At 39.6% G+C, this 131,242-nt stretch overlaps 1 protein-coding gene across 1 annotated transcript; it reads left to right on the top strand.

Moving 5' to 3' along the window:
* Positions 1-61,151: 61,151 nt before the first annotated feature.
* LOC134317079 (uncharacterized) lies at positions 61,152-119,476 on the top strand. The gene is made up of 2 exons (XM_062997805.1): positions 61,152-61,309; positions 106,879-119,476. Exon 2 carries the CDS (start codon positions 107,052-107,054, stop codon positions 118,347-118,349), a length of 11,298 nt encoding a protein of 3,765 aa, XP_062853875.1. The 5' UTR covers positions 61,152-61,309; positions 106,879-107,051; the 3' UTR covers positions 118,350-119,476.
* Positions 119,477-131,242: the final 11,766 nt, after the last annotated feature.

Below are 131,242 nucleotides of genomic sequence, written 5' to 3' on the forward strand. Positions count from 1 at the left end.
CTAAGAGTTGTTGTTTTGTTTTGTTCCATTGCTTTTAAATGTAACTGTCAATGAAAAAAAACAGACAAATTAAATATACTAAAATATATCTATCCAAAATCATGACTGCACAACAGTTTCTTTTCCAACACATTCATAGTGGTTGTAGACCCATAGTATTTACTGTAGACTTTTATTCCCACTGATATGTACCTTGGTCCACTCCACTCACCACATCTAACTTAGATGGCAGGCTTGAACTGCCCAAAAACATTTAGATCACTGTCAATTGTATTTATATTTACTTTAAAAAAAACAACCAAAATAAGAACAAATTGTAGATTACAGTCTTCCAACATCCCTGTGTCTCTTGGGTGCTCTTGTTTTGAATATGATAGGTTATATAATATGTAAGCGTGCTGGTGGCCAGGTTGCAGGCAGATCGGCCTCATCTAGAATATGTCAGCTTGTGAAGCGTCAGTAAAAAGTTCATGCTCCATCATTCCTTTCATTGAATAATGAGGTAAAAGTTTCTAAGAAATTGGGATGAGCGTCGGTATTTTTGAAATAGCCCAAAGCTGATAAAATGCACCTTGACTAAACCAACATGTATGCACCCAGCTTGTCATGCTGCTCTAATATACAGCATTCCCTGTTAGGTGATAGGCACTCGGGTAGCCCTCCAGGGGCATGTGAGGAATGCCTACGCCTGCCAGCACTGCACACATGCCTGCTTGCTCTCTATTGAGCACTGTAGACAGTGTTTAAAGGGGACTGAGTGTGCAACTAGTCTTAGCATGCTCTGTGTATTTATTTTGTATATGCATGAGCCGGCATGATTTCATATGTGGTTTTTTTTTCTTGGTTGTTTTAGTCTTGACTTAGATTTAAACTTGTGAGAGTGGTGTTAGATTTGAGTCTGTTACAGTTGAGTGTGATTATAATTTGCTGATATTGTCCTATGCAATTGAATCCTGTGTATATACAGTGTATCACAAAAGTGAGTACACCCCTCACATTTCTGCAAATATTTCATTATATCTTTTCATGGGACAACACTATAGACATGAAACTTGGATATAACTTAGAGTAGTCAGTGTACAGCTTGTATAGCAGTGTAGATTTACTGTCTTCTGAAAATAACTCAACACACAGCCATTAATGTCTAAATGGCTGGCAACATAAGTGAGTACACCCCACAGTGAACATGTCCAAATTGTGCCCAAATGTGTCGTTGTCCCTCCCTGGTGTCATGTGTCAAGGTCCCAGGTGTAAATGGGGAGCAGGGCTGTTAAATTTGGTGTTTTGGGTACAATTCTCTCATACTGGCCACTGGATATTCAACATGGCACCTCATGGCAAAGAACTCTCTGAGGATGTGAGAAATAGAATTGTTGCTCTGGCCAAGGTCATACAGCGGTTTTCCAGGACAGGTTCCACTCGGAACAGGCTTCGCCAGGGTCGACCAAAGAAGTTGAGTCCACGTGTTCGGCATCATATCCAGAGGTTGGCTTTAAAAAATAGACACATGAGTGCTGCCAGCATTGCTGCAGAGGTTGAAGACGTGGGAGGTCAGCCTGTCAGTGCTCAGACCATACGCCGCACACTGCATCAACTCGGTCTGCATGGTCGTCATCCCAGAAGGAAGCTGACACACAAGAAAGCCCGCAAACAGTTTGCTGAAGACAAGCAGTCCAAGAACATGGATTACTGGAATGCCCTGTGGTCTGACGAGACCAAGATAAACTTGTTTGGCTCAGATGGTGTCCAGCATGTGTGGCGGCGCCCTGGTGAGAAGTACCAAGACAACTGTATCTTGCCTACAGTCAAGCATGGTGGTGGTAGCATCATGGTCTTGGGCTGCATGAGTGTTGCTGGCACTGGGGAGCTGCAGTTCATTGAGGGAAACATGAATTTCAACATGTACTGTGACATTCTGAAACAGAGCATGATCCCCTCCCTTCGAAAACTGGGCCTCATGGCAGTTTTCCAACAGGATAACGACCCCAAACACAACCTCCAAGATGACAACTGCCTTGCTGAGGAAGCTGAAGGTAAAGGTGATGGACTAAACCCAATTGAGCACCTGTGGCGCATCCTCAAGTGGAAGGTGGAGGAGTTCAAGGTGTCTAACATCCACCAGCTTCGTGATGTCATCATGGAGGAGTGGAAGAGGATTCCAGTAACAACCTGTGCAGCTCTGGTGAATTCCATGCCCAGGAGGGTTAAGGCAGTGCTGGATAATAATGGTGGTCACACAAAATATTGACACTTTGGGCACAATTTGGACATGTTCACTGTGGGGTGTACTCACTTACGTTGCCAGCCATTTAGACATTAATGGCTGTGTGTTGAGTTATTTTCAGAAGACAGTAAATCTACACTGCTATACAAGCTGTACACTGACTACTCTAAGTTATATCCAAGTTTCATGTCTATAGTGTTGTCCCATGAAAAGATATAATGAAATATTTGCAGAAATGTGAGGGGTGTATTCACTTTTGTGATACACTGTATCTATGTGCTAAATGTAACAAATTGTAAGTACATTCATACAACATGTTTGCACTGTGCACATGCGTGTGTGTATGTGGACATATGAGCACAGTGTTGTTGTCCGGTTTATTGAAAAGAGGTCATGGTCTGGCTTTCTTGTTTGGGATAATTGTATGCTGCTATGGTCTGAGGTCCCTTCTCTGTCTCTCTGTGGTCGGGGTAACATGATCCACATTTAGGAGCAGTGTCCTGAATTATAGGCTGGTGGACAAACCCGAACCTCTGTTTGAAATAAATCCTTTAAAACAGGTGACTATTGAGCATTTAGACTAATCCTACTCCTTGAAAACACCATTTATATGTGGCATACCGGTACACATCCTCAATTGTGTAACATGGTGTTAAAGATATCAGAATGGGGAAAAGTGATATGAATGACTGACATGGTTGTTGATGCCAGACAGTCTAGATTAAGCTGATCTTCTGGATTTTTACACACACCAAAGGTCATGCAGAATGTTACAAGAAACAAAAAAAATTGAACAGCAGTTCTATGAGCACAAATGTCTTGTTATCAGATATCAGAGGAACGTGATCAGATTGGTTTAAGCTAACACTTCTGTGAGATGCAAAGGGTTTGGTTAAACTTTGGCATGAGCATCATAAATCCATAACCCCAACTAGCTTTGTGTCGACACTCGAGGCTGCTGATAGTGTTGTAATGATGGGAGTAATGCTGATGTTGTCTTTGAGTATTATTGATGACAACGTCCCCCTAGACACAGCCAGTCATGTCTATGTAGACGCACAGCTGGCCGATGGCACTGCTGAGGTTCAAACATGGATCTCAGCGGTGGTGGGCCAGCATAATAGACTCCTGCCCCACCCGACCGCCTTCATTTTACCTCAGCAAATAGCAAAACACTACAAAATTGAAAGAAAAGCAAACAATCAAAGTAGTAGCTTTCAGGTCAGGCACATCAGCTTTCCAGCCTAGTACTTCATTCTTCACACATAACACACAAGAGCGGGAACAAAATAGTGTTTAAATAAACAGGGTATGTAGGCTCCACAGGTGTAACCATTATTTAACCCTAAAGGTCATCCCCCAATCTCCTCCCTCCTGTTGCAGCCCTGAGCCAAACCACACGATACCTGTCACAAAAACATTTTATTGGTCAAAACGATACTGTGCAACAGTGGTTCTCATGGTAGAGTGCGTAAAGCACAGCAGGATGGGTCCTGAAGCCTCCAGCCACAATCTGTAAAGATGTTTACATGTTCTCTGTATATTCACATGGTTTTTTTCCTTATATCCCAAAAAACTCTATAAAACTTAGTGTTCATAAATAAATATGTATCGAAGATCGCGAGGAGGGAAACGTGTAAGGACACAGAAAGAGAGGAGGAAAGTCAAGAGTGTAGGACTGAGGGTGGCAACTCTAAATGTGGGGACAATGACAGGCAAAGGTAGAGAGCTGGTTGACATGATGCAGAGAAGGAAGGTAGATGTTTTATGTGCTCAAGAGACCAAGTGGAAGGGCAGCAAGGCTCACAGCATTGGAGCAGGGTTTAAACTGTTTTACCATGGTGTGGATAGAAAGAGAAATGGAGTAGGGGTGGTCTTGAAAGAGGAGTTAGCAAAGAACATAGTAGAGGTCAAAAGAGTGTCAGATAGGGTGATGTGTCTGAAGGTAGAGGTAGAAGGTCTGATGTTGAATGTTGTCAGTGGTTATGCTCCACAGGTTGGTTGTGAGAAAGAGGAAAAAGAGAAGTTCTGGAAGGATCTAGATGAAGTGATAGAGAGTATTCCCAGGGAGGAGAGAGTGGTGATCGGAGCAGACCTAAATGGACATGTTGGTGAAGGAAACAGGGGAGATAAGGAAGTGATGGGTAGGTTTCGTGTCAAGGAAAGGAACCAGGAAGGACAGATGGTGGTGGATTTTGCCAAGAGGATGGAAATGGCTGTAGTCAACACTTATTTCCAAAAATGGGAAGAACATAGGGTGACATATAAGAGTGGAGGAAGGAGTTCACAAGTAGACTACATTCTGTGTAGAAGAGGAAACCTGACAGAGACTGGGGACTGTAAGGTCGTGGCAGGGGAGAGCGTGGCCAGACAGCATCGGATGGTGGTGTGTAGAATGACTGTTGTTGTGAAGAAGAGAAAAAGAGTCAAATCAGAGAAGAAGACCAAATGGTGGAAGCTGAGGAAGGAAGAATGTGGTGAAGAGTTCAGAGAGGAGCTGGTAAAGGCTCTGGGTGGTAAGAAAGAGCTTCCAGATGACTGGGCTATTACAGCAATGGTGATTAGAGAGACAGGTAGGAAGGTACTTGGTGTGGCATCTGGACAGAGAAAAGATGATAAGGAAACCTGGTGGTGAAATAGTGAAGTGCAGGAAGCGATTCAGAGGAAGAGGTTCGCCAAGAACAAATGGGACATTGACAGGACTGACGAAAGTAGACAGGAATATAAGGAGAGGAAACGTAAGGCAAAAAGAGAGGTAGCAACGGCAAAGCAGAAGGCGTATGAGGAGTTGTATGAGAGGTTGGAAACTAAGGAAGGAGAGAAGGACTTGTATAGATTGGCCAGACAGAGGAATCAGGCTGGAAAGGATGTGCAGCAGGTTAGACTTGTCAAAGATAAGAATGGTAATGTTCTAACAGGTGAGGAGAGTGTGATGGGAAGATGGAAGGAGTATTTTGAGGAGCTAATGAATGAAGAGAATAAAAGGTAAATAAGAGTAGAGGTCATAGGAATGGTGGACCAGGAAGTAGGAAAGATCAATGAGAATGAAGTTTGGAAAGCTTTGAAGAGGATGAAGAAAGGGAAGGCAGTTGGACCTGATGACATACCAGTGGAAGTATGGAAATGTCTAGGTGAGATGGCAGTGAGGTTTTTGACTCAATTATTCAGTGGCATTGTTAAGAGTGAGAAAATGCCAGAGGAATGGAGGAGAAGTGTGCTGGTGCCAATTTTTAAGAACAAGGGTGATGTACAGAGTTGTAACAACTACAGGGGAATTAAGTTGATGAGCCACACAATGAAGATCTGGGAGAGAGTTGTGGAAGCTAGACTTAGACAAGAGGTAACTATTTGTGAGCAGCAGTATGGTTTCATGCCAAGAAAGAGTTCCACAGATGCCATCTTTGCTTTGAGGATGCTGATGGAGAAGTACAGAGAGGGTCAGAAAGTACTTCATTGTGCCAAGGGAGGAGCTGTGGTGTTGTATGAGGAAATCTGGAGTATGTCAGACTGGTACAGGACATGTATGAGGACAGCAGGACAGTGGTGAGATGTGCTGTAGGAGTGACAGATAGCTTCAAGGTGGAGGTGGGACTACATCAAGGATCGGCTCTGAGCCCCTTCTTGTTTGCTTTGGTGATGGACCGACTAACAGATGAGGTCAGGCAGGAATCCCCATGGACTATGATGTTTGCAGATGATATTGTGATTTGTGGTGAGAACAGGGAACAGGTGGAAGATAACTTGGAGAGGTGGAGATATGCACTTGAAAGAAGAGGAATGAAAGTCAGCCGTAGCAAGAGAGAGTACATGTGTGTGAATGGGAGAGAGACAGGTGGAATAGTGAGGCTACAAGGAGCAGAAGTCACAAAGGTGAAAGACTTCAAGTACTTAGGGTCGACTGTCCAAGAAAATGGGGAGTGTGGTAAAGAGGTCAAGAAGAGAGTCCAGGCAGGATGGAGTGGATGGAGAAAAGTTTCAGGAGTTATTTGTGACAAAAGGGTGACAGCAAAGGTCAAAGGAAAAGTTTACAAGACAGTGGTGAGACCAGCTATGTTGTATGGTTTGGAGACAGTGGCATTGACAAAAAGACAGGAGAAAGAACTGGAAGTGGCAGAACTGAAGATGTTGAGGTTCTCCTTGGGAGTGACAAGGATGGATAAGGTTAGGAATGAGATAATCAGAGGTACAGCACAGGTTAAACAACTAGGAGATAAAGTTAGAGAGGCCAGACTGAGATGGTTTGGACATGTCCAGAGGAGGGTATATTGGTCGAAGGATGTTAGAAATGCAGCTGCCAGGAAAAAGACAAAGAGGAAGGCCAAAGAGGAGGTATATGGATGCAGTTAGAGAGGACATGGAAGTATGTTGGGGTGAGGACAGAGGATGCAGTTGACAGAGTGAGATGGAGGAGGATGACTCGCTGTGGCGACCCCTGAAAAGGGAAAAGCCGAAAGAAGAAGAAGGCAATTTGTGCATTTCCATATGGTTTAAGGTTTCTTTTAGTAGTACAGTATATCCAGTGTTGTCTGTGTATTCTTAGTGTCAGTCTATTTTAGTAAATACAATATCTTTCCATGTATTTTTTATAGCTGAGAAGGCATCTGTTCTATCTTTCTTCACCCTGGCAAGGATTAGTGCGCAAGGGTCCATCATTTTTTGTAAGACATTAGCAATTCAGCCTGTACAATTGACAACTGTGCCAGCTGTTCATTTGACTTTTCATCAGCCTGGCACTGTAGACCTCTTCTCTCTTCCAGTTGTTATATATCATACTGGGTCTTTGAGCTGTCCAAAGCCAGTAGCTTTTTGAATGTTCTTATTGATGGCAGTTTGTTTCCAATTAATAAACGATTGAATGAAGAGGCCAGCTCATATGGGACTGCTTTATCTTCTTGCCAAATGCTTCTCTCTAAATGGAAGCAGATACTGTTTCCTCAATCCATACATGATTGGAGGCCAGAAAGACTCTTTTTTTTTCGGCCCACATCCCAAATTAATCTGTAAGATGATTGACATACAAATTTTACTATCCATTTTACTATACATTGTGGTCAGTGCTGTGTAAACTGGTTATTTTTGGGTCATATGTTTTTGATATCTAGCACATGTATAGCCCCTTAACAGACAATACTATCTTCATTTCGACCCATGTTCAGATTGTTATGCAACTTGTTGACCAAGTCAGAGCTTTTATTCTCAAAATGCACAATAATTTGTAATTAAATAATAAATAATAAATAAAAATTTTATTTGAAAAGCGCCTTTCATGACACCCAAGGACACTGTACAATAAAAATATAGAAAAGCTAAGCAAAATAAATAAAATACACATTTACTAAGCAAAAATAAATAAAATACACATTTACAAACATAGGAAACACCAAACATGTGGCACAGTTCTGAGTCAGCTGGAAAAGATGTTTTGAGGGTTTTGAACACTGCTGCAGATGAGATTTCCGTACTTCTGGTGGGAGGAACCTAGCATCACCTTGACAACCTCATGGCGTTGCAGTGACCAGAGTGAGGGAATGTTGCTGTTAGCATGCTGTTGGTAAACAAAAGTCAGAACTGAGGCTCGGTGGGAATATTTAGGCCTTTGCAAAATACCAAGGTCGCGGTGGTGCAGTAAAGATGTTGGAGGTTTATACCGTGAATGTCCCAGAGCATAGAGTTCACTGAAAGAGCACTCCATCGTCATGATGAGATCGCAGACATTGTCTAGACCAGAAAAGTTGCAGAGACTCCAAGCCATCCAATTCCAGCAGCCAAAGGAGCAATTCAAAACAATCCACATTGACAGAGAAAGGAGTTATCCGCTAACTCTCACTGCTCCGGATACACCGCTCCACATCATAGAAGCATCAGCAACACAAGCACAGTAAAAAAGATCCCAAATCCAATGCATAAAATCCAGTAAAATGTTTCGTGCAATGTTTTCGTTCAAACCGTTTCACTGGGGGAGAAGCGGCATCCAAACACACCAGCGTAACTCTAACGACCCGAAAATGCACGAATGGCTAGTGACCACAGGAGTGTGCGAAAAGATGAAAATGAAAGAAAATTACGATTAAAATAAAATAAAATACGGCAACGGTAGCGGCAGCCAAATGCACCAGCGTTCACCATCACCATGACAACACCATAATTGATGGCAAATCTGGCTGGCTGTTTTCATATTTGTTTTGATTTGAAATTATGTTTGTTGCAATTATGATTTGTAACCATTATTTTAAAAGTGTGTCAAGTTTTACTTGAGAAGATCCTGGTTAGGATTGAATACAGCACATCTAAAAGGGTGGGTCAGGAATTAGGACCAAAATTACTAGGCAATAGTTAATTATTATTACTCTGTAACCTTTTATTAACCAACCTAGTAATTATGTCTCATATTTTAACATAACTGTACTACTGGTCAAACGTTTTAAGACAAAGTTTTTCATTTTTTTGTAGATTTTTAAGCAGTTCCAGTCCAGTGAATAAACTGAAAACACACAAAGGTTCTGCAGCAATAGTACTTTGTGCTTTGACAATACTGCAATGCAAGAAATATTTTCATGGTTAGAAAACTGACAGTGAAGGGAGGCAAGAAGAGACTCTTAAATGTGTAGGTCTTTTCTATAGAGAAATGTAAAGAACGCCAATGTTTTAGGAAGGGAAGTTTCCTACATTATCCAAAGTCACTTATAAACTAGGGAAAACTCTGACAGGAAGAAGTTTGGTAGACCAAAAGCTAAGACAGTATCGTAAGAAAAGTTTCTAAGAGTAACAGTAAGCAATTCTAAGTTTCATATGTAAAGAGAAGACTGCAGGTTTGACAGGCTAAGTGGCAGTATGAAAGTCATTGCTAAGATAATACTAAAGAAGCTTGCTTGAGCCATGCAGCACCACAGGTAGATCACTGCTGACTGGAAGAAGAATTTATGAATCAATAAATAAATTTGACATTTTCAGTTCATCACGATGAAAATTTGGTGTATTTTACCAACTGTCAAATATGCAGGAGGATATGTGATGGACTGGGGCTCTTGATCATCTGGGGCTCTTGGATCCAGAGTCAGGAATTTTGACAGCAAAGCATTCACAGCTATCTTAAAGGACAAGCACAGTATGAAGGCTTTATATCATGAAATGGTTAGCACATTCTCCAAACTTGAACCCCCTTTGAGTTTATTTAGACATTTATTTGACATTTTCAGCATTTAGCAGACACCTTTATCCAAAGCGATTTGCAGTACTGTGACAGAATACAATCTGAGCAGTTGAGGATTAAAGGCCTTGCTCAAGGGCCCAACAGAAGCAGCCTGGCAGTGATGAGGCTTGAACCATCAACCTTTTGATTACTAGTTCAATACCTTAACCACTAGGCTACAACTTATTTGGGATGAATAGGACAGAAGAGGAAGATATTTACAGGAAAACTTGCAGGGAATATATTTATAAAAAATGTTTAATTTGTACCAGAGAAAGAATGTGTTGAGTGTATTCAGCTGCTATATCTGCAAAAGGTGGCTACTTCAATAGTAGAACATAGCTCAAAAACATGGATTTAATTTTGTTTAACAAAACAATTCTAGGTAGCTCTTTGTCTATTTCTCTATAACACTGCCTCAATACTCACATCATTACCTGTACCCTAACTTGAAACATTATCCAAATTTGAAAACATTACAAGCACTAGTTTAAGTAATAGACAGGTGCTTTAATTATTAAATCCCAACATGAGCTACTTTAACAGAAGCACTGTAACTATAATGTGTTGTACTTGTTGGATGGTACAAACACTTTAATTTTTTATTCATGTACACAAATAGTTATACTGTTAAATAAAGTATGTAGATGTTCTGGAAAGTTCAAGACCAATTTCCAAACATGTTTGATTTGTTGGTTCTGCCTTGCATATTTTGGCACTAAAATGGCAACCATGTTTGACAAGCAATAACATTAAAAAAGAGGAATCCTGGGCATACATCCCAAAGCAGACAGGTATCAATGCAATACAGTGTTCTATGATTACTTGTCAGGACTGGCCTGCTTGTAGCCAGGAGCAAATAAAAAAGAAACAGGTGTGATTAGAAACAGTGCCACATGTAAGAACCCTCTCTGCAGTTCATTTTACCCAATAATGGATCATATGTTCACCTGTTTATCAACCCACTGTATGCGGCTTAAGACATTACGTCAACCATGTCATTGTTTTGTTTTAAATGTAAATAGTTTGGTTGGTTAATAATAAGTGTAATACTTTGTCTGTGTGCCAAAAGTATGCTGACATTCCTCCTTACTATTGAGTTCAGGAGTTTCACACCCATTGCCAACAGGTGTAATCAAACTGATTAAATAAATTATTATGATTATATGATTTGTGAAATGACTTTGCCCCATGCACAAAACAAGGTCCATAAGGACTTTAGGGTGTTCTTTTATGCCAGATAATAGACCTGTTAAAAGTATATTTTACATTTTATGCTGCCTTCAGCTATTCACATGATTTTTGATAGAGCAGACTTGTACAGCTTTGTATGTATCAGTATAAACTACAGCTTACTGGACATGAAGGAAATCTCAGTGACGAACTGTAGATATCATTGTTACAACAGCATTAAGCATATATTACTTCGATGAATGACAGAAGGAATTCTGGGATTCATGTTGCAATAATTTTAAGCTCATTGTAACTATACCACGGGTCTTCATTACATCAGAAATAGTTTGGGGCAAGATGAAACATCTGATAAGTCTTTAGCAGGACCCAGTGTATTAAAAGTATATGCACACTGCTATGATTCATAAGTGTCTGCCAATTATTAGCACAGTAAACATGATCTTATCTGAAGCACCAAACCACATTACCTTATGTGTACAATATCATGCTGGCAAAAGACCTAATTAGATCTACTTCAGTCGTGACTACATTTTTTTAACTGTTAACTACAAAAGAGGTTCTTTTTCCCTTCAACAAAAGTGACACCAAATGATTTTTAATTTGGCTAATTAGAAACAAGGCCACACTTTTATTGTATTTCTGTATTTAGGTGAAATTAATCTCATCATGGCCAGTGGCCTTAGCTGCTAAACTGTTTCATGGCCTAGACCTGCATTAATTAGGCATTAAGATAATTATATACAAGGGTTCTTCAAAAAGTTTCCACACTTTTTTAAACTCTATTTATTAAGAATTTCAAAAACAAATTACATCACTTTTCTACATAGTCACCTTCAGATGCATTTTTCCCAGGGCCATACCAACTTTTTAATGCCATCAACAAAATGTTTTTGGTTGAGCGTGTAGCCACTGATGCACCGCTGCTGTCACATCATCATCACATGAAAATCGTCTTCCCCTTAAAGCTTCTTTGAGCGGTCCAAAAAGGTGAAAATTAGATGGCGCCAAATCCGGACTGTAAGCTCTCTCTCAGTCTCTCAGACACGATCAGTTACTACTCCTCCCACCCTCATCATTTCCAATGAAAATATAAAAGTGCAGAAACTTTTTGAAGATCCCTCATACAATGAATGAGCTACAGTTGCTGGTCCATAAAAATTGGTATACAACATTTTTTTGTGCTTAGTTGCACTTTTACTAGTCTAAAATTTGTGCTGAGACAAACTTATTAGCAGGAATAGGGCTGTGGTCTAAAACTGCACACACATCTATAACAAAGGGTATGTCAAATTAGTATAAAGTCTTGGTACCATTGGAGCGACTTTGTGTATTTTTCTGTGTCTGTGTAGTAGCATGGAGAGGTCATTTCAATGGCAAAGCATGATCTCATTAGCTGGGTCTCAAATCACCACATACTACAGCCTTAAACTAGTGTATTAGATTCAGAAGTGCTTTGAATGAATGTAGTAGATTCTAAATAGCAATATATAAACAATGGGTTTGTACATAAGAGTTTTGTTAAATTAATCACTATCCTTTATAGAAAAAAGGACTCCATTGTAACTATCCACTGTTTTTATTAATTGATTGATTGCAGTTTCCCTCATTATCTTCCAAGGTAGTCGTTTCAAATTTCCCTGATTGTGAAATCCTTGCCTGCCCTGACCAAAGAGAGCTTCAGCCCCTCTTCAACACATGTGCAATCACCAGCAACTTCTTTTTACCGGCCAGTGGCGGAGACTCACTGAGAGCTGTATTGTTTACAGAGACACATGTGATGCATCTCTGTAAATTCCCCAGCCCTCCTTGGGGCATCTCATGCTATCAGCAGCAGTGAGAAACATAGTCAACCTTTCTCCCTCAGACACAGCAAACTGTGTCTGTGTGATGCATGAGTATGTACACAGACATGATTGGCTATGTCTGTGTATTTAAAAGATAGACAGACAGACAGACAGACGGATAGATCGATCTCGTTTCCAATCCCAAAGGAGAGTATAGAAATTTAACATTTGATGAAAATGAAATGAAACTGCTTTTGTGGATCACACTCTAAAAATGTATTGGCATTAGGAAAAATGGCACTTGCATGTATTTGGACTGTGGAAGGAAACTGGAGCTCCTGGAAGAAACCCACACAGACACGAGCAGAACATGCAAACTCCACACAGAAAGGACCCGGACCACTCCACCTGGGGATCGAACCCAGGACCTTGTTGCTGTGAGGCGACAGTGCTACCCACTAAGCCACAAAGCCACCTGCTTTTGCAGATCACACTCTGAAAATGTATTGGCATTTGTATTGGCAAAGGGCACTATCTGAGATTTTATCATAAAACAAATAAGTAAACAAAAAGTTAACTTGGAAGTTAACAATAAAACATTACTTTTATATCATGCATAAACTGAGTGGAAAGTCTCAAGATTTGGGTATGCAGCTGTGAAAAGAAATTTAAAAAAAATGTAGAGACAGTTTTCTCTTTGTGTTTTTTAACCTTTTGTTGTTTTTTGTGTGTATAGAAGTACATTAATTCATGTATCATTGTAAGTTTGGAGTTGAATGAATTGACTTGGCTTACTCAACAGGATCTTCACCTCTTAGAGCGAAAACCCAGTTTCCTGAGATTGCTGCCTTTTACCCCAATATATATGGTGTGAACTAAAGCAAAACTGTGCTTTTCTTGTCCTTAGGGCCTCTCATGTCATTCATCAACTAAAAGTTAAACCATAATTTTTAAGGATCTTAAGCAACCTCTCTAGAGAATTATATGCTACCCAGGCACTTTGTTTTTCATTTGTCAAGTATGACTGGAGCATCAATGGTCTTTATAGATTTAGGTGTGAAGTACAGTGACAAAAAATGATTTGGTATTAAGTAATGAATGTAAGTTACTATGTAACTACAGTGTAAGTAATGCTTTGATTAAACACTGTGGATTTGTAAAACAGTTTTGAACAAAATGACACATTTTAGTAATGAAAACAATGTTGTGTTTATGTAATTGTGTATAACCATTTCCACTGGTAGCTACTGCATGCCATTGCTTTTACTAAAGTACCACATTTACGTGTACAGAGAAACAAACATGCAATATATGAAGGTTCTTTAAAAACTCTATCTATTAAGAATTTAAAAACAGATTACATTACTGTTCTACATAGTCACCTTTTGATGCATTTTTCCCAGGGCCATACCAACTTTTTAATGCCATCAGCAAAATTTTTTTTGGTTGAGCATGTAGCCACTGATGCACCGCTGCTTTCACATCATCATCACATGAAAATCGTCTTCCCCTTAAAGCTTCTTTGAGCGGTCCAAAAAGGTGGAAATCAGATAGCATGAAGCTGGACCATAAGCTCTCTCTCTGTCTCTCAGACACGATCAATTACTACTCCTACCGCCCTCACTGTTTCCAATGAAAAATAAAAGTGTGGAAACTTTTTGAAGATCCCTTGTAATAAACAGGCCTGAAAATATCATCACATGAAAATCTTCTTCCTCTTAAAGCTTTTTTGAGTGGTCCAAAATGCTGTAAATCAGATGGCATAAATCCGGACCATAAGCTCTCTCTCAGTCTCTCAGACACGACCAATTACTACTCCTCCCATCCTCACTGTTTCCAATGAAAAATAAAAGTGCTGAAACGTTTTGAAGATCCCTCGTAATAAACAGGCCTGAACATATCCAGAATGTATGGGATGATGTAAGACACTGTGTTATCACTGAAATATTTTGTTCAGTGCAAGAACAACTGTTCCAGATAAAATGCCAGCATCAAAAGACTATCATCCTTAATAAAAATAATGACTTTGCAGCTAGTTACATTAATGTAAAGATAATGTTAAATATGGGAGTCTTTGTAGTGCTGTTAATAGGAGTTTCTGTGTGCAACACATTGCAGGGTCACTGGCCATTTGGCCAAGATCACCATTCCTTTTATAATCAAAACTCTCTCACAGGCTCTATTTACATTCTTGGTTAGTTTTGCATGATTAGTTTGTTGTGTGACTGGAAGAAGACAAGGCAGAGAAGAAAAAGCAGATATAACACTGCTTTTTATTATTTTTTTAATACAAGGAAAGATGCACATTTAGTCTGGGACTAAGCTAATGGACTCCTGCAGTGCAGAAACATGGTCGTGCAGGTCGAATTTCGAGGTCTTGACCATACATTGGCACAGCATCTGCTGGTTTGTTTGTAAGATCTAAGTCATGTTTTTTTTTTTTGTCTGAAACTGCTACTTTGTCCACATTTAGCAGTTAGCTGTGGTTTTTGGATCGTAAAGATTTTATCTGGCAGGTAACTGCTGCTTTAGATTTCCTAAAGTTATACAATCAGATTGTTTATAAGCTTAAAGCGACATGGTCTGTTTGTTGTATGGGGTTCTTTTGCAAAGTGTTTTTCAGAGGAAGGGCTAATTTATGTATGAAAGTTTGTGAATCTTGAACATGTTGACTTGGTGGGCCATCTCTAGCATATATCACACCCTGGGCAAGATTCACCTACTTGCTTCAGTCAAACACAGTAAAAAATAAACCCAATAAAGTGTTCAAAAAAGTCAAGGGATCTGAATATTTTCTAAATACACTGTATATACAATAGTTCTTTTTAAATAATAGTCCGATGAAAAAGTCAAGTACAGGGTTTGGCTTATTGGATGTAAAAGAAATCTAGGAATAACCATAAAAGTTATTAATAGAAATAATAAAGCCATAGTCTGTTTTACTGTCAGAAACTGTAGTTTTCAGACTACAGACACTATTTATTAAGGGATTCCCCAGGAACATCAAAAGGGTTTTTATGACAGACATAAAAAATCCACACATTTTAAGAAGCTAAATTAACACTGGACTACACTAGTGGATGTTGTTACCCTTAGCACGTGTTACAGATATTTTACCTGTGTTTTAGACTAGGAATTTAGTTCTTTTTACACTATGGTTTAGAGCTACTAGTTCTAGGTCAACCTAACAGGTCACTTTTCCCCAGGAGTTCTGCAATACTGTCAAATGTACAACCCAGTTTTCTTGTCTGCATGGAGATTCCTAGAATCAGTTGTCTTCCTTTAGGCTAAGGTCATACTTTGATGGGAAAAGTCAGTAAGAGATGACTTTATTGGATGTGAATGAGAACCAATCACTGACCTGCATTCCACACATTTTGGAAGTAAAGTGTCAAGGCCGTAAACTTTCTCATGGTAAAAAAAACTGCCCCAAGCCTGCCAAAATTCTCTAGAGTTACAGTGTATCACAAAAGTGAGTACACCCCTCACATTTCTGCAAATATTTCATTATATCTTTTCATGGGACAACACTATAGACATGAAACTTGGATATAACTTAGAGTAGTCAGTGTACAGCTTGTATAGCAGTGTAGATTTACTGTCTTCTGAAAATAACTCAACACACAGCCATTAATGTCTAAATAGCTGGCAACATAAGTGAGTACACCCCACAGTGAACATGTCAAAATTGTGCCCAAATGTGTCGTTGTCCCTCCCTGGTGTCATGTGTCAAGGTCCCAGGTGTAAATGGGGAGCAGGGCTGTTAAATTTGGTGTTTTGGGTACAATTCTCTCATACTGGCCACTGGATATTCAACATGGCACCTCATGGCAAAGAACTCTCTGAGGATGTGAGAAATAGAATTGTTGCTCTCCACAAAGATGGCCTGGGCTATAAGAAGATTGCTAACACCCTGAATCTGAGCTACAGCATGGTGGCCAAGGTCATACAGCGGTTTTCCAGGACAGGTTCCACTCGGAACAGGCTTCGCCAGGGTCGACCAAAGAAGTTGAGTCCACGTGTTCGGCGTCATATCCAGAGGTTGGCTTTAAAAAATAGACACATGAGTGCTGCCAGCATTGCTGCAGAGGTTGAAGACGTGGGAGGTCAGCCTGTCAGTGCTCAGACCATACGCCGCACACTGCATCAACTCGGTCTGCATGGTCGTCATCCCAGAAGGAAGCTGACGCACAAGAAAGCCCGCAAACAGTTTGCTGAAGACAAGCAGTCCAAGAACATGGATTACTGGAATGCCCTGTGGTCTGACGAGACCAAGATAAACTTGTTTGGCTCAGATGGTGTCCAGCATGTGTGGCGGCGCCCTGGTGAGAAGTACCAAGACAACTGTATCTTGCCTACAGTCAAGCATGGTGGTGGTAGCATCATGGTCTTGGGCTGCATGAGTGTTGCTGGCACTGGGGAGCTGTGGTTCATTGAGGGAAACATGAATTCCAACATGTACTGTGACATTCTAAAACAGAGCATGATCCCCTCCCTTCGAAAACTGGGCCTCATGGCAGTTTTCCAACACGATAACGACCCCAAACACAACCTCCAAGATGACAACTGCCTTGCTGAGGAAGCTGAAGGTAAAGGTGATGGACTAAACCCAATTGAGCACCTGTGGCGCATCCTCAAGTGGAAGGTGGAGGAGTTCAAGGTGTCTAACATCCACCAGCTCCGTGATGTCATCATGGAGGAGTGGAAGAGGATTCCAGTAGCAACCTGTGCAGCTCTGGTGAATTCCATGCCCAGGAGGGTTAAGGCAGTGCTGGATAATAATGGTGGTCACACAAAATATTGACACTTTGGGCACAATTTGGACATGTTCACTGTGGGGTGTACTCACTTATGTTGCCAGCCATTTAGACATTAATGGCTGTGTGTTGAGTTATTTTCAGAAGACAGTAAATCTACACTGCTATACAAGCTGTACACTGACTACTCTAAGTTATATCAAAGTTTTATTTCTATAGTGTTGTCCCATGAAAAGATATAATGAAATATTTGCAGAAATGTGAGGGGTGTACTCACTTTTGTGATACACTGTATTTAGTTATATTTGTTTTGGAGGACTTTTATTATATGGACAAGACTGTTTCTATAAACTGTCATACAAAATAAAGATTTAAAATGTTGCAGCACAGCAATGTAGATACATCAAATACTGTATATGGTAATCAATTTAACATAATGTTTAACAGATTTGGTTGAATTAGTTTGATTGTTTTTTTGTATTTATTTTATTTATTATAGATTTTAGAAACATTCCATTGATTTTATGTAAATGCAAATGACTGTTAGGATTATTTTACATTTACATTTTATGGCATTTAGCAGACGCTCTTATCCAGAGCGACTTACAGAAGTGCTTCCATAGCAGACATTACCTTACTCTAGTTTAAGCAGACAACAGTTCAAGAATATAAATCTGCTAAAACCCTGTTAGAACCCATTTTTTAAATAATTTTTTGCAAGAAATAAATAAAAGCATTAGTAAGTAAGTACGTCAGCTTAAGTGCTTAGTAAAGAGGTGGGTTTTTAATTGTTTTTTGAAGACAGCAAGAGACTGAGATGTTCGGACAGACAAGGGAAGCTCGTTCCACCACAGCCTTGATGCTTGTCTTCCTTGGGTTCTGGGTGGAGTCGAGCAAGACTAGTGGCTCGGATGTAGTGTGGTACAGAGTGGGGTTTTATTAGATCTTTATTAGACCTAGGTAGCTTGAGGTCGGTCCATTTTTGGCTTTGTAGGCAAGCATTAGTGTTTTAAACTGAATGCGTGCAGCTACAGGAAGCCAGTGAACGTAGCAGTAGGGTAATGTGGCAGTGTTTTGTTGGTTAGGTTGGTTAAAAACCAGGCGAGCAGCTGCATTTTAAATGAGTTGCAAGGGTTTAGTAGTGGACATAGGAGCACCTGCCAGGAGGGAGTTGCAGTAGTCCTATCATAAGATTACAAGTGACTGGACAAGAATCTGAGTGACTTCCATTGAGAAAAATAGCCAAATCTTTTTGAAGTTGTAGAGGAGGAACCAGCATGATCTTGTCATGTTGGCTACATGAGAAGAGAAGGTCAGTTGGTTATCCAGGACAACACCACAGTTTCTTACATTATCAGATGGTCTGATATGGGGGTCATCAAGAGAGATGACTAGGTCCTGGGTTGGAGATTGATCACCAGGAATAAGTAGCAGCTCTGTCTTGCTGGGATTAAGTTTCAGATGATGAGCTGACATCCATTGTGAGATATCTCGCAGACATGCTGAGATCCCAAATTACTTCCTATTCCTAGGTTAAAAGTAAAGTAAAGGCAAAAGATTACACATGAATATATTGCTTTATACTGTTTCCGCTGACACCAAAACATTTAGTGTTAAGATAAAAATGATGTAAACTTGTACACTGCCATGCATTATATGACACAGGTAGTACTCATATTTACAAAGGCATATCCCTGTACTTGCATCACCTAAACTGTTAATGTAGTAGTATGATGCTTTCCTTAGTCTAGAAAGGCATGTTGTCATTTTAATATGTTAGATTCATTTATCCACCATGCACTTAGGACTACTTTCAAACACATGACAAATCCCAGATTACTTCCTATTTATTACCGATACTCTTTGTTACATTCCAAATAAATGTAACAGTAGGTAGAGGTACTTGTTGTCTTTTATTCAAGTAAAAATTAAAATGAACTCCAATTAGTGTCAGCAGACTAGTATATATGCTGCACAGCTCTAGATACTTGTGTAATACTTGTTTTGCCTCATGCCATTTCTCCACTCTTAATTAAATGTGTGATGTCCTGTGATGTACAGGCACCCAGTCCACCATATTTTGTTCACTGTTTTTGGAAAGTGCTTTAGATCCATAATTTAGTTGTAATTAAAATAAGTTTACTTAATAAATACATGTTGGGTTGTATACATTTAAGTAATGTTTCTACCCACTTCTAATATCTAAAGTCAGGAGTACACAATGCAAACAGTGTAAATTCTTAAACACAGAAGTGAACGTGTTGGAAAAGAGTTAAAGTAAAGAAAAATAGAACTAAGTCTAAGAATATGACTACTGACGGTGAAGTGAAAATTTGGGGAGCTTTTGCATTATGCTAATGAGCTGTTGACATCAGAAGTGAGTGTGAAAGAGGAAGAGAATTTCAGCAGCTCTTCTGGGAGTCATCAGCTCCTTTAATAATATCCAGACAGGTGTGTGTGCCTCATGCAGGTGCACTCCAGCGACCGAGAGCTGAAGAGAGACCGAGAGAGGTAGAGAGAGAGAGTTTTAGATAAGAGCGAGTGAGAGGGAGGTGGGGACAAAGAAAAAGAGGAGTGAAGGTAGGAGGTTGCAGGAAAGGCAATTAACTAAAGAGAGAAAGTGTTGAGTAGAAGGTAGGGAGAGGCGCTGCAAGCTGTGGCTTCATAAACAGTATGGATATTTCTTGTCAAAAGATGGTGCTGTAGAAAAAAAGGAACAAGGGTATAAATCATTCTTGGAAACTTTAAAGTGCATTTTTCTTACTTTTTGGTTTTTAAACCTGATTCTGGACTTCCTTTTCTTACACCCCCTACTCCCCCATCCCTTCCTCTCTCAGCACTGGAGCGTAACAGGAGCCACACGATGAGTTGTGGATGAGAGAAGTCGGTTAGAAAAGAGAACGAAGGCAACACTTGCGCACGCATGCACTTAGGAACTTGGAGTGACCAAGCAGCGTGCAAGGTGAGTCTCCACTTACAGCTTTCACAGCTACTGTCTGGATAAGCTTGCTTGTCTAATAGCAATAGATGCATTGTTGGCAACTTTTACAATTTGTTTGAATAAATGTGTGTTTGTTTTGCCTCTCAGTGTAGGGACTATTGCTGGGTTACTGCATCTATTTGCTGGAATAACGTGTTTGCATGTGTGGCCGTTTATGTGTGTGTGTGTCTGTGTGTGTGTTGATGTAGTGGCTTTATTGCTTCAATTCTGCTAGATCATGCACGTCTTGAACACTGTCATTAGCCGTCAGTGAGCGCTACCATAAACAACGTGTGTGTTCTGTTGCCCGTGTATATCATTTGACAGTGCATGTGTGGGTATCTGTTTGTGTGTTTATTCGGTGGCAAACAAATCAAGACTTTTTTTGCTTTTGAGAAGCACTGTTGTGACAATGGTATCATAAGAAATGCATCCTAGTAAGCTGAGTTTTTTATTTTGTGTCCTGTGTGCAGGGAAATATAATAAAATAGAAGTTAATTTGCTTTCAATAATAAAAACAAATGCTTTTATATGAATTTGATTTTTTTTTTTGTTTAACCCTTTAATGCATAAATAGTTTTTAAAAAATTGAATAGATTTCTTTAGACATTTCTTCATCAAAGCATGCAAGTTATACATTTGTTCATAATAAACAAAGTCATTGACATCCAATATAGTTTCTTTACCCATTTTTCCATTTTTATTTAAGGTTTGTACATCTTTATCACATGCTTGGACTTTATGCATAAGCAAGTGTAAAAGTTTACACTCTTGACAGTGTGACCATGATGGGGACTGAGTGCATGTAAAGCTTTCTGTAAGATATCTTTACCTATAGGTAATCTAGCTGCCCAAGATGCAAACAGAGCTGTCTAAAGGATACCCCTCCCTTAAGGGGGTCTTTAGCTGTCCATAGTTTTAGATACTCTAAACTTCAGGAGGTCTTTAACTGTCCTTAATGCATTTTAAACTTTCAGAGATGATTTTAGCTGTAGGAGGTTTTAGCTCCCTATGATGCATATAAAGTTCACTCTCGTTCAGACAGATCAGTTAGTGCCAGCTTTAATTTATGCCCCCATATTTACTGCAGGAAGGGGAACCTCAGGTAAGTCACACCAGTAGGTCACTGTAAGCGGACAGACCATATGCTGGAATCTCAGATATTTGACAGTGGCTCCCCGCTATTCACCCCCACCCTCCCTATCTATCAGTTCTACCAACTGCTATCCCTCCTCCTTCTTTCTTCCCTGTGGCTCTTTCCACAGGAGCGTGCTCTGTCCTGTCATTGGCTCTGCATGTATGCTCACTCCGGGACACCGAGTTTGTCTGTCTACATTCAGAAAATAAAGGCTTGGCAGGCTTAAACCAGTGGTAAAGGTTTTTTTTATCGACAAACAAAGCAAAATGCATTCCGGTTGCTTGGATGGCTCAGCAGTAAAAACACATTAGCCCACCAATGCTGAGATCTCAAATTTGAACCTTAGCTCTGCTATCAGCTGGCCAGGCGCCCACACAGACACGATTGGCTGAGTGTCTGTAGGGGGAGGAACAATTGCTGAAAGAGGGTTTCTTGATTCTGGGACGATTACAACCTCTGCTGACAGTCAAAGCTTCTGCACAGGGGATGGCTGATCACAGATGGCAATGCGTCACTCTCCACATGTAGTACTTCTCTCTGTAAGACTCTGCCTCTGAAAAGAAGCAATCAAAGACTGCACACTTGTTGGGGGGGCATACATATTTGTGTGAATACAAATTTGGGCAGTTTATCTGTATTTACCTGGCAGATTCTCTCAAGCTCCATCAGCCTGAATGGCACGCATCTGTAAACTGGCATTTTCAGATCTCTCCACAGATTTTCAATGGGCTTTAAGTCTGGACTTTGACAACATCACAACATGGATTGCTTTATCAGGGGTTAGTCTGCTTTAAGTGACATAAGACAGAGGGCAGTGAAGAAAGCTGACCCATCTGTGCCTTCAACCATTGACGAAGTGATGACAGCATAGTGACATGACATTAAATTGATTCGTTCCATTATGAATCCATTCCATTATGAATCTGGACATAGTCTGGCAAGCTTTTTTCATACTAAAAGACGAATACATATCACTAACACTACATTTTATAAATTAAGCAAAATAAACTTCCAAGTCTAACAAAAACTATCGTGCAAAATAGACATCAAATGGCCTCTAATGCTTCAGTCACATTTGTACACATCAGAAAATGTTATATCAGGTCATGATGTGTGTGGCATTTCTGTATTAATAAGCTTGATGTGTTAATCACACCAATTTACATAAAAATACAAAACTTATTATTATATCTACCTATAGCCTTGGTTAACCCTGTTTCCAGTGCCAGTGTCTAATCCTTAATTGGTCTGTGCTTATCCACAAAAAATGCTTCTTCTTGTTGGTGCTGCACAGCTCCAGTATCCTTGGGACTTGGATTTAATTCTTACCTCTGATTAAGCATCTGTGAAATTTGATATGTTACCCGGTTTCAGTGTGGATTTTTTCCAGGTAGTCTCAGAACCTCACAGGGTTTAACCCAGGTAACTTTAAAACAGATTAATAATCATTTTAATCTCAGAATTCATTCTACCATCAGATAATTTTAGACAATACATAGCAGGATTTTAAAGTCTGTGAATGATGTTTGGAAGTTGCAGGGGACGGGAGCCACATATGAAAGCATCGAATCAAATGTGTGTGATAGGAATTCATCAGTGCTGTTCTTTTAATTTTTGATTGATTAAAAAAACACAGATCCTTGTGAGTGCTGATACACAAAGTCAACTCTCTGGTTGTGTGGGTATGATTTGCAAACCATATTGTGTGATTTAACATAACTTGTTCATGGCAATACTTAAAATGAATGGGGAAAAGTAAATGAATACTGATCTAAGGCAATCCCAGTGTTTCAGGAAGGAAAATACCCTGAGAATGTGCTGAAACTCAGTATTAGATCGATGCATTTGATGTGTAATATGGTAAGCTGTGGTCTGTTGAGCATGTCTTTACCATGAATGTTAATAAAGGTGGGGAGGTCACAAGGAGCACAAGAGCAAGACCACAAAGAGCTGTAAAGATCATGTGCAAGGATATTCACACATTGGTATCACCATCAAGGTGTTGACATGAGGTGTGCAGCTCTTAAAGATGCAATGGTATAAAAGCATCTGGGACACACCCTGATTGGGATTTCAAGTATTCATTTTTTTACTTACAGTGGTGCTTGAAAGTTTGTGAACCCTTTAGAATTTTCTATATTTCTGCATAAATATGACCTAAAACATCATCAGATTTTCCCATAAGTCCTAAAAGTAGATAAAGAGAACCCAGTTAAACAAATGAGACAAAAAAATTGTACTTGGTCATTTATTTATTGAGGAAAATGAGCCAATATTACATATTTGTGAGTGGCAAAAGTATGTGAACCTCTAGGATTCGCAGTTAATTTGAAGGTGAAATTAGAGTCAGGTGTTTTCAATCAATGGGACGGCAATCAGGTGTGAGTGGGCACCCTGTTTTATTTAAAAAACAGGGATCTATCAAAGTCTGCTCTTCACAACACACATTTGTGAAAGTGTATCATGTCACGCACAAAGGAGATTTCTGAGGACCTCAGAAAAAGAGTTGTTGATGCTCATCAGGCTGGAAAAGGTTACAAAACCATCTCTAAAGAGTTTGGACTCCACCAATCCACAGTCAGACAGATTGTGTACAAATGGAGGAAATTCAAGACCATTGTTACCCTCCCCAGGAGTGGTCGACCAACAAAGATCACTCTAAGAGCAAGGTGTGTGATAGTCGGCGAGGTCACAAAGGACCCCAGGGTAACTTCTAAGCAACTGAAGGCCTCTCTCACATTGGCTAATGTTCATGAGTCCACCATCAGGAGAACACTGAACAACAATGGTGTGCATGGCAGGGTTGCAAGGAGAAAGCCACTGCTCTCCAAAAAAGAACATTGCTGCTCGTCTGCAGTTTGCTACAGATCACGTGGACAAGCCAGAAGGCTACTGGAAGAATGTTTTGTGGACGGATGAGACCAAAATAGAACTTTTTGGTTTAAATGAAAAGCATTATGTTTGAAGAAAGGAAAACACTGCATTCCAGCATAAGAACCTTATCCCATTTGTGAAACATGGTGGTGGTAGCATCATGGTTTGGGCCTGTTTTGCTGCATCTGGGCCAGGACGGCTTGCCATCATTGATGGAACAATGAATTCTGAATTATATCAGAGAATTCTAAAGGAAAATGTCAGGACATCTGTCCATGACCTGACTCTCAAGAGAAGGTGGGTCATGCAGCAAGGCAACGACCCTAAGCACACAAGTCGTTCTACCAAAGAATGGTTAAAGAAGAATAAAGTTCATGTTTTGGAATGGCCAAGTCAAAGTCCTGACCTTAATCCAATCGAAATGTTGTGGAAGGACCTGAAGCGAGCAGTTAATGTGAGGAAACCCACCAACATCCCAGAGTTGAAGCTGTTCTGTACGGAGGAATGGGCTAAAATTCCTCCAAGCCGGTGTGCAGGACTGATCAACAGTTACCGGAATCGTTTAGTTGCAGTTATTGCTGCAAAGGGGGGTCACACCAGATACTGAAAGCAAAGGTTCACATACTTTTGCCACTCACAAATATGTAATATTGGATCATTTTCCTCCATAAATAAATGACCAAGTACAATATTTTTGTCTCATTTGTTTAACTGGGTTCTCTTTATCTACTTTTAGAAAATCTGATGATGTTTTAGGTCATATTTATGCAGAAATATAGAAAATTCTAAAGGGTTCACAAACTTTCAAGCACCACTGTGTATTAAAAAAAAACATAAGCGTATTGCCTTCATAATGTATTCTTTACAGATCTGTAACGGTTATGTGGGCTAGACTGACAGGAGGGGCGGACACAAATGCAGAGATGTGAAGAACAGCAAGGATTTATTAATAATTAAAGATAATACAAAGGAATACAAACAAACATACAGGGCTAAACAGGCGAACGGGGCTAAACAGGCTAACTGGGCTAAACTAAACATGAAACACAAACCTAAACCCTAAACTAAGCTAAACAGGGACTAGACAGGACTGGACAGGACAAAACAGACTAAACTGGACTAAACAGACTAGACAAGAACTAAACAGATGAAACATGGAATGAACAGAACTAAAGAACTAAACAGACTAAACAAGGCATGAACAGACTAAACAGGCTAAACTGACCGACAGGAGCTAGGAGGAAGGTAAAACAGAGTTACCAGGGGCAAACAGACAGAGATACCAGGAGCTAACAGACAGAGTTACTAGGAGCAAACATACAGAGATACCAGGAGCTAACAGACAGAGTTACTAGGAGCAAACAGACAGAGATACCAGGAGCTAACAGACAGAGTTACCAGGAGCTAACAGACAGAGTTACCAGGAGCAAACAGACAGAGATACCAGGAGCTAACAGACAGAGTTACCAGGAGCTAACAGACAGAGTTACCAGGAGCTAACAGACAGAGATACCAGGAGCTAACAGACAGAGATACCAGGAGCTAACAGACAGAGTTACCAGGAGCTAACAGACAGAGTTACTAGGAGCAAACAGACAGAGATACCAGGAGCTAACAGACAGAGTTACCAGGAGCTAACAGACAGAGTTACCAGGAGCTAACAGACAGAGTTACCAGGAGCTAACAGACAGAGTTACCAGGAGCTAACAGACAGAGTTACCAGGAGCTAACAGACAGAGTTACCAGGAGCTAACAGACAGAGTTACCAGGAGCTAACAGACAGAGTTACCAGGAGCTAACAGACAGAGTTACCAGGAGCTAACAGACAGAGTTACCAGGAGCTAACAGACAGAGTTACACTCAATAATCTCCAACCTGCCCATTGCCCCAGCTCTCCTTATAAATGCTCCTTGATGAGGAGCAGCTGGGGCTGATTAGCTCAGGGAGCCAATCACCTGTGAGGCATGGCAGGGGAGTGAGTGTGCACACAGAGAAGAGGGGCGTGGCACACATGAGCACACCGAGGCTAGCAGTGTGACAAGATCATAATAATAATCAGTCAAAATAATCACTCATCAACTGGTAGCCCAGACACAAAATATGCTTGTTCGGGCTATCCATGCTAGCAATTTATCCTAATAAAGATAATTTCTTTTATTATAAGTATTATTTACCCTTAATTACTTCTATGAATGTAAACAAGCATGAATGCTTAAAAAACTTGTAGGGGGGATAATGAGGCTGGTTGGCTGAACAATTGCTGTGGTTTGGTGTCTGTATTCAGCCCTAGATAACAGTTGCATAGGAACGCAAAGTGCCGTAGGTTGTTTGCTCTTGTTTTCTTCACTGACGGACACAGTTGTGAGACGCACACATGGACCACACCATGTATTAATCTAGTAAATTACAGGAAATAAGTAACATGTGGACGTCGAGCCCGTAGACATTGATAGAGTGATGACCACACTTCACAAAACACAAAGTACCATAAAACATCAGTATTTCCTTTGACACACTCACAAATCTCTCATACCCTACTTAATCTCATTTTCCAACCTTGAGCATTGTTTATGACCTACTAGAAAGGATTTCTCATTTTGCTTTAGAAACAACTGCTTTATTTTATCTGCTAATATCTGCTAATATCAACAAAGTTTTTTTGTTTTGGATGTGGTAAATATGTCATCTTTTATGCCTTTCTAAGCGCCTTCATCTTAAACCAAAATAGCAGTTAGTCAGAGAGATTTTATATTTCTGTGCTCATAAATCCCATATTACGCTCGGTTCTTAGATAGTTCTTGTCACGGGGTCATCATGGACCATATGATGAGATCAGAATATATGTGTGTGGTGGAGGGGATTAGTTGTTGTCTAGCATTACTGATGAACTATCTTGATAGAACAGATGGGTTAATACGTTATGAATTCATTTGACCATATTTATGAGACAGCTGCCTAAAAAAGTGTCAAAATAAATGATTTTCTGTTCACTTTGTCAACTTTTTTGCTCATATATTTTATTTATTACTATATCCAGTTAAAACAACAAACCTGGTGATTGGCAGTGCATGAACACATATGATTGTGGAACCTTATGAATAAATACAGTCATCTCAGATCATTACATTCAGCTCAAATAACTGCGATTATGCGGTAATTGTGACATGCCTAGCATTTAAATACACATTTATGGCTTTTATCTGATGCTCTTAAACTGCTTGATTTATCCACTTGGATCACATTTATCCTGATTTTTAAATATACCAACACATGGCATAATACAGGAGTCTCTGCTGTCAATGCTAATTAACTTTTCAAGATGTAACTTCCTAGCTGATGCTTTGAGGTTGTTCAGAAAAATCTTTGTTATGCTACAACTTCACCAGCCGATCGGAATAATTTCACAACCATGCCTTACGGTAGGCATTCACTCTTCTCTCCTCTAAACATACTTTTAGTTTATTTGGGAAAAATGTTTGGTTTGTCTGTCCCTAAAGCTTGATTTTATAGCCTCTTTGTTGCATAGCTGCTTCTTAGCCCGTAGCCATGTGTTTCTGTAGCTTTTTATTTATGGCATACCTGTTTTTGTTGTGTTTGTTTGGTATATTTCATCTGACCATCTGGAGAAATTTTCTCCCAGCATAAGACAACAGTTTGGCGTTGGAAATAAGTCTGTCATGCATTTTGTATAGACAATAGTGTATATAGATGGTCATGGAACTAAGTTGCTTAGAATTGGCTCCAAATCTGTACAGAAGTCTGGATAATGCTGTGCACAATTATTGCCAAAAGCATTCTTACAACGGAACTGGCATTTATGAAGCCTTAGAAATTGAAGATAAGTGGAAGAGGTTTGAAGGGCAGTTGTAGTCTAGTGGTTAAGGTACTGGACTAGTAATCAAAAGGTCGCTTAATGTAGAAGCCAGGCCTTCAGTTGCTTAGACAGTATAAACTATGACAGTATTGTAAGTCACTTTGGATAAAGGCTAAATGCCAAAAAATGTAAATGTTTGGGATACACTTGTGAAAATTGCTCACTTGAGATGCTTCTCAGAACCCATGGTTTCGCTTTTACTTAACACCTACTTAACTCTAAATCTGTTCTGCACGCCAAATTTGTATTGTCCTGATGAGACAATGCTGATTAGACAGTTTATTTGGTTACACCTTGTGCTTTTAATGGGAACATTTTGGTAGACATCACTACCAGGATCGGGATAGAAATGTCCTATCATACTGATTAGGTAAGCAGCCCAAACAGTATGAACTGATTTGCAGTATCTAAGTTTTTTATGGGGACAATGCACCAAACCTTGCCATTAAAATGCCCACTCAACAAAACAGAGCCACCATACTCTCTTACATGCTATGAAATTAAATGCCAAACATCTGAAACTTATAAAACATTAGCCAACTTTTTGACTGAATCTCTTGCCATCTGTGTCCCGATTATGAACTCTCTTTCAAAGTCACGTAGATATTTTTCTCTTGCCCTCCTGATCCAAAATTAAGGTCAGCTGAGCCCAGTCAGCATTTATACATACCACAAAGCATAGCAGGATGTTGTTTGCTTAATTGTATCAAGCAGTACACTCTCTGTTGAAAGTGTCTGTATGTAATGTTTTCTACTTATTCAAGTTTTTTTTACAAACCACTGGTCTATATGTATGGAAAATAATGCTCCATGTTTTGTCGGATAGTGAAAGCTCAGCAGTTAAGGTACTGAACTATTGATTGAAAGGTCACTTATTCAAGCCCCTCCACTGTCAAATTGTCACTGTCAGACTATCACTTTGAATAAATGTCTGCTAAATGTCATAAATATAAAACAATAGTAAGGGGAATAAAAGAAGGAATAACAACCACAGGGCTCTCCCATCATTCTCTAAGTACTTGACTTTACATAAGTACTGGCCTAGAGCTCTGTCCGGCCTACCTCTTATATCAGTAGTGTGCTTCTTATACTGGCAGTTCAGGAACCCCGCCTGTCTCAGTGAGAAAAAAAGAGAGAAAAAGAAAGGACACATTACAGCTGACTGGCTCCAGACTCCATCCTCTGCTCTCATCCGAATAAGACGCCTTCCTGCTGAGATTATGTGGCAGAGTTGAGAGAATGTAAAAAAGCATGGGCAACTACAAAAACCTAGGCCATGGTCACACACTCACACAAATGGCCTTGACCTAGCTTTGTATGTCTGTGTGTGTGTGTATATACAGTGTATCACAAAAGTGAGTACACCCCTCACATTTCTGCAGATATTTAAGTATATCTTTTCATGGGACAACATTGACAAAATGACACTTTGACACAATGAAAAGTAGTCTGTGTGCAGCTTATATAACAGTGTAAATTTATTCTTCCCTCAAAATAACTCAATATACAGCCATTAATGTCTAAACCACCGGCAACAAAAGTGAGTACACCCCTTAGTGAAAGTTCCTGAAGTGTCAATATTTTGTGTGGCCACCATTATTTCCCAGAACTGCCTTAACTCTCCTGGGCATGGAGTTTACCAGAGCTTCACAGGTTGCCACTGGAATGCTTTTCCACTCCTCCATGACGACATCACGGAGCTGGCGGATATTCGAGACTTTGCGCTCCTCCACCTTCCGCTTGAGGATGCCCCAAAGATGTTCTATTGGGTTTAGGTCTGGAGACATGCTTGGCCAGTCCATCACCTTTACCCTCAGCCTCTTCAATAAAGCAGTGGTCGTCTTAGAGGTGTGTTTGGGGTCATTATCATGCTGGAACACTGCCCTGCGACCCAGTTTCCGGAGGGAGGGGATCATGCTCTGCTTCAGTATTTCACAGTACATATTGGAGTTCATGTGTCCCTCAATGAAATGTAACTCCCCAACACCTGCTGCACTCATGCAGCCCCAGACCATGGCATTCCCACCACCATGCTTGACTGTAGGCATGACACACTTATCTTTGTACTCCTCACCTGATTGCTGCCACACATGCTTGAGACCATCTGAACCAAACAAATTAATCTTGGTCTCATCAGACCATAGGACATGGTTCCAGTAATCCATGTCCTTTGTTGACATGTCTTCAGCAAACTGTTTGCGGGCTTTCTTGTGTAGAGACTTCAGAAGAGGCTTCCTTCTGGGGTGACAGCCATGCAGACCAATTTGATGTAGTGTGCGGCGTATGATCTGAGCACTGACAGGCTGACCCCCCACCTTTTCAATCTCTGCAGCAATGCTGACAGCACTCCTGCACCTATCTTTCAAAGACAGCAGTTGGATGTGACGCTGAGCACGTGCACTCAGCTTCTTTGGACGACCAACGCGAGGTCTGTTCTGAGTGGACCCTGCTCTTTTAAAACGCTGTTTGATCTTGGCCACTGTGCTGCAGCTCAGTTTCAGGGTGTTGGCAATCTTCTTGTAGCCTTGGCCATCTTCATGTAGCGCAACAATTCGTCTTTTAAGATCCTCAGAGAGTTCTTTGCCATGAGGTGCCATGTTGGAACTTTCAGTGACCAGTATGAGAGAGTGTGAGAGCTGTACTACTAAATTGAACACACCTGCTCCCTATGCACACCTGAGACCTAGTAACACTAACAAATCACATGACATTTTGGAGGGAAAATGACAAGCAGTGCTCAATTTGGACATTTAGGGGTGTAGTCTCTTAGGGGTGTACTCACTTTTGTTGCCGGTGGTTTAGACATTAATGGCTGTATATTGAGTTATTTTGAGGGAAGAATAAATTTACACTGTTATATAAGCTGCACACAGACTACTTTTCATTGTGTCAAAGTGTCATTTTGTCAGTGTTGTCCCATGAAAAGATATACTTAAATATCTGCAGAAATGTGAGGGGTGTACTCACTTTTGTGATACACTGTATACAGTGGGGCCAAAAAGTATTTAGTCAGCCACTGATTGTGCAAGTTCTCCTACTTAGAAAGATGAGAGAGGTCTGTAATTTTCATCATAGGTAAACTTCAACTATGAGAGACAAAATGAGAAAAAAAAATCCAGGAAATCACATTGTAGGATTTTTAAATAATTTATTTGTAAATTATGGTGGAAAATAAGTATTTGGTCAAAAACAAAAGTTCAACTCAATACTTTGTAACATAACCTTTGTTGGCAATGACAGAGGTGAAACGTTTCCTGTAAGTCTTCACCAGGTTTGCACACACTGTAGCTGGTATTTTGGCCCATTCCTCCATGCAGATCTCCTCTAGAGCAGTGATGTTTTGGGGCTGTCGCTGGGCAACACGGACTTTCAACTCCCTCCACAAATTTTCTATGGGGTTGAGGTCTGGAGACTGGCTAGGCCACTCCAGGACCTTGAAATGCTTTTTACGGAGCCACTCCTTCGTTGCCCGAGCGGTGTGTTTGGGATCATTGTCATGCTGGAAGACCAAGCCACGCTCCATCTTCAATGCTCTCACTGATGGAAGGAGCTTTTGGCTTAAAATCTCATGATACATGGCCCCGTTCATTCTTCCCTTAACACGGATCAGTCGTCCTGTCCCCTTTGCAGAAAAACAGCCCCAAAGCATGATGTTTCCACCCCCATGCTTCACAGTAGGTATGGTGTTCTTGGGATGCAACTCAGCATTCTTCTTCCTCCAAACACGACGAGTTGAGTTTTTACCAAATAGTTCCATTTTGGTTTCATCTGACCACATGATATTCTCCCAATCCTCTTCTGGATCATCCATATGCTCTCTGGCAAACTTCAGACGGGCCTGGACATGTACTGGCTTAAGCAGGGGGACACGCCTGGCACTGCAGGATTTGAGTCCCTCTCGGCGTAGTGTGTTACTGATGGTAGCCTTTGTTACTTTGGTCCCAGCTCTCTGCAGGTCATTCATCAGGTCCCTCCGTGTAGTTCTGGGATTTTTGCTCACCGTTCTCATGATCATTTTGACCCCACGGGATGAGATCTTGACCCCAAGGGAGATTATCAATGGTCTTGTATGTCTTCCATTTTCTTACAATTGTTTCCACAGTTGATTTATTCACACCAACCTGCTTGCCTATTGTAGATTCACTCTTCCCAGCCTGGTGCAGGTCTACAATTTTCTTCCTGGTGTCCTTCGACAGCTCTTTGGTCTTGGCCATGGTTGAGTTTGGAGTCTGACTGTTTGAGGCTGTGGACAGGTGTCTTTTATACAGATAACGAGGTCAAACAGGTGCCATTAATACAGGTAACGAGTGGAGGACAGAAGAGCTTCTTAAAGAAGAAGTTACAGGTCTGTGAGAGCCAGAAATCTTGCTTGTTTGTGGGTGACCAAATACTTATTTTCCAAAATAATTTACAAATAAATTCTTTAAAAATCCTACAATGTGATTTCCTGGATTTTTTTTCTCATTTTGTCTCTCATAGTTGAAGTGTACCTATGATGAAAATTACAGACCTCTCTCATCTTTCTAAGTAGGAGAACTTGCACAATCAGTGGCTGACTAAATACTTTTTGGCCCCACTGTATATGTTTGCTTTATATAAAAAAAAAACTAAAGAACACTAATTTTCTTTATTTCTCTGATATACAGTACACATAGCAGAAAGACATCAGTACAGTCTGTTTTAATTTGTCTTGCTTCAGCCAGTTTCAAAGACTTGGTACTGGTTAGCATTCTTGCCTAAATTATTTTTCCAAAAACTTAGAATGCTTTGTGGTGATGATATAATCTGCCAGGCCACTCTAATGTGATGCAGTATTGTCTATTGACCACAGATTTTAGACAGCTCTGGCTTCGTTTTGGCTTGCCAGTTTTGGGCCAGATAAACAAAGAATAAATAGTTTGTCACTTCCTAAACAGCTGCAGCTCTGAGGATCACTGCCCACTTTTGTGCATTTGGGATTTGTTTTGCTAAGTCTTTATACTGGACTGATATATAAGACCATTTCCCCTAACAAGCCAGAGACAGAGTCATGCACACTATATGGATAAAAGTATCGGAACACCTGAACATTACACCTACAGAAGTTTTGAGAAATCCCATTGTAAAGCCATAACCATTATTTTGAAGGTGTAACAGTTCTACAGTACTCTTCTGGAAAGCCCTTTTACAAGATTATGGAGTGTGCCTGTGGAAATTTTGCCCTTTCATTCTAAAGAGCATTTGTGTGGTCAGATACTGATTCTGGACGAGAGGGCCTGGCTCCCAATCTCCATTCTTGTTCATCCATAAGGTCAGGGCTTTGCGTAGGCCAGTCAAGTTCTTTAACACCAAGCTCATAGTTATGCTGGAAAAGGAAAAAGTCCTTTCCCAAACTGTTCCCACACAGTTGAATGCATACAACCGTCCAAAATGTATTGTTATGCTGAAGCATTATAATTTCCATTCACTGGAACTAAGGGGCCTAGGCCAACCCCTAAAAACAACTTATTATGCCTTGAACATACTATAAGTAATGTTAACTGACAAAATATCACTTGTGAACATAGGATATACTGTAAGTTGTCCTTTATTTATGTGATGGCCAGTACCATGTAATGGCCAGAAGTATGTAGCCAACTCTAGGAATTACTGCCACACCCATTGCTAACAGGTATATTCAATTTATTTAAAAATAATAAATGCTTTTAACATTTTAGGAACAGTTTTGGGAAGGCTTGTACTTGTTCCAGCATGACAGTGCCCCTGTGCACAAAGTGAGGCTTATAAAATCATGGCTTTAATAGTTTGTATTGGCCTGCACAGAGTACTAACTTATAAATTGGAATGCCAGTGTGAACCAAGCCTTCCTACTCAACAGAGGTGGCCAACCTCACAAATGCACACTTATATTATGCTGGAAGCCTTTCCAGAAGAGTAGTAGCTGTTATTGTCACAAAAAAGGGGTGGCAACTCTATTACAATCGCCATGGTTTTGGAATGAGATGTCCAAAAGGTAATAATCAGGACTCATACTCTTTGGTGGCCTGTAGTCTTGAAGGCTGAAGGCTTTGCTCGAGGGCCCAACAGTGGCATACTGGCAATGCTGGGAGTTGAACCATTATCATAACCAGTGAGCCACTACTGGCCCAACAGCAAGTAGGATTTTCCAAAACATACAGCAGTAACTCACATAAAATGAACCCTGGTTACTATAGGAATGCTAGTGTTGGATCAGTATTGGGTATTGGCCAATACAGTCTGTATCATATGAAAATAGAAATATTGGTATTGGCAAATTTCTAGTCTTGATCTGATCTAATGGGTTCCATCAACATTTAATAATGTTTAACAATTCTACTACAGCTTTCTGAAACTTGGTAATGTGTTCCAGTTTCCACATCAGGTACTGTTTAGAACTTGAACCAGACTTTAGCTGTATAAGAAAGTAAGTATTTTAAACTTGACTCGGGCACAAATGTAAGATGACTTATTAAAAACCTAGATTTATGAGCTATTTTACTTGAAACTTACTTTAGATCTAAGCTGTGACTACACTACAACATTGCAGCGAGATGAAATATGATTTGCTGTTGTCACTGGTTGAAAATCTAGGAGCGAAGCTGACCACATGCTTTAGTGACAGTCTTGTGCAATGTCTCTCTGCTCTCTAAACTCAGATGAGTGAGTCAGCCCGGTGTATGCCAGATGAACTCTGAATTACCCAGAGGTAAATCCCCATGGCAGTGCACCAAATGCGTCACTTTAGTGCACACAATTTCTCCAGCATTCTCAGACATTGAGACTAAGTAAAATGAGTGATTATGGAGAAGTAGAAACACACTGCTTTGTCTGGATGAGTTCATACTCCCTCAGGTGTATTTGTAGACATCCTGGTGCACAATACCTAGTTTTTAATGTATCCATTTTAATCAAGAGGCAAGATATGTGTAGTGTTTCTCCTTGATGACCGACTTGCTGTGTTGACTTTTAACAAAAGTAGTGCAGTGAGCTTATTAACTCGCCATACTCTGTCCTAAATTGTAACTTTTGTCTAGTTTCATACTGTTACGTTCCCGCCAGTGGCTCTCGTCTAAAGTGTGGCGGAATCAATAACTTTAATGTTTTGGGATAAGTTGAGTTGTCCCCTTTTAGGGAAGGGGAGTGGTGGAGGTGCTTTACAAATAAGTGGTGTAGGTGAAATAACAGGAGGAAGGCAGTAAGTCAACAAACAAGTGTTTATTTACAAAACAACTAGTGCAACAAGTCCAAAACCAACCAACACCAATGCTATTTACAGAATATTACAAACATCAAACCAAATAATTCAAATATCTACGAAGCTTGTGAACACAGGTGACTGTACCAATGATTGTGTCTTAAACAAACAAACAAAAATAAACTACCACGGAGTGGGAACTAAGCGGTGCCAAATAAAAGAAATTAAAGCAACGCCTAAACCTACTCTAAACAACAACCCAGGCCTAACTAAACATATACCCCCACCTGACTGACAACTCTACATTACCTTTCCAAAAGTACAGCGGGTGGCACACACTACTTACCTAGGGTGTCTATACAAAAATGAGAAATCCTACGTGCTGCAAAATGTATGTGCGCGCACGTCTTACCTGTTCTCTCTCCGAAGGTAGGCGTTTAACCAGCGGCGTGCACGTATTTACAGTATCCTGAAAACCAACAAAAAGGAACTAAGTAAATAGCAATCACAGCAACAACCACAGCAACAACCACACCAACACGCGTCTCTCCAGCCCAAAATCGGAAAACGGCATTCGCTTCTCGAACGGGTTCCCCGCTTCCTATTCGTAATGTTATGCCCACCTCCACACTCCGTCGATTGAGTGACAGTGACAGCTTCTCCACCTATCACAGAAGACACGAGCAACACACGAAAAACAAACAGACGCAGCCACACAAATAATAATAATAATAATAATAATACGTGCCGATCCTTGCACGTAACACGCCCCCCCCTTAGAGAGCAAACCTGTTTGCAACTATACCCAAATCTCTAAACTCGAGATAATGCATCGGCGATGACATTCTCCGATCCCTTTTTGTGTTTTATTTCTAAATTGTAGCGCTGCACTACAAGAGACCATCTCATCAGGCGTTGATTATGATTGTACATACGTGACAAAAATACTAACGGATTGTGATCCGTATACACAGTAACAGGTAATGGGCTACTCCCCACATAAACTTCAAAGAACTCCAATGCTAACAAGAGTGCCAAAGTCTCTTGCTCAATGTTGGAGTAATTTCTCTGGTATTTATTAAATTTCAGAGAGAAATAGCAAATGGGGTGATCAATTCCATTTTGATCCTCCTGTAATAATACTGCCCCAACCCCAACAGAACTTGCGTCTACTTCCAACTTGAAAGCTTTTGTGAAGTCTGGGGCCGCAAGCACTGGGGCATTACACAGAAGTGTTTTTACACTGTCAAACGCATGTTGACAATCTGCCGTCCAGGCAAAAGACTTGGACGGACTGAGCAAAGACGTTAAAGGTGATACCACGGTAGAAAAATTACTGCAAAAACTGCGGTAATAACCAGCCATACCTAGAAATCTGCGCAACTCTCGACGAGTGGAGGGCACAGGAAAATCGCAAATGGCTGTCACCTTTGCTTCCACAGGACACACTTGTCCCCGACGAGCTTTAGCACGAGTGACCACACAAGCAGGAAAAACTGCAGGGAACTCAGAGAACAGATCATCCTGCATGGATGACTCCTTAGCATTCTCTGTTACCTCCAAGACTGGTAAGACCTTATCTCCAGCCAGGTCATTACCCAGGATAAATGTAATACCCTCCACTGGTAAAGACTACCCCTACCTTAAATTTCCCAGTCACCAAGTCACAACACATGTACACATGATGCAGTGGAACTGTCACATACTTCATTTCAATTCCTTTACACACAGCATATTTCCCACAAAAGGATTCCTCCGAAAATGGCAGAACACTTGCAAGTACAAACGATTGCATTGCACCAGTATCACGAAGAATTTGAATAGGAACTTTCTTCTGGTCATTATTTTCCAAGGAAATAGTTCCTGACATGACAAACGGTTGATACCCAGGATTAGGGAACTTACGCTTCAGTTCACTAGCAGGTTCTACAGCTGTAGAACAAACTGTGTTTACCAAAGCAACACTTTGGCTTTAACCAGAGGTGTGTGACGCTCTTTCCTGTTTCTTTTGTAGAACAGGACATTTTGAAACCATATGATCTGGTTTGTGGCAATAAAAACAAGATCCACGAAAGAGAGTTTTCTCCCTACCAGACCCAGGCTTAAAGTGACCCATAGTCAACTCTGAAGAGTCCAATCTCACCGGTTTAAACACAGTTTTATGTGTTAGCACAAATTCATCTGCAAGAACAGCTGCTTCAGCCACTGAAGAAACCTTCCTTTCATTTAAGTACACTACAATGCGTTCTGGCATACAGTTTTTGAATTCTTCAAGAAGAATAAGCTGTTGTAAAGACTGCCACTCAGTAGCATTACAAGCTTGACACCATTTCTCAAACAGCATTTCCTTTTCTCGCGCAAACTTGACAAAAGTCTGAAGAGAAGACTTTTTAAGATTCCGGAACTTCTGCCGGTAAGCTTCGGGTACAAGTTCATAAGCACGCATTATAGTCACTTTTACCTTATCGTATTGTAAACTGTCTTCTAAGGGTAAAGAAGAGCACACTTCTTGCGCCTTCCCAACTAGCTTACATTGCAAAAGCAAAGCCCATACTTCTTTAGGCCAACCTAAAGCTATTGCAATGCGCTCAAATACCCCAAAGTAGGTATCAACCTCAGATTCTCTAAAAATGGGAACCAGAGTAATATTTTTAGTCACATCAAATGATGAGGCATGAGAGATAGCAGTGTCAGAACGTAGTGAACGCGGTTTAGGGACAGGTTTTTCCGAAAGGAATGACCTTGGAGGAGAAGATGTTGGCGCAGGTATAGAGTCACTTGACTTATGTGAGCCCTGTGAAGTAATTCTTAAGGCTTCAACCTCTAATTCCTGCAACCGTATTTCCCGTTCCACTTCCAGTTCCATCCGCCTTATCGCTAGCCTCAACTCATTTTCTCTTTCACGCTCCAAAGTTTTTTCTTGAGCTTTGTACTGTAGGCGTGCAAGACGCACCTTAATACGGGCAGCTTCTCTAGACCCTGCCGACAGAGAAGGAGACACAGGATCAAAGCGAGGCAAAGTAGCTCGTACCTCCTCAGTGTCAGGTGCCACTGGCCCACGTGGAGTTTCCAAAACTCTGCTGGGCTCACTAACCCGTGTAGTGTCAGTAAGTAGTACTGGATCCAAAATCCCAAAATCAACCAGTCCCTCACACCTGGGCCTTAATTTCTTTTTTCAAGAGGTTCCTAGACACCGACAACCCATAGTGTGCTGCAATTTCCAACAACGTGTCCTTCCGACACCTCTCCAAAGTCTCAAATGTTGGTTCAGCCACAAAAGTTTGCAACTCAACACTTGCCATTTTTCCTACTGTCCTCCAGCCACCTGAAATACCACAGATTTAGCCTGATTAGCCATAACATTAAAACCACCTACTTGTTTCTACACTCACTGTCCATTTTATCAGCTCCACTTACCCTATGGAAGCACTTTAAAGTTCTACAATTATTGACTGTAGTCCATCTGTTTCTCTGCATGCTTTGTTAGCCCCCTTTCACCCTGTTCTTCAATGGTCAGGACCCCACAGGACCACCACAGCGCAGGTATTATTGTGACAATGACATGGTGGTGGTGTGTTAGTGTGTGTTGTGCTGGTATGAGTGGATCAGACACAGCAGCGCTGATGGTGTTTTTAAATACCGTGTCCACTCACTGTCCACTCTAGTAGACACTCCTACCTAGTTGGTCCACCTTGTAGATGTAAAGTCAGAGATGATCGCTCATCTATTGCTGCTGTTTGAGTTGGTCATCTCCTAGACCTTCATCAGTGATCACAGGACGCTGCCTACGGGGCGCTGTTGGCTGGATATATTTTTTGTTGGTGGACTTTTCTCAGTCCAGCAGTGTCAGTGAGGTGTTTGAAAACTCCATCAGCGCTGCTGTGTCTTATCCACTCATACCAGCACAACACACACTAACACACCACCACCATGCCAGTGTCACTGCAGTGCTGAGAATGATCCATCACCTAAATAATACCTACTCTGAAATGGGCCTGGGACTGTCCTGACCATTGAAGAACAGCATGAAAAGGGGCTAACAAAGCATGCAGAGAAACAGATGGACTACAGTCCGTAATTGTAGAACTCTAAATTGCTCCTATATGGTAAGCGAAGCCAATAAACTGGACAGTGTGTGCAGAAACAAGGAGGTGGTTTTAATGTTATGGCTGATCGGTCTAATTATTACTGTGATCCTTGTCCTGTGTTTAATAAACTGCCTGCCTCAGTGATTTTTTAAAATGAGGTGCAGTGTCATTCGATATTAACCAGTAATGATTAACGAGTAATGATTGTCCTGTAGAACCAAGAGCTACACACCTTGGTGTCACTCTTGATGGTTAATTACTATCTGCATTTTAAAATGTAACAAACATAGCATAAATAAGATCCATGTTATCCCTTCATGGCTTAAAATGATGAATGCCTTTATCACCTCTAAACTGGGTTTTTACAGCATGTTGCTGACTTGCTTAGATAGAGGGTTTAAAAAAATAAGCAAGATCAACTGGAGGTTTTATCGTAAAACTACCTTATATGCCTATATGTGCATGAAAAGGTGTAATCATGCTCCTGAATAAATTCCTGTCTGTGGTAATGCTTTTCTTTTCTCTGATGGAAAGTAAGGAGCCTAAAATGTGCCTCAGTGAGCTCTATGTTTGCATGTGTGTGGCTTTGGCTCATAAACCAAGCTCTGAACCTCAAAGTATAGATGTAGAAGCAACGTGAAAAGCAAGAAAGTGACCTCTGACTTAAATAGTTTTGCTGTAATAGGGTTGAAATTTGTCAAATTTAACAAATGTCAAACATGATCAGGATCAAGGTGAGGGAGGGAGGCATCTGGTCAGTTCAGTGGTGACAACAGGTACAACAAAAAGATCTGTTTGGCTTGTATTGTTCTATATACGTTTGGAATTTGGAGAACACAGGACCTGTTTCTGAGCAATATATCCCAGTACCAGGCTTATATATGCATACTATTTTATTATAAAATATAATTTAAGCAAATGTGTAATTGAGGCTGTATGCCAAGCAGGCACATTTCAAGACTTGTTGGAGACTTTACTTTAACTTTCAAGACTTTACAAGACTTCTGATACTTTTTTTTTTTTATCTTTGACTAAATGATCGGCATGCATTTTTGCTGGTTTTCTAAAAGTATGTTAATCTGCTGGATTAACATAGATTATTAACTTAAAGGTATAGAATTTCTTGTTGGTGATATATACAAACCAACACATTAAAACCTGTCTGTAAACCAGTCCTGTGCTTAAAAAAACAGATAAAATAGGTCTGCAGAGAATCAAAAGCTGCTGGAACATCACATAGCACTAACAGTGTGTGCAGTTAAATTACTTTTATAAAAAAGATTTCCATGAACAACCTAAAACAGGTTTGCTCCAAATTAGAAACTAGTAACACATGCATGACAGTATTTACAGACAAGCTAGCTTTATAAAATCATCTTAGCACCAGTTGATGGTAATTGGTGCTGTCAAACTAGTCCTATTTTATGCCGAACGGAAAGTCACCAGTTGTAGTCAATTATAATCACTAGGAAGACATAAGAAGGCTATGCCAAAAGTAAAAAAAAATATTATTATTATTATTAATATTATCTACTTTGTTGTAAGGACATAATTTAACCCGACATATTTTCTGTGTAACACAGTGGTCTATTACTGTAGCCCACCACTGCTGAGTTTGAAGGTCAAAGTTCAACAGCTTCTATCAGCCGGTAAGGCGCTTACTCAGACAGGACTGGCTATGTCTGGAGGGAGTGCTCATTACATTTACATTTAGCAGAAACCAAAGTGACTTACAGTGATTACTAAATACAATGTCAGACGCTTGTTGGCGCTCATCGAAATTGCTTATTAGAGGCAAGGCAAAGGGATGTTCCACCAAGCACTGAGGCTGAGGGTTGAAAAGTAGTTCATATGGACATTTCTTAAGAAAACTAGATGTTTTTCATTTAACAGGACATCAGTATTACACCAAAGATGCTGGTGTATCTTTTAAACAATATAAATTATGGGTTGAGGGTGACAGAGGTCAGATTTAAGGATATTTGGTCTTTATGTTTACCTCAAATCTACAGCTGGATGCACAGGATGTTGGAGGATCTCTGAGGGCTTCAAGGAAGCGAGGAGTGGTTGACTGGAAGGTTATTGAGTGTACATATGAGTTTGTCTGTTTTGAATGTGCAGTGAGCAGACCGGAGAGATGACCACCCTTTTAAAGAGGTCACAGATGAGACCGCTGATGTGAGTTGGAGGTTCTCAAAGAAAAGTTTGAGTGATGCCTTGGATTAAAACTGAAGCGTGTTTGTGTTTTTACTGAAGACAAGTGATGTGTGTTTTTGTTGGGGGAGAAGCGTTTTTGCAGAATCAGCTCAGTATGCAAAAGAACAGAGACCAAAAAGAAACAAAGAAGAAGAAGAGCATGATGCCCCCATCTGCTTGCCACATGCACTCTGCAGCACCTCTATAAATCTAAAATGCGCCGAACAATGCCGGGTCACATTCCGCCGGGGCTAGATTTAAGCTAAATACCAACACCCAAATGTAAAATTCAAACTCATTGTTCAGGGGGAAAAGGGACTGAGCTTAATAAGACATGAATCAGAATCTTCTTCAAACAGAGCAGTAATTACTCAAATCTGTGTTTATTCTAGCATGTGATTGGTTTAAATGTTGTTATGATGTCTGCTCACATGTGCTCAGTTAAAAACGACATATGGTTTACCAGTCGTTACCAATCATTTTTAAATTCCTCAAATAAATATGGAATTAATCCTCTGTCTATTGTTGTCATTCCTTGCTGCCCTACCGCACTGTACGTTTGGAAACAGGGTCTCCAGGCCATCACCTCTTGTTCCTTTTCACAGTTCAGGGTTTAAGAGGTCACTGGAGTCCTGGAGCAGACTGTGTGGATGATTTGGGATTTCCTGTAGACTACAGATGGCCCAGTGTGGTTGTTATGGTGATCCTTCTGCTAACTCTTTTGTTTTGACAGTGCAGAATTAACGGTGCTTGTTTCTTTTCTTCCCTCCTGGCCTGTCAAGGAGAGCTCACATCAGCCACTCGTTTGGACTCTGACACCCTACCTACTGGTACGTGTGGACAGAAATGTGCAGCCGTAATGATACTGTGACAAAAGATTACTCCACGCCCACCTGGACTTATGTACGGACAGCATGTGGTGGTGCAGGCAGCAGATCAAGTCTCCGCTTTACCCTGCTTGGGTTTATGTAGTAGGTCAGATTATTTACAGTCAAGCAGATCAGTGTCGTAGGCTCGTGTTCTTCTAGGAATGCTGAGTATACTGTAAACCCATCAGTTGCATATGATTAGAATTTTAGGGCTGACTCGTTTTATCAGGAGTCATTGTGGACTGCGCTGTAATACCACTTGCACTATATATATTGATGACTAATTTAATAGTCATAGTCGATTTTTGCATCTGGTTACTATCTGTAGAAAGTGGGGCAAACTATTTTTGTGTCCTTGTAACTTACCTCTAAGTACAAGGGCAGTTGTAGCGGTTAGGTTACTGGACTATTAATCGAAAGGTCTCTGGTTCAAGCCCCATCACTGCCAGGTTGCCACTGTTGGGCCCTTGAGCAAGGCCCTTGACCCTCAATTGCTTAGATAATATACTGTCACAACTGTAAGTTGCTTTGCATAAAAGCGTCTGCAAATGCCAAAAATGTAAATGAGTACTAATTTTCCTACCACCTTCCGAATGCATGCCAGCAGGAAGATCTATCTACTTCAAAATGTTCATAGATGTGAGTGAGTAACTGTGTAAATGTGTAAACTGCCCTGTCTAGGATGTGTTCCTTCCTTCTGAAGGCACTAAGGTTTGTGGAATAGGCTCCAGAATCATCGCAGACCTAACTAGGATGTAGGTGCTAGGTACTAGGTTATACTAGATCAGACAGTGGCTCAAATCTAAAGTTTGATACAGTTAAACTAAAATTGTACTAACACATATAAAATACATATACATTATTCAGACATAAGTATGTGGACGCCCCTCCTAATTAATGCCCATGGCCTTGAATTGTAAAGGTCCAGCACTGCATATTAAAATTGGGTTCTGTTAACTGTGGGATTTTAATCATTTCTACTGTTACTGTTCTTCTTTGTGACTGGATGATAGGCCTTTGATAGACAAATTAACACCTTGAAACTTGACTTAAGTTTATTGCTGATCATTTGGTAAGCATGTGAAAATTGACATGGATGGTGAAAGGAGGTAATAAAGTTTAGTATCTGGGGGGGGTGTTGTAACAACAATTCCTGTTGGTCAGTTAAATTGTGAATTATCAGTATGTAGAGTTACTGTAAGGTAGCAGCTACTGAAGTAGTTCAGCAGTGAGCCATGTTAAGAGTCATGTTTATCTTCTAGATAATTGATGGGTCAGTTTCTCTTAATCACCTGCACATCATAAGTGTTAATTCACTTCAGGTGGAAGTTTTTTTCTGAGTTACAGTTTTTCCTTTCACACTTGCCAGCTCCTGTATTGGCAAACCTGCTTTCTCTGAAGTCATGATACCGGACTTAGGTATGTTTATGGGTCTCTTGACAGAACCACCCTGGGCGAGAGGATTGCATGTTATTTTAGCTACCTTTTTTGTTAGTGTCTTTTTCAGCCACAGTATTGATCTACCTTGGTTAAAAATATTGCACTTGGGTTCTTTTTTTATTCTCACAGGTGCAGGGGTTCTCCTCGCGCTTTACTTGCAAGGCACCCCCCACCCTGTTTCAGCTGCAGTGCGTCTGTTTGTTGGTTTGTTTTTTTGTTTATTAGGATTTTAACATCATGTTTTACACTTTGGTTACATTCATGACAAGAATGGAAGTTACTCATTACACAAGATTCATCAGTTCACAAGTTTTAACGTCAAACAGTCACGGACAATTTTGTATCTCCAATTCACCTCACTTGCATGTCTTTGGACTGTGGGAGGAAACCGGAGCTCCCAGAGGAAACCCACACAGACACGTGGAGAACATGCAAACTCCACACAGAAAGGACCCGGACCGCCCCGTCTGGGGATTGAACCCAGGACCTTCTTGATGTGAGAAGCCACCATGCCGTTCCAGCTGCAGTGCGTAATAGTAAGTGTACATCTCATGATGTAATGTACAGTAACTGCACACTGTAAACAGTATAACTAAATAGTTTTATAGGTTGTGGTCATTTCAATTTAAATAATAATAAATGGTCAAAATGTCAGACAAACCAAAATATTGGAATGTATGTATAGCTTGGGGTGAACTTTACAAACCCTGCAGCTTTGCCGTGAAAGACAGAGCGAAAACAGCTAATTAGGGTTAGATGGTCAGATAGCTGTCTTTAAGATGTGGAGCCACTTCTCCCAGACTTGGGTTTGATTCTTCGGAAATTCTGATAAATCCGAATGTTCTTGGTGAAAAGTTTAAAAAAAATTATATAATAACATGGTTGCCAGAGATGATTCACCACTAATTTCACGTTCCCTTTTAAGCAAAACGTGCACTGCTGTGCTTTTTTGCCCCACTCTAGCTGCGGGTAAAAATGTTCAGCCAATACCAGGGCCCAAGTGTGACATCACAATGCTGCTATGTGGTCAATGAATAAAGATGAAGGTTCCAGTAAAAACATGAGAAAAAAACCAAACGGATGGAGAACCAGCAAAAAGTCAATGGCAATCTGTATGTTAGAATTCATTTATCACAGCTCGAGAGTGGGACAGCCTGAGGTCTGGCCAAAAATTGTGCTGACTTAACAGGATGAGGGTGATATAAGACAGTTAGCTCACCATCACATATTTCAAAGCCTGCCAGTGCTGAAATAGATTGAAAACTACACTGTGATGGCTAGTGCTGCCAGCATTTGTTAATGTGGCTGCTGTGGAAAAGCGGCACGCTTGTTCAAGAGAAGAGAATGTGATTGAAAGTGATGGCTACAGTGATTAGTTAAGGAAATGTGAAGGCAGAAAGGATCGATTCAGCCAGAAAGCAAAGACCAAAAAAAATGCACAGCTTTCGGTCAGCATTACATGTATTTTTTAGCACATAGTCATTTATTTACCATAGTTTTGTGAACAGTAAAATAGCTGCCTGAGTTGGTAAGATGTTGCCAAGGCATTTAATTTCCAAAATGAGCCACACAGCATGAGGTCTGATGATTTTTGCCTGCCCGTAAGAAGTTTTAGAGGTTTTCCCAGTGTCTGCATGAGTTTCTGCCTGGTAGTTCATTTCCTTTTCCTGCAAAACATGCAGAATGTTTTTGACTGCTCTACATTGACTCTGGGTGTTTGGGGCCTTGTATCACGTTGGTAACTGGTTCAGGGTGTATTTCTGCCTTTCCATTGGTAGCTGTCAGGGGTGAAGTGGTTAGTAACTGTGAGTGTCGCACATATTTATGAACAATGCAAAATAGAGTATTTTTGCTATACGCTGCAGTTTAGTGCTATAATCAACACACATATGGCTAATATTTCAGCAGTAGTGGATGCTTTTTAGCTCATAGTCACTGAGACAAAATCAGCAGGCAAACTTTACTGTACAGTGTTACATATTTATGTGAATCAAAACGTTTTCATGATACGTTTTAAAATGGACAATTATGGCCGCTCAGATAATGCAGCGGTAAAAACACACGCTAGCACACCAGAGCTGGGATCTCGAATACATCGTATCGAGTCTGAGCTCTGCCTGCCGTCTGGGCTGAGCAGCCACATGAACAATTCTCTCATGACTGATGCGACTACGACTTCTGCTAACTGATTGATGGCACCTGCACGGAGACGGGGAAAGAGTGCGTTTATCAGGGTGTGTCTCTCCATACACAGAGCTGATCCGCAGCTGATCTTGTTTGGTGTAGGTGACAAAATGCATACGGCTGCTGCCCACGTGTCAGAGGGGGCATTGGTTAGCTTCGTTCTCCTCAATCGGAGCCGGGGCCAGCATTAGTGGAGTGGAAGCATGACGCAATCGGGCAATTGGACGTGCTAAAAGTCATGAGAAAAAGGGGGGAAAAAATAGGGACAATTATGGACAATACTAGAGCTTTTTAACCTATGTTAACACTTTGTGCAGTCATTTTTACTGCCGTCGTTTTACTGTGACTGTTCAGGTTCCTTTTTTGTTAAAGAACAACACCACAATTTTATCCAGTCCTGGTTTGGACCAGTTCATATTTTTCAAGAAATATGACATAGAAAAAGACCCTGTCAGAACATTTAACTTTGGCATTTTAATGGTCATGGGCTCCCTTGCACTGAATATTCATAACAGTTTAACAGAAAATGTAAGTTTACAATTCAGAAATTTTAGCCACATCTATTGCTAACAGGTATATAAAACGAACCAAATAAAATTGCTTACATGCTTCCAACTTTGTAGCAACATTTTGTGGACAGATCTTGATTGTGTCCTTTGTCTTAAAGACCATTCACAGAATTTTAGGATTTTACCTAAGGATTAAATATTGCATTATAAAACGGATAGTTCCGGTCCTAAAATCTGATTGGCTGAGCCGCGTTCGAAGCCTTTGTAAAATCCCCGATAAACGCACACCTAGGACCACCTCACATCATTCCATATTAATACGCCACTGAAAATAAAAAGTTAATGTTATTTTTGCCCTCATGTTGCCTAGCAACACTGTTAATCGAACTATTTTGCGTCGCGGAAGAATGCTTTATTGTAAGTTTATACACAATAAATACATTTATGAATTAAACATTGTTGTATTTATTATATTTTATGTTGACCGCCGTTTTATAAAAGCAATAAGCCACTCGAGACCGTGCATTACTGTTATGATTTTAGCACGGGGAAAGAAGTTTTAGGCACTCCGCTTCGCGTCGTGCCAAAAACGTCATCCCCGTGCTAAAATCACAGTAATGCACGGCCTCTCGTGGCTTATTGCTTTATTATTTACTAGGAAGACACAATTAATGCAAAAAGGTTGTTCTGTAGATCCTCTATTATTTATTTACGGTTTTCTTTCTTTTATCTTGTGCCAGAACAGTTGGACATATGATAAGAAGAAGAAAGCCACATGAACAAAAAAGGAGGAATATGGCTTGTATTAATGCAGTATTATTGCTCTACATCATCTGAACTAAATTACATAGTTCATGTCCTTTGTTCTTGGCCCAGATGGGCAAGGATGTGCTGATCTGTCATATCTGTCACCTTGGCAAGAACAGCACAAAACATTGCCTTGTAGTAAAATTCAGCGGTGGTTCCTTTTTTTTCCTAAAAGATCAAAGGCAAAGCTACATTTGGAAAGTTCTAAAATGTTCCAGAAAAGTTCTACTTTCAAAGTCCAGCAGTTTTTTCTCTAAAATGCTTCCTTATCTTGTTAATCTGTTCCTCACTTAACAGCTATATAATAAACAAGACAGATAACATAGTCCATGCTTCAGTAAGGAAGAGAGTAAACGTAAATCCAGGTTACCAGTAAGAAAAGCTATTGTTGTGTCCACGTACATTAAGAAACACCCTAAACAGGGTGCCAATCCATTGCATTTACATTTGCATCATTTAGCAGACACTATTATCCAAAGCGACTTACTGTTATCATGGAATACAATTTGAGCAATTGAGGGTTAAGGACCTTGCTTGATTTCAGTTGTCAATTTACAGTAGCCAATCCAAATAACGCCTGTTTTTGAGTGGTGGAAGGAAACCACAAAACCCGTTGGCAACCCACTTACCTAAAAATGTAAAACGTAGTACAAATGTTGAAAGAAGGTCGCCTGCTCTGAGAAATTCTGTTTGGTCCAAGATCGTGTGAACAGCCAGGCATGTGTGAGTTGTTTACCTGCAAAATAAATAGCACCAGTGTGCACTGTAGGACGACCCACCTTGCAATGTACAGATGTCGAAGGATTTGGTAATGTCCTGGTACCAGATACCACTGGACTTCTTCAGATGTCTTGTGGAGTCCATATCTCTGTAAATCAGAGCTGTTTTGACAGCATATTCAATGGTTGGTCCTAATGTTATGGTTGATTGTTGTATATGCTTTATTAAAACAAGCATAAATTAGCTGCCAGGTATTGCATCGTTTAGGGCAGATGAGGAATTCGAAGCATGGATTGCTTCTTTCAGGGCTGGGCTGAAATTGAACTTTTTCCACAGATATGAATTAGAAGGGTGTTGTGTTTAGACATGTATCAGGTAGGCTGGACTGAACTCCTTGCCCTTGTGCGAGTGAACACTGATTAATTACTGGAGGAATGACAAAATATGCATTGAGACGTGTGTTGTATGAAAGTATGTTTAAAAATTAAAGCTATTGAATAGGAAAAAAAGAATTTTCATTCACATTAAGTTTTAATTTTTTTTATTATCAAAGCTGCAATATGTTACTTTTTGTGGTATTATTGAGTCAACTAAAAACATTTTATTACAGAGTGCCTGTTATCCTGTAAACTGTATGTATATTAGTCATTTAAATACTAAAATGTCGCATTGCATGCAACACTCATGCATATCACAGATTGATTTCACTACTTTAGGAACTAATTAAATGCTACTGAAGTGTATATTGACTTGTTGAATTCCTCATATGAGCTGAGCTTACACAATTTACATTTATATTTTTATCTACATAATGCTAACAATCACAGCATTTACTTTACTATTGACCTACTCTAGCTGAGCTACAGTGCTGGGCTGTATCAGGCCTAATTCAAATGCAGAACTTCCTTCCTGTGGTCTGTTTGAGATACAGCTCTGACCTGTCTTTCCATCTCCATAGGAGAGAAGAGCGTACCACATAAGGGAGCACCTCAGGGCGGATGCACGTGGTTTTACATGTAGACTGGCATTATCTGTGTGTCTCTTGTATCCAATCAAAGGACATGGCACTAAATATACACCATAAAGCATTCCCAGGCTCCTATGGGCTCCAGCACTGTAGCCACCACTTGGGCCGTTGGCCAGTGACACTACCTCCGACCTCTTCAGAAAGTATTTTAAGGTCAATTACAGGGTGCAGTGTCTTCTGATGGACTGGTACAGTTTAAAGGCCTTATATTAAAGGTTTATGTGGAAGACCCAGACAGAGCTGGCTTTCCTAGCCCATGGACCATTGTTACCACACACCTACACACATATCTGCTGAAAACAGTGTGTGTGTGTGTGTGTGTGTAGACATATCATACAAGCTTAAAAGAGAGACAATAGGCCTGAAATCACTTAGCCTTTCATTTAGTCTGTATGTTGTTCATTTTGGAAAGTATGTAGTCAGTTGATCTAATCAGCTTGAACTGTGAGAGCTACCGAGTCCACACTGTGACTTTTCTTGGTTCATGATAGTCCTACTTATTTGTACCACACTAAAATGATTGTGTATGTGATTTTATAATCTTATTAATGTGTCCAAGTCAGCATGTACAGTGAATTCAGAAGGTTTTTAGACACCTTGACATTTTTCACATTTTTTGAGTTTATCAATAATAAATAAATACTTTTGTATTTAGACCCTTTATAGACACTCCTTTGGAAGCAATTACTGCTGCAAAGCCTTCTTGGATACATCAGTACAAGCACACTTGGATTTGGGCAGTTTATTCCACATCCATGGCATCGGATACATCATCACACTGAATGGCAAGTATATAAAAACTGCCATCTTGCCCTAAAGCCAGTCCAGTGTTGTTTTGGGTGTATGCTTTAGGTCAATGTCATGTTGAAAGGTAAGCTGTTGCTCAGTCTAAGATGAGGTGCACTCATTGCAGGAGTTTTCTTAAAGTATGCATTTTGCTGCATTCTTCTATTCCTTTATTCTTCCTGCCCCTGCCCCAGGGAAGCACCAAAATGGCATGATGCTGCCACTATCTTATGTCACCACTGGGATGGTTTTAGCCAGAGGATGAGCAGTGCATGTGTTTGACAGACATAGCTTACTGTTCTGCCCAAAGTGTTTGCTGTTTAGCAAAGTCCAAACAGGCTGTCATGTCTTTTACTCAACAGTGGCTTTTGTCTTGGCATTCTGCCATAAAGGCCTGATTTATGGAGTGTGGCAGAGACGGTCGTCTGTCCAGCAGGTGCTGCTTTCTTAGCACAGGACCTTTGGAGCTCTTGTATAGGTTCTTTCTTAATACTTATGTGAATGAGATATTTCAGTTAGTAAATACTTTAAAAGTTTGGTGGGTAAAAATGTTGTTTTCATTGTGTCAGCAAAACATTTTGTGCTATGTGATCATGAAATGTATGTCCTTTTGCATAATTTATGCTGTGCTAATTGCTGTATTTCTGCCTTATAAGGTTGGCTCAAACTGATGTACAGTTTCATTTATATTTTGCCCTGCTGAAATAATACTAAATGCATTGTTAAGGAGAAATACGATATACATATATACTGGATACCTACTGAAAATGATAATTCTATTAAATGGAAATTAATGGAAAAACACAACAAAGGTATTAATTTTGGTATTGGTTTGTCAATCTATTGTAAACCATTTATAGTCCATCAATTGAGCGAACCACTATGTTGTGTTCAAAATCACATCACACCACTCATAATTTCCAGATTCGAATTTAAAGTATGTTTTTCCACTCCATTTACCTGTGCACCTAAATATGAATGTAATGAATGTATAATGGTAATAATAAAGATACAGTATAAAAATCCCTTTTGTTTACAGAAATCAGTATATGAATAAACGTGTGTAAGTCTGTCATTGGAAGATTTGTTTAAACACTCTTATCTATTACTACATCTCTACTTATTAGGTCTATTTAAAAGGAGGATTAGTGGTGTAAACTGTGCTCAAGTCCTTTATCTGCTTTTTAGGTTTTTCTTATTTTCTGTACTGTACGGCCACACACATCAAGAGTGTACCGCATACCGCACTGTAGCAGCTGCAGCCAGTTAAAAATAAACTGCACCTGCAAGAAGACAAGTGCAGACTTTTCTCAATTGTTCTAAAAAGTCGTTTTAATGTTATTGTTAAATGAAAGTATGCAAGTTGTGGCAAGTCATTAATATGGCTCTAGAAGGAGCCGACCAGCGATTTGACAACTTTCAGATTTGGAGCACAGCTCTACAACTTGTCCTGTTACAGAGAAAAAGCCCAGAAACCAAGGAAAGGAATTCTAGTCAGTTCTACTGTTTACATCATCAATCTTATTCTTTAATACATTACTCTTAGTTCATAACCAAGGGTAAGAATTGGGCCATAAACTGACAGTTTTATAGTGTTCCAGTCCAAAGGCACTCCTCTACTACTTCTATGGCATATTAAAGAGGCAGGTTAAACACGAACCCTAACTCTGTCCAGTGACATAAACGTTTCTGGCTGGATTTAATCCACATCTACAGAGCTTCTACACTGAAGGTTTTAAACCACCAAATTAACTTCAGCCACAGTAATGGATACTAATAGAAGCTTCCTGAGAGCCACTGGGTTGCAGGTTTTCTTTTAGTGCTCTATCCTTTACTCAGCTATATAATCTGTAGTGATCAACAATTTCCTTACTTTGCATGGCTTGCACAAGATCTCTTTTTCTCCCTGTGAGGTACCGCACGGTTTGCCAGTAGATCTTTGAGGCCACCCGAAAGTCTTTTTCTACTGATTCTACTACTACTTTAACCACAGCTCTTCCTCTACCTCCTAATTAAATCAGAAGAGCATTTTAAACATGACATGAAAGGGCTTTTTCTTTAAACCTTATGGCTTCTCCCACCACTGGTTTTACCTGCATGTCCTAGAGTTTGCCATGGCAAGCCCCTCCTGCCTTTCAGCAACAACTTCTTACAGCTACCTTTAAATGATGGCTTGAACATTGTCTATTCAGACTCACTGTCTCTGGTCTCTTTAAATAAGTCTTTTTAAAGCTAGAAGTAATTTTATCAATTGCACAAGGGCAACGTGGTGAGCAGTTGGATTCAGATAAAGCTCTTTATCTGAATTGTCAACACATATAGCCTCAGACAGAAGACATTTGATCACTGATCTTTGAACAAAGGTAGTCTGGTACTCGATACATTTGTAAGCATGTTTGTGTTGAATCATGGTGTATGTTATTGACAATTCAGGACATCCAGAATTTACAGGTCCAGGCACCATATATTTTTTCAAATTGTGCATTTCCAGGTGCCACCATCATTCCCAACACAAGCTTTTAAAAAAGCCCCTGTTGACCTATAGAGTTAGTAGTGGGTACCCTACAGAGCACCTGCTTTAACGGTATGAAGCAGGCTGAGCATACTTCTCTAAAACTTGAAGCTCTGTAGAAGCACCCCTGTTGTGTAACTCCAAAGCAGGGTACACTTGACCTCTATGATAACTTTCATAATGGTCTATAGAACTGATCTTTGTCTGCCAACCCCCCGCAGAGCTTTTTAGCTTGGGTGACATAATGCAACGTCATTTTATTCTGAGATCTGCAGGGAACCCACTCTTGCTTACACATTTTCTTGCTTATACAAGTCTCATGTTACAAAAACCAGAGAAAAACTATCACGTCAATTTATGTGTTTTTTTGTTTTTTTTTTTGAGTTAATAATGTTGTCTGCCACCTTTTACACATAAAATTGTATTAGACTCATTCTCTCTGTCTTATCTTGTGCCATTAAGATTAGCCCTAGGTTGCAGAAAATAGCAGAAGAATGTAGGATGCTTTGATGTAAGGATGCCTATGAATAGGCTCTTTGAGAGGGATAATGTTTGCATTGCCTCCTCCTTTTCTGTTTCCCTTTCTCCATGTCTGTCTTTCTCTTTTTCTCTTCCTTACCCACTCTCTGATGTCTGCAGCTTGTTTGTATAGTCTAATTTAATAACAATGTAAAAGACAGTTACAGCTGATGTCTGATATTTAAGGTGCACACAGTCTGAAGACACCACCTCTAACAATATACTGTCCACATCTGGACATATAACAGCATTACTGGTACTGTTAAACATCGTAAAGGACACTTACATACAGTGGATCTGGAAAGAAACTTTTCCACTCTTTATTGTGGTGTGAATTTGATCTCAAATGAATATAATTGTGCTTTATACTCATCAGTCTAGACGTAATTACCCATAATGATAAAGTAACAACGTAATTTTAGAGATTTTTAAAAATGTATTAAGAAAAAAGGCAGCAATTACAAGTGCAAGTCTTTTTGGATACGTCTCTACAAGCTTTACACACCTGACAGTTTATCCCATTCAGATCCTCTCAAGCCTCATCAGATTTGTTAGTAAGCATCTGTAAACTGCTGTCTTGAGGTCTCTCCAAACAAACATGGAGTTGCTGACCATTTTTTCTCCCACCAGAGGTGGAGTCTCACTGAGAGCTATTTTGCATATTTAGAGACAAGCTGTTCTGTGATTTTCCCACTTCTTTTGTAGGCTCAACAAGCCAGTAGAGGTCACATTTTCAGCAGCTCAAGGGAACACAGTCAAATATGGCGATGGTAGAGTGATGGTGTGTATGCTTTACTGTATTAGGGCCTGTAGTCTTTTACTTTTACTCAAAATCTTACATCAGAAATTTTTTAAGAACATTTCTGGAGATAATTCGTCTCAAAGCTGTAGCTGAGAGTAAATGAGCCATGCTAATAAGCCAAAATACAAATGCACTTTTATATCTGTATGAATAAAAGTAAACAGAATTAAAGGTTGTAGTTAACATCCTGGCTAGAATCCAGTAGAGATGTTATGACCAGACTTGAAACGAGCACTTAATGCCCAAACGCTTAGCAGCAAAAAGAGTGGGTAGAAATGCTCTAAACCAATATATAAGACTAAAATCTGATCTCTATATGAGGTGCAACCAGTAATTAAGAATGGAAATTGAAAAAAAACCTATTTATTTAAGATCTAAAATCATTAAATATTAATTTGTTATGACAAAGGAACTTGAATAGATGGCTGTAACAATAAGTGCAAACAGTGCAGTTAGGGTTGTTCGGAGGTCAGGAAGGTGTCATGGTAGTCAGCAGTGAGTGTTGACTGATCTATTCTAAATGTGACCTTTGTCCATCTTATTTCTAGGATCCTGCAGGCCTGAGAACATTCTTATTGTAAGCCATCTCTGCAGGGATACACTGGTCTCATGCTAAGTCCAAAGCAGGCCTCATGGCCTATGTTTACCAAGAGCAGAGTGTTGAATCTACCCCACTTAAATGGTAAACATTTGGGGTGACTTGATTGGGAGATTTCAGGGTCAAGCCCCACCACTGCCAAGGTGCCACTGTTATATATACTGTTATATAATCCTTTTTGATGGGATTAGTTACATTGGCGTGTTGGGCAGGACATGTGTTTTCCCCACTTTTCCTCCCAATCTGGATATATCCAATCCATATTATCTCCTTTGGCTATTGAAGCTAAATAGCTAAAAGCATGTTGACATCAGCTAACTTGTTGGTTATTTCAGCCACAATAATGACATAACATTTGCATACATTTGTGCCATGGTAGCTCAGTGTTTAAGGTACTGGGCTAGTAATCAAAAGGTTGCCTATTCAAGTCCCACAACTGCAAGGTTGCTTCTGTTGGGTCCTTAAGCAAGGCCCTTAATTGCTCAAATTGTATTTAGTCATAATTGTAATCGCTTAGGATAAAAGTGTCTGCTAAATGCCACAAATGTAAATCATTGAGTCTTCTACGACAAGCTTTGATACTAATTGTAAGGAAGGTAATAAAGAAGCCAGATGTTTCTTATTGAAATTTTACAAAACCAGGATGTAAATGCCCCATCATATTAATCCAGAGTTCAGTCAGAATCGCTTTGTATTTATTAACTGGTAGACAAATGTCAGTCAACTGAAACAAATGCTTGTCTGTTTTATTTTATTAATTACCTTTACTGGTACTTTACTAAGGATTATATTAATGTATTCCACAAATAGAGCCAGTCACCACTGTATGGTCTGAATATTTAAAGGAAAAAAGTACCACTATTAGTGGTATTTTTAAGAAGAGAGACCTTTAGTTTATTTTCTGTCTCTTTCTCTGACTCAACCTCTTCCTTTCCTGTTACTTCTTTCCTTCTCATTCAAGACCACAGGTTCCCAGACTCCTTACAGCCTTTCTGTCGTAAATGCCCTCTTAACTAGACAGTTATATTCACAACTGCACACATACTTATTTAAAAACTCACTCTTACACACATTTCCAATTCAGGATCTGATCTAGACATCAGATTAAAGTCAATAAAAGTCTGAACAATTTCTTTTAAGCTTTTATTTGTGGCCTTCCAGTGTGTCACATTCACCCCTCTGTGCCAACATTATTAATTTGGAGAGGATTTGTTTTATGACTTTACACATGTATACACTGCCTGAATCAACAAAACCTGGGACAACCTGACCCACTCACACACCACCTTACTCACAGCTAGAGGTACACTTAGTAATAGTAAGTAAAGTAAAAAAAATAGCCAGAGACCAGTCCAATTAGGATGTAAATGCCCCATCATATTAATCTAGAGTTTAGTCAGAATCACTTTGTATTTATTACTTGTACAAAATTCTCCGTCACTTGCAGCATATGCTTGTCTGTTTTAGTTTTTTTTTTAGTTATTAATAACGTGTGCTCGGGTGGCACAGCAGCCTATTATGCTAGCCCAGCATCACTGACACTTGAACTTAAATATATTAACTAACCAGGTGTCTACAGAGACGGTTTGGCTATGTCTGAGGGGGGAATGGCCAATGGATTGGTGCCCTGTCCAGGGTATTCCTGCTTTGCATCCAGTGTTTCATTGTCAAACTGGACCTGTCATGACCCTGACCAGAATACAGCCATTGATAAAAATGAATATTGATAATATATGAGCCTTACATTATTAATTTTGCACTTTCAACCACAATGTTCGAGGCTGCTGTATTTACAGAGGTCTTTTTTATAGATCTAAATGCAAATGTCACATTAGTCACTGTTTCTGGAACACTGCCATTTATCACCAGTCAGTATATAGTAATGATGCTGTGTTCATGCTGCAAGTAGTGTTGGTGCCTCCCTCAGCCACTCAGATTCACAGATTGTCTTCAGTTTCTGTTTATGTGACCCTGACCAGGACAAAGTGGTTACTAAAGATTAATGATTGTATCAGATTATCTAATTGTATTTATTTCTATTTAAAGATCAACAAATAAATCTGCACTTTTTAAAAAATGCTATCTGTTTTAGTAGCTTGTGGCAACTTTTTAATTTATTAGGAAACAGACTGTACCTCATGCCAGAACTCCTGCTCTGCTAACTCAGCAAAAACCTTGCCACCTAAGAAGTGTGAACTACACTCTGGTACCGATATTGCCAAGAATGTGAAGTTACGCAACATTTCTTTAAAGCTTGTATCTCGAACTTTGTTACTTCTGTATAAAGGATTAAGCAGTAAATGAACATTCCTGCAGTATAAAATAAGGTGCAGATTTGGTTTCCTGTACACCAGCTGACCCTTTAATTTCATCTTGAGCAGTGGTACCACTCTAACATATTTTTGTAAGACACATGTACCAGTATTATTTTTCTTGCTGTTTTTACAGTGTATTTTAAGAATCCCTGTAGGCTTTTTAGTGGATTGGGTTGCTGTAACATCTGATATAGAATGTTGTTGTTTTAATAAGAGTCTCTTTTGATCTGTAATCAAGGAAACGTCTCGCCTCTGCATATACAGCTACACTGAGTAAGGTCATTGTCACGCAATAGTGTAGGAAGTGTAGGACGAGAAGTGGAAGAAGCAAACTTATCACTCTTTAACAAAGTGGATTTATTTATGAGTTTTAGACCACTGAACACGTTTTGAAAAATATTTAAAAGTTTATTGTTGTGGCAAATGTGAAAATGAACTATAGTTGAATTTTGGATTCACATTTTTAAAGCATTAAAATACTAACCTCAATTTCTTCAGCAGACTTGCTAACTTCAGATCTGAAACACTGACTTGGCTCACTAGTTCCCCTAGTGGCTAAGAAAGATATGAGCCTCCAGTCTGAGAAATACTTTCTCTGCCTTTGCCCCTTAAACCTTGACCGACACTCTCTTATAATCACACAGTTTTTGGGGAGTTTCAGGCATTTTACACTTACTGCTTTTGATGTATTTATTGTCTATGTTATCACAGCAAAGGGAAATTACACCCTGGGAGCACGTGTGGATTCAAATCATAAGACAGCATTTAAACTGGCATGTTTTCCCCTGCCTTGCAGAGATGATCATTCTTAAACAATAAAGAGGGTTATGATTATAGGATTTCTTCCTTCTTTCTTTCTTTCTTTCTAAGTCCAGGAGTGTATCTCTTCTTGTGGCACATGTGGAATGAAGGTTAATGATGATGAAAGTCTGAAACTGTAAATGCTCTTTTTGTTGTGTTCATTTGACACCATTATGGTATTGAAAGGGCTGTGTGTCTTTTAGGGGTGTTACTGTTCTGGTGCAGGGATCTCAGGTGAACCACAGTACCTAAATACCTTTTCCTAAATAGTTTATTGTGAGCTATACATACTTTTTCTATCACCTTTTTGTTTCCCCAGCCTTTTATTCTGTACTGTATCATTTACCACTGAAGTTAATTTAACCTAGGACTGTGTGGCACCCACACTCCACAAGCACTTAGAAGTCCTTACAACCTATGCTCCTGTTGGCATCCTCTTGACCAGCTTTACCACCATGCAAGCTAAGAAATGTTGTGTAGAAGAAAAAAGATTAGCTCATTATTAAAGCCAGCCATGTATTACTTAACTCATTGTGGTGTTTTAATTTTATACCCCTGATTTACATACCATGAGCACAATTTGGTTGAAACAGATTGTATTTTTAAAATGAGTAGGTAATAACCGAGCATGTGAACAAAGGAGCCTTTGGTGTTGAGAATGGGAAATAGAGGTACAGGACTTCTTTGCTATGGAACCTTTTTGTCATAATACTTTCTTTTATTTTCCAGTGTGGTGCATGCTATATACTTGTATCTTACCAGGACACACATCATTTCACCCATGTTTCTGTCAGCCTGAATAAATTTTCCTTTAAAAAAGATTAAAAGTCTCATCTGTCTTTCTGTCTCTCTCTCTCTCTCTCTCTCTCTCTCTCTCTTTGTGTGTGTGTGTCCTGGAAAGCTTGGTCTTGGCTGGAAGAGAGTGTGTGTATATAGTGGCATTGGGGGTGAGGCTCCCAAGGCTCACTGTGTGCCCAGCCCGTTTATAATTACAGACAGTGTGCAGCGAGAGTGTTTTCTCTGTCAGGAAGGACAAACTAATTTCAGCAGGGCAGAAAGAGAAAGTGAGGCAGTGGAGGAAGTGGTAGAGGTGTTGGGGATCAAGTAAGGTAGTGATGGGGAGGATGATGTAAGGAAAAAGTATTTCTTCCTTTCAACTCAGAGTTGATGGTGCCACACAGTAACAAAACAGTTTGTTTGATGAGGGTTTACAGCCTGTTTTAATTAAAAACCTTAACAAAAGTGTTTTCTTTTTCTTTACTGCTTCCTTCACTTTTCTCTTCCAATATTTTGTCTCTACAGCCGTCAGAGGGTGAAGTGTTTAAGAATGAGTAGTTTGTTACTTTTTTTTTTTTACTTTTATTCACTACAGTAAAAAAACACCAGAAACTACTATAAAATGCAACTATAAAATGCTTTATCAACATTTAATTTGCCCGTCTTGGGTTCACTTAGTAAAGCAGGAAATCACTATTGTGAGTTGATTTCAAACATCAAAATAGATTTAGTTTCACATAATGAGAACAGCATTAGATTGTGACTGTCACTGTTTGAGAACAAGCCTTTTCTTGTGGTATCTCTCTCTAATACAGTTTCTAAATCCCTACAATTAAAAAATACAGTATGAAATTACTTACATTTGAGAGAAATTGACACGCCCGAAATGCTTGCACTTGCGGCCACGAAAACCAAAGACTGTATTAGCTTTCTTACTATTTACAATTCTATAGCTCTATAACACTGCCACCCAGCTTTAGTCGCCACCTGGTATTAACCACAAGGGAATTTTTTTCCCTTCTGAGCCTTGTCGCTCTCAAAGCTTATTCCTCCTGCCTTTGTTACACCTAGATTGCTTATTCCTGGTTTACACATATTAGTTGCCTTGGGCACCACAAATTAACCAACCTAGCAAACACATCACATAACCCCAGTGGTTCCACCCATCTTCAGCCAATACTCTCATCACCACAGCCCACAAAGTCTCCTACAGAAGGACTTTAACCAACCAGTTTACCCAGCTTAATAACTATCTGGTCCAAAAGCCACAGTGGAAGATTCTCCTCACTCCTATTGCTGCATTTTTGGGGCCTTGCATCACAAAATTACTTGCAAACAGCTAGTATTAATCTAATTGGAGCTTTTGGAGGTTTGGCTACCCGGCACAAAGAAGAAGCCACCCTGAACTCTAGCCCAATATTCTTAGAGTTCCCCTCCCTTCCTTAGTATATAGTCTCATAATCACTCTTCATTCGCTTTAGTTAAAGGTGTGGCCTGCATTTGTAAACACTCATTACTCTAGAATGTTTTTTTTTTCTTTCTAAGTATCAGACAGCTTTTGTCTGGTCGCCTTATAAGGCATGAGTTCAGTTTGCCACCTTTAATTTATTTTCATAGGCAGAAAATCATATTGTACACACTGACATGGATTTGGTTCAAGCACGGTTCAACATTCGCCTGTCCCTCTGACAAATACCGTTTATAAAGCAGGGTACAATATAAGGTTAAACTTAATACATTAACTTTGTCATTGCTTAAGCAGCATTTTTAAAATCATCTTGCTTAGGCATGTTTTTCTACCAGTATTAGCCAGTTAGGTGAAATTAGCAGTGATAGCTACATAAATAAGCTGCAGGGTTTAGTGGTTACAGTAAATGATTAAATGACTAAGTTTAAACAAAATGCATGATATATAAGGGCGCCCAGGTGGCGCAGTGGGATATTCCGCTAGCACACCAGCACAGAGTTTCTGAACTCCTCGGTTCGAAACTCGGTGTTGCCATCGGTCGACTGGGCGCCATTGCATTAGCCTAGGATTTCTGCTCACAATACATACATGAAAATGGAAATGTAAGGTTCACAGACCATGTACTTACATGCATTATTACTTTAATGTAAAGAGTTTTACATCAGAGCTTAGGAATGTAAATAGCTCACAGATCAAGGTGTCTGTAAAATTGATTACTAATATAACTAAGCTTGTATTTGAAGTATGTGTGTTAATACTGCCAACATTAACCATGCCATTACCATAAACTAAGTTGGCTAAGTTTTTATCATCAGATTGCCCTGCCTTGGCAAACTAAAAACAATCACACTCACATCCTGAGCATAAGACAGTCACTACAGCGCCCCTTGCTGCAGTTCTCAGAATGCAGCTTGAAGTAAAATTTAAAGTAAAGTTTGTTTATCTGAAAGCATTTGGGTTTATGCACATTTGTTAAGTTGATAATTGTTAGGTTCAGAATACAAACAGCATAAACATTCTTTTTGAATATTTTTATCTTTATGTCTGTGTGGTTGTATCCTTTTTAAAATGAGATAACACTTCCAACTTTATTACCAAAGTATTTTTGGACAAGGTTTTGTACTTTTAAGTGATGAATTTGTGTACTTCTTTCAGGTCATAGCGCGCTCTCTCTCCCCCTCTGTCTCTCTCTCTCTCTCTTTCTCTTGCAGTGAACTGTGCTTGAAGGTTTTTTTGGCAGATGTCTAGCCTTCTTTTGGCAAGGGCTGGCCCTGGAGCCTGCTACTGGCTGGGAGAGTAAGTGAAGAGAGTGAGCGAGGGAGTGAGGGAGGGAGTAAGTGAGGCAGTGTAGGAGAGAGAGGGAGGGAAGACGGGAGGCGTGGTGTCCAGCTGGTAATGAAGATTTCTCTTTTCATCCTCAGACTAGAGTTGGAGTGGCCGGGGCTGGGGGCTGCACTCTTGGTTTTCTCTCTCTTTCTCTGTCTGTCTCTCTCTTCTCTCTCTCTCCCTCTCTCTCTCTCTCTCTCTCCCTCTCTCAGCCTGTCTCTCTCTATCCCTCTCTCTTCCTCTGCTCCTCTCCCTCCTTCTCTCTCTTCTCACATTAGTCCTGGGTCTAAACGCAAAGCTCTGGTACTGCTACAGCAGATATGAAGCTCTCACACATGGACTTCACACACACACAGGTAAGAGCTGGAATCGTCTGGGTCTGCTTATAGCTGTCTGTCTGTCTGCCTGGTATGTTTGTCTGCCTGTCTGTCTGTGTGTATGTCTAGGTGGTAATTGGAGGGTGGGGATTCTGACTCTTACACCAGCTGCTACACTTTCATTTATCTACATCCATTCACTGTTATGCACACACTTTCAATCTAACTCTAGTACTCTACACACAGATGTGACAGTTGGCATTACTTTTCAATGGTTGTATTTTTTTCAGACTGAGAGCGAACTAGAATAAAACAGTATTTTAAATTCACAACATGTGTAGAGTGTGTGAAGCCAGAGCTGGCACTTGGCATACATTTCTCACAGCTGAACTTCTGTAACCTTTCTGTAAACTTCTGAGCATGGATTTTAGTGAGTTTGTGTTGTTGTGTAAATGTGTATGTTTGAAGTTGTCAGCTTTAGAGTAAACAGTGTAATAGATTTATGACATGATTGTGTTAGTGCATAATTCATAAGGTGACAGGCATTAGTGTGAATGTGTGTGATTATGCCAGGACTGTAGTTTGTGTACAAGCGTGCATGCACAGCACAGTGCCAGGCCTAGTGTTTTTCTGTGCTGATTCAACTGCATGGCCAGAGGGATGTTGAGGACTGAAAGAGACAGAAGGAGGGTTGTAGGGGAATCCATCCTCTCATGTGTCTCTCAGCTTTGATGTGAGTCTTCTGGATCTAGATCTGGCCTGATGTAGATTTGGAACAAGTCAGTTTTTATCTGCGTGAGGAAGTTTGTTTATCCATACTTGCATTCAACTTTTTTGTGCAATTGCCCATCCACCCTTTTTCTGCCACTGGCACTTTAATGTAAACAAGCACTCACTTTTCTCTCTATTCCTTTTTACACTTTATTTACCTCTTAAATGCACTTTCTATAGGAACTGGTCCATACATCAATGTGTCTATCCAACTTAACACCTACACACTTATTAATCAGTCCATTTCTCCACATCTGACGATCCATTCGTCTACCCATTAAGTCCATTATTTATTCATTTATTCAACTCATAGTTTGACAATGTATTAATGATCCATCCATCCATTCCATGCATTATTAATTAATTAATTGATTATTAACTTCTTTCCATCTGTCTGATCATTTTTCAATCTACTATGCATCCATCTATCAATCCATCCATCCATCCCATACATTATTCAATTCATCAATCATCAGCTTTTTTCTATGTGTCTGGCCATTCTTCAATCTACTATTCATCCATCTATCAATACATCCATCCATCTATCAATACATCCATTCATCCATCCATCCATCCATCCCATACATTATTCAATTCATCAATCATCAGCGTCTTTCTATGTGTATGGCCATTCTTCAATCTACTATTCATCCAGCTAACAATCTATCTATCCATTCTTCCATCCATCCATCCACTCTTCCATCCATCCATCCATTCATCCATTCTTCCTTACATCCATCCATCAATTCTTCCATCCATCCATTTTTCATCCATCAATCCATCCATTCTTCTATACATCCATCCATCAATTCCTCCATCCATCCACTCATCCATCCATACATCCATCCATTCTTCCATACATCCATCCATCAATTCTTTCATCCATCCATCCATCCATCCACTTGATTTTTATGTTTTCCTATGGCCATATGACTGCTCTACTCTCTAAAGTGACTTTCCATTAAATTTTGTGTTGGTCCATAAGAATTATTGTTTTCCAAATGTTTTTTTCTGAAAAGTGCACAGGAGCCGGAGCTAATTGAAAAAACACAAGCAGGAATCTGCCATAGAGGAGACGGACCTGCTGTTACTGGGAGCTGGGAAAATTGACTTTCCAGAGCAGACTGCAGAGGTGGAGGAGGAAAGAAAAAGAAAAGACAGAGTAAAAACAATTGTAAATAAGAGATTAACAGAAATGACTGGAAACTACTTTTCATATAATCATGTCGTTAATGATTCTTTTTATGGTTCTTTTATTCAGACATTTTGGATCAAAAATGAGAACCTAGACAATTACAGAACCATCAGTGTTTCCTTTGAATCCCCAAAACCATTACACATCTGCAGGCTAGGCTAGTGCTATATAACTGACAGGCAAGTGGAAACACCTCTGTTTTCTGGTTGGTTAAATGGTGATCCACATTCTTCTTTATTCTCTCATATAAAAGGCTTGGGGCATCCACAGAGTTTTCCTCTAAGAATATATTTTACTGACAGCTAACGAAATGTGATGACAACTTTGCCAAGTTGTTCAAAAAGTGCACTGGAGTACTGGAGATGCAAGCTTATTGAGTTCATTATGAAAAGTGGAAATACCAAGAATCTTCAGCAGTCAGTCTATTACATTAGTCAGTGCTTTAATACAGATCATTCTCAGCTACCACCAGGTAAAAACTCACAGCATTATTGTGAAGTCTAGGCTTTCTATCTGCTTGGCACACTTGTAGTGGATTGGTTAAAAACATAGAAGTTAAATCTAAGGCATCTCTGACTGGGTATCACAGTGAATATTTGTATTATTCTATGGAAAATATCAGTTCCTCTGAATGACCGTTCCTCTGACCCTGACAGTTATGATGCAGTTAAGGCTGATGTAGGGTGGTTTTGTCATGGAATTAAGGGCAGATAGCAAAAGAGCTTTTGTTTATATACTCTTGGTCAGCTAGGTTGAGGGGCATAGGTACACACAGAAAAAGACAAACACCAAGCATGACTGCACACCATACCCTAACCCTATCTACTTCACTTAAGGTGGGTAAAGCAACAGGTGACTATTCATTTTACATTTACATTTTCGGCATTTAGCAGATGCTTTTATCCAAAGCGACTTACAGTATACAGTCTAAGCAATTGAGGGTTAAGGGCCTTGCTCAAGGGCCTAACAGTGGCAACCTGGCAGTGGTGGGGTTGGAAGCAGCGACCTTTTACTTCCTAGTCCAGTACCTTAACCACTACAGCTACAACTGTCCAATGCCTTAATTTCTATGGAAATGCACCAAACAGAGCCCCAGTTCTTGCAACAGTGCCAAGAAAGATGGAGACAGATCAAAAAGTGACTTTCCTATTTCATGTATGTTTATTTATGTCTGTGTTTATCTGCTTTCTGCTTGATTTGAGTCTGCAAATTACCTCTGTTTGGTATGCAACACTTACCATAATTATTGCACTCATATATACACAGTAGGGCCCATGTATGGACACATACTGTATAATAATTACATTCATAGATGCACATGTGATTTGCACGTACAGACCCAAAGATCTGTCTTTGAGAACACACTGACATGCAGTACACCTCAAACCTCCAACCCTACCTAACCACACAGCAGCATTCGTGCATACACACATGCTGCTATTAAAATCCCTTCGTAAAGTAATTTGTTAATTCATGCTTGGTCTAGAACAAACTGATAAATGCTTCTTTTGACACCAACGCTGCAGTTTGACTGCATTTTGGGAGGTCTGGCAGATTATATATGTATATGACAGTGACTGGTGTCCCTCTGTAACCCTTCTATTCTTGCCACAACTCTAAACTAGCCTAAACAAACATTGATGTGTCCAGGCTAAATATTGGGACTGCTTCCCAAAGTTATCCAGAGGCCACTGTGAGACCACTCTTTCATGTACTTTTTAATAGCCACAGAGATTCCAACAGCTACAATCATAATTACTAACAAGGAATTAGGAGTCACACTATATTATGGAACTTAATAACGTAAATAAATAATTTACATGTGTTTTTATTATTCAGTCACATAATAAGAATGTTGCAGAAATTATTGAATTTCCAAAAGCAATATGACATACATGTTCCTCACAAGTATGTAGGTTCATTGTAACTAGCTGTGACCTCAATTAAATTACTACCTTGCAATTAAGGAATCCTAGAAGTGACTTAAAGAATGTGGAGATATGCACGTCTGCACAAAACAAATTCATGAACAGGTCACAATTATAAAGTAGGGTAACTAGAGTAACTAGAGTTATTTTTCATTAATATTTTCTTTTACATCACTTTGCATTCTGACATAAGGGTGAGAGAAAGAGTTAGGGGTAGACAGGCAGTTGCCAATTTTAAAAAAGTGAAATAAGGTAGAGGAAGTGTTGAAAAATGATGGATAATAAACCTTAGAACTTTATTTGTTCTTTTTACTTCCTCTCTCAGAGGAGAGTCCTCAGACACTCCTCTGCATCCTTTTTAGCCTAGACAACAGGAACTAAGAGCCAGCTCTGTGCCAGAACAGCTGACAGTGCCTACTGTCAAAGACTCTTCAGTCTATAGGATGATAAGAAAGCGAAGATTATCCCGCTGGATCCTTGTTTGCAAATGGCAGAGTGAGCTGAGATGGCTAGCTTTAGTTTATATCAGCTTAGGCTTTGTTTACAAAGGCACACTGCTGAGAGACTGATGCTAGCCTAGTGGTTTCAGGCGCAAAGCTTCAGTCTTCTCCAGAGTAACAGTTTGAGAAACGATGGGAATGGAGGACAGCGTTCCAGGCGTTCGAGTGTTGAGACTGGTTTAGTATAGCGTATCACATCCTGTCTGTAGTGTGCTGTGATTAGAAATTTGAAAAGTGACTTCAAGGCTACACTGTACTACAGAGTCTCAGTTTCTTTTCTGCTGATATGCGCTACCTTTGGCCAAGAACTGGAACTGGCTGAGAGAGGGGAATCGCCCATAAATAAGAGCTCTGCACATCCGCAGACGCTCTGGCACTCATTCTAAACAGCTGGCTGCTTCCCCTTTTTCATCTCGGCTCTCTTCCGCCACATTCCTGCTCTCACTCGCTGCCTCACTTTCTCTCTTTTTCTGACTGACTTTTTTCTTTGTATCCCTAGTGTGTCATGCTCCAGATGCAGCATTGTTTGGACAGATTAGTGTTGTTTTGGCATTCAGTGAACTTACCCATGCCTGATGTCATGCTCTGTTTTAAGGAGAAATCCTCTGTGAGTTTTTATAAGTCATTCATGGGAAAAGACTATTAAACTGGTATAAAATTATATGTAGAACGGTTATTGAATAACAATAATAATTAATAAAGGATTCTAGAGGGCAAATGAAGCTATTTGGACTAGAGTACGGGAATGTTTACTGAAGAAACACTTCTGTAAGTTGCTCTGGATAAGAGCTTCTTCTAAATGCTGTAAATATAAACAACCAAATACAATAACAGAAAACCCAGAGTCCTTCAGAAGCTCAAGCACATCATTCACATGAGTATGTTATTACCTGTTCCAGGTTTTTTTTTTTCTTTTGATGGCCAGTCACCACACCACCTAAAGTTCATATGTCCTGCATTAAGAGGCCGTGAAGATCATAAACAATAATGGTGACAACCATCATCAACTGAGAGTGGACTCCTTTAGACTAGCAGCAGCAAAGGAGCATGCAGAACTAATAATACAAAGCAGTGATCAGTCAGGCACTGCTCTTGACTCACACCCCAGACAAAACGCATTGGGTTCTGAGGACGAAGGCCAGCTGGATCACAGACCTAGAAAATTAACCTTCTTAACTCAGCCTCAGCTAAACCATTTACATTTTCAGCATTTAGCAAACGCTTTTATCCAAAGCGACTTACACAATGAGCGGAACACGATGAGCAATTGAGGGTTAAGGGCCTTGCTCAGGGACCCAACAGTGGCAACTTGGTGGTGGCGGGGCTTGAACCGGCAACCTTCTGTTTACTAGTCCAGTACCTTAACCACTGAGCTATCACTGGCCCTAAACCAGTTTTATCTTCAACTCCACTATTTGAAAAGACATATTTAATACTCAGAAAGATTAAAAAGGTTAAAAACAAAGGCAGAAAGTATACAACATTTGCAACTGAGGAAAAATGTCCTATTTGTATTTGTAGTCAGTCTTTGATCCAAGCCTTGTCTATTGCATCACAGACAGTACTAGTAAGGTTTGAATCTAGGTTCCTGGACTTGTTTGATACCATCAGTAACTACAATGCCATACCAGCCTTTTTCAGTATTTATTCTGTTTTTCCCTCATCAGTGTCACGATGAAGTTGTTGTCTATTCTGGAAACACTGTAAACAAGGAGCTAATCCCTGAATTCAGATCAAGTTTTAGCTAAAGTACTTAAATTACTTACTTGCTTGTTTTGTAGGTGGAAACCAGGTTTCAAGAGGCATAGTTTAAGACTGCTAGAAAGGCTTTTTTTTGCAAATTGGCAAACAATTTGTTCATATTGCATTCTGGTTGTAGACAAATTATAAATGCCAATTTGACAAAAATAAGCAGAGCTGCTTAAGGATGCTAACAGTCTTTACCTAAACATTAAAGTGTTTACTCTGTTCACAAGTGATCTCTAGTTTTAGTCTTCATGATGGCATTGTTATCCAAAAGCCAAAAGATCATAATTAATCCTGTTGATTGGGTAGAATTTATGTTATTTTTTCCACTTTATTCAGTGGTGCCATTGCTGTAGCTCTAAATGCCAGCACTAGTACACTTTCCAAGTGCAGTCAATTTCAATTACTGTTTTACTTAAGCTAGCTGATCTTGCTCCAGACCATCTGCTGACAGTCAAAGTTCTTTGTCACATTTCACATTCGACCAATTCAGCCTCTGTACTGTTTAGCCCTCAAACATTTATGTTTGCATGGTCATGATGTCACCAGTTCAAACAGTCAATGTAGAGTAGTGACCCCCAAATGTATCCGGTTCAAATGTTTATGCTTGGCATGGCAAAAAAAGTATTACTAGTGGCTGTAGTGTATACAGGCCTTAGAGGTCATCCAGTTCGGGTTGGACTTGGAAACAGTACAGAAAAATCAAGATTGCCCTGTAGTTAGCCATAGCATGGAAACCAGTGAGGTCTGTTAGAAACCCCATTTCCAGATATTTTGGGATTTTTTGTAAAATGCAAAACCTGCTTATTACAGAACATCTAAAATTATATATTATAAATGTTATATATAGTGGATATCTCGAAAGAAAATAGCATTTAAAGGTGAAATTAATTAAAGCTGAAAATAAAGTACAGTTGTGATTGCCATAAGTATGTACTGCAACTTCGAGTTCAAAGAGTAAATCAAATAATGATCTTAAATAAAATACTCACACTTTGACTGCTAAAATGATTAAATGCTTGCTGAATTTGCTAGTAAACAGGTGTAAAAAGATTGCATGATATACCCAAAACCAAGTCTTTGCTGTTTTGTAGTTTATTTGAAGTGTCATATGTTGTTGTTTTTTGCTTTGGCTGATGTGTAGATAATGCAAAAGTACTAAACATTGTTAAAGCCTGTGTGATCTATTATATAAACAGCACACACCTATACAGATGCTGGTGCAGGTCCAAAACTTCTGCAGATTTTTCAAGATAGGTTCAATCCTGCACAAGAAGAAATCCCAAAAGCACAGTAATGCAGATCGAGGGGTCTAGCACTTTGGACACTCAGTATTTCCTCCCTGCTTCCTGTGTTTATAAGGAAGAGTAAACAGGCCACCTGGCAACTAGGGCAGATATGCACTAGGCAGCCGTTTTGGAGAGATATACAATCTGTATCCAGGGCAGAGGCTAAGAAGAAGCTTTTACAACTATACAAAGGGGTCACGTTAAGGCAAAAGAAGGGTGGAGGGATCTCACGTATGTGAGATCAGAAAGTAAAGGCTAACACATATGAGGACATACAGTGTGTGCATAGATCTTGGAACAAACATAGATGTACAGTGTATCACAAAAGTGAGTACACCCCTCACATTTCTGCAGATATTTAAGTATATCTTTTCATGGGACAACACTGACAAAATGACACTTTGACACAATGAAAAGTAGTCTGTGTGCAGCTTATATAACAGTGTAAATTTATTCTTCCCTCAAAATAACTCAATATACAGCCATTAATGTCTAAACCACCGGCAACAAAAGTGAGTACACCCCTAAGAGACTACACCCCTAAATGTCCAAATTGAGCACTGCTTGTCATTTTCCCTCCAAAATGTCATGTGATTTGTTAGTGTTACTAGGTCTCAGGTGTGCATAGGGAGCAGGTGTGTTCAATTTAGTAGTACAGCTCTCACACTCTCTCATACTGGTCACTGAAAGTTCCAACATGGCACCTCATGGCAAAGAACTCTCTGAGGATCCTAAAAGACGAATTGTTGCGCTACATGAAGATGGCCAAGGCTACAAGAAGATTGCCAACACCCTGAAACTGGGCTGCAGCACAGTGGCCAAGATCATCCAGCGTTTTAAAAGAGCAGGGTCCACTCAGAACAGACCTCGAGTTGGTCGTCCAAAGAAGCTGAGTGCACGAGCTCAGCGTCACATCCAACTGCTGTCTTTGAAAGATAGGCGCAGGAGTGCTGTCAGCATTGCTGCAGAGATTGAAAAGGTGGGCGGTCAGCCTGTCAGTGCTCAGACCATACGCCGCACACTACATCAAATTGGTCTGCATGGCTGTCACCCCAGAAGGAAGCCTCTTCTGAAGTCTCTACACAAGAAAGCCCGCAAACAGTTTGCTGAAGACATGTCAACAAAGGACATGGATTACTGGAACCATGTCCTATGGTCTGATGAGACCAAGATTAATTTGTTTGGTTCAGATGGTCTCAAGCATGTGTGGCGGCAATCAGGTGAGGAGTACAAAGATAAGTGTGTCATGCCTACAGTCAAGCATGGTGGTGGGAATGCCATGGTCTGGGGCTGCATGAGTGCAGCAGGTGTTGGGGAGTTACATTTCATTGAGGGACACATGAACTCCAATATGTACTGTGAAATACTGAAGCAGAGCATGATCCCCTCCCTCCGGAAACTGGGTCGCAGGGCAGTGTTCCAGCATGATAATGACCCCAAACACACCTCTAAGACGACCACTGCTTTATTGAAGAGGCTGAGGGTAAAGGTGATGGACTGGCCAAGCATGTCTCCAAACCTAAACCCAATAGAACATCTTTGGGGCATCCTCAAGCGGAAGGTGGAGGAGCGCAAAGTCTCGAATATCCGCCAGCTCCGTGATGTCGTCATGGAGGAGTGGAAAAGCATTCCAGTGGCAACCTGTGAAGCTCTGGTAAACTCCATGCCCAGGAGAGTTAAGGCAGTTCTGGGAAATAATGATGGCCACACAAAATATTGAAACTTTAGGAACTTTCACTAAGGGGTGTACTCACTTTTGTTGCCGGTGGTTTAGACATTAATGGCTGTATATTGAGTTATTTTGAGGGAAGAATAAATTTACACTGTTATATAAGCTGCACACAGACTACTTTTCATTGTGTCAAAGTGTCATTTTGTCAGTGTTGTCCCATGAAAAGATATACTTAAATATCTGCAGAAATGTGAGGGGTGTACTCACTTTTGTGATACACTGTATATAGACACCACACAAACGTAAAGTAAACGTATTTTGTACACATATAGTCCGACAATTCATTCATTCATAAATGGTCATTCCTAGACAGGCTGATTCATCTGTCTAGAACATGGGTGACAAATTCTTAGCACTGGTGCAGCATGCTTCATATGTCAGTGCCAGTGATTTTGTGGGAAGGACTCCTGCCCAGCTCCATTCATCCCTGCTTTACTCTCTTTCTTCTATTACCTCTCAAAGTCCCCTCACATCGTTCTCATTACCCTGTTGTTTTATAGCCTGTTTATTTTTCTGTCAGTCCTACTGCTTTTGTCTTTGAATTAAACTGAGAATAACAGTTTAGCTGAGGGTAATGCTTCTAACACCAGTATAATCCTTCCATGACAAGTGACATAAATCCATATGCACATTGCAAAAGGTGTCAATTGATGATAATTGATGGCAATGATTATAATTGTAATAGGCCTTAAATATCATCACATTCTCATTAATAGCATCACATTGTAATCATTCTTAGATGTACCAGAACACTCAGCTAGAAGTTCAAGTGTAATGATGCAATAAATATACACCATATGAATAAAAGACTTATAATTAAGTTTAGGTGTTTCATTCACACTTATTGCTAGCTTGTGTATATAGACAAAACAGTGTAATATATTTCCTTTTATATATATCCACACTTATCTGCATATATCCGCACGTTTATATTTTCATTGGAAACGGAGAGGGCGGGAGGAGTAGTAATTGGTCGTGTCTGAGAGACTGAGAGAGAGCTTATAGTCCGAATTTAGCGCCGTCTGATTTCCACCTTTTCTGACGCTCAAAGAAGCTTTAAGGGAAAGAAGATTTTCATGTGATGATAATGTGAAAGCAGCGGTGCATCAGTGGCTATATGCTCGGAAGGTGACTATGTAGAAAAGTGATGTAATTTGTATTGAAATTCTTTCCATTGACCTGCACAAAGCCCTGACCTTAACGCCACTAAACACATTTAGGAATAATTAAAGCGCTGTTCGCAAGCCAGGCCTTCTCATCCATCATTAGTGCATGATCTCACATTTGCACTTTTGACTAAATAAGCATAAATCCTCACAGATACAATCCAAAATCTTATGGAATCTTGTAACCACAGAGGGGGATCAAACTTTATAACATTGCCCATGGATTTGAAATGGCTGGACAGGTGTCAGTATACAGTACAGTTTACCAGGAGTACTTTATATTACAAAATCATAGTCATGACACTTTAAATAGGTCAGGCCTGATAGTGTTATAAAAGTCGGCAAAAGCCAATGTCACTTAGGTTATAGCATTTTGAGTCAACTGTAAGTCATTTCTATGACAGTAAATAGTTTTTGTAAATGTTTAAGTAGGCTTGACAGAGCTTAGGCAGGTGTTGTGTATCCCTATAAGTTTAACTGTAGGTAAAGAGTTACCTACCAAACTCCTTATTGCCACTTCTTTTTGTTTTGTGATCTGTGATGAGAATGCTTTAATGATATCAAGGATGTAGAGCTGTGACTCACAGTCCTCCATCTGTGTGCCATCTGGAGAAGAGAGAATGAGGTGAAGAAAATAGGGATGAGATGGGCTTTAGAGCTGCTTTTATGGCAGTGCAGGTGAAGCGATGGAACAGGTGGTCAGAGCGAGGGGTGAACGGAGAGCAGCATGCCATTAGAGAGAGGAGATAAAAGAGGAAGAAAAAAGTAGAGTCGTTCAGTTTAAGCTGAGTTTTAAACCAGTTAGATTTATTTAACCTTTGGTGTGTGGGTTTATTTAACCCTTGGTGTGTAATAGGGACCTACTTTACATTTGATATGAAAAGGACTATTATACTGTATATCTGGTATCCAAGTTTGGGAGAATCCTTTTCGGTGCTATACAGTATTGTTGTGGAATGCATGGTGGCACAGCAGGTAGTTTGGATTCCACACAGCTCAGTGGTTTTGGGTTAGATTCCCAGCTCCAACTACTGCCTCTGTGAATTTGTGGTATGTTCTTCTTGTGTCTGTGTCCATTGGAGTTCCCTCACTTTTCATAAACATATCTATTGCTACTCCCCAGATGTGAATAAAAGGATCATTTAACAGAGCACAACGATATTGCAGCTATTTGTAAACAATAATAATAATAATAATAATAACAAAGATTTTAAATTATTTTTAATAATTTGCATAACAAACTTAGAGCAACCTTGTGTGACTGCTTTAAAGCCTGCTGGAAACTGACAGAAACAAACAAGTTTTTTTTCCCCCAAAAGCTCCTATAAACAGGTCCAGATGTGTCTGAGGTGGCCTAGCCAGGTTAGAGGGTCATATAAATGTACCACTCTTCCTCCTTATATTAAACCACTACAATAAAAAGCATGCATGCATAAATATTTCAGATTAGGCAGTCCTTACTTACGGTGTGCCAGTTAGAACGAGCCTTTTTTTCAGGCCAGCCTAGAAACTCTAATGGTTCTTTATCTAGAACATCAGTTACAGATTAGTGAAGGCTGCATTTCAGTGATGCTAATTGTAAGCTAAACATTGCAGCTAAGCCCAGATCAGCTGGAGTCACAGCAGTGTTTTGGAGTCAGCTCACATATGACCTCTATGACCCCCTTTTCACATACAGTAATAAACGGCCAAGAATAAAAAACACTTTTATGTAAACCATGTGGAATTCCTCTGATGCAGATGGACAAGGATGAAGGATTCTGGAACTCCAGAACGCACATGGCCATATGATGCTGGCAAAGAACAAGTGCTTTATGGCTATTAGAGGGCGGGAAGCTGTGACTGCAGTAATACATAAGCCTTGATCTCTGTAAATGCTTTACGTTTTACCTCATGCAATCTTTACCTTACACAATTCATTTTGATATCTGACACATTGGCAGTGATACATTAGCAGGTTCTTTTTTATTTCTGTGCATGCAGAGAGAGCCAAGCGTATATATCAATCTATGGTGAGAACATCTAAGACAAAGATTGACTTATTTAGATTCTCTTTTTGGATTCCTTGTGCTTTGGAAGATTTTGTGTTTTTGCAGCCCTACGAAGGCAGTCCTGAGAGATATTAACATGCTGGTAAATCAGTGATTGTCAGCAGCATTATTGCAAGGTTGTTGATCCTGGAATATTATGAAACAGGTCTAAAATAATAGATTAGAAAGCGTTTATTTGTCATATGTACATGCACCGATCAGCCATAACATTAAAACCATCTCCTTGTTTCTACACTCACTGTCCATTTTATCAGCTCCACTTACCACATAGGAGCACTTTGTAGTTCTACAGTTACTGACTGTAGTCCATCTGTTTCTCTGCATGCTTTGTTAGGCTCCGTTCATGCTGTTCTTCAATGGTAAGGACTCTCCCAGGACCCCCACAGAGTAGGTATTATTTGGGTGGTGGATCATTCTCAGCACTGCAGTGACACTGACATGGTGGTGGTGTGTTAATGTGTGTTGTGCTGGTGACCTTTGTCCTGTGACCACTGATGAAGATCTCAAATATGACCAACTCAAACAGCAGCAATAGATGAGCCATCGTCTCTGACTTTACATCTACAAGGTGGACCAACTAGGTAGGAGTGTCTAATAGAGTGGACAGTAAGTGGACACGGTATTAAAAAACTTCAGCAGTGCTGCTGTGTCTGATCCACTCATACCAGCACAACACACACTAACACACCACCACCATGTCAGTGTCACTGCAGTCCTGAGAATGATCCACCACCTAAATAATACCTGCTCCTTGGTGGTCCTGTGGGGGTCCTTACCAATGAAGAACAGCATGAAAGGGGGCTAGGCTAACAAAGCATGCAGAGAAACAGAAGAACTACAGTCAGTAATTGTAGAACTACAAAGTGCTCCTATATGGTAAGTGGAGCTGATAAATTGGACAGTGAGTGTAGAAACAAGGAGGTGGTTTTAATGTTATGCCTAGTCGGTGGATACAGGTGTACAGTACAACGAAATTCTTTCTTCGCATATGCCAGCTTGTTTGGAAGCTGGGGTTAGAGCGCAGGGTCAGCCATTGCACAGCGCCCCTGGAGCTGAGAGGGTTAAGGGCCTTGCTCAAGGGCCCAACAGTGGCTGCATAGCAGAGCTTGTATTCGAACTCTCAACCTTTCAGTTGACAGCCCAAAGCTGATAATATAGGGTTGCTTTTTTTGTTAAATAATAATTGTTTAATTATAAAATGGTATTAGTTGAAGCCTTAATGTAGAGTGCATTTGGTCATTCAGAATGTGTTTGGTTTTTTATTTGTTTTGATACAAGGCCAAGGCACTTGTTGAATGGTTATTGTAAATTTGACCAAGTGGATGTTCTAAAATATAATGACAAAAGAACATTGTATTCAGACTTAGAATCTGTAAGGTAGGTAAAACTCCATAAATGCTACATAAATGTTGTAATCTTGCAACAGCAGTTCAGTTTTAGGGCAGTGGTAGCATAGTGGTTAAACTACTGGACTAGTAATTTAAAGTAATTTAATTGAACAAGGTAAAGTACTGGACTAGTAATCAGAAGTTTGCTGGTTCAAGCACCACTGCCACCAAGTTGCTGCTGTTGGGCCACTGGGCAAGGACCTTAACCCTCAGTTGCTCAAATTGTATTCAGTCATAATTGTAAGTTGCTTTGGAGATAAGCGTCCGCTATATGCTGCAAATGTAAATGTAGTACTTTCAGAATTGTTTCCTTTAATAATTGAAAGCCTATGATCACTTCCTAATTAAGTTTTTTTTCTGTGTAAGGGGTTTGTTATTAACTGAGTGTATGCATGCTTATGCCCGTGTAGTATAAAACGTCCCTGAAACACAGTACTGTATAACGGTACTGCTATACTTCACACATACAATTACTGTCACTCTTTATTTATCTTTAATACACATGCATGCTTATGCCCATGTTGTGTAAAGAGTCCCTGAAACACAGTACTGTATAATGGCACTGCTATACTTCACACATACAATTACTGTCACTCTCTATTTATCTTTAATACACACACTCATCTGTAATGGTCCACACATTTCAGTGACAGACTAAACACCTTCACTCCTGAGAATTTAGGAGCCGTGCTTCAGGTCTCGGATTTCCCCCCGTACTGCGATCTGGGAGTGAGCCAGCACAGTTATATCATTCTGCCTGTTGCCAGAGGCTTTTTCTCCCCCAATTCTGATTATTAAATAACATGCTTCTGCTCAGCTACTGCGTCTTGCCCCAGTCATTGTGGCCGATATTTACTGTTACTGCTGAGATAGTGTTTTCCATTCCCTCCCACGGAGCATACAGAAGACCCGTTCTTTTGCTGAGTGTTTGCTCCATGATGATTGCCTAATAATTACAGTATTAAAAAGCAATGACATGCTTTTTCAAGTATTTAGAATGAGTCTAGACTCTGCAATGTTGGATAAATGCCCCACACAGGAGGAAAAATCACAGGATCAGCAGTAGCTGAAGCCTATCTTGAAGTCTAGTTTGGGTGGAGTGGGTCTTGTAAAATGTGCTGCACTGAACGGTCTTCCTCATTGCTGTACCAGTCAATGTATTAGGTCCACTCTGAAGCGTAGTGTATACTACACACATTTAAGCAGTTTTTCGGTCACCAGATCATTTGGGGGAGTTGCCCAAGCCTTCCCTAAACTGCTGTACATACAAATTGGCTGTACATAAAGTGTAGTCATATAAGTATATCAAGTCAATCTTTTAAGTCACAAATTTATGTACTTTAAACTCCACAATAAATAGCTGAAAGCACAAAATAATCAGCCAATAACAGCATGCGAGAAGTCTCAATGAATTAATAAATTTGGGACATAGTGCCCAAAAGCATCACGATAAAAACAGTACAGAAATTTGGCACTCAGGTGGCACAGCGGTAAAAACACGCTAGCACACCAGAGCTGATTTCAAACTCATCGGCTTGAAACTCAGCTCTGCTGTCCGGCAGGCTGGGCACCTACACGAACAACAACTGGCTGTTGTTTAAGGGGGGTGCCGGATGGGACCTCATAACTGATGCAATAACGACCTCTGCTGGCTGATTGATGGCGCTTCCATCAGGGTGTGGCTCTTCATACACAAAGCTGATCCACATATGAACTCACCTCGTGCAGTCAGCTACTGCACACATGTCGGAGGGGGCGTATATCAGTCTCGGCTCTCCTCAACCAGGGTGGAGATCAACATCAGTGGAGAGGAAGCATAATGCAATTGGGTAACTGGATATGACTAGATTGGAGAAAAATTGTGACAAAATGCAAAAAAAAAGTTGTTGTTGCCTGTGTCCCAAACAGCACACTACAATAGTAATTTGTATAGTAAATTGTGTTAATTAACTACACTATACACTAAATTCCTAAATGTTGGGAATGACTGAAACTTGTTATGGTGACAAAAACGTCAAAGTTAAGCTAAGTATATTTACTGGCAAGTCATGGCACATTTACACAGATAACTAACACATTTGTTTATCTTTGTTTAAAAGTTAGCTTGCTAGTAACATCTTAGCTTTATGACTATGTGATTAACCCTAGTAACCCTGTGCTCGCAATGCATCCGCCAACTAAACCCTAAACCATGCACCAGTGTTGTACTGTGTTGTAGACGCATTTGTTAAGACATAGGTTGTGAATTAAGATGTAGTTTGTAGGCAGTAGCAGCATCTTTAAATACAGTGAGGCTTTATGCACTATGACATGCTCGTTGTAAAACACTCTATGCAGTTCAGTTCTATATTTTAATTGTTTTGTAAACAGTTTACTTATTCTGTGGGAACTGTGCAGTCATAGTGCTGATTTGATCATGTTTTCTTTTTTCTTTTAGTGTTTCCCCAAACAAGCTTTCATTTAATTTTGTATATATTAATAATACTTCTTCTTCAGCAGTTTCTGCAATTCATTTTTGTGATATTTGGCAGTTGTGTACAGTTCTCAGAGACTTGATTTTGTCATTATGCGCATAGCACTGGCAATTGAAAGATCTTTATCTGTAACTGTAGTAAGATCTATTGCACTGTTTTCCACAGTTAGCTTATACTCAACTATCCCTCATATTTTTAAAGCTTTTATAAATATTTTACTCCATTTAATTATTTTATGCACTCTTTATTTATTCATCTGTTCTAGTGAGGTCATATCAGTCCAATTACTAATAAGAAATGTCTATATAAATGCATTAAATCAGAAACCCTATCCCCCCATGCAGTACCAAAAGTACTCCATAAACACCAAACAAGTTTATTTCAGAGTTTTTGAAGATGCACGGAATGTGAGAGGCTTAAGGGTAATGTCTGGATTATTTAGGGAAAATACTGAAGCCAGGTACACTGCCTTGTCCCTCTTTACACAAATACATACAAGCATATATAGAACGGCAAGGTCATTTATTTATACTTTACACTCCGGTGGCTGTGTAAGATGTAGGTGAAATTGGTTTGGTGTGACTTAAACTAAGGTCATCTAAGGTAAGCGTTGTGTGGTTGTCATTATACATTAGCGTTGTTTTTCCACCATCCACTTCTTGACAGCTTATTTTGGCACTCCCTTTTATGTTTGTAGCACAGCACATGCACAGACAGAAATCTTAGGTTAACATGACTTCAGATTTAAAGAGGCTGGGTAAGGGAAGAAAAAAAAAAAGATTCCAGGGAAAATAAAGCAAGAAACGTGAGAACCTCCACCAGAGAGACTGATGGAAATGCCAGAGAGAAAATGAAGAATCCTCACATTTATAGGGATGAGGAAATAAGTTCCACTTTTAATCTGTGGACAATCTAAAAATAGTCTCTTCGTCTCTGCTGGCTGCCCACTGGGTCATTCCTGTTAAAGGAGTCTGGTCTAAACTAAGAGCACACGAATTAGTTTCACTTAGGGAAAATTTTTATGCATTTTATTTATCAAAGCTTTTTAGAGATAGCATGTCCTGATGATGTAGTAAAAAAGGAAATGGTGAGGAGTTGTTTAGAATCCTGATAAAACACATTCAACCTGATGCCCTAATGGTCTTTATGAGCTTAGTGCAGTAATAAAAACAGCAAGTGCTTAGAAACGTGCAACAACACACAGGGTTTTACAAGACCATTGGTGTGGCAGGGCACTTTCTCCACCGTATTCTTTCTCTCTTGCAAGCTATTATAGCATCTCTGTGAACGTCTCATTTTAAATTATGTGTTGTTCTGTATCTTATATTGTGTATCTTTTTTACATAAGCCAAGTGCACACTAAACAGCTTTTTAAAATGCAGAACTGCTTGACTTGAATTCAATCACTCATTTATTTAATCATTAATTTTTTATTTCATTATTTTTTCTCATGTTGGTCAACCAGCACAAAGTGGAAATACACTATGGACAATATTTCAGTCTATTGCAAGGCATCACACACTGACTCAATCACACCTAAGTGCAATTTAATTAGCCAATGCAAACATGCAAAGCCCCTTAAAGGCAGTGACTGAAGGCGAGGTTTAAATTCATGAAAATAATTTTGTAAACATTATACATCATGCTAAAGCACATAATGAGCACAGGAGAGGTACAACAAGAGCAGATCAACTGAAGGACTGCGTCTCAAACCGCACATTACTGGACAGACAGTGTGTTTATTACAATAACATCACCACTGCTTGTGAATTTCCGGTGGAGAGCACAGTTCATGACTGATCACAAATCATTTTCCATATTATAAAAAATATTAAAACCTCAGTAACTGATCCACAAATAGAAAAATTTAGTTTGCTGGACTGCTCATACTACATGAGTGGTTATGATGGACATGGACCAAGTTGCTGGCAGTTGGAAAATAAGACTGCACATTGTGCACTAGGTCTCTCTCTCTCTTTTCTCTGCCGTTTTCTTTTTCAACAACTGGATTATAAATGGAATAAGAGCTTCCACTGTTTGCTTTTAAAAGGGTGGGGCACTCTATGCCACAGGCTTTCACGTGGAAAAGGTCCAAGCTCCAGAAATACTTCTGCCACCTTTTAATCCTCCCCTGAAGCGTCAAGTACATACCTGTAGAACAATCCATAACAAATCTTCCATGCCTCTGGCCACCCAACCTCATGAATCCTTAAAGACTCGCTTGACCCTTTTGACCCGATACATTCATTCTCCGTGAACTGACATAATCACAACTTTAAAAAGAGAGAAAAAGAGATGCTTGTTTCTACTGCCAGCCACTTTCCCTGTGAGCTTGAAATTCCAACCTCAACAGGAGCTACCAGAGACGATTCCTCAGCTGCAGTCTCCTCTTTTTTCCCTCAAATTACTTTCTCTCCATTCTCTCTATAGTGCCTCACTCACACTCAGCAGTCATATTTGTCCAGATGACACAAAATTCCACAAGCTACCTGCTAAGGAGATGATCACAATGGCAACAATGATGCATTGCATTGTCGTATGCAAGAGGTATGCAAGAACCCCCGTCTACATCCTTTCCAGATACTTTCCAGGTCAGCATTGCCTTTTTAATTCCAGCATGACAAAATTTTTCCCACTTCGACCAGAGTCTGTTCTTTTACAGGCAAAAATCAGCTGGAGTGGCTGGAAGGGAGAATTGCATCACAGATTGGCACCGATTATACTCTTCACTGCCTGGCAATGAGTGCACAATTCACAATTTACACATTTGTCAACACAGAGGCGTAGACAGCAGATCCGGACCATGTCAGCCAAGAAAGACCTACACACAAAACACTCCTACACTCCTATCATCTGAAAGCTGACAAGTTTCTTATCTTATAAAATCCTTTTTTAATACCCAAGCTGACTTGGGGAAGATTTTTCCATTGGTCTGCTTGCTTTGCTCTGACCCTTTTAAGGGCCATGGGGGAAGAGTCATATTTTATTTCCTCTGAGGTTGTTCTGCCTTATTCACATTTGAGAAAGCTCTTGAAAATCTTTTATGAGCTTGTATATTATGTTGATCATGGTTTCTTTAGGAAAAACTAAGAACCTTTTCTGAACTGTGTATCTTTAAAGCTACAGTATGTAACCTTTGCTGTCATTATAAGTTATGTTTACCTGCCACTATTAGCTTATTATGCACAGGGGTGTGTCATCATTTTTTTTAAAGTTGCAAAATATGTATAATAGTCTTTTTTCACATTAGAAAAAAAATGTGACAGCTTTGACCAAATAATTTGCATTCTCATAAATAAGTTATGTTGTCTAATTACAGTTACCAACTGGTAGTGCCACTGGGAACCAACAAAAATGCAGAGACTTAAAAGGTTACCATCCGAAAGGAATTTGCTCTGCGTGTTTGTGTTTATGAGCTTGTGTGCTTTGGTTTATTTGGGAGTGTGTGCTTGTGAAAAGCAGTTCATTGACAGTGTGTGCCTGACCGTTTGGGCTAGGCCAGGCCCCACCCTTGTCCAGTAAACAGTAGTCTGCCTCAACGTTTTATAGTCATGTGATTTAAACGATGCCAATCTAAATGGAAGGGCTTGCAGCGGACCATGGGTGAGGCCATGCTGCTACCACTAGAAGGGGCAAGCATGGTTTCCAGCTAGGAACTGTGAGGTGGATAGGGGCTTAAATTGAAAGGGGCATAGAACCTGGCTTTTCCTGCACCTAGTACCTTTAATAGCCTAGGACAGCGTTTCCTATCACAGCAAACCTAGACAGGACTGGTTTCTTCATTAGAGGCACTCCAGGGCGATACAGTGGCACGTCGGCTCAAATAAACGAGGGAGACATGTAAATTACACCTTACATTTGTCATCTCATGCCCATATTTCCTGCTTTGTTTGGATGGATGAGTGAAACTGCCTTTGCAATCATAACTGTTGATAAAATCACATCAGATTTTCATTTCATCTAAAGTTAAATTTAGATTCTGGGTTTTAATAATGACATTAACAACAGTGATGATAATAACATTTCCAGACAATAGTTGTGGTATATCTTTAACCTTAGTTAAAGATATAGTTGAGACTTTTTTTCACAAGGGGGCGCTATTGGCACTGTCATTACATTGTTGCTTTACGACAAACATACTGTTTCTTAAATACATTTATGAATGTTTTTTTTTGTATCCTAATTTTTGTCCGTCTTATGTTACACTTAGCATGAGGATCTGAAAGCATTTAGTGTGACAAATATCAGAAGTACAGGAAACAGAAAGGAGGGAATGCTTCTGCTCAGCACTGCATACAAGAAAGCAAAAGAGTGACCATCAAAACACAATATTAGGAAAAAATCTGTGATTTGTTGATCTTTTTGAATTTGTACTTAAAGAAAAGATTTCCAGTGTTTTTACTGATCAACTTCATTGTATTTTGGAAATATAAACACATTAACGCACTCCAAAAAGTAAGGACAGAGGCATGTTTACCCCTGTGTTTCATCACTGTCTTCATTAATGACTTTTTAATGGTTTGGGAACTGAGGACACTAATCACACTCTGTGTCTACAAAGCCATGCTATTGTAGGGGATACAGAATAAGGCCTGGCTTTGTCTTGCTGAAATAATCATGGACTTTGATGGCAGCATATATCTCTCTAAAATCCCAATATGCCTCAATGTCAGCAGTACCTTCACACATATAAGTCACCAATGCCATGGGCAATGATGCACCCTCATACCATGACAGATGTTGGCTTTGCACCTTTCATTAATAACAGTCTGGATGAGGCGCTGAGGTGGCGCAGTGGGATATTCTGCTTGCACACCAACACCCGGTGTTGCATCCGGTCAGCTGGGCGCCATCTAGCGGGCATAATTGGCAGTGCCTGCAGCAGATACTAATTGGCCACCGTATCTGCAGGGTGGGGGCCAGACTATGTGTGGGTGGGTGGGTCTTCATACGCTGTGTAAGGACCCTGATTGGTGGAAGAGACGCCTGTGCAGAAAGCAGGGGCGAGAAGAGGAGGGCTGTGCACGTGTCGGAAGAGGCGTGTACAGTGACGTGCTCTCCTCGGATGCAATCTGGTATCTCTGGTAGCAGCGGAAGACAAAAATTGAGTGCGCTAAATCGGGAGAAAAATAGGAAGAAAATGCATAAAAAAAAAATTATACAAAAAATAACAGTCTGAATGGTCCTTTTCATCATAGGATTTTCAAGTTGCATTTCTTGGTGCAGTGACCAACTGTGTTTAGTGACAATGGTTTGTGAAATACTCCCAAGCTCATGTAGCTACATTTATCACAGTCTGAGAACTCTAAGGTCACACACATTTAACAGTGGTTTCTGGCATTGCTTCACATGGACTGAGATCTCTCCAGATTCCCCACATCTTTTCACAATAGTATAAACAGTAGACGGTGAAAGACTGAATTACCTGCAATCTTGTTTTGAGAAATGTTCTTTTTGAACTAATGGCAATTCTTTCCTGAAACTAAGCAAAATGTGGTGAGCCAAGACCCATCATTGCTTGTAAAGACTGATCCTTGGATGGATTATTGTTGTATACTTTATATATAGTACATATACTGTATATATATACTCTTTTTGGCACATAGGCAGGTAAGGGCAGCAATTTAAATATAAACTACAAAATGCACCAGGCTGTGTTTAAATGCTCTAAAAGCATTTTATAAATGTTTGTTTCAGAAACGCTGGGTGCTGTTATTCATTATATTATATTCATAAACTGGAAATAACTTGGCCTTCAATTTGCACCACCAGATCATTTCATTAGGATTTAGTCTCTGAATTGCATCCATATGCATCCGGCATACACATGCACTTTAAAATCCTGCTTGATTTGATAAGTCAGGACAAATGGTCAAACCATCTTGTTTTTATGTACCAGTTATGGAAGTAATTCCCCATAAGGTAGATGTTTATTCATTAGCATTTTTTTCTAAGTACATTATATGTGGTTCAGCCTAGTTGAACCTTATCAGAATTCTGTACCATTTTCCAACAGTCTGCTGGAGACAAGTGTTCGAGCAGATCTGCTTTTATCCAGCTGTAAAAATAAAAATGGAGACAGGGGAAGGTATGATTCATGAGCAGAGAGACAGAGTTACAGCATGCTCCCCTAATCTTTTTGTTGTAAAGTTTATCTGTCTTCTGTCAGTAGTCCCCATTACAGAATAGCACAAAAATAGCTTGCATTAAAAAAAACAGTTTAGGGAAAGCTCCAGCATGACTGTACCCCTGTTCACAAAGCAACATCTCTAAAGACATGAAAACAGCTTGGTTTAAAGAAAGTTCAGTGGCCTGCACAGAGCTCTGACCTCAGCCCCACTGAAAAGCTTTGGACTGAATCAGAATTTTAATTGAGGCTTTCTTGACTGACATCAATTTATTTGACTGAATGGGCTATTTGACTGAATGGGCACAAATTCCCACAGACATACTTTAAAAAAAAAAAAACATCTATCACAGCAATCTATAACATGGCCTTGGCCATCTACAAGCCAAGGCAGCACAATCCAAGTGCTGCTGCTTTTTAAAGTAACTACACATAGACTATACCATCTTCACCTGGTGAGTGGAGGTTGGGCCCCCCACTATTGCTTCTTCTCTGAGATTTTGGGGCTTTAATTTTTAAATTACTCTGGCTTTATCACTACCTGCTCATTATGGACTAATATTTTGTGTGTATAAAGTATAAAGTTAGTTTTCCCTGTCAGTAATAAATTTTTATTAAATGCCTTTAAAAGACTATATTTTCCATAAAACCCAGATGAACAGAAAAGCAAAGCTCACAAAGTACACAGCTGTGTGTGCAATGCTTTGGTTTGGCCGAGCCTTATACCCCACACACATGCCACAGAGGCATGCCGGACAGAGGGCACTTTCTCCAGCCGGTCATCAGGTCCACACTCACTGTTCCCAAACAGAGCTGCACCCACAGGGGGCACAAACCACGTCTTGCTCCTGGGCACCTAGACACACACTCTCAATACAGACTCCTGTTTGTCATCAACCAAATGGTCCAGAAGGAATGCAAAGAGATGTCCAAGTGGACTAAGCGTGGAATATGTGAAGGGTAAACAGGCGATGTGGTTCATTAATTTACATTGACTTTGTCCTTTGTTGAACAGGTGAGGAATTGAGGGAAAAACTAACTAAACTATGTGTCTTTGTACAGTGTTGAGTAAAGTTCCAGAACAGCCTCAGTGGGCATTGGCATAGACTTTGGAACTGTACTGAAGTTGAAATGGAATGCTATTTTTTTAGTAGATATTAATCCAAAATCTTTAATGTCGGACAAGATCTGTTGATAATCACAGTATATAATTATACTGTAGTTTTTATTATTATTCACTTTAAATCATATGGTGACCCCTGGTGCCCTGTGAATAGGCTATTCTGGAGGTGAGCACTCCTATAATGAAAGAAATGCTCTATCTTTTTGCATCAGATGATCAGTATTATATAATCAGAATATTAAAAACTAACATTTTTGTAGGATATGAGTAATACAGGGGTAATTTTAGGACTTAAACCTAGTAAGAGCTTTTACACTTTGAGTTACTTGTACCGGTTCACTGGGCTGAGGCTATGAATAAGCCCTTGCAGTGATTATACAGAGCGTCATTATTCTCACGCTGATGTGGGACTGACATTCCAAGGGGAAACCCTGGGAGGGAGTCCGTAGCGTAGGCTGGATGTTTTTCTATTTCCTCTGGTCAGGAGCCGCCGTATCAAGTGATGTTCTGATGTGTTGAAAGCATTAAAAATGCGGCAGTGTCTAGTGACTAGGAGAAAAATTATACAGGACAGTAGTGAAAACAGAACTGTGGGTAAAAGCTCTCACCCTCCCTTCTTAAGATGAATGAAAAGGGGAAAGAAAAAACATCCAGGGCTAAGCTTCGTCATTAATGCTCCAGGGTTTGTTTGTGTTTGGAGTTATTCACTCACTTTGCCATTTCCCAAGGAATCTTAAATAGCCATGGCTGCTTGTCCCCCAATAAAAAAGGCCTCTGGACAAATACAGTTTAAATGATGCCTTAATCTCACTCACCTTGTTTACTAAACTGTGGTCAGAACCATGTGGTATTCCTGGATTTTAAGATGAGCACCTTAATACCTCCAGCTTAGCCCATACTTGCTCATTTGCCTACCTATACCTATAATTCCTATTTATAAGGAGGGCGATATTGGTCACCCTGCAGCATGGTTCCAATATTCATACAGACTTTCCATTTATATCTACATGTGATCTGTGCCTGGAAAGACAGATCATTAGCTCTATACTGATTTCCGATCTTAAACACACACACACACACACCCACATCTCCACACATGCCAGTGTAAACGAGAGGCCTCAGATCTGCAGCAGAATCGTGAAAAGCAAGCACTAGCACCCTCATTGATCTCACAGACTTTTCACAGGGGGATATTTGTGAATTTGAAAAGTAAAGTCATCCTGGAGCAGTGGAGGAAGATGAATAGAGTTCTGTGCTGAGCTCTCTGGTGGACTGAACCCCTCTGTTTTGGGTTGTTTTCCCCCCTCCATCAGAGTGGGTACATTAGGCCGCATGTGCAGAGAGGGGGCGGAAGCAGGACGTGGCTGTGTAAGGCGATCTGCACGCCTGCACAGAGCCCCTTTTCAGCATCGGCTGCTTGCCATGCTGCTGCGACACAGGCAGTCCTCCATCCGCATAAACAGCAGCTCACATCAGGGACATCCCAGCATGCATCAGCACCCTGCCGCCAACCTCAAAGACTCCCTGAGAGAGAGAAAGCTATTCACCGGAGGGACTGGCAAACTTTTGGCCAAAATTTAAAACTACTTAGCTATTACAAAAACAACCCCTGGGCGTTTCTAAATTGCTGAAATGATTAAATTAATTATGGTTATTATATTCATTTATCATAATAATTAAGGCAGAGGTGAAACGAGAGAGCTCCACTTTTTCACTCTATTTCTTATTTAAATAAAGTAACCGCACTTTCTCCAAGTCACACAGCTCATTCCATTTCTCAATGGTCCATTCTATTCCTGCTGCTACTTTGATCCAATCCAGAGTGTTATAACAGATTGACGGTTGTTTTAATCAGATTTTAGATCTGCCTGAGGTACAGTAGGTCTTTCTACCAGAAATTATTTTCCTAAAATCGTGCAGCTGCCTCTTCAAACCAGCACATGCTGCGAATGAAAAGAATAATAAAAATAATATAACTATATATTAATATCAAGATCTAATAAGGTTGGGGTGGCATGGTGGCTCAGTGGGTAGCACTCATGTTCCCCCGTGTCTGATTGGGTTTCAAAGACATGCAAGTGAGCTGAATTATATATTTCTATAAGAAATAAAATGAGTGGCAAGGCACTACTTTAAAATATGTGCCTTAAAACTTGCCATAATTGTTTAAACTAAAGAACTACCATTCTGGATCATAAAAACATAATTTGATTATAATGTTTGCACCATAGGGTGCACCCAGTCTTAAAAAGTATTTTAGCTTTTATTTAACTGTGCCAAACAAACACTGGATCTAATGATCTAACTCTACAATATGGCTTTCATACTATTAGTATAAAGCATCTCTGTATATAAAAGCACACATTCACAATGTGGGTTGAGTGAGATTCATCCAGGTGGAGATTTGGTGAAAGTTGACCTATCAGTTTGCGCATTGACATTTAATACATAATATTTTTAAATGAAAAACATACCATAAATTTTAGCTTTGTAAAGGTGCCCATTTTTGGCCTTTTTGCAACTTATTAGTTTACATTTACATTAGCTTACATTTACAAGTGACTTACAGTACACAGTCTGAGCAATTGAGGGTTAAGGGCCTTGCTCAAGGGCCCAACAGCAGCAACCTGGAAGTGGTGGGACTTGAACCAGTGGCCTTCTGATTACTAGTCCAGTACCTTAACCACTAGGCTACAACTGCCATTATTTGTCTTATCTTTGTCTTGAAATCTTACGTGCTAACTGTCAGAGCTCATTAAAGCTGATGTATGCACTTCATTTAAAATCAACCTTTTACAACCCACCGGTACAGCTGTGAGTGTAAGTGAGATTCTGTTATTTGATCTACCCCATGTGTATAAGTGCTTTTTCTCTCAGAGAGGTGGCCATTGCTGCGTAATCTAAGTGGCACAGTGGAATCTAAAGCACTCCGCCTAATCCTTTAGTTTTCTTTATTTTTACTTTATAGCTTTAAATATATCCAAGCCATTATCATAAACTGGTTTTGACCAGAATGCATACCACTTAGTCTCCCACAGCACAAAATAAACAATCACAATAAAAGGATATAGTTATATTCGGGGGTGCAGTGGGTGCAGAGAAGGAGCTGGCTTGGTGCTGAATGAGGGAGCCCTTTGTGCAAACAACTCTACTTATTATTGTTTCCACCAGTGGCTGCAGGTTCTAGTCAGAGGTGCCTTGTAGTCATGCCTTACTGCCTTTGTGTGAAAGACTGTGTGTGGCCCTGTATGTTAATTCAAAAGCATATGTGCTGATCAGGAGAAAGCAATATATTACATTGATTATGATAAATCACAGCAATGATTTATTTATCATAATAAAGTACTTTTGTAGTACGTTTCTGTTACAATTGAAAAGGTCATGGAATCTACATAATCAAAAAATGCAAACAAATTAAGGCCAATTCAAATTAAATTTTGATGCAAGTAAATGATTTTGATAATCATACAACCCTAAATCAGAAGGAAGTTGGGACAGTATGGAAAATACACATAAAAAATGGAGTTTCTTACATTTACTTTGACTTTTATTTGATTGCAGACAGGATGAACCTGAGATATTTCATGTTTTGTCTGCTCAACTTCATTTCATTTATTAATAAACATCCATTCCTGTATTTTACACCTGTAACACATTCCAGAAAAAGCATTTACCACTTCGTAATGTTGGCATTCCTTCACACATTCTTTATTGTGTGGACTAGAGACTAGAGACAGGCCGGTTCAGTACCTGTACCCACTTCTTCTATAGCCATGTCTTTGTAACGTGTGCAACATGTGGTTTTGCATTGTCTTGATGAAAAAAGCATGAACGTCCCTCAGAATGATGACATCTTAAAGGCAGACTATGTTGCTCTAAAACCTCAGTGTACTTTTCTGCATTAATGTTTCCATTACAGAAGTGTAATTGTACATTAATATAACTAGAGATGTGCCGATCGGGGTTTTTGGCACCGATTCCGATCTGCGATCTCCTTTCAGGGACATCGGCCGATAGCCGATTGCGATCGGGGGGAGGGGGGGGTTGGGGGGGTTTAGCAGTAAATAAAATAAATAAACTTAAAAAGAGCCTCACAGTGAAGATAAACCGGAGCAGCGCGCGCGCGCGTGTGTGTGCCCTTAGAAGATACGCTTTGTTCACAGTATCGCTATAAGTGATTCATTGATTCATGAGTCGATTCATTTTTCGCCAAGCGTAAGTTTCTCTTCTGTTATCTCTCCGTGTTTACTGTTATTAATTAAATGTCGTGGTTTTAAATAAACACCAGCTACTACAGAACATTCTGTGTGACTCTCTTACATTAAAAAGCTTAATTAAAAAGCTTAATTAAACCGCTATTACCACAGATCTGTAACCGACCGTCAGACTCGTTCCGTCTAAGGAGCTAAAAGTTCAGCAGATGATCCTGAACTAACGAATTTGGTAATGAATAAACTTTTGCCTCTGATTGGCTCTGTAACATTTTCTGTTCTCATCTACATCACAAGTAAGAACCACTTACGATTTACCAAAGTGAACCAGGAGTTTATATAACGTGCTGATAGAATCGACTCAGATGTGACCGGATTGAATTATCTTTTTAAAGTAAATATTACAATCAGCAAAATTACATCGTATGTATGATGCACAACGTTAATGATGTTATTTTAGGTCATGAAGAGCTTTCACTGTGGTTTCTGTACGATGGTTGATGAATGGTGATGTGATGGTTGGCGTCTGGATTAATCCACTGAGCTGTTAACTTAACATGATCTTTATATATCACACGATCGGATCGGCTACTTTTAGGAGATATCGGCCGATCGCCGATAGCATATTTTGATTAAAAATCGGCCGATACCGATTCATAGCCGATCGATCGTCCCATCTCTAAATATAACCCCATACCATGACAGACCCTGGCTTTTGGACAGTCTGGATGGTCCATTTTGTCTTTGGTCTGGAGCATACAGTGTTCTTCCAAGAGCTCCCACTTGACACCACTTCTGGATATGGTTAACATAAGGCTTTCTTTGCACTGTAAAGATTTAAGTGGAATTTATTAATGTAACTGTATTGTAGTGCTTGATAAAGGTTTGCCAGAGTAATGTTTTGCCCATGTGGTTATATTAACCATTGCTGAATGATAGTTCTTATTGTAGTGCCATCTGAGGGATTGAGGAACAATGTTATTAAGCATTTTAGAATCTTTCTCACGCATTTGTTGACAAACTGGAGATCCTCTGCCCATCTTTGCTCCTCAAAGACTTTGGATACTGCTTTTATACCAAATCATGATTACAGTTACCTGTCAACATTACCAGATGAAATATGAAATGTCTTGGGTTCATACTGTCAAATATACTGGAAGCTTTTTTACATTTTTAGCATTTTGCAGACGCTTTTATCCAAAGCGACTTACACAATGAGCGGAACAATTGAGGGTTAAGGGCCTTGCTCAGGGACCCAACAGTGGCAACTTGGTGGTGGCGGGGCTTGAACCGGCAACCTTCTGTTTACTAGTCCAGTACCTTACCCACTGAGCTATCACTGGCACTTTTTATTTGCATCTATACTGTCCCAACCTTTTCTGATTTGAGTTTGTATAAATAAAACATTAAAACAATATTAATGTCATTTTATTACACATGTTGCTGTGATGATGTTCCAAGTAAAACAGTCTTGCAATATACACCAAGGGTGTACGGCTACAAATATGCAGACACCCTTCTTATTCATTGTGTTTCAACCAACCCATTGCTAACATATATGAATATATAAAACAAATTACATGCCTCCAACTTTGTTTAAACAGTTTGGGAAAGGCCATTTCTTGGTTTAGGATGACTGTGGCCCTGTGCACAAAGACTTGGTGTGAAGGAATTCCGGTAGTTTGTACTGAGCCCTGACCTCAACCCACTGATCAGCTCTGGGATGAACTGAAATGCCAGGCCTCCTTTCCCAACATGTGTTATAAGCCATATAGTTTATCAAACATACATATGAATGTTAATTTGATCAGATTGGGGTTTAGTATGCATATAAACAGTTTAGTTGGAATTTGAGTAACTAAAATAAACTGTATTAAGAGGCTGTACTCTGGTATTTGACTGTCTGAGTCGCAAATATCACATGGTGCACTGGTATACTTACAAGGCTGAGTTGTAATTAGGTTATTTAGACATTTCCTTTGACTATTTAAAGTAATGTGCTTTAGGAAAATATTGGTATAAAGTGACTCACGCATTCTGTGCTCGGAATTCCCTTCTGCTGTTGGCTGGCCAACTACTGTTTTTGGCCCTGAAGTAAAACTTAATGTGGTGAATAAATGAAATAATAATAATAATAATACTGTGATTGCTCTAAGCCTCATCTTGCTCATAGGCAGTGACTGAACGCAAATTTATACCAAAACAAAGACTAGACTGTTTTTTTAATCAGCTATTTTAACTACTCTGTGTCCTCTCTCTAAACTTTGCACTTTTGCCCTTGGTGTTTAACCTTGAACTGCTGCTAAGCACAGTGTACATTTAGAGTTGTACTCTCACCCTGATCTTTTGCTTACTCTTATGGTAGCGGTGACCTGACCCCTTCCATAGCCCATTTCCTCCTCCCCAACCTAACCCCTCTATGCTCAACCCTCTAACAGCAAGGCTATCACCTCACTGTGAATATGGCAAAACAGAGGGGGTTGTAGTTAGTCTCTTCATGCTTTATTTATCAGCAGAAACCAGAAAGTGAACAGAAAGTTGCCTATGATTTAGACAAAAGTAAAGTGAAGGGGCAAAGTAAGGTGGACAGACTCTGTTTTGCAGGTCTGCTTCTGCTGCATTCATCAGAAAATCCTGCCAGCTTTATGGGAAACGTTTGACTTCCTGCCCATCAATCCTCTCTTTCTTTCCTGACAGAATATCACAGAGCAGGCCTCTGTGCGTGACAGTGTGCATAAGTCTGCACATATGTGCCACTGTGTTTACATTACCTTCCTCTACAGTGATCTTCAGTAGGCGTAATGTGTCAGAGTATACACTAGCAAATGTGTAGAGCCAGATACAGATATATACATACTGCTATAGAATGACACAGAAAAGCAAATATACTTTCACCTCTGGATATAAACAGGCTTATACAGTGGGGCCAAAAAGTATTTAGTCAGCGACTGATTGTGCAGGTTCTCCTACATAGAAAGATGAGAGAGGTCTGTAATTTTCATCATAGGTACACTTCAACTATGAGAGACAAAATGAGAAAAAAAAAATCCAGGAAATCACATTGTAGGATTTTTAAAGAATTTATTTGTAAATTATGGTGGAAAATAAGTATTTGGTCAATTACAAAAGTTCAACTCAATACTTTGTAACATAACCTTTGTTGGCAATGACAGAGGTCAAACGTTTCCTGTAAGTCTTCACCAGGTTTGCACACACTGTAGCTGGTATTTTGGCCCATTCCTCCATGCAGATCTCCTCTAGAGCAGTGATGTTTTGGGGCTGTCGCTAGGCAACACGGACTTTCAACTCCCTCCACAAATTTTCTATGGGGTTGAGGTCTGGAGACTGGCTAGGCCACTCCAGGACCTTGAAATGCTTTTTACGTAGCCACTCCTTCGTTGCCCGAGCGGTGTGTTTGGGATCATTGTCCTGCTGGAAGACCCAGCCACGTTCCATCTTCAATGCTCTCACTGATGGAAGGAGGTTTTGGCTTAAAATCTCTCGATACATGGCCCCGTTCATTCTTCCCTTAACACGGATCAGTCGTCCTGTCCCCTTTGCAGAAAAACAGCCCCAAAGCATGATGTTTCCACCCCCATGCTTCACAGTAGGTATGGTGTTCTTGGGATGCAACTCAGACTCCATACATGACGAGTTGAGTTTTTACCAAAAAGTTCCATTTTGGTTTCATCTGACCACATGATATTCTCCCAATCCTATTCTGGATCATCCATATGCAGGGGGACACGCCTGGCACTGCAGGATTTGAGTCCCTCTCGGCGTAGTGTGTTACTGATGGTAGCCTTTGTTACTTTGGTCCCAGCTCTCTGCAGGTCATTCATCAGGTCTCTCCGTGTAGTTCTGGGATTTTTGCTCACCGTTCTCATGATCATTTTGACCCCACGGGATGAGATCTTGACCCCAAGGGAGATTATCAATGGTCTTGTATGTCTTCCATTTTCTTACACTTGCTCCCACAGTTGATTTATTCACACCAACCTGCTTGCCTATTGTAGATTCACTCTTCCCAGTCTGGTGCAGGTCTACAATTTTCTTCCTGGTGTCCTTCGACAGCTCTTTGGTCTTGGCCATGGTTGAGTTTGGAGTCTGACTGTTTGAGGCTGTGGACAGGTGTCTTTTATACAGATAATGAGGTCAAACAGGTGCCATTAATACAGGTAACGAGTGGAGGACAGAAGAGCTTCTTAAAGAAGTTGCAGGTCTGTGAGAGCCAAAAATCTTGCTTGTTTGTGGGTGACCAAATACTTATTTTCCACCATAATTTACGAATAAATTTTTTAAAAATCCTACAATGTGATTTCCTGAATTTTTTTTTTCTCATTTTGTCTCTCATAGTTGAAGTGTACCTATGATGAAAATTACAGAACTCTCTCATCTTTCTAAGTAGGAGAACTTGCACAATCAGTGGCTGACTAAATACTTTTTGGCCCCACTGTATGCTGTAATGGACTGGTGTGCAGATTCCATACATAAGACCTAGAAGTGAAAGGCGGCTGCACACAAAATACACTAATTCCATTTTTTTCAGCATGTGGACAGAAACTTCTAAAGTGTGACCTTTAGTGCCTTATCATTGATCACTATAGACCTGTCATCACAAACCTAAAGATACACACTTTCTCTTATACTGTATACCCAGATGTACCAACACTTAAAGACATTCAGACTGTACTGTATATACATTTAACATCTTTTCTGCATAAAACTAAACCCAAATCTGTGGGTGATACTACTGTCTTTTTCACCTGAATCGCTCATCACCCTGTGTTGACACAGAAAGCATCAACATAGCATATGGACGTTTTGTTGCCATAGCAGTATAGCATAATTTACTCAATAGTACCCACAGATCATATAGTAAAACAATTTTATCACAAATCAGATTCCTTCCCACCCAGTTTTTACCAAAAATCGGACATGTTCCTGTTAATAATAAAAATCCTGGAGAAAAATCGCTCATCTGTAAATTTTATCCCTGTGCAGTTCATCACTTTCTGTACAGTGAAGTGCATTAGTTATTTGCATTCGCTGCTATGTTTGACAGTGTGGCAATGTGTTTCTCTTCCATCTATAGTAGGAACCATGGTGATGGTAGGAACCATGGTGATGGAGATAATGCATGGTGATGGAGATAATGCATGTACCACTTAGCCCAGTGCTCAATTGCTATTGGTAATCGGCACATTGCTTTTTTCCTAATTTGCATGAAGTTAAATTTTGCACTATTTTTTTACATTGCCGACTCCACCCACTTTGCATCGCTAATGTTTACTCCACCTCCTGTCACCAGAAATCGTCAGCTCTAATTGAAAAATAATGACAACCGGTCGCTTTGTCACATGTCTTTTTTTTTTTAATGGAGTTAGATATAATATGAGCAACAAATTAAATTCTATACTGGTATTATGGATTTAAAAGATTTCATATAGAGAATCTTGTCATGCCTTACTAAACTTTAATCAGTGTCTCAGTACTTCTGCAGTGAAACTTGCACCACTAGAGGGTCAATAGTGTGCTATAATGTTGCAAGAACTAAAAGAAACCTGTACTACCCCAGTTTGCTGGTTGTTGTGTTATTGGGTCTAGGGTTGTGTAAATTGCTGATGAAACACTGGGTAAAAATGAAAATAATAAAAAAGAACAAACTGATAAGAATTCATTAATAATTCTTATGCCCAGGTTTATACTTGTTAACTACACAGGCATGTATGTAAGATGGTGTATGCCCATTCTCAAAAATAAACATAAAAATGTCCAAATTGTCTATGCATCAATCTCCTGAATCATCTACAATATTTTTACTATATTGCATAGTAAATATTTATAATAAAAATGTATTTGTCTTTTCCATTATGGGACCATTTACAACAATGAAGAAAATAACAGCACAGACACATACACATTCTCAGAGGAACAGGGCAACTGGTCGATTATCTTTGTCTGGTTAATCTTGCAGCAGGAAGTGTAGATTGGTCTTTTGTAGTTTAAAACAAACTACTAAGCTCATTAGCACTCCAGCTCCTAGGAGTTGTAGTTTGTTTTGATCTACCACAGGCTAGTCTAAGCTTCCTGCCACGAGATTAAGCAGACAAAAGTAACCAAAATAACACTACTGGTAATGCAGGAACTTAAAATGTACTAATTAGTTTATTATTTTCCCTGTCAGTAATAAGCAGGTTTTGGTACTAATCTACCCCCTACAGGATAGTTCTCTTAATCCACACAGAAGGAACTCATTTTACTGCTGCTTCCATTAAAGCTGCACACATAGGTGTCATCATATAACAAACATAATCCTGGCTTTAGTGACTTGATTAAAGTCATATTTCCACAGATGTAGTTTTGCACTCTTGGCTCCCTCATCTTTTTCCTGAATAAACTTCAGAACACTTTTTAATAAAGCAGAGTGAATGAATTGGCGTTCTTGCTTAACAAAGTGCTAGGCTGGTGTGCGTCTTTGGAGGCTGCTGAGAAGATACGGAAAAAATGGAAGTAAACACCGACCTTAGCCAAGCTCCTAGAAGCCGCATATCACTGGTCAAAGCCAAGTTGCTAAAACTTTATGCCAAGTGACAGATATCCTCTCTGTTTTTTCTCTCTTACCCACACAGCGTTCCTCTCTCAGAGCAAATAAAAGCTAATCAAAAGCCAAGCTCAGACTCTTGCGATGGATGAGTCTAATTCGAAGCTTTAATGAAAAGGCCTATGGCGTGATAAACTGTTGACTATTAAGATGGATTTCACTGAGGACAAGGCTTGCTTATGAAATAGCGCTAAGCGAGAGAGGGGGAATTCATGAAAGATATGAAAGAGCTAGTTGGAGTATGTGAATGAATAGGGCTCTCTCTGTCTCTGTTCATTTGTACTTGATATATTCAATTTTCCATTTAATAAAATAGAGCCTGTTTAGAGTGTCATCCAAATACTTTGACCTCGGCTTTGAGCATTGACTAGACAATACTTGTGGAGGTAATATAGGTAATACTTCTTCAGGTATTTTTTTTTCAACTGTCCACCCACAAAACATGTTATAATAGTAAAAAAAGAAAACAGTGTGACATTCTGAGGAAGTGTTTGTTTTTTTATTTTTTAGACACTGAAATGTTCTATTTTAAGGAATCACATTAGGGTTAATTAATAGTAGTAATTTGTTAACCCATCTGAGGATAATGTATATTCCTCCACTGTTGTCTTTCTTTAATCAAAACTGCATTAATTATCCTAATTGAGTTCAGCTGTGAGGAGTTTTGCTTCTACTTAAATAAAGATGCCAGTGTGCATTGAAACCCTTTTAAAGACTTTAAAAGATGGTAAAAAGTGGTTAGCTGCTATGAATAAACTGACCTACACAAGTAGATACACTAATAAACATTTATGTGTGTTCAGAACACTCTAGACCAGAAGATTTCAAGCAGGATTTAAAGAGCATTACTGGTGTGGCACTATGAACGGAATCATCATTGTCAACGCAAGTTTAGGTAAGTGTGCCCTTAGGCAGATAGCTAGCATGTTAGTTACATTTACATTTTTGGCATTTAGCAGACGCCTTTATCCAAAGTGACTTACAGTACTGTGACAGTATACTGTCTAAGCAATTGAGGGTTAAGGGCCTTGCTCAAGGGCCTTGAACCAGTGACCTTCTGATTACTGGACCAGTACCTTAACCATTATTTAGAAACTAGCTGCCAAAAGGCTTGATGTCTTAATAAGTAATAAAATGCAATAATAATTATAATCTTCAGCTAAAAAGCAATTTGTCCCTCTCATTAAGGAGTATTTTTATTTTCAATGTGATTGTTTCCAAAGATGTTGTCCATAATGACTGTATAGCAAGGCTGAAATGTTATATGTCAATGTTATACATATATGTTATTATTATCTATATGTCAGTCATCAATAAACAGATAAGTTTACATTGCTAAAGTCAGTATTCATGAATCTCCAATATAATCAAGGGGAAGGTTATCACTGGTTCATATTAATAAGAACACCAAAAACAATCAAGCAGGGTTTTTTTATTTTATTAATATGCTGTCATAACACATTGCTCCCACTCACTCAGCCTGCAAATCCCAACTAATATTCCACCACTCTGTCGGCATTAGGCGGTTGCATAAAAATGTGAGAAAAAATACTTATTAAGTGTCCTTAAACAAAAATTCCATCATGTTAATGGAATGATGTGGTTAGGATTATGGAAAGAGACTGGGTTGAAAATGTACTGGTAATAAAAATTTCTTAAGCAGAGGGAAAAGGGGAAACTTAGGAGGGGGTAAGTGGAGCTTCTGGAATGAGCACTAAAACACCCTCACCATACGTGCACACACATGTTCCTAAGTGCCCTTCTAACCACATTTTTAAATAAATGTGTGAGACAAGTCTCAATCCTATGGTGGAGTAAGGATTATGATCAAGGTTCTTTAAATTGCAACAAAATAGTCCTATGACCTATAAATAAAGCATCACACAGAGTGAGTCACAAAGCTAAATAAATGTTACATGCACATTTAATTCTACTTTGTTGGAAAAGTAACTGCTTTGCCAGTCTAGCTTTAGATATAGATCAAAATGTCAAATAAGACATTTATTTCTTTACACAGAATAATATTTTCTAACATTTATAGCAGCACTGACACAAAGCAGGGCCTGCCACCCATTTCTCAAGTCATTTTTCAATTCAAAACTCTTGAAAGGCAATTTTCCTGGGTAATTGATGTTTCTTAAAATAAAACGAGGGTCACTCCTTAGATGGTTTGGTCATTGGTCTCTGTGCTGGCATAAAGCACGGCATTTTGGGTAAGCGTTGGTAATCTTTCTGCTTATAGCTGAGTTTGGGAATGCAGCCTGAGATGTATATTACCAGAGCTATAATGGCCACACTATTAAACTGCTTTATGAGCAATCTTAAGTTTAAAATTCTTCCCATGAATCCTGTCTCACATATAGTCTCAAAGCACATTGTCCATATCTTTTAGAAAAGAAGAATAGCATGTATGCTGTAGAAAATCAGCATCCTTTGTGGGACATTTATAGTAAATGTATGGAAAAGGGTGTTTAAGCATCTTAAGGATGCAAGCTTGTTAATAAGATAAGCTATTATTAGTAGTCAACGTTTTGCTTTTCTAATCAATGTACCTACCAAGTATTTCACCAGTACTGATATTCTTCAGGATCAAGTAGCAAATTATGTGGCCAATGGAAGGGATAAGTGTGTGTGTGTGTGTGTGTGTGTGTGTGTGTATGTGTGTGCATATCTGTGACCACATTCACGCATGAGCTAGCGTGGAGAAAGCTATGAATGTAGCAATGGATGCATTACTGCTTTGGTGTTTTAGTAATGATCAGTTGTAGAGTCTTATTTCCAATGCTATAAACATGTCAGTCAGTATTTATTAACCTTTGTAGTAAAATACATATTCATACTTGAGTAATAATCTAGTTTATTAGTTAATACCAAACCATTTTGAGTCCCAAGAGGTTTATAACTCAAAGCTAGAAAGGCACTTCATGCTCCAGTTAAGCCTAAATAAGGGAAAATATGTGCTTGGGCAGTATATACTGCTAATAGTTTGCTTACAGTAAGATTCTTAGAAATAATTGTAGTTTAATATTAGTTGATGTGGAATAAGAGGCTCAAAGCAAAAGAAAAGCATACTGTATATGATATATGGGGGGTGAACAGCAGCAAGCTCAGGTTTGTATTTACAAGTTTACCTCTTTTACTGAGTTGTGTACACACCATGGGGCAGAACCAGGTTATTCTAAGTCTATGTTTCTGTTGTTTCCAGTTTACTGGTAGTGATTTTTGGTGGGTTTTAACTAGGGATGTAATGATGCACCACAAGACAGTTAAAAATCAGTGCACGACTGCGGCGAGTCAAATCGATTTGAGATGTAAAATGAATCGATATTCTCTTTAAACAGCAGAGGGCACTGGCGCTATCCACCTCGCCTAGTTGACGTCACTACTCAGAGTTGCCAGGTTTATTTATGTGAGAATACTTTTTTTATTTGTATTATTCATGTTATGAGGGGAGAGGTAGGACCCAAAGATGCAGAGAACAAATTATAATTCAAATAATAATTTTTATTTAACAATAAATAATAGTAAACAAAAGACAACACAAAAGGGAGAAAATAATGGGAACGGGGTGGGGAACCCCAAACGAAGCTGCTGGCGCTGCAGATAACTGAAAGAGAAAAAAAACACACACAAGGAAAAGGGGAAGCGCGGGACGCGAACCCGGATTGCTCAGGGGCGAGGTGTTCGCTAGCACGATTTGGCTGGGAAGGAGCCGGAGTAAAATTGGCTTATGATAAAGCCACTCCGGCCGTGTCACCAGCACGATTTGGCTGGGAAGGAGCCGGAGTAAAATTGGCTTATGATAAAGCCACTCCGGCCGTTTCACCAGCACGATTTGGCTGGGAAGGAGCCGGAGTAAAATTGGCTTATGATAAAGCCACTCCGGCCGTGTCACCAGCACGATTTGGCTGGGAAGGAGCCGGAGTAAAATTGGCTTATGATAAAGCCACTCCGGCCGGGTCACCAGCACGATCTGGCTGGGAAGGAGCCGGAGTAAAATTGTTGGTGCTGGGACTAAAAAGGGCGGATTCGAACCGAGGCTGAGGGGAACAGAAAAACAGTGCCTTAACCCGCTCAGCCAACCCAGCTGACACAAGCCCGCAGACCTTTTGGCTAAAGAGCTGTTGTGGAATGGCGATTAGCTTAGCTTTAGCCTAACGCTAGCATTGCTAGCTATGGCTGGCTTGAAACGCCAAAAGAAACAGCAGCTCGAGGGCTGCACAAAATCGCACCGGCTGTCCCTAACGAAGAGAACCAAAACCCTAGCTTACCTTGACCTTGCGACCTACACACCCTAACGCTCTAGTAGCGCCAGGGGTAACCTAAGTCCCTGCTAAGGAGCCGGTGTTGTGCCACCATGCCAAACAAAAGGAAAGAAACAAAAAGGTGCGACGCCTGCAACCTGGCGACGCCCCCTTAAATAGGGGGATCGCAGGTGCAGGTCGTTCGCCCCTGACGAGCTGGCCTACTATTTGAGGCCAAGCTCTATGTTGTTCTGTAAAGCCTGCGATGTCAGGAACCAGTGGTGGGTGCTACTGACGCCGCAGACACCTTACAATTCATTTATTTATATTTGTTTTAGAATTTAATTTCAGGGTTTTTTTAACACAAAGGGCATTCATTATTTAGATAAATAAAAGATAAGCACAAATACAGTATTTAATTTTATTTTTTTAAGAAAAATAATAAAATAAACTTCATAATTTATTTGTCTTCAATTTCATTTTGTTTAAAAAATCGGGAAAAAATCGTATCGTGAACCCAGTATCGTGAGTCGTATCGCATCGTGGGTAGAGTGTATTGTTACATCCCTAGTTTTAACACTACAAAAAGTATTATTAAGTTCTGTTAAGTGCTGCTTTGTGATAGTATGCAACTTTACATTTCACCATGAAAGTCATGTTTGTTGTCAAATAAAATGAACACAAAAGCCTCAGATTGCTATTTGTTTGTAATAATATCAAGAATTTCAGATAACACAAAAACTTTTGGATCTTGTTTTTAATTAGACACTAAAACAACTATTGTACACTTTATATTCACCATTTATTTCCCCCCCAAAATGTAAACTTAACCAGTTCATTGTTTCATGGGAGACAACAACTTTTCTTACAAACATCATGTCAGAGAGCTGCATACAGGATAATGTAAGAACTTTCCCATGTTAATTCCAAGTTAAAACTGGCATCTCTAATAAGTCTAATTACTATCATACAAAGACTTCCCAACCACCAACAAGCAATTCTTTTTGCACATTTACATGTGGATAACAAACACATCTAGATACATTTGACTGCACACAACAGGCCTGTTTACATTTTAAATGCTCACACACTCAAGAGAAACTGATTGTCATCCCATAATGGAGTCTGGGTGGTGTTTGGTGTGGCCATATGGAGCCAATGGTGGTGTTTGTGTGAGGCAGGCTGACTTGACACCAAGCCTAGGGAACACACAGTCTTGCCTTAATTGACATATAAAACTGCCTAAAATGCTGTTTTATGGCACCATTTTAGGGCAGCTAGCATCAAGTGCGATATCAAGCCATACTTAGTAATCAAATGTGTCACAGGCACCATTTATTTTCCAGCCAAACTCCCATAAACTTTAATCTAGCTTGAGTAAAAGCGAAAAAGATCTAGCATACTATATATATTTTACGTCTCACCAAATAGGCCACATGATAGAATGACAGCATTATGGCTTAGAGGCTTAGCAGAAAGCTGGCAGTCGTGTGTATAGATTTGGATTGTGAAAGTCAAGCTGACAGTTGTAAAGATATAAATGAGCTTGCACTTATTGTATATTGACAGCTGTGGATTTGGTGCTACTTCTTGTATGCCCTTGCGATCATAGCACTGCGCTCTTTGTTTTTAGAGACAGCTTGTATCCTCTCCACTACTGATCCCAGAGGCCGTCTGACCTCGACAAACAGTAAAAAAGATGTGATGTATGGAATTAGAGGCATGCTCAAGGGATTTCCCAACAAGGGACTTGGCTGCATACAGAGACACACTGCCTTTGACTGGAGCTGGAGCTGGAGAGAGGATGTGACTTTTCACAGGCTGATCCAAACCTAGGCAGGGTCCAGTCTCCAGACCAACATGTTAAATACCAAAGCCAGACTGAGGACAGGTCTTGAAAATATGGTCCCTTAAAAAGGCTATAAAAGAGCCAGGAAGCAAAGTGTTAATCAGTGCAGCTTAACTAGCCTAGCCTAACCTAGCTACTGTTTTGGCTATTATTTTTTCAAAGTGTTTTACATTAACTAGGTACCAGTTTATAAGTTAGTCCCCTAAATTTGATTTGGTTACATGTTGTCTAATCCAACAGACAATTTAAATGTAGACTGCACAGTTGTTATTTGTTAGAAGTCCTGATAAAAGCACATACAGGAATTTTTACCAATGTTATTGTAAAGGAATAGCAATATTTAAGTATGTTAAGCCTGTCATTATTATTAAATGACATTAATATTTTTCACTATTTTTAGTTCTTTTCTAATAATAACTAACCCTGGTTTACTAGTGTATTGTCTCACCGGAGGTGCTGGATGTTACCATCTTTGGCTCATAGGACTGTGATGTGACTTCCCATGGTAGATATGCTATGCTGATTGGCTAGTTTCACCATGTAACTTAGAAAGACTAGATATTTTTTAACAAACATCAAACAACCACATGAATGAACCATATGGGGGTTATTCTAAAAACTGTTTTTTATTTTAAAAGTGAGTCTATAAGAAAACACAATTTTTAGTACTACAGATTTTACACTGTTTATAAAGAATGCTATAAACTTCCATTTAGCAGAAGGTTTTATACAAGCAGCTTACAGTTGTGTCTAACGCAAACAATTGAGGTTTAAGGACCCAACAGTGTTAACTTGGCAGGGGATCTCCTGTTTACCAGTCCAGTATTGTAACATCTTAGCTACTTGTTGCCCTGGGTGTCATATACCAAGACATACAGTGTATCACAAAAGTGAGTACACCCCTCACATTTCTGCAAATATTTCATTATATCTTTTCATGGGACAACACTATAGACATGAAACTTGGATATAACTTAGAGTAGTCCGTGTACAACTTGTATAGCAGTGTAGATTTACTGTCTTCTGAAAATAACTCAACACACAGCCATTAATGTCTAAATAGCTGGCAACATAAGTGAGTACACCCCACAGTGAACATGTCCAAATTGTGCCCAAAGTGTCAATATTTTGTGTGACCACCATTATTATCCAGCACTGCCTTAACCCTCCTGGGCATGGAATTCACCAGAGCTGCACAGGTTGCTACTGGAATCCTCTTCCACTCCTCCATGATGACATCACGGAGCTGGTGGATGTTAGACACCTTGAACTCCTCCACCTTCCACTTGAGGATGCGCCACAGGTGCTCAATTGGGTTTAGTACATCACTTTTACCTTCAGCAACCTCAGCAAGACAGTTGTCATCTTGGAGGTTGTGTTTGGGGTCGTTATCCTGTTGGAAAACTGCCATGAGGCCCAGTTTTCGAAGGGAGGGGATCATGCTCTGTTTCAGAATGTCACAGTACATGTTGGAATTCATGTTTCCCTCAATGAACTGCAGCTCCCCAGTGCCAGCAACACTCATGCAGCCCAAGACCATGATGCTACCACCACCATGCTTGACTGTAGGCAAGATACAGTTGTCTTGGTACTTCTCACCAGGGCGCCGCCACACATGCTGGACACCATCTGAGCCAAACAAGTTTATCTTGGTCTCGTCAGACCACAGGGCATTCCAGTAATCCATGTTCTTGGACTGCTTGTCTTCAGCAAACTGTTTGCGGGCTTTCTTGTGCGTCAGCTTCCTTCTGGGATGACGACCATGCAGACCGAGTTGATGCAGTGTGCGGCGTATGGTCTGAGCACTGACAGGCTGACCTCCCACGTCTTCAACCTCTGCAGCAATGCTGGCAGCACTCATGTGTCTATTTTTTAAAGCCAACCTCTGGATATGACGCCGAACACGTGGACTCAACTTCTTTGGTCGACCCTGGCGAAGCCTGTTCCGAGTGGAACCTGTCCTGGAAAACCGCTGTATGACCTTGGCCACCATGCTGTAGCTCAGTTTCAGGGTGTTAGCAATCTTCTTATAGCCCAGGCCATGTTTGTGGAGAGCAACAATTCTATTTCTCACATCCTCAGAGAGTTCTTTGCCATGAGGTGCCATGTTGAATATCCAGTGGCCAGTATGAGAGAATTGTACCCAAAACACCAAATTTAACAGCCCTGCTCCCCATTTACACCTGGGACCTTGACACATGACACCAGGGAGGGACAACGACACATTTGGGCACAATTTGGACATGTTCACTTTAGGGTGTACTCACTTATGTTGCCAGCTATTTAGACATTAATGGCTGTGTGTTGAGTTATTTTCAGAAGACAGTAAATCTACACTGCTAAACAAGCTGTACACTGACTACTCTAAGTTATATCCAAGTTTCATGTCTATAGTGTTGTCCCATGAAAAGATATAATGAAATATTTGCAGACATGTGAGGGGTGTACTCACTTTTGTGATACACTGTACATTATTTAACAGTGCTAAACTTAGGAAGCAATAGATTAAAGCATATCTAATAAAATGTCTAGGATCTTGAATACCCTTTACTGACCTTCAGTTGAACACAAAATGACTGATCATTCAACAAGAGTGTTTTATAATTCCATTAGTCTGTTTAATTATATTAAATATTTAATTAAGCTACATTTATTCTTTATGTTATGAAAAAACTTAAGAGTGCATGGCATTATCATCAGCATGATTATATGTAGAGTAAAACTTGAAACTTGGCTGCTTTCTTTTGCCTTGGGGTACATCCAAAAGCTCAACCTTGTTTCCTCTCAACAAAAACAAATGAATTTTACAAATATTAATATCATTTTACCTACTGGTCATGCTGGGGTTTCAGAGATTCTGAAGAGTTCTAAATGTGTACACACGAATTACCTTTTCCCGGTAATCATCAATACAATTCTGAAAATTTTAAGCTTCATCTAGCTTCAAAAATGAGGATTGATTTGTTTGATATGAGTTTTCCAGGAGTGTCCGCCAGCAGGCTTCTTAAATTCCACTTAACTGAGCTGAATACTGTTTGTTAGTCCTTCAGGGCCTTTGCTCTGTCCAACCCCCTTCCCCAGCCATTAGTAGCTTGTGAGTAAAATATATATTTATTGTAATTCAATAAAAGAAATCCTAGGAGATTTAAAATACACTTGATAGCACATAAAACTGACTGAAAAAGGCCAAAGGTAAATTAAAAATAAATGAAATAAATATTTAATAAGAAAAGCACATGCTAAATTTATGTCTACACCAGTAAGAAGTCATAAAATCAAGAAATGCATCTGGACATGCTAATCAAATACAGTAAAAAAAAAAAAGCTACAATGAGCCAAAAACTTTTTCATTTCATTTTTCCCTGCTTTCAGGAATCAATGAGCACAATACACTAACACAATCCGGACAGGACGCCAATTCCCTTCAGCGGCTCGGCCACCCCCTCCACAGACATTGGCAATCATGTCTGTATGTAGACACTGGGCCAGCTGATAGCACCGCTGGGAATTCAAATCCTGGATTCAGTAGTGGGATAGCGTAATTTGCAGCTGCGCCACATGAGCGCCCTGGCAGAAATATAATACCAATATAAATAATATAATAATATAATATAATATAATATAAAATAATACCAATCTAGAATAGCATCTTTATGTACATTTTTATCTATACATTAGTCAGATAATTTTACCCAGTCTAGAAATTAACTGCTGACTGTAGCATCTGGAAAATACTTACGGCAGCATTATTAAACTTTCTTTATACTAACATTAGACCAAAATTGCAGAAAAGTAAAATTGGCAATAACAGATTGCATGTTGGAAAAGTTTGATTGTTGAAGTTCTAAGTTTTTCTGTACACACATATTACTAGTGGTAAACTGCTTTGCATTTTGTGAGAAAAATAAAAGAAGTAAATAAGAAATACCCCAAAATATATGGCACTCAGTCATTGGAAGTGGCATGTCATTGTGGGCCTGTACCATGCTATTACACATAAAGTATCATGTGTGTCAGAGTTAAGTGAAGAGCACAAAACCTTGCCTCTGCTTACTGTCTGTGGAGAGTCAAGTATGTTTACCACATTACCATTTGGGTTTCATCTGAGTACCACTATCCAAAACATGTCAGTAGAGGACTTCCTACTCTAACTTGCCCTTATGTGGAAGTTAGTAAATGGGTAAGTATGTATGATGTTACCCTGCAATTGATTGGCATCCTGTTCAGAATGTGTTTGCACCTTTTCCAGGAGGGAGTCCAGACCCACTGTGACCTTGATAAGGCTGAAGTGGTTACCACGTACCAATTAATCACATCTGTTTAATAACTTGACTGCTTGGTCATTATGGTGGTAGATATTACCCAGCAATCATACACATATAGCATATCAGACCACCTTAATGCATGTGCAGCCCTAACAAAGCATTAAAGCATCCTAGTGTCGGTCAACCTAAAGGACAATTACATTTTGTTTTCACAAACAAAACTACTTTGCTACTTTTGTTAAAGAAAGTGAAAAGCTGCAACTGGGTAAACTGCAGGAAAGTTGGCTTTTGGACAGAAATACTTGCTAATCGTTGCTAATAGTGTGACCACAAACTAAGGCAAAGCAGATCAATATTGAGTTGGATATTAACTGTTTTTGGGATTTCTTAAGAAAGACTGATAAAACTGACTTTGACAGAGAATGTGCTAAATTCCTATGTACTGTTGTAGTGTGTAGGTAGAGAATAAAGAACACAAACAAAATAAAGCATTGGTTTAAGGAGCAGTTTATTAAGTACATATTATAAAGGCAGGTACATTTCGTTGTTATACATTTTAAACGGTGAATAAGAACAATTAAACAACAATAAAATTAAGTACATTAAGTAAATTTAAAAATACTAAACGTTAAAAGTAATGTTTCAAATGTTTGAAAAACGTTTTTGGCTAGTTTTCTGAAGCAGTCCTCGTTGGCGGTTTTTGTACTATCGTGATGTGATGCTGCTCTCATATGGTGACACTTGGTATTGTCTAGAGTCAACTTTCTGTAGATTTTCAACTTGTTAAACTTACGTTGTTATCAGGACTTCTTAGAAATAAATATTTAAATATCCAACATGTTCTATGTTTAATAAAGTAGTATTTTTGTAAAATGTTTAAAATAAACCACTATAGAATTAAAAACAACTGGCATTAATGGATTTTTTTTCTTTCTTTTCCTTTAGTGCTCCAAGATGGTGACCAATATACATTCACTCATTAAGGAAATGAGGAGATAAGATAGGACAGGTTCATCCTGTTTCTGCTTACCTTGCTGGAGCCCCATTGTTCCAGACGTAGCAGAATGCCATTGTGTCGCGGACAAGGAGCAGCCTGCTGAACCAGCCACACCGGCATCATGGCAGGAGAGACTACGCAGACGTATGCCACCAAAGAGCTGGAGTTATTTAAGGAAGAAAAGAAATCAGCAATTGAGCAGTTCAACAAGAAAGCCTTAAAGGGGTCACCTGAGCACTTTGAGAATGGGATTGTGGAGTCAAAGACTGTTAACAATAGTGCTAAGTTCGTAGAAAAGGAGAAAGACAACGTTCAACAACGCGAGGCTGTTATCCGGCCACAGCAGGCAGGAAAAATCGATTTTAAGTCACTGCAGAACCGTTCCAAGTTCTCCAGTGATGGAACATGGCTTAGTGGGAAAAGCAGTCCTCAGTCCCCCAGCGGGAGAAATCGGAATCGGGATAAAGGGAAAAAGTCCGGAAAGACAGAGCGTGGAAACCCACAGCAGCTGTACAGACTGAGTATCACAAACCCACGCTCCAATCCTACAATAGGGATTGCATATCCACAACAGAAGCTTTTACCTCCCAAGAAGCTGGAGGCCAGCCAGGGCCCGGTCTCAGGCAGCTATAGGTTTCATGTGCCAAGTATTGCAGAGCGAGAAGTAGACTTGCAACAGGAAGAGTTCAACCTTAATCTCTGCTACCAGGAAGGTTCTTCTAACCTCACCCCTCCAAGCTATACCTCACAACCAGTGGGCTCTGCTGCAGGAGGCCCTGCCCAACAGCACCCACCGCCCTCTGCACCTCAGCAACAGCCCAACACATTGGAAACTAGCAACACATCTGTCAACCAAATGCTTTTTCCCGACTTTCAGCTGAGCAGAGCTGAGATGTGGCAGTCTCCCGACAGAACATTTAGTAATGCTAGTTTTGTGGTCCCTTCACAAAAATCTAATAATGTTGCTGATGTAAACAAAGCAAATGGTTTCATTCAGTTGCCATTTCAGTATGGATATCCCATGCTGGAAGACACAGTGTCAGATTCCTTCTGTGACCCGAACCCACAGCCACAAGACTTAATAGATGCACCTTTGGGTCCTAACCAAGTAGCTCAAAACACATTTTCCTTTCCATCTTCTGGGGAGGAACATGATGTTGTGCAAAACAATATACAGTTCAGTTATGAACAATCAGAGGACAGAACATCATACCCTGTACACTCAAAACCTCCTCAGTATGTACAGACTTCTCACGGTACACCACCATCTATGCACTGCACAAAAAGTATAGGCGAGGGTGGTATCACTAGTGAAAATTCAGAATCAACCAATCACCAATCAGAAAACAAAACGAGTTCATTATCTGACAAGTCAGATAGTTTTTGCCCTGCAGACACTAGGGATGCAGGTATTGCTATTGGGGGGAAAAGAGGTTTCCATGCAAAAAATGGTACCTCTTGCCAAAGAAATCCTACCCAAAGCAGTGTTCAGCACATACGAAATATTGCACAGGCTCAAAGTCCACAGCTGCACTTTTCAAAGAAAGCTTACAACTGTCCTTCAAACAATATTATCCCTATGGGCTCAGTACCACATGACAAAAACCACAGTAGGGTAGCACAGCCATGGGAAGGGCCCAACAAAGCCTTTACATCAGTCATTGATCAGAACTCCACATCATATCCATTTCAGTGCCAACCTCCCCTTGAGCAAAGACAAAACACAGGAATAAACAATAGCTTGGCCTGGCAGCAGATACACCTTACTTCAGCTATGACAAGCCAAAACAGAATTGAGCTCTCCAGGCAACTTAGTAACCAACAAATGGGGTTTTTGATAAGTCCAGCTGACTGGAAAGAAGACATTAAGTCTCCAAAAAACACCATCCAGAAAAGTTCCAGCAACTTTTCAACAAACAGTAGAACAAGTGAGGTGTTTTCAAAATTAAGACAAGACAATACCAAGAAGGGATGTACGATGGTATTACCTTCTCAGTTTTCAAATAAAGTGGAATCAAATGCAAGTGATGACAAGAACAAGTCATTATATTTTAGCATTAATCATGCAGTAGATGGGTCAACACCAAAGGCCCAAAACTATCCCTCAATGCATGTTCCAGCCATGGAAGTAATGATGGTGTCTCTGTATGATTCACCTTCACACTCACCCATACAAAACCAAATATCAGGAAGCACATGTTCCTCTCTTTCACCAGACACTACAAGCCCTGCCAGCAGTATCTCTGATGACAGTCAAAATACAAAAGTGTCTCCACCTCCGTTTTATACCCAGCACCAGGGTAAGGTATCACTGGACAGCCTGAGCTCAAATCAGCATCACTACCATTCAGAAGTCTCCCGAAACGTGCACTACAACCAAGAAAAAGCCAAAGACAATATTGTAAGTTTTCCACCAAATATCAGGCATTTGAAGCCTAACATGGAAAGTGGAAAAGGTTCCACGGACAACTACGTAACTGAGCTCCATCCACCACCCCCATATTCAGCTCACCCACTCTTAGCCAGCTCTTTAGCCACTGCAAACCTTGATCAGCTGGATGTGCTTCTCACGTGTAAACAGTGTGAAAGGAATTTCAGTAATCTGCCATCTTTTCTTGAACACAAGCATTACTGTGGACAGCATACATTTGCACAAAATGACTTCAAAGATTTCCGGAAAGGGGACAATTCAAGAAAAGTTCGTGCACAACACACAAAAGCCATTTCATCTGGGACCAGTTTCTGCATGTCAAAGAGTTCATCTGATTTGCATCTGTCTCTGCTAGGACTTAACAAGAACGGAGAGATAATGCCAGAGAGTGAAAACAAAGCAGATGCCAAAGATGATCCTATGAAACTCATGCTACCATCTGCACCACTACCAGACTTAGAGATGGAAGATGCTAAATTAGACAGTCTAATCACAGAAGCCTTGAATGGTTACCAGTCAGACAATGCAGAAATTGATAGCAGCTTTATTGATGCATTTGTTGATGATGAAATCACCACTACAAAATGTTCATCTAATAAGCAAACTTTAAAAACAAAAGATTCTGTACTGTTTGAGAACAGAAGTAGGCATGAATTCACATCCAGTGAAAAATCACTAAAACAGGAAAAGTATTCTATTGACTCAGACCTTGACTGCCTTTCTGCTGAGAGCAATCATCAGGTCAAAGAAAATCATCAGAATGTAGAGTCCCATAAGCAAAGTACCAAAGAGGAAATGTCTCTTGTGAAGAGGGAATCCAGCTCAGAGCAATCCAGCACACGTATAGAGTGGGTTAAAGAAAGACGAAAGTCAGATAAGACAGTAGAGGAAAGTGAGCATGGTTCCAGGCTTCTCATATCCAGAAAGTTTTCAGAAAGAGGTGAAATCAAAACTTTACAGGGCAGCACACCTTTAGTTAAAACATCCATTCCTCAACCCACTTCTCCCACTAAAAGTCCAACATCGCAGCGTCCAGTAGTGAGGGAAGGGAAAAGAAAAAGGATCAGTGGAGGAAGTTGGAGTAAAGAACTTATTCACAAAATAGTCCAGCAAAAAAATAAGCTTCATAATCTTCATGTGAAAGGCACTAAAAACATGCAGTTCTCAGTTGTGATGGAGAGAGTGACACCCACCATACAGAACCCTACCTTTAGGGAGTATGATTACATTTCTGATTCAGATGAGGACTGTGGGCCAGTGAAGATAGCAAGCCAGGGTCGCCTGAGTCAGAGTATCCGATGTAAGTACACATATACAAAAGAATGTAAAGGAAGAATTAAAGCAAATAAAAACAGGGAAAGTCCATGGAATCAAGACAAGATAGAGTGCTTTGAATCCAAAAAAGCTGAGGCTCTCTCTCCACCTTTAATAAAAGAAATCTCAGGTCACCCGAGGATGCGAAGAAGAAGCAGTAGATCATCCACCAGTAGTGAACTTAGCACATCTGTTAGTATATCCAGCGAGAGCATCAGCAGCCCCAAAAGCACTGATCGGACCGATTCCGACTGTGAGAAAAGAGAAAAGATAAGGAAAAAAGACCAAGACTCCTTTGAGCAGAAAACATCTCCACAGAGAATACTCAAAGAGTCAAGCACATCATTAGCTTTGACCTTCACCAAAAACACAAAACACTACAGCACTGATAAGATTCTAGTATCAGAACTGAAAGATTGTTACACTACTTCAACATGTAGTTCAAATGTCATCAGTACAACAGAAGAGACTGCAGAGCATACCTTGACTAAAAGTACTGTCAGTCTTGCAAGATTCAAAACCACCAGAGTAGAGGTAGAGGAGAAATTGGACCACTATGGGTGTGAAATTGGAATCCTTGCAAGCACAGAGGAACCAGCACCACTTAACAAAGACAACAGCAATCACATTCAAGCTAGTATGCATCTTAGAAAGCCTGCTGTAACACTGAAGAAAAGTGACAAGGAGACCAGTGACCTTAAAATCAAAACAAACAATGCCTCAGTGAAGGAAAAACCCTCGCACAAGATGAGAAAGAGCCAGAACTCAAACCAAGATCCAGAGTCCTCACCACCTGCTCTTGAGAACTTCAGTGATGATATTGCTTTGATCAAAGAAAGAAAACCTGATCCAAGTGACTTATTATCTGATTCACAATCACTTTGTAGTTCACTCATGGATGAAATGTGTTTATCTCCTGTTAAACTTCACGATGAAGCCCTGCAGAAGGACAGAAACAGTCTGATGCCTTACACATTAGAGAATGACCAGAGTCTGATAAAATCACCTCTTTCATTTGACACATCATCAATGTTTAGTGACCTGACAGTTGGTGGATTTGACAATAACTTATACCCAGATATACAACTTACGAAAGACAGCTTCGGTACAATAGAAAGTGTAACTGACAAGAAAGAGCTTTTTGAATCATCCTTTTCTCCATTACTGGAACAGAGAGATTGGAGCATGATAGTTGATGTGACTCCTGAGCTGCCAGATGAGATTTCACAATACAAAGAAGATTCAGATCCAGCCAGTGATAAGCATATCAGTTTTAACAATGTTCCTTTTACATTGACTGAAAAAATAATGGACTACCCACCAAATCTCATCAGTTGTGCCTCTGAAGATGAGCTTGAGATAAAGAGAATTGTAACAGAACTTGAGAGCCAACTTCAGTCAGCTAAGCTACGCAGCCCTTCTCCACTTGACAGTGAGCCACCACAGCATCTGACTATGAGTAAATTTTCTCCATTAAGACTGGATCATGAAAGTGAGGTGGACCAGAGTAGCTTGGTTTGTCCATCAGAAAGCCTAGCACTTGCTGCACCGACAGACTCCAATTCAGAGCTGTTCTCTGAACCTGACCTGCCATGGACCAGTCCAGTCCAGTTTGAGTTGATGGGTGGACAGCAATGCCTTCACACACCAACACACCCCACTGTGACAGACCCCCCAAGTCATTTAAGCCAGGATTTAAAGAACAGCATAGATCTATCCACAGAGAAAAAAGCAGAATTAAACATTAATGAGAAAAGTGAGAGCTGTGAATCCCTGTACTCAGCTACAGACAAGTCAGAAGAGATGATTGAGCATGAGATATACACAGAAAACCTAATGAAAAGCCTGGAAGTAATGTCAGATTCTTTGTCGTCAGGGCTGGAATCACCTCAACCACACCAGCAACAAACGTACAGTGGTGCTGAAGATCAAGAAAAACAAAATAATCAGAAGACACTCAAAAATCAAGATAACAAAGCAGACACTACAGATTCAGTTTTAGAACATATTGAGTTCCCATCAGATTTCAACAAAACATTCCAGGAGAATCGTTCCAAGTTTCTAACACAGGACATTTGTGAGTCGAAGTTAGATAGCACGCAAGAAAGCACCAGTGTTGCTAAGGGCAGTGATGTCACGTTGCATTATAAAGACACACTTGTGAATAAGCTACAGCCTTGTAAACTGGTTTTTATAGATGACAGAGAGGTGTCATTAAACAAAATTCACCTTTCAGAGTTGCCACTTGACATATTTGAACACAAGACCTGTGAATCACCAGAGACAGTAGAGACTGGGAAAACTGATCTTAAACCACAAACTTTGGAATATTTAAATTCAAAGAGCCTTGCCAGCAATTCGAATGTTCCAACAGCATTCCCAGATGAGATGAAAGGTCAAAGCATGATGGGTTTAAAACAGGAAATCAGCCAAGTGGAAAATTTACTCAGAGAAACAAACACTATTGAAGATTATAAGGGCATTCTTAATTCTGTATCACCAAAGCACAGCAATCAAAATAATGAGACTGAAACTGACACGATGGCAAAAGCAAATTATAACCTGGACCAAAAAACTGACCCTTCTAGCACTGAGCTTTCTTTCCATGAAGGGGCTGAGTCACATGAAATTCTAAAAAATGACAATGTGATTACTAAGGATCTATCTGAAATAGACAGTGGGGATCAACACAGTCAAGCCACCGCAGAGAAAGCCAGCTCACATACAACTGCAAATGCAAGTGAGAATTCTGAACTACAATCTGTATCACCAGTATGTCCATCCCCATTGATTCAACCATACATCCCTTCAACAAAGACTACAGTGCAAGCAGAGAAGAGTTCAATAATGAGTTGTTGGCAAGGTATTAACAAAATGACCCCTGCTTTGACTGAAGAGCAATCCACCTTTAAAAGTTCTGAAGAATTGAGATCACTACAGGACTTTTCTTCCCATCTGGAATTTTCAGAACCTATGGACAACACAATACCCAGCAGTGGAACAATCTTGGCTGTACACACAATCTCCAGACAGTCATACTGTGAGGCAAATGAGGAATCTAAACCACAAAATGTTACCCAAAACAGAGACACGTTATATGAGTTCAAACTAAGCCCAATGAGTTGTAGTGAGACAAATTTCAAGAACTGCATCATAACTTCTGAAACCTTTAATCAAGATATGGGCAACCAGTTAAACTTAAAGGCAAGCCCTAAAGACAGCCTTGACATCAGTGTCTGTGCAATGACTCTTAATACGGAGACATCCAATTGTCGACTCAGTCCAATCCATGTTCAAAACGAGCTTGAATTAACAAATTATGATCACTTTGACAAACTTGGCATACCACAGTTCCATAACACCATCAGCCAAAATGATGTTAAATACCCCAGTATTCCACCCCCCTGCTATGTGAAAAGTGGGGCTTCAAATGTGGAACAACTCTCAACAGTGCACCAAGATGATATGAACACTTGCCATGTTTCCCTAGATTCTATCGATTACATGGACTTGCACATTAACCTGCTGAAGAAAACAGATGCTGAAAATGTTGACACTCAGATAACATCTGGACAACTTTCTGCCTTGTCTCAAAAACCTAGTTTGTCCAATTCTCAGAAAACTCAAATGTCCAAAGAACATCTCCCAGCAGGAATTACAAGTGTGCCTACCACAACGTTGGGCCAAACTATAAAGCAGACAGAAGTAAAGTCATCACCAAAAAAAGGTTGTGCACAGAATGCTGTTCAAGGAGATTTTCAGTGCGAGATTTGTTTGCTATACTTCCGCACTTTACCTGGACTAAAACGACACAAAGCAATGAAGCACACTGTTAAATCTGAAGGGCACACAACACAAACCCCAAGTGGTCAAGGGCTTGTAAAAGATAGCATAAGGCTTTCTGATCCAGACTTGCCAGAAAAAGATGGTATTTTAGAAGGCACATCAAAAGAAACAAAGAAGAACGATCAGAAAGACATGCACCTAATAACTGAGAAAGCAAGGGAAAATAATGTTAAACGTAGCAAGAGTGTTGATGCCAACAATGATCGATTTAACCCAAAAATGATAAAGCAAGACCCTTTTCCAGATGAGTTACTCACTATACTTAAAACAGACATTCTACAGGCTATTTCTCCAGATTTCCCCTTAATGGCACAAACTGGGTGCCCCAAGCCACCACAAAAAGAGGGCCCAACAAACAGTACCACCTGCTTGGAGAAAGTCACAGAAGAACATCAAAACATTGAAAATGCCAAAGCTGAGGTAACTGCTTTTACTAAGTCCCCTGAACTGTACAACCATGTAGCTGATGAAGAAAATGCGGCATCAAAACCACACAGTGCAACTGTAAATTCATCTGAAGATAATGGACATGAAAATGCAATTTCTGATGAATATGCAGGATCTGAAGATTATACTGCCATGAATGAAATAAGCGATTCACATGAGGATACTACACTTGCTATCAAATATGAGAATGATTGCCCTACAGATACAAATGCTACGCATAGTGAGGGGTATAAAGATCAGCCCCTAAGTCCCAGTGGGTTGGGCCCTGACCCCCAGGCTCTTTTTGATGATGAAAACACATTCTCACAGTTATTTCCAAGAAATAATGAAATGAAAAGGAAAAGGTGTGCAAGAGTTTATGGTAAAAGTAACAAAAAGCAGAGACAAATGGCAAGCTTAATTTCAGACTATCCTGGCCCAGAAATGTTTCTTGATAAGAATGAGGAAAGAAAAGAAAAGACAGACCATTTATTTGTTAGTGGTCTGAATGACAATTGTGAGTATAAAACAGTATCACTTGATGATGCTAAGATGTTTGAGATGTGCCATAAAAATGCACTTAACAATTCTCCACCAACCATTTTTCCAAAAGATGCTTCAACAGATCATTTAGCTGAGCACAATGACGCCACAGAGGCTAAAGCTCTGGGTTATTTATGCCAGTCAGAATCTGATATTTCTGAACCTTTGGTAAACTTAAATGTATCTAAAGACACAATTATAGACACTTTATGTCCTTCAGATGCACCACAAAGCTATAAATCTGAAGAGCCCTGTCCTCTACAAATGGTCTGTGTTGAAGATAATGTCTCTTGCTACCCAAGTGTTGACATCCCAAACATTAAAACGACATATGAACTCCCTGAAATCCAGTTCTTTGAGCCTGGAACAGATTTGTCTTTGGTTGAGACTACTCCACCCAAGAAGTCCCCCAAGAAACTTACTGTACGCAGGGGTAAGAAACACAGTGAAACGGGACTTAAGCCCAAGGACAAGCAATACAAATGCAAAGTTTGTTTCACCTGGTTCCTCACCTTGGGTGAGCTTGATTTTCACAAGCTTTCCCACAATCCTTCACCCCCTCCAACCTGCTATATGTGTGTCCAGCGCAAATTTAGCTCCCGTGAGCAGCTGCGAGACCATCTAAAGGAGAAGCATGTCAAGAATAAAGCAGGTGTCTGGACTTGTGGTATGTGCTTGAAGGAAATCTCTGATGTCTGGATGTACAATGAGCACCTGCGAGAGCACGCCACACAGTTTGCTCGAAAGGGACAATCTCAAGGCTCACTGCTGGACATGCCAGGCTGCTTTATGCAGGAAAATGCTGTGAAGAACTTTATCTCATCAATTATGCAACATCAGTCGAAAAAGGCTATTAAAGATGAGACTTTAAAGTCATCTAAGGAAGAGAGAAAGGCTTTTATAGATGCGCCTGGACTAGAGCAAAAATCCTCAGATACAGCTGAGCCTGAAACTGCAAAGCCTAAAGGTATTAGTGCTGAGGAAGGAAGCAAACATGCTTCATTTACACCCACTAAAGTTCTATCTAAAACAGAGACTACACCAAAAAATATAGAAATGCATCCGAACTGCAAAGATCCCTCACGAGACTGTCACCACTGTGGCAAGCAATTTCCAAAACCATTTAAGCTTCAACGACACTTGGTAGTTCACAATTTGCAAAAAATTTTCATGTGTCACAAATGTCCAGTCTCATATCAGCAAGTAAACGAGCTGAAAGATCATCTGAAAAATGAACATGAAGAGGTGGATGAACTTGATTCAAAGCATACCACGTTATACACCTGTGAGCTTTGTGCTGATGTTATGCATGTCATTAAAAAGTCTTTTATCTGCAGTACCTGCAACTACACCTTTTCCAAGAAAGAACAATTTGACCGTCACATGGAGAAACATCTCGCTGGAGCTAACAAGATCTTTAAGTTTAGGGGGGTTGTAAGACCATGCAAGCCCTACACAACCAAAGACAATAAATGTGATAAACCACCAAACAAGAGGAGAAAGGTACTTTCCCAGAGTGATCAAGAAAATTGCTTAGACAGTGGAATTGCCAGCATTGCATCTACATACATGGACCAAAATACAGATGTACAGAGTCTAAAATCAGTCACAAATGACCTGACATCCAATGACATTGATCAACAGCTTAATGAGACGGCTAATACGAATGTAAAAATTGAAGACATGGCAGAAGATCTATTTGGGGCTCTGGAAGAGTTGGGGAAGTGTCAGTCTGAATTGGATTCTGCTGACCACACACTTTCCACACAAACCATGCCTAAGGAAGAAGATAAAGAAAGCTCTCATGCACATGAATACAGAGATACCAAAGAGGTTGGAACAGATAACAAAGGTCCTCTAGCTGAGATATGTGATGTTAAAGTTGAGAATGATTGTGCTGCAGCTCAGACCACATCACCAGTACTAATTCTAAATGAAAGTCCTAAGAACAGAACAAAAGATGCAACTAAAGTAATTGGGACAGAGGATTTGGATCAAAGCAACTCACAAAATCCCAGTCAAATAAATTCAGAAGATCAGAAGAATGTAGACAGCAGTTTAAAAAAAAACAATCAGCACTCACTATTCAGTAAGATAAATCAGCTGAGCCATGACCAGATGAATAAGTGTTCATCCAGTGATAAAAATGAAAATGAGCAAATCATAAACCAGACTGAACCTCCAACTTGCATCTTGGTTAAAGATAGGAGATCTCATAAGCCAGAAGAAAATATTAAACAATGTAATGACAATAACCCCAAGTCTGGAAGCCTTCAGGCCACAGACATTGCAAGTGTAAATCTAGTCAAAATTCATTACTGCTCTGACATTAAGGTGAGCGCAAGACCAAAAAAAAGGAAAGCTCCCAAGTTGACACCAAATTCTCCAAAGACACTATCACCTGTTGCACGTGAGAATCTTGGAATTGATTCAAAGCTCAAGAAGAAATTTCAATCCAACAAATGTGAGAGATCGACTGGTCAGCGGAAAGCTGATGTCCATGGTGACTATCCTGTGCTTACATCAGTAAAAGAGGACATAGCCAGTAACAAAATAGTCTCTAAGCAAAAAATAAGAATGTTTGACCTACAACCAAAAAGAGACTCTACTGACAACTTTTCACCAAAGAAAGGAGAGATTGTGCATCATTTTAATTTGGATTGCAGAAAAAAGAGTGTATCTCAAAGGCTTATTCATTCTCCCTCTTCAAAGGGGCCAGTAGGCTCCCTGAACAATTCATTTAATAAATCCAGGCCCAAGCCAGGGGCCAAATCTGTAGAGTCACAAAACCTCCTTAATGAGCTGTTTGGCCAAAGACTCACTGGTTTTAAGATTCCATTAAGGAAGGACGCTTCATAATCCATTAAGAATGAGACTGATGCTACTTAGGAGGAGAGAAGTTATCCACTAGTTGGTTGATCAAGACAGTTTTGTATATGTCTTTCCACCCTAGAAATGGGCAAACTTCTTAAATAGTCACTTTATTACTTTGTATCTTCTTGTAAAGGTTTTCACATGTCTGTGAGGACAAATGATAAAGACAAGTTTATATATATATAATGATGAAATTGCTGATTGCTGCAGACTTTTACAAACAGCTTTATTTTCTTGAAGTTGACCATGTTACAGTCTTTATTTCATGGAGAAAAAGATTCGTTGTAAACATTACTTGAAAGTTAACTGAGATTCAAAGATTATGCATGACACATCACACATTCATAGATATTTTTTTTGCAATAGTACCACATTACATTTCTGAACTAAGCCAATGTGCCTGTTTTGTACGCTTCTTAGAATTACGCTTTTGTATTCTTTTACCTTACTGTATTGCAGTGACATTCAATGTATTAGCTTTTGTATAAACATTAAATGGTGCTATACTATTTTATATTTTTTGTAATGTGAACAGAAATGATCTCTAACTGAAGGGAACATGTAGCGAAGACATTCATCAAATCATTCTTGCTGGTACTTTATGGTTTTTGAGGAAAGAGTAAAATACTGTGTAAAATATGGTAAAGAGGGTTAGTTTGTCCAAGTGTTGATTAAGTGTCCGCAGAAAAGAGCATTGGAAAGTTTTTTCCATGAGTAAATTTAGTTTTATTACAGTTTGGTTTGATGAACTCAGGTGCTAAAAAAAGAAAAAGAAAAGAACCCTCTTGCGCATGAACCCCTTGTTTGGAATTCCTCTCATGCACTGATGTTACCACACACCCAACTCGCAATCAGTTAAGCGGATTTCATCCAAATGTTTTATTATGACTATTATTTACTAGAACAAAAGGTGCTTTATCTTGTTTATATGTGTATCTTGTATTATATTGTAGGTAGATTATATCTGGTGCAATGCATAATGTTAAAGTTCTATTTTAATAATGTGCAACAGATGAAGAGAATAAGGAAAGGGAAATGCTAAGCCTACTAAAGGCTTATACGTGGTTCTAAAGTGCCTCATATAAAGATGGTTATTAAAAATCTGCATTGTCTTCCTTTGTTATTTTGTCTTCTTTACTGATTGTTTGTTGTGACACATCTAAAACTATTTGAATAATTGCTCATTAGTTTTAATTATGACAGGCTATATTAGCAATCAACCATGAAATCCCCTCCACACACAAACATTTACTGTCTGAATAAGTTAATGTCCTTCAATTAGAAAGAAAAAAATTGAAACTATGTGGTGCATTTTAGAAAAAAAAACAGAATTCAAAATAGTCAGAATTAGAAAATAATGTTAAAAAATATTTAATTTTACCTTATTGTATTATACTAATTATCAAAATAATATATGTGTTTAAGATCAGGACATGTCTTTTTCAGAACATTTTTAAAACAGTATTTGTCCCCAACTATAAAAATAGAAGGAGCATTTATTAATGTCATACAGTTCAGCCTCTGTATCTATACTACAATATACTGGGTATGTCACACTTTCTTTAACAACATGTGAACCTGTCAAGTCGGTGTCATATTTTGGTGCTATTATAATAAACAGTCCTATATGTAAAAAATATGACCAAGCATGTTATGATGTATAGTATAATAATGTATTTATTTTATAATCTATTCAGTACATTTATACTTTTATATATTTGCATCTTGGTCATAATTTCCAAGTCATGGAGCAAAGTATTATTACTGTAGATAAAACCTGATAAATAAATGTGTAAATATCCCATGTCAACAATAATGTGAATTACAAACATGATAATCAATAAACAACCTTATCAATAATCACATAAAAATACATCAATCTAATGAATAATACTAATGAATCATTTGACAAATAATTAAATAAGATATTTTGCCAAAGACAGCCTGGGGCTAGCTCACACTTAACTATTCCTTCAAATAGTCACTTTCAGTTGATATTTCACTCTGTGTTTAGTGGCTTGTATCCCTACATGAATCACATTCACTATCACATAGGAATTAAAAGCCATAAGACACAGCAGCTAACACAGAAACCTGAACGAGAACGAGAATATCCTGTCTCGTAAAAAAGTGTGCTTTAGATACCTAGTTAAAGGAGGGGGGTGAAGGGAAAAGGCAAAGAGAAATGGAAATTGTTACATTTGTGTACAAATCATTTTGCAAGCAGAAACATGGTTTGACTTTCAGACGTTATACTAGAGTATATGGACAAAAGTATTGGGACACTCCTTAATTATTGAATTTATGTGTTTCAGTCACAACAAACGCTAACAGCAGTAATAAATTAATTATATAAAGAAAATTATATGCTTCCAACTATACAGCAGCAGTTTAGGAAAGGGCTATACCAAAGTAAGGTCTATAAAGACGATAATAAAGCTTGTCCACTCTATACATGTTATCTGGTTCAGGTTTGTGCTGTGTTCTTATGCCACCTGAAACGACTGAAAGAATGGTATGAACACAGGCTGGACAGGCTGGACTATTGTATCAATAACTATTTAAATTGCCAGTGACAGACCATGAATTGCTGATTGCTGATTGCATAATTACTGATCAATCAAGAAAAAGCAATAAAATTATTCAAATCACAACTTTGGTAATTGTGCAGCTTTTTGTTCTCCTAATCTCATTATTTTATATGTGAGGTACATGTCAGAGAAGTGGAATGGCTTTGTGTTTAAGGTGGAGAGACAATCTAAGTGTGGCTAGTCAGAAATAGCAGCTGCCACTCAAAGAGGACTGCAGATCAGGAGCAGACAGAAAAAGACAACTGGTCAGAAAGTCAAAGAAGAAAGAAAATGATGTGGCATCTAAGGAGAGGAGGCACTACTGTCCATTTTTCTGTCCTATTCCCGTCCAAAAACTACACAGTGCCACACTTAATTTTGTGAAGACAAAGTAAAACAGAGCATTCCATTACAATGCCCAGTGTCAAAGGGAAAAAGGGAAAAGAAAACAAAAAAGCCACAGTGATTGATGTGGTCCTATTTGGTCCACTGAGAGCCGTCAGCCGCCTCTATCACAACACGGCTGGGCATAATATGCTTTCCTATTTGGCAAGGATAAATCATGCTGCCATCTGTTTAGGATTCATTGGAGAGGTGATAGTAGGCCATCTCATATATTCACAGGTACAGCAGCTACAGATGAGGTGACGGAATCAGGTCTCTAATAAAAAAAAATAAAAAAACAGATAACATGCTATAAAACTTGTAATATCAGACTACGAAAATGCTTTTATGTAAATCTGTTCTGTCTGTATCAAAACTGCACCACACGAAGTGCATAGTTCATGCAATCCATATAGGCAATCAGCATTTTTCCACTAGTTGTGCTGGGACCCTTACATGCCCAAAGTGAAACAAGGCTTTTATATTCATCTCATAAATGTTTGAAAATGATCAGTAAAGAAATGCCTCACACTATAGTTCTCTGATCTTTTCTGCTTCTCTGGAGAGGTTTCCACCTGTCAGCATGGCAAGGAATTAAGAAGGTTTTTATTTTATTTTTTTATTTTATTTTTTTTTTAAACACAGTGGCTGAGAAAACACAACTGCCTGTGATCCTACAACTGCATGTGTGTACTCAAACCCCATACCTACTCTTCACCTAAAATGTTAAATAGTTGTATAAATCACAAGGAACTCAATTGTATAAACAAAGTCTGTCAGTGTCAGGCAGAAAAGTTGGCAAGAATATTAAGTGCTGAATGAAAAATACAGTGGAAACACGGCACTAAGGTCCACAAAAGTGCTAAACATGCACATATGATAAACAGTAAAATGAACAATGTAAATAAATATTTCATGTAAAACCTGTAAATTAATGTTAAAATAAAATTGATGTACTGTACTGGAGAGAAATTTCATTGACCTTATTTGGTGGAGGAGATTTGGGGTTTTTTTTGCTGTGATTGTATAGTGGGGACTCAGAGTATCTATTATTCTGAGTCTGAAGCACTGCTGGTGGCAGTAACTAACCACTAGAACTTGTAAAAATTAAGCATAAAACACTGAGAAACAGGCAAGAACAAAGCGAGCCTCCCAACAAAATAGAGCCTATCACTCATGTAAACAGAGAGACGTGCGCTGGCTAGTGGACAGGCACTGAACTACTGGTCTTGGTACGCTTCTCACAGGAATTTTAAACAATCGGACCAGACATTTGGTTTTTCAGATTTTGTCTGTTAAATTCGAAATCCGTTAAATGGAGGTCCGCTAAATCTAGGTTCCAGTGGTCTATTATATAATGTAATATATTATTTAAATAATATAAAAAATTTACTCAAAATAATTATAAACAATCATACATAATTATAATAACATAATATAAATAAAGGTGGCCCAGCTGAAAAAGTAAGTGTCTCAGCAGGATGCCCAGGGATCCTGATTTAATCTTCTGCTTCCAGTCACTGTCTTTGAAGAGGTTCACATTTTTACATGTCCATATTTTTTTTCTAGGTACCACTCAGAAACATGCTTGCAGGTGAATTTGCTCCTCTACATTCCTCCTTGGTGAAAGCAAGTGAGTGTGTGTATGTGTAAGTGTGTAGCCTAAATGGACACACTGGTTAGAGTGTATTCCTGCCTTTGTAATAAAATGAAAAAGATAAAAATGATTTTAAAAAATGATACATAGTCAGAATATGTTTGGAATACATAAGGAATAGTTTTAGTTAAAAAAAATAATAATAATAAAAAAGTCACACTGTGCCTGAGGGTTTAGAGAGAAATAGTGCCAGTGTTCCTTGACTTTGTGTCAAATTGACTCACAAATAACAGGATAAAAAATAGATAAACAATAAGATTATTTATTTTGTTGAAATGTAAATGGGTGGCACAGTGGGTAGCGCTGTCATCTCACAGCAAAAAGGGCCTGGGTTCAATTCCCTGGTCTGGTACCCGGGTCCTCTCCATGTAGAGTTTCTCCATGTGTCTGTGTGGGTTTCCTGTGGGTGTTCCGGTTTCCTCGCACAAGTCCAAAGACATGAAGTCAGGCCAACTGGAGTTACCCTAAGTGTGTATGTGCATGTGCGTGTGTGTGAGTGTGTGTGTGTTTGCCCTGTGGCGGACTGGCTACCTGTGCAGGGTGTTTCCTACCTTCGCCCAATGAATCAGACCCACTGCATGAATAAATTACCTAAATCTAAATTGATATTTTTGTCTGCTTTGTGCTCAGTGTTTTCAGGTAGACTGACCTTGATCTGAATGAAGCTATTATACACAAATGAGTATTGTGTAATATTCATGAGAGGGAAAAATGGTGAGTGTGTATGCGGACATCACTTCTCATTTAAAGCAGTCGCATTTTCAGGCGCCCAGGTGGCGCAGCGGGATATTCCTCTAGCACACCAGCGCCGAGATTCTGAACTTCTCGGTTCCAAACTCGGTGTTGCCACCGGTCGGCTGGGGGCCATCTAGCGGGCATAATTGGCAGTGCCTGCAGGGAGGGATGACCGGACTATGTGGGTGGGGTCTTCAAACGCTGTGTAAGGACCCTGACTGGCAGATAGAGAGGATCCTGTGCAGAATGCATGGGTGAGAAAGGGTTCCGCTAAGGGCTGCACGCGGGTCGGAGGAGGCTTGAGCAGCAATATACCCACCTCGACTGTAATCAGGGATCCCCCAGCAGCGGAAGACAAACTGACTACACTTAATTGGGGAGAATATGGGAGAAAATGCATAAAATATAATAGAAAAAAAGCAGTTGCATTTTCTAATAAGTATAAATAATAAATCTGATGTCTGCAAAATATCCAACCTCTTACCCTCAATCAGCATTTCGGAAATGACCAATTCTGCAGGAAATATGCACAAGACAGTAATGTCTGAAAGCAAATTCCTACTTTTTGTGCATTGCAATGTACATTTTACAACCAGTCTTTTTGCCATTTTCATTAGTGTTAATCTAGCAGAAATGGCCGTCTTAAATTCATAAATTCTTTATTTAATGATTTGGGTGAAAGCAACTGATTATAGCTGTTTCAAAGCGGAAATAAACACAAATAAATTGTTGCTGGGCTTGGCTACCGAGGTTCGGGTGATTGAAACCCAGCTGCTTAACAGCATCTCCATAATGAGGTGCTAGTCCAATAACATCATCTAACCGGTGTCTAGATTTAGATCTACACAGGTTGCTGTTGAGTAAATTGTTTTTACAGTCCAGGAGGAAATCAGTGCTGCCTCATAGCTCATATAAAGAGCGAGAAGTGTAATCAATAGTGTCGTTAATGAACTGGCCGCATCCTGTCTCAAAGGGAGACCAGTTTAAATGCTGCTACTCCCATAAATCTCTGCAGTGTGCAGTCTTTTTTTCCAAGTGTTAATTTTAAATCAAGATTTATGGGGACCTAGCCTTAAAGCAACAACAGCTATTACATCTGTGATACAATAGACAGTTGGGAGCTATTGCTGACAACCGTATTTTTGGATTAATAGTACCTTTAGAGCAAGCTGTATCGAATGTTTAATTTTTTATACATCTAACCTGAAATACTGCAACCAATAGGCTTCTTGCACAATGCATCTTTTCCTTAACTGTCATGCCCTAAAGGCCTGTTCTCTGTCCCACTGTGTGTGTGTGTGTGTGTGTGTGTATGTGTGTGTGTGTGTATGTGTGTGTGTGTGTGTGTGTGTGTGTGTGTGTGTGTGTGTGTGTGTGTGTGTGCTTATTCTCTTGGACAAATGGCTTGTCCCATGGCAATGACATCCCCATGACAGATTTGATGAGTGAAGCCAAACTTTGATTGTGACAGTGATCTGATTTAGGCTGGACCTCTGACTTTGCGACTGTAAGAGATAGTCTACTACATCAGGTAAAGAATGACAGCATTGAATAATTTATCAGCTATTAATGCATGCATATGCAATGTTAGCAACAAAAAACAAGCTCACATTTTGACAGTGATAAGACAGTGATAGAAACCAATTAAAATACATTTCTGTCATAAGTTTAGATAAATACAAAAGGGACTTGTATGTCTGTCATTTTTGGATTTTGATGATTTCTACAACTATTTTTTCTGTGACAATGAATAAATCATCAAGTTTTCAGAAGAGTCAAAAAATACATTAATTAAAAGCTGCTGGACCAACAGTCAAACAAGCTTTGCATTACCATGAGCTTAGAGGCTGCAGCCTGTAATACATGGCAGACCTGTTTTTGGTGGTTTTAGATTATATCTAGTCACCCAGAAATCTTTCTTCTTAGCATAAGGGAAGAGTTTTTTTTTTTCTATTTTATGTATGCATTTTCTCCCATTTTCTCCATAGTTTAGCATAGTCAATTTGTCTTCCGCTGCTGGGGGATCCCTGATTGCAGTCGAGGTGGGTATATTGCTGATCACGCCTCCTCAGACCTGCGCACAGCCCTTAGCCGAAACCTCTTTCACCTATGCACTCTGCACAGGCGCCTCTCTATCTGCCAGTTAGGGTCCTTACACAGCGTTTGAGGACTTCACCCACATAGTCCAGTCATCCCGCCCTAGCAGAAAGGTGTCTGCTGCAGACACTGCCAATTATGCCCACTAGCTGGCACCCAGCTGACCAGTGGCAAAGCTGAGTTTCGAACCAAGGAGTGCAGAATCTCGGCGCTGGTGTGCTAGCGGAATATCCTGCTGTAACACCTGGGCGCCTGTAAGGGAGGAGTTTTAGTTTTCTTCTCAACCTTGGCAGAGACCACTGTGCGATGTCTTTGTAATGGATGCCATCAAACTAATTAGGGCTACTATTTATTTGGTCAAAAATAAAGTCCGCAGCTGTAAATAACTAATAAATAAATACGACATTCTACCACCAAAAAACTTCAATTTGTTATGCTGTGTGTATATTTTTTATTTATTCTATTTTATCTTAATAGACACACCCCTTCTGACAAATGTGCAGTTACCAACTGCTTCCTTTCACCTAACAGAGATGGGTTCTCACAGAGAGCAGTATTGAGTATGGAGTCACGAAGTAAGGAATTCTCTTAATATTAATGAACAACTTAAATATACATTAATCTTTTTTATTAAAACTAATTAACACTATCATCTATAAAATGATATAACAAACAAATGAATAAAATCAGTAGCGGATTTTTTAAATGCATTTTTTAATGCATTTTCCTCCCTATTTAGCGCACTCAATTTGTCTTCCGACCCGATTGCATCCGAGGAGAGCACGTCGCTGTACACGCCTCCCGACACGTGCCCAGCCCTCCTCTTCTCGCCCCTGCATTCTGCACAGAAGCCTCTTTCGCCAATCAGGGTCCTTACACAGTGTATGAAGATCCCACCCACACATAGTCTGGTTTTTTAACCAATATATAAATCAATAGGTTTATTTTACTGGGTGTCTTGATTGTGCACAACAAATTTTATGGCAATTCTTAGCGTTCTTAGCCTTGTTCCTAGCCTGTGGGCATCATGTATGTAGTGATCCAAAATTCATTACCATGCCATCGAACAGGCACTTACTTAGCTTTACTCACCAAGATCCCAGCTTCAAGCATTCTCGCTAGCAAAGTCACTGATCAAGCCTTTGAAGCCAACTGGCTTTCAATAGACAACATGCCAAGTTGGGACATAGAAGACATAAACTGTTTTTTTTAATAGTTAATGTCTTCTGAAAGCTCTCTTGCAACAGTCACAGGTATTGTGCAAACTATAAATAGAGCAATGAAGACTTCTCTGAGAATGCTGTATTTTACAAATTGCATTTCAGAGACCACAAGGACAATTTAGGTGAAAACATGTCAGCATATACAATGTTCAGATGTCTTACTTCATCTTTAAACTTAGCTCTGCTCACATGCTTCAGTTGGGAGTTTGACTGGTTCATTGATATGGGGATAGGGAGACAGTGCTGATGAGCCTGAAGCTGCACTGATTAAATACATTTTTAATAACAAATATTTGCAGATCTAAAGTAACATTAGCCTATTTCAGAATGGACTATTGGAGACACATGCTGTTGCCCGTTCTTTTCTTTCACCTGTCCTAGTTAACTTCCTTTCCATATGTGGTAACCAGTCCTCACTCACAGTTCACTGCTAGCAAGCATGGTTTGCACCTGGTTTGAAGGCTGACTGAATCATTTCATTTCAACAGAAGGGGAAGGGGGGATACAGAGGCTCTCTGGTTTTTGTTTTTTTTGCCAAACAAAAAAAGAAAAAAGAAAATTTTAGATTTAAGTGAAAAATTATATTAGTAGGCGCTCAGGTAGCACTGCGGTAAAAACATGCTAGCACACCAGAGCTGACATTTCAAACTCGTCGGTTCAAAATGTCAGCTGCCATCCGGCAGGCTGCGCGCCTACACGAACAATGATTGGCTGTTGTTCTAGGGGGGTGCCGGACAGGACAAGGGATAATGTGATCAGGGTGTGTCTCTCCGTACACAAAGCTGATCCACATATGAACTCGCCCCGTGCCGGTGAAAAGATGCAGTCGGCTACAGCACACGTGTCAGAGAGGGCTTGTGTCAGTCTCACTCTCCTTAATCAGGGCAGAGATCAACATCAGTAAAGAGGAAGCATAAAGCAATCGGGTAATTGGATACTACTAGATTGTGAGGAAAATTGATACTGAAGAAATATTCAGGGTTTAATAGCTTCTTAGGGTATCTGTCATTTATTCAGAATTCATCATCAGAATTGTCCTAACAACCCCCACACACACACATCTTTATAAGAACATAGTCATCAACCACCTGTTTTTTAAAGAGAACTCCTAGAGTGCTTTATTTAACTTGTACCATAGCAACTTGCCAGCAATCAAATTTTTTCTTGACGTCATAATTTAATATTTATAATAAAAGCTGGATGTAGAATTCAATGCTTTTCAATGTTTTTAACATAGCATTTATCATACATGTCCATCTAAATTAGCTGTTGCTATAGAAATAAACTACAAATAAATAAATAAATTGAAATAAATGCATTAAATTGTATTATATATTTTTAACCAAGAATTTAATTCCAACCAAGCACTCAGCTGGAGCAGCGTACTAATTGGCTAGCACATCATGGCAGCAGTTATACAATATGGGCGGTTGGAAATTACTACATTTGGTGCACAAAAGGAAAAACCTTCCTTGCAACTGGGTGCAAGGGTGAAATACATCTTTAACAAAATTGCAATCTACACACACATTTACTCACTCACAGCTAGCTGTCTTCTTCTGCATTTTTAGGAAAGTGGGTGGAAACCACAGTACCCAAAAAGTGGAGATGTGGTGAATATGCTAAACGTTTTATAGACAGTGACCAGATGGAAAGGATTGAACCCAGGTGAGGATTGCACAACTACCAAACCTAAATTAATTACTGCTTGTGATTTAAACAGCTGCAATCCAAACAGAACTGATTATTCAACATGATGTGTGATATAAATAATAATAGTTATTAGTTTCATGCTGGTTTTTAAAATGTACAATGGTTCTTGGGTTGTAGTTACACAAACTGCTAGTCTGAATTATGGAATACATGCATCTGAGTTAATGTAAAACACACCATTCAGCTGCTTTACTGGCCAAATACAATGTGAATATCTCTCACCATCTACCAGTAAAGTGGATTTGCTTGTCCATCATTCTGCAATAGATTATGCATTCAGGTATCTTTTATTAGTAGATAAAAGCAGGTAAAAGCATGATTACATTAAAAATCTGTGTTTGTTAAACTACACTGTGGAAAACTAAAAGCACTAATATACGTAGCAACAAGTAAATACAACAATAATCATTTTGTTCAATGCCAGATTTTACTCAGCTTATTTGCATTTATTTTCTCAGAACTTTTACTAGACTAAATTTAAAAAAATGTTTGATTACTGATAACAATATTAAAAAATTGTTAAGCTATGTTAAGCATTCTAAATAAGCTTTTTGATGCTTGTCTTCTAAGTTAATTTTTATATTGCTTCGTGTATTAAAGCAAAGAAAACCATAAATAGTCAAATGAATGCTCTGATATTCTGTATAGAAAGCTATAAAACTGCTTACGATACAGCACTCCGCAGCAGAATTTACTTGAATGCGGTGAAAGATCATCTGGTTTATAATTAAGGCCTTCGGATATTCAACAGTTTTTTAGGAACTTTTAGGAAATATGAAATCTTTCTACTAATATAAGGTCATTTTTTAATGCATTTACATAATACATTGGAAAGAAACTTACCATCACTGAGATTATACATTTACTTAGAGCATTTACTACATTTACTTGTGCATTGCAGATTTCATAGATGATTGCGTTTATTAATATTACCTGTGCCAGACAGTGAAAGCAGACATCAATACTTCTAACCAGTCTTGATTCTGTGAATAGTATTAATATAAATAATATTACATTTTTATTAGTATTATTATAATTGTAATATAAAAATTCATAGATGATAATAGAGTACTCACCTGAGCACAGCACCTGTCTCATTCGATTTCCAATTCTTCTTCTGTTTTTCCTCCTCTTTACATCCCATTGCCTTTCTCTTTCACTGGTTTACTTTCTCTCTTGCCTTGCTCTGTCTCTCTCAGACAAGGGATTGGAACTGGTGAGTTTGTGAGTCCTGATCTAAGCGAGCCAGAGATTGGGGCTCAGCTGCAGAGACTGACATCATCCTTCCAGCAGAGCAGGTTTTCCCCTTCTGTTCCTCTCCCTTATTCTCCCTCTCTCCCTCTCTCTCTCTCTGACTCACTGCCTCGCTGATTTCTTCTCTTCCCCCCACCCCTACCAGTGTCATCAGTACCAAGCAAGTAGCCCTCTTCATCTAAATGGAAAAGACTCTGAACAAAATGGAATCTGAGGCTATAAGGTGTTACCACAAAAAAGAATTTTGTCACAGACAAGAATTTGCTAAGATAATATAGGAAAGCAAACTGACATGAAACTTTCTTGATCTGAAAGTTTAATGACAATAGACAACTTAACAGTTAAATTACAAGAATAACTGGGTAACATAGTGGCACATAATGTTGTGCAGGTGCCACATAATACAAGTCCTGTTGCCAGCCATGATGTCTAATGATATAACTTTTGAGGGAATGTTTATTTATTTTATTTGTTAGGATTTTAACGTCATGGTTTACGCACTTTGGTTACATTCATGACAGAACAGGTAGTTACTGGTTACACAAGATTCATCAGTTCAAGTCTTTAATGTCAAACACAGTCATGGACAATTTTTTATCTCCAATTTACCTCACTTGTATGTCTTTGGACTGTGGGAGAAAACCCACGCAGACACGGGGAGAATATGCAAACTCCACACAGAAAGGATCCAGACCACCCCACCTGGGTATCTAACCCAGGACCTTCTTGCTGAGAGGCAACAGTGCTACCCACCGAGCCACCGTGCTGCCCTTGAGGAAAAGTCTTGCAGAGCAAAGGTTGCTATGAAGTGATCAGCAATTAAGCATAGCCATGCCTGTATACATTTTATAAAACTGGCATGTTTCAACACCAGAGAATCTTTGAAATTTAACATGACAATGCAAAACCACATGCTGCACACATTACAAAGTCATTTCTGTGGAAAAAGAGTGTATGGGTACTCACCTGTCCCCAGTAGAGAATGTGTGGATAATTTTGAAATGGCAAATGTGACGAAACGACCCATACTGCTGCACACCTTAAGACCAAGACCTGAAACACTTCATCAGTTGGTATTATCAGTGCCAAAACATTTTTTAAGTGTTGTGAGAAGGAATGGCAACATTACAAAGTGGTTAATGCTTTAACTGTTTCTGGAGTTGACCAGACAAAACATGACATATTTTGGGTTCATACTGTCAAAGTAAATGTATAAAACAGTGGTGTTGTTTTGTGTTTGCATTT

Source organism: Trichomycterus rosablanca, chromosome 1 (genome assembly GCF_030014385.1).
Source record: "Trichomycterus rosablanca isolate fTriRos1 chromosome 1, fTriRos1.hap1, whole genome shotgun sequence".
Lineage (NCBI taxonomy): Eukaryota > Metazoa > Chordata > Actinopteri > Siluriformes > Trichomycteridae > Trichomycterus > Trichomycterus rosablanca.

Coding starts and splice junctions, on each gene's coding strand:
- LOC134317079 (XM_062997805.1), top strand. CDS start 107,052: ATGGCAGGAGAGACTACGCAGACGTATGCCACCAAAGAGCTGGAGTTA.